This window comes from Ixodes scapularis, unplaced genomic scaffold (assembly GCF_016920785.2).
Source record: "Ixodes scapularis isolate PalLabHiFi unplaced genomic scaffold, ASM1692078v2 PGA_scaffold1__304_contigs__length_218370807, whole genome shotgun sequence".
NCBI classification, from domain to species: domain Eukaryota; kingdom Metazoa; phylum Arthropoda; class Arachnida; order Ixodida; family Ixodidae; genus Ixodes; species Ixodes scapularis.
The window spans coordinates 6,525,603-6,669,781 of record NW_024609846.1 but is presented as its reverse complement, the minus strand read 5'-3'; the positions used below and the strand labels follow the sequence as shown (position 1 = coordinate 6,669,781).

The window sequence follows — 144,179 nt, the reverse complement described above, 5'->3', positions numbered from 1 at the left end:
TTGAACACGCAACCTTCTGGTTGATGACCAACCCGTAGTCATCAAGGCGGGTGAAAAGAGCGCGCAGGTGCTCCTCATGCTCGGCCTCTGACGTGCTGGCGACCAAAAGATCGTCGAGGTAAGCAAAGACGAAGTCTAGACCTCGGGTGACCTCGTTGATGGTACGTTGAAATGTCTGGGCGGCATTCCTCAAACCGAACGGCATCCCCACATACTCAAAGAGGCCAAATGGTGTGGTGATGGCGGTCTTTGGTATGTCGGCAGGCTCAACCGGAATCTGGTGGTATGCCTTCACCAAGTCGATCTTAGAGAATATCTGGCAACCAGCCAGATTCGTTGTGAAGTCCTGTATGTGGGGTAGCGGGTAGCGGTCAGGCTGGGTGTTGGCATTGAGGGCGCGGTAATCGCCACATGGTCTCCAGTCGCCTGCGTCTCTCTTGGGGACCATGTGCAGTGGGGAGGCCCAGTTGCTCGATGATGGACGAACAATGCCAAGTTCGAGCATATGCTCAAACTCACGACGAGCAATGGCCAAGCGTTCTCCAGACAGCCGTCGAGGACGAGCGAAAACAGGGGGCCCAGATGTGACAATGTGGTGAGTAATGGTGTGCTTCACCGGTGACTCCCTTGTGTGTGGCCTCGTAAGGTTCGGCAAATTCGCGAGAATTTTCTCATAGGCCGTTGATGGTGAAAACGCTCTAAGTCCTGTTGCCGTGGTCGTAGAGAGCACGCCATTCACGGAGAGGTGTGTCGTCAGGTCGATGAGGCGTCGTGAATGAATGTCGACGGCCAGTTTGTAGAAGTTGAGAAAGTCCGCTCCCAGGATAGCCTGCTTGATGTCGGCGACGATGAACAGCCACCGGAATGTGCGGCGCAGTCCAAGGTTGATTGTGAGGGACCGCTGACCGTAGGTGGCGATAGGTGAGTTGTTGATCGCTTGGAGCGGGGAGGTCTTTTGATTGCGTTGTCGGTCCCAAACAGAGGCCGGTTGAACGCTGACCTCGGCTCCTGTGTCGACAAGGAAGCGATGGCCAGCCACCTTGTCAACTACATAAAAGAGGCGGCTTTCCTGTCGACTGGTATCACTTGCCGCCGTCAGTGCCCGGTCCTCGTAGTTTCCCACCGAAGAGCAGGATTGGCTGCACTTGCGGGCATCGTTGCCGAAGGTACGGTGGTACCAACACACGCCCGAGCCCGAGCCAACTTGACTGCTGTTTGAGAAGGCGGAGCGCTCTACTGAGTTTGAGTGGGAGCGCAGGCTTCGGCGGGAGTGTGACCGTTGTTGACGACGTCGTGACAAGGGTGCGGGGGTGGCAAGCTGACGACTCATGGTTTCGACATGGTCCTCAAGACGCGACAGACTAGAGTCTTCTGATGTTGTTGCGGACGTTCTATTGGCGACAGCGCTGATGCCAGCGGCCCGCGAGTAGTCGGCGACGCGGTCGGCAAGCTCAGCGAGCTTGTCGAGCGACATGTCTTCCGCGGCCGCCAGAACCGGGACCATGGTCGATGGGAGCCGCTGTAAAAACAACTCACGCAGGAGGTGGTTGTTAGGGTCTTGGTTCTGTTTTCCCAGCAGCTGACGCATGCGATGGAGAAGCTGGGGTGGGCGTCTGTCACCGAGCTCCTCGGTGTTGAGGAGTTGTTGAAGTCTGCTGCGCTCCGACTCGGTCTTGCGGTCAAGGATGGCGGCCTTCAGTTGGTCGAAGGGGTTGACCGGATCCGGAGCGGCGAGAATGTCGGCTAGCTCCTCGGCGACGTCGGCTGGCAAGGAGGACACGATGTGAAGGTACTGCGTCTCCTGGCTGGTGATGTGCCGGAGACGGAACTGGGCCTCAACTTGCATAAGCCATACAATCGGATTTTTCGGCCAAAATGGTGGTAGCCGAAAATTCTGGACCGCTGCCAAGGTAGACTGGAGGGCGTCGCCGTCAGGAGCGTTGGACGTGCCGGAATGAGCCATGAAGCAGCAGACCTTGAAGGAGCGAGTTCGATTCCGGGTAACCAAATCTGTTGGGAGCTGGGACGAAACGAACCAGCTCGGACAGCGTTTGGATTCGAACTCTGTTTTTTAATCGCTCGCGCTGCAGAGGCAGCTGAACCTCGTCGTCGTCGTTCATGGCGAAGGCTGGCTTTGAGTGTCGCTACACAAGCATCGTATTCTAGCCGCTGTCGGGTGCACACCTGGATGATAAAAACACTTCCAACATTATATCGGAATCTAACCTCAAGCTGCTACAACAAATTTTAAATTATGAAAAAATGCAATTACGCTTTCAGATAAGTGTTTATTTACAACACAGAAATAAAAACATTTTTTTATTATCTTGAAATATATTTAGAAGTGCATTTGGTTTCCATAGCTTTCCATGGGCTATTTTTCTCCCAAGTAATAGGGTAAACAAAGCATTGTGACCGAGTAAAATGTAATGTACATAAAATACGACGATTAAGTTCAGGATAAATATATCTGCATTTGTAATTAAATTTATTCGACTTATGTGCAAGCATATAGGCAATCGTTTGTGGGAACCACGTGTTTCCCGCCTCCCTATCTAGGCCTAGCACACGCAGGATGTGGGAGCGTTATGGCGACGTCATCCCGGATACGGGAGTAAGGCCGCATTCCTCGAAGAGGGCGTGTCTTCCCTCACCCTTTTGGGTGAAAGTGCCTCCGGCGTACCCATCGGAAATGAATGTGGACGCGGCCCATCTGCGGGATAAGCCACACTACCTACCCCGGGCGCGTCCACTTTCCGCTGGCTAGATAAGCGGCCCGCGAACGGTGTCTGGGCCACGGAGCCTCGTTCTTTTTGGAGCTTTCCCCTTTCCACGAATCTGCCTAATACGGCAGCGTGGGCCCCCTTCAGGTGAATCTATCTAATGCGAAAGCGCCGACCTTTTTCCGTTCTTTTCTTTTATTAGTTTTGCCGACGGGCACAGCGTGGTGGCACAGCAGCCAAATAAACCCGCTTCTTCAGTATCTCTGTGTTTCGGAGTGAATCCTCTCCTCGGAGTCCACGGCAGCTTCCGGACGGACCCGGCCGTAGCAGTCCTCAACATCGAGCTACGGAGTGGGATCGACCTCGCAGTAAGGCAAGTCGAATCCCACACGTTTCACAAAGGGTTTACAAAACGCGCTTTGAAATAATAAAACAAACATATTTATATGTATTAGAATCCAAAAATACGAAACTTTCAAAGAAAGCTATACAAATTTTCAAAATAATTTCATTTAACATACAGCGAATTCCGGAATATATATATATATACATATGAATTATACATTCACCATGTTCAAAAATTTAGACCAAATAAAAGAGAATATTTCTATGTTTCCCGAGCTTGTTACTATAAACTCATATCAATATCGCTTGTTTCTTACGTATCTTATATTTCTAATATCCCAATAAGCCGACTGTTTTTAATTGGTTGCTAACAGTTAAATACTTACTTTAATTATCACATAATTGCAAATTGGATCGACGTATACGTCTAATAACGCTAATATTGAATATTTTCCATAGACATGATCCATGTTTGCGTTATCGTCCATAACCAGGTAGTCCCATAAAGTTCGAGATGTCATGCCAATATAAACGAGAAAATTGCATTTAGTGATCTTGTAGTTCAGTGAAGGTGCTCACGACGAGGTTTACTCAAGGTGCTTATTAATCAGGTTACACAAAGCTAATGATGGGTAATGGGTAAGAGTCTTCACCAATGTGAAAAAAAAAACCATTCGCCAAGGCAGTTATTGAGACCGTACTGAGTACAATGTAACCAGGCACTCCTTATATTTAGGAAGTCCATAAAACATATGCTAATTAATTTTCTTACCCCAAGCACTGTTCGGCCTCGCCAAAGCGAATCCGGCATAACCGCCTGAAACTGTCTCGTAGAATGAGCGTGTCTAGTTTCTTTGACCCGTCCCTCGTGTTTTTCGCGCTGTTTTAATGTGTTAGCTTTAGAACGCTCGATTCGACGAAAAAGCCCGGCGGCGCCTTTCGTTTGTCAGCGGTGTTGTGAGACGAAGAAGGAGGGGGGGGGGGGGGGGGGGGGAGGGTGACACGTGTGACGCTCCTATTGGACCGAAGCGCTGACGTCGGCGCAGGTCAACCTCTCCTTCTCTTCTCGGCGCTGACAAACTGACAGACACCGCTGAGTTTTCGTCAGAACGAGCCCTTTCGTTCGTTAGCTGCTGCTTTTCCCGAAAAGTAAGGAAAACAAAAGATGCTTCTTTTTCACTGAAATAGAAAAATCTAGGTTATTCGTTTTTGGAATTGTTTGTGGTGATGTAAAGACAATACTTTGAGTGTTTATTTTCTTGAAAAGTGACAAAACAGGCTACTCTTGTAATTTCAGGAAAAGTAACTAAGATATGATATTCGGTACTTTTTTTTTAGATAGTGATGAACGATAGTTACTTTAGTATTGAAAAAAAAGCAAATAAATATGCGTAACTTGATCCGTGTCATTCGTTAGGTACAATGCTTAGACGAACCACGACGACGAACGAAGGCGGGACGAATCATGACGACGACGGATGATGACAAAAAACACTATGGACATAATTGAAGCCCAACCCCCGAAACTGAGAAAAATACGAAGGACAACAGAACACAGAGGAGTGTGCAACACACTCTGTGTGTTGTGTTGTCCTCCGTCTTAGCGCCAGTCTCAGGGGTTTGTCTTAAATTATGTTAAACCCTCACCAGCTCGTTTCCGCCTTAAATTTTTGTTCACTAGGAACGATGACTAACATGAGCGCAGAGAAGACTACGGCCAATGATGTCTAATGTCGAGGACTACTGCCTTAAAAAAACGCAATGCCTTTGACAAGCGACGATGTGCGTTGACGCTCAATGGCAACTACGACCACGGACCTCCAACGAAGACGACGACCCAAAGGATATTGCGGAATTCTGGAACAGAGAGGTTAGGACGTCGTGTTATTGCTTTCAGTTTGCCGCGATAATATATGCATGCTGCCAGTTCTTTTGTTAAGCGTCAGGCCGCTGCTTCTTAGACGGAGCGTAATGTTGCGCTCGTGGGTTGGCAGCGCATATGGCGGCCACGCACAGGCACCGTGCTTGAACAATAGAATCAAGAAGACAAGGCTTGCGCCTTTCCGCTCATCCGTCATTCCGGGTGGATAGAAGCAGCGCCGTCCAGTTTGCCTTGCAGGGACTCCCAACCACTTATCTCTATTGAAGTAGGCTGGATCGCGGATAGGCAACCCGTCGGTGGCACCGCCGGCGCCCATTGCTCGGCCTCAGGCAATGCATGCAAGTATATGGGAGAAACACGCAGAAGGAAGAATATTGAGGCTTGTACGTGGTACTCGTAGGCAAGTATTTTATGATGTGCTGCGTTCATTATATCGGTTATTTGGAGATCGAATCGATATTTGCCAGGCGTTCTAACGCCGATTAAAACAGGTTCAAATCTGCCGGAGAACCACCGACTCTTCAGGCGTCGCGTGCTTCAGTTACTAAATAAAGGACACGTTCAACAACTGAGCGACACGCCCCGAGTTTCACTCCATTACAGTAGACCTCATTGCAGTTCTAAGCAAAAGCTTGCACCAGATGTACTCTGTACACGCGTTTGAAATGATGTGAGTCCTCCTAATAAATGTATTCTAGATTATCGCCCGCTAAGCTCCGACGGCGCATCTTGTCTTTTAAAAGCAATCTATATAAGAGCAAAATGGCACCGTAACGCTTTTGGTATTTGCGTCCAGAATATTAACTGTCATATCCGAAAAACGCGATACATGTGTAATTGCCGAGAATACATTACTAAGGTAGGAAATAGCAGTCTTCACCAGTTCTCCCCATAGACTCCCACGAATTAGCTGGTGTCAAGCGATAGCTGCCGGTCGCGCCGCGAGGCCCCAGCAATACAATCCTCGATCGGCGATCCAGCCTACTACGATACAGAACAGTGATCACAACGAGCGCTTCGAGGAGACTCTCGGCGAGCTTCAGCGTGCTCGCAGCTATGGGCGGGTAGGAGATCCACTAGCAATGACGTCATCCTCGGGCCTTGTCTTTTAGGTGGTGCTAGGGTGCCTAGAGTACGTCTTCGACCGGTCTTATTCCGCCCATAGATCAACTGTGGTCCCGAGACGGTTACAAATGACGTCACAGAAGCCGAGTGTCATGCTGCCAGATGTCGCGATCCTGGTGGTTGGTCGGCGAAATGCTGGCGGAAAGCACGCGCGAACGCGAGATTCGCCGTCGTCGCAGCGTCCCAACTTGTGGCTGCCGTAGCTTCCCAGAACCGTCACGCCGGAAATCTACCTGCAGCAGAACAGGCGTCTGAAAATTAGACGAAAATCGAGGGACTACATTTTTTGACGCGGTAAACACACCAGTTGGAGACGCGTTCCAGGCTCCGCAGTGGTACCGCTTTGATCCCCGTCAACCTAGAGTCTGCATGGAAAAAGTGGCACCGATCCGTACTCGGAAACAAAACTAAGGGCGATCACAACGCCGCAATTTCTTCCGCAGTGACCACTCCGGGAACTGCGCGGCTGCACCCATGTCTTCCCAGATCCTGAAGCGCGCGCGCGAAGGAGGCCATGCTGCACGTATTGGTTGAGGTCGAGTCGCGAGAGCGCCTGTGACGCAATCTCACAGTGCGATTTCGCAGCAGCTATATAAATCAGCTTTCATGATTTTACTCGTCGCTAAAGGGCGGCGCTGTTATTGTATTTATTTGGACTCGGTGGAGTCGAGTGGCCTCGGTTTCAAGGGTGAGTTTCTCCACTGAATGTTTTAGTAACACTGGCTCCAGTTAAATCTTCTTACTTGACGCATCACCTTGCATAGCATTTCTCAACCATTTATGACCTTTAGGAAAGAAGCCGTGGATGGCAGCCTCTATGCGCAGCCGCTAAAGTCACTGGATACTTGTTTCTACAAGTATCGAGAACCGATACATATCAGAAAGCACATTCTGCTGGAACAAAATGGCGGCATTCATTTCAAACCTCTGCTCTGCGCCGCCATTTGCTTCCTAAAACCTGCACCGTCACGCAGTGGGAGCTTCAAAGAATGTCGCTATCAACCGCAGCCGACGTTCGATTGCCGATGGAGGGAACCAAGCAGCGCCGGAAAGTTTATCGTCACGGCACTCATCTCCCCTGAGCGTCTGCTATCACCGACTAAACCAATCTCGTAAAAAGAACATAGAGTAATATAGTAAACCTAAAGAGGGAGGACACATAAGCCGATTCGCGGCCCAGATAGTGCGTTCAATGCCCTCCGCTACGTGGCGCTTTCCTAGAATTTGGTTAAAATTAGTTAGAACTCTTTCTATGAGAAGTAATAATTTTTAAAATTGTCATGCTTTAGCATTGTTTAAAGCACTTAAAACGACCAAATAGTTTTAATCTATACGTCACAAAAACCACGTGAGGAGTGGCGCCTGCCGTGGCCTGCCGTAAGGCCTGTCCGCCCGCTTCCCTGCACGCCGTCGCCTTAGCATCATTCTGCATGGCCTCTGCTCGGACGTGCGTCGTTCGTCCGTGCCATGCGTGCCGTCTGTCTGTGCTTTCTGCTGCAGCGTGTTCGATCGGCTTTCCATCAAAAATGGTGACGGATGACTGCCCGCGCCCGTACTCGCATGCACCATGTGAGTCTGTGGAGCTGAGCGGCTTGAGCTTCTCGCGCTGTTGTTTCCGTTGGGCTGTCGGGCTGCAATCATATGTGCACCTTGATTTTCGATGGGATTTCTTTGAAAAAGGAATCTCTTTGTCATTGTCCATGCATTTACAGATGACAGTCTTCAAACGGGGTTGCAGATCGAGCATTGGTTGTTGTGCTCTCTGGAATTTCCCTGAAATGGGTTAAGCCCCTTGCATACACAGTTGTGCACACTTCAACACCGTCTTCTGTTATCCGTAATTTCCTCGTTTCCCTCATTGCGGGAGCTTAAGACTGTTGGCTTCACAGTAAAGGCATTGGTCTGCGATCAGAGGGCTTCAAACGTAAGCTTGGCCAACCAACTTGGTGTGTCTGTGGGAAGCCATTTTTTGAAGTTCACAGCGAATATGTTTACTTTGTCTTTGATGTTCCGCACCTCATCAAAGCAATCAGGAACAATCTCCAAGTACACAAATTTTGCAGTGAAATGAGGTCATTGGGTGGTCCCATATTGTTCGACTTTATCGTTCTACCCATGAGATCAGATTGCGATTGGCTCTGAAACCTCTGAAAGACACATTTTTCAAGACCATTTCAGTAACATGAAGTAAAGCGTGGCGCACAGGTAATGAGTGCCTCAGTCTATCCCTTGTTTATGAAAGGAGCTTCCTTGAGGCAGCCATGGCTACAGCCTATTTCTGGGATAGGATGGACAGACTTTCTAAATAGCTCACAATTCAAGAAGACGGGGCAGAAGTTGCGTCGTGCCATTCTGAAAGGAGAATCTGAAGCACTCGATTTCCTTCACCTGAACTCGGATAGATTTCAGCGTGGAAGTTCCAAAGTAGGAGGCAGCCACAAACCATCATAGGGTGGCAAAGTGTCCTCATGCTCTGGGAGGAGCTTTCCAACAGTCATGACTTTAAGTTCTTACGTACACAACGCCTGCGGCAAGACCCACTTAAGAACATGTTCACGGCTTTGTGACAAATGCTGGGCTACAATACAAACCCAAAGGTGTACCAGCTCACCTCAGGATTAAAACATATAGGGATAAAGAAACTGTTCAATCTGGTCGGACAATAAAAACGTAGACGATGACAAGACTGACCTTCTCAAGGAGTTGCGAATATTTTTGAATCATAAAAGTTCAATTGCAGACAATGTGGAATGTCTTCCAGTTGATAACTTCCCGCCACTAGAGCATATTTTTGAGCCGACATCAGACATCGCGTCTAACATATTTGGTGACTCGTCCACTTCTTACGTTGGGAGCTATTTGGTCAATCATTTCCTTGAACTGGCAACCCACAACTGTGGCTGTTCTCAGCTGCTGAGGAAAGAGTCGGACAGCTTGACCAGACCTCACCAATACTTTCTTATGCTTAAAGCATACCGTGTGCTGGGAAACTCTTATGGAGTCTTGTATACCATCCCAGGCTGTGTTTAATTTTATTCAGCAACTGGAAAATCGCTTTCTTGCAGTAATAGAGAGTGTAGCACATGTTCGAGGAGCGTGTGCTGTCTTGTTCCACATACTTTAAGGTCCGGGTAGTTTTAGGTTTGCGCAGAGTGCCACAAATGGTTTTTAAAGTTGTTTTCCAGAATACGTTTGTGTTTGCATGCTCGAATTCTCAGCTGGAACTTGGACAAAGCTTGATTGCACGCTTCAGTTGCTGCAAATCAACTAGACAATTTTAACTGTAATAGTGTATTAACGGAGGTGGTTGCCAAGTCATAAACAGGAACTGCTTATTAAATGAGCGTGTGCAGCCTGCACTCCAAACATTTTTTGTCTTATTTCCAGCAAATGCGTATCACGGCCCTTTTGCAAAAGTATTTATCCTTTTTCTACAGCATTTTTATAGAAGATATAGTATAGAGGCTATATATATTAGAAAGAAGATGTATCCACTTTTGTATCCCCTGTCTATAGTTTTTTAGCCGCTATTTTTTAAGCCATACTTCCTTTCTGATCAGAAGTATTTCGGGGAATGTTTAGGGACGTTGAATCTTGTCAGATTCGGAATAGAGTTCACATTCTATGGTAAGGGATTGCTCGCAGCGTGTTTCAGGTTTTGCATGTTAGTGTGTTTTATATAGCCGGAAATTGGGAATTTGTACTATCCGGTGTGTGCTTCGCACTTTTATTATACACTTATGACAGGCAATGATAGCGACGTCTTACCGATTTCTGCACTTACTTCCCGTGCCCGAGTCGGTGCGAAATCGAATGGATCATTCAGCATGTTCCCTGTGGAAAGTGTTTGTTAACTTGGTTCCGCTAAAAATGTATTACGAAGTGTATGATAAGCCGACCTCCTTCCTATTCATTTACTTTTGTGAGTATTAGTATCTGTTTTTTATAAAGCATACAGAGCATCTGAAGTAAATCATGTATATAGGAATGTGGCTCAATAAAATGTGCTGGAACCACTTACTGTTGTTGACCACAAAATGCTCCACCAGTCAGGAGTCAATGTGGAGATTGTGTAACTTCAATTTTTTACTGTAGAAAAAACAAACAAGCAAGATATACACTCCTGTATTGTGAAGTAGAAATTTTGTTTTATTCATTTTGCACAGATTCTATTGTTAAGATAAAAATAAAGCTGTGTCATCATTAAAAAGACAAAAGAAACAGCGGCTCCGGGAGCCGAGAAGCTCCCGAGAGCCGAAAGACCAGCGACGCGAGAAGGAAAGAGAGAAGAAAAGTACCGGAGAACCGAATCAGAAACACCGAAACCGAAACTTGACCGGAACCGGAACTAGATTACGCTTAATGCCACCCGCTAGGAACGCTAGCTGTCACTCGTCTATCTGGGCCGCTGGAGCCTATGACAGTGTCCGCTTTTTACCTTGTGTATAATACTCTATGAAGAGAATGCGTTGTGCTCCTGCGCTTCTATTTTGAGCGTTTGGCCCTTTTGGATTGACTCTATCAGTTCGTAGCGTCAGTTGCGGGCGCACGTAAAGACTGGTTCACACATGCGTCGACGGCGTTGCATCGTGCAGCACAGCGCCATCTCCATTGGCTCGTCGTAAGAGTCGCCATAGCAACAGCTCGACGCAAGTGGTTGCAGTGGCACTCCGGCGCAACAAAGTGAAAGAGACTTAAAAAAACACTGACACGTCAAAATTATTTTTTATTATCCGAAACGATTAATAATATTAATAATAATAATAATACATTTTGTTCGCATCATAAACATATTACATATGCAGGCCCGCAAAAGCCCTGGTGTGCTTGTATGCGGGACCTGGCGTCCAGCGGGCTGCTACACTGAAATCCTCTTATTGTGTGCATTACTGGCACAGAAGGAAAATAAAAATGAGACAAGAAGAAAAGAGACAAAACTCAATGGAATGCTCAAGCAATAAAGCCAATCTACACTTCGAAATTCAAACACGAATCTTTTAGTTCATATTTTACGTGTTTCAGTGACTCCATGCTACAGTAAGTTTTTGGAAGCCTGTTAAAATAAAATAGGACGTAATATGCCCGTGTTTTTTCCCCATAATTTGTATAAGTTTTCGGAATAACTAAACTTTCTATGCGCCTAAGTGTTCGTTCCTTTTCTGATGCGATTTGAAAGTTGCTCTTATAATAGTGCTTTACTAAAATAACACAGCATTGCAGTTTTTCTATGGATAACAACTTTAAGACCTTCATTTTCCAATTCATTTTCAACTCTGAGTAGGTAGTTCCATAAGTAATATTACTGGCAATTTTATGTAGTATTTTGTCATTTTTTTATAATTAGAACACGCTCCATATAAAGAGATACCATATCGGAGAATAGACTCACCCAGTGCACCATACACCCTCCTTCTTAATGACATTCTCGCTACACTACGCATCCTGTACAAATAAACCGAGACAACACGCATTCTTTTGATGGGATATTCTACATGCTCATTGCACAGGAGATTTTGATCTAGATGTAATCCTAAATATTTAGTCGTTGTAACATATATCTAATGCTACACAACTGCAACGTGTGCAGTTCTGTGATTGGAGAAATAACGGAGTGCTAAGATGTAAATGTTTGTACGGACTATGAAAACATATTAGTTTTGTCTTACAGGAATTAACAAAAATGTGATTAGCAGCAAACCAGCTCATTATTATTTCAATATCTTGCAGAAAAATGGACAATGTACTTTGTTCATCACTGTGCACATATATCAAGGCAGCATCGTCTGCATACTGATACAATCGGGATGTACAAGATAGAGTTCCAATTTGGTTGTTCTGTTCTGTTTGTTTCTGTTTCTGTTTGTTTCTGTTTCTGTTTGTTTCTGTTTCTGTTTGTTGAGTTTTAATATAATCACGCGAATCTTTTTTTCAAGGCCTCGTTGTCAGGGTAGATAATAATCATGGTTTTAAGAACAATTGAAAGCGGTGCCTCGGGATTACCCTCGAAATTCGAAACTTGGGAATTCAGTATTTGTTAAGTAAAAAAACAATTTCCAAATTCCGAATTTGAAATTCCCGCGTAATCTGCGGCAGTGCAGTGGCGTAGAATATTGAGCTGTCTTGCGAGTCGAGTTTCTTTCACGCCTCCGCTCCGAATGGCCGTTGCCGCCGCGACCCGAAGCGTCGTTTCGCCGGCGTACCGGGAACAACCGGTTTCCTCCGTGCGTACCGAGCCGCCTCTCGCTGCGAGCAGACGGCGCTTGACATTTTACCGGTTCTGCGTGAAAGGCTGCCCCGGCGGTGTCAGAACCGAAGCTATGGTGCATGGATCGCGTCTTCGACTGGTGTCTTTAGCGTCCTATCCCGCCCATACATCAAAAGTGGTCCCAATGTGGCAACAAATGACGTCACAGAATCCGGAGTGTCATGCTGTTGGCTGTCGCGATCCTGGCGGTCGGCCGTAGAAATGCTGGCGAAAAGCACGAGCGAACGCGAGTGTCGCTGTAGTCACGGCATCCCAGGCGTCCCAACTTCCGGCTGCCCTAGCTTCTGTGAACCGTCACAGTGGAGAGCGACCTGCAGTAGAACAGGCGTCTGCCATTTATACCACAACTGTTGAGACGCCGCCAGGGTCGCGACCGGCGACAGCATGACACTTCTATGACGTCATCAGGCGGAAATCGAGGGACCACTTTTTTGGCGGCTGTAAATACACCAGTCGGAGAAGCGTTCCAGGAACCATACCGAAACTACGATACCAAACCCAGTTGTTTGGACCGTTTTACGATTTCCTCTTTGAAGTCTGAGAGGTCGTCGGGCACGTAAACAAGACAACATCGTCCGATTCCCCGACTCACCGATCGTCCTCCGCTACAGGCGTCGATCGCCGCCATGCTTTCCGAGCGAGGATAAAAAGCCAGGAGGCGACATCACTTCGGACTCCGATTTTGGGTGTTTCAAAAATAAAGGCCGTAGTCCGTTCGCAATTGCGTTAAACAACCTGTTTTATGATTGCCGTTAATAAATGTTATAGGAATATTGCCTACAAAGCTTCTAAATTTCACGAAATTTGACGTCACAAATCAAAAGAAGCGAAAAAGTGAGGAGCGGGAGAGAAAAACGCCAAAAATAAAAACGGCGCGCCCGCGCGTAAAACAATATTTTTTTTTTCGCGTTGCGGTGTTTTTTTGGGTGTCTATGACTACGGCTTGCATCGTTTTAGACAATGAAAAAAATACGACCTTTCGGGTGTCAGAACTCCTTTAAGAGTGAAACGGAGTTGGTTACATTGGCGTCGTCGTCACAGGATGCCTAGCGCTCTTTTAAATGCAATCACATTTTTAAACAGGATAATAGATGCGATAGTATTCCTTTCGGTAGGCCCCGCAGGTGCCTTTTCGTGCAAGGCATCCGCAGACAAAAGATTGTCACCACAAAGCCTCACGATAGAACAGTGTTTGGGTCGGGGCAGAGAAACGAGGCGGGTTCGTTCTGCTACAACCAACGCCTAAGGGAGCGATGAGGTCCGTCTAAATTAAATGACCGGAAGATGACCTTCATAATGAAAAAAACAACAACGTCGAAATGCAATGTTAACCCAATTAATATACAGGTGTGCGCGCAATGGACAGAAATAATCTATAATGATCCCTGGAGAAGGGGAACAAGGGGGACAAAGGACAAACATAAATCTCGAAACACACTTAGGTGACGGGCGAGGGGCTAAAAAATCATCTGCCTGGTCGTGGTACTTCTCCATTTCCAGTAGAGTGCTCAATTAACTGCAATCACGTTTCGACGTGGACTGGAGCGAGGCACCACTGACACTAATTAATTTTCGGTGTAGTGGCATGCACAAATTCACCTGATTTAGAATTTTTCTTCAGGTTTAATTTCATAAACGTTTCATTTGTGACGAAATCGACGCTCAATTTTGTCCCCAAAGTTTATACTGTTTGTTTCTGTTTCAAAGTAAACATATATCTTATTATAGCTTTTGGCACCAAAAGAAAGGAATGGTTTTGACGACTACATTCTGGCTCACGACCTTTCATATTTTCCGGCTTGCTGTCAGTGTTGTGATTGCAGAACGTTCCCAATAACCTTTTAAAAGGTGACATTGTTTATTGTGGACTTCACGTTGAAAAATCTTTTCGCGAAGCTTTCAAACCTTACGACGTAGACCATGGAGGATTCCTTTGTTCTCTTAACTCAGTTTCTTAGCCGTCAGGCTTTGGATCCGGGAATGCATTGTCTATTCTTCTACTGCCCTGGACGGACCTCGGTATTTCGATGGCTTCGATTGTTGCTTTCACGGTTGAGGGAGAGGAGAAACAAACGCTGGGACATGTTACAAGATTCATCTACCACGCGTTGTACTCTCAAGTCTGAGACGCACATGGAAACATTTTCGACCCGGCAATACAAAAGCGAATAGAAAACTGGATTGCGAAATCCGATACAGATGTACGAAGTAAAAACGCAGTTCGGAGATGGCATCGCGGTACCTATTTATTGCGTTTTTGTCCAACGCCGCGTCGCCACGTATTCAGTATATTGTTTGTTGAGTTTTAATATAATCACGTGCATCGTTTTTCAAGGGTACGTGGTCAGGGTGGATAAGAATCCTGGTTTTAAGAACAAATTTAGTAAATCAGATTTATTTCCTTTAAATGCAAGTGAAATAAAATATGAAATAAAATTATTTAAAAAAATATAGCTGGAAAATAGTGACTCTTATGATGATATGTGCAACATTGGAGACTGATCTATTAGTCGAATTGATGGACCTTCATTTATAGTATAAAAATACAGCGGTCTCCGCTCCTGACACTAATGCCGTGTTCCAAATTTACTCGATCTTACTCCAGGGTAAGGGTTTTGTACCCTTGGCGTTCTAAAACCTACCCGCGTCCAGCGTTTCTCAATCTGTGCTGTCACGTGATACGATCCGCCGGAGTAACTCGGATCCATTTGGGTAAGATTTGGAACACAGCCCAAGTCTCCTAACGACAACCGTTGTGCCGCTAAACCCGGATTGATTCAGCGATTTCGAGCATCATTGCTCCTTCTCGCAGCGGAGTTGGGGTCACAGCACTACTTTGCAAGAGCATGATGTTTTTAACACGTGATGAACGGCACCGGGAGAAACCTCCGATATATCTCCCCCGTGTAAATACTACTCGACCTGCACCGGGATACTAAGCATCTCGTTCACGTTCTTAGGATCTCGGAGCAGCCGTACTCTACACCCAACGTCAATACTAGTAGTAAATGCGCAAGCCAGTATATTGTAAAGAATCGCTTTTCGTGGGCGTTGCTGTAAAGTACAGGGTGTCCCCCCCCAAAATTTGCATGGTTTTTCTCACCGCACAAACAAACTACGGATCGCCGAATGCCTGTTTTCCGCCGAAATGTGGCACTAGAGGCTCGAACCCGACAGACTTGGGAAGTAGCCCTTTACTTTTCCAAAAAAATTTGTAGTTGCCGCGTTATTTTTTGCGGCAGTAATTTGTAATGCTATTTAGTTACAAAATGGGTTACTTTAATTACACGTTACTTAAAAGAAAAAGCATCAGCATAATAAGAAACCGGAACAATATAAGTGTGCGACCATGCGCTCGACCAAAGCTCGAGTACGAGGGCTCGCGACCATGCATTTTTTAGTACTGCATGCCACTATACTCAGTTCAAGCATAAGCTGAGAGTGCGTCAAAGCTACAGGCACAATACCTCAGCTTTGGCTCGTTGCACCTGCGCTCGAAAGGCCCCTTTCAAAAAGGATCTTTTGTAGGTCGGTTGCTTACCCCCGAATCTCCTAGCGGAAGTAGACGCTGCTACTCAGCACGCCAACCGCTAGCTTTGTCTGCGGAATTGCAGAGATCATTTCCGATCGCCTTATACGCGATAGTGGGATGGCGGGTGTGGTTGGAGCTTTTGCTGTCTTGTCAGCTTACGGGTGAATGGAGTCCACCTGCATTCTTTTTCTTCAATACAATATTTAATTTTTACAAGGACTACCATAATGCTGATGTATGAGAGATGGAAAGGAGTGTTGCAAAACATTTATGAAAACATTAATATTATTTCTATGGTTTTCTCGAAAAGTGTACGTGAAAAGTAACGTGAAAAATATTTGTAACGTAATGACTGAAGTTATCCGTTACTATTCAGCGAAAATATTTTGCAACGGTTCTCCATTGAACTTGGGGCATAGTAATATGTAATTGTAATCCATTCCATTTTTAAATCAGTGGGCACAATGTTTTAACTAGATGCCGAATTTCAAAACCAACCGTTTTTTCATTCAAAGATCACAGTTGATTTTCTTAAAGTTTCAATGGGAAAATGGCGGCAGATTAGGCTTTCGAATACACCGAGCAGAATTGCGCCACCTGCCGAAAAAGGGCAAATTTTGGCAGGGTAAACGCTCTTAATCATGAATTCACCTGAATTTTGGAACATTTATGCCCCGTTTTTCAAATGAAATTTTCATAAATGCTTTTGATTGAAACTTTTGCATCCCCTTAAGACCGCTCACGCTACATTCAGGCAGAGAGTGAGCGTTCGGCAAAGCGCAGTTTGTATTCGTGGTGATAAAAAAAGTCACCAAAGGTCTCTGAGAACTCGCTGTACACGGGCGACGTTTGTTGACGAAAGAAGGTCGACGTGTTTCCTTGCCAGCAAGCTTCAATATGGAAACGCATTTTGTGACTCATATCTCAGATTGTATAGGGTGAATTCGCGAGGCGCCATATTGTCAGTCTTTGCTCTAAGCGTGTGCTCAGAACTCACCCGCGTCTGTCATCTGCCGAAAAAAAACAAAACGATTCTGATTGGGTGGAATGCGCGTTGAATCTGCGTAATCGTGCGTTTCTCCCAATAAAAGCGTTGTTTCCAGAAGATCTGTGAACTGGGTGGCTGGGGACGAGGGTAAACAGAAAAGGTCTGTAGTCGTTGACAGCTTTGGCCACAAAGTGCTTGGCGACTTCTGATCATCCTATTGTCGCTATGGTGCCAATCAAATTGCGGCATTACCGATAAGAACGCCGAACAAAGCTGGTAACTCTAGCATGCAGTTACTACATTTTTATGACCTTTGCTACAAGTTTACGATTCACTAGCTCAAATCACGATAGGTAGTAAAAGGTTAGTAAGTGCAACAGTGTCTATCTTTTTCAGACCTTTTTTACCCTTTTACTAGATATTTATTACCTCAAACCCGCGAGAGGCAGTAGCTGCAGCTGCTAAGCGGGAAGCGAGAACATGACTGCAGTAAACATATGGGAACGCTGTTCTATATAATGAAGCATATAATTACTGTGTGTAATAAACTTCTTAGTAAAGATAAATTCCTTGGAATGTTTAGCAACAAAAGAGGGAAACAATATTGGTGCGAAAGCAGCACCATATTTGTAACATCGTTCATAGACAATGTAATCACTGACCAACCGACTTCTTTCAATTAATCCGTATAAAAGACGCATGGGTAGCCATGTGGGGCAGCAATTGTGTTAGCGGGTCGTCGCTTGTTTGTTGTGCGTGTGCCATTTGTATTTTAATTCCTTATGTCTTAAATGTATAATGCGGGTTCAAATATGTATGTAAGCAACGTGGAGAAAGATATATCCCAGCGATAATACATTTATGACAATTTTGAATTTTACGTTGACTAGCACCACCTTGTTTCGGGTAGCGGCCAGTCAGAGTTTGTGCGAGCTACAAGTAAATGTAGCGAAATACACTAGGATGGTTAGTAACAGTTACTAGCTTCCTGCCTAGTAGCCGCTGCTAACGTGACCGTTACTACCTACAGGTATTAGGTGCCTATAACATATGTGACGAGAAGTTACTAGCTTTTATCTTGTAAATACTATAGGCTTTTTTTTTAAAGAGTGTGAAAAAACAGGATTGTCTACTTTTAAAAGGATATCAATTTAAAAATCATATCTATTTATAAAAACGAATTAGCCTAATATTCAACCAGAAACTTATGGAGAATCTTCGGACACATTGAAATTAAAGTTCCTGTAAAGAAAAGGCAAAAAACAAGTACAAGGTTTGTTTGTTTTTTTTTTTGTTTTTTTCAAACGCCATCTTAAAAGGAAGACCATCTGTAACGCAGATTCAGAGGCACATATTGCAATGTTTTTTTTAAGGCCTTACTTAGGGTACATATTTATGTAGAATACATTATAACTAATTTTCTTTTGGCTGTAGGGAGGTAAATGGGGTCTTTCGTTCGAGTTATTATGTCAACATTGACAAACGAATGTACATCAAATATTTGTTCAAAATAAATTATCACTACAAAAAATGGGTACTACTTTGGCAACATCAGCCAAAATCGTCTACGTAGAACACATTTTGGGGTTAGTAAATCTCTGTGCATTCTTTTATACGCCAACGAGAACGACACTGCTTGTTGTAAGAATAGAATTTCGTTTATGCCAGCCAACGCGAGCGAAGTGCCACCAATTAAAACAAGCCTATCAATTGTTTAAATGACTTTATTAAATACTTTAAGAATCATCCACATAACACGCCAACGATGAATGCTACTCCTGTATTACGTTTCGAGAATACTTGTTCAAAATTGTACATAGCCGTAAATAGGGTACATATTTATTCTTATATCGTGACTACAGTAATGTTCTCGTTGTTTCCTTAACTATATAGAGTGAACCTCTTCATCGGGCTTGCATATTTACTGCTTTCATTTCTTTTTAATAGGCGGTCTGCTGAGGGCGCCAAGGCTGTCTAAGGTAAGAACGTCGTCTGCTTTAGAGCCCTTAAGCAATGCCCACAGACGGACCAATAAAAAAAATGAAACCTAGGGCATTCATTATGTCTGCGTGTGTTCGTGTGCTTCTGTGTGTGCGATAGCGCGTGGGCTTGACCGCGTGTGGATGTCTCTGAGTGAGTGGAGTGAGTGAGTTAAGTGAGTGGAGTGAGTGAGTTAAGTAAGTGCAGTGAGTGAGTGTGTCGTGGTCTCCAAAAGATTGATTGAACTGCGTAGGTTTATTCTAGCATAGCAATACAGGTAGGTATGAGTCGTGCCGTGTCTGGTCGCGATCTGGTGGAGAGAGGGTCCACGCGCAGGAAGCGGCGGGCAGAGTCCAGAGTCACACGGTGGCGGTAGCGATGATGATGATGGCGGTGGCGATGATGATGATCTCCCGACACCTCCCTCACTTAGGAAGAACAACACTCAGCGCTCATTCACACGGGAAGCGAATCCGCGTTCGCAACCTCTTTGCGAACAGGGATCCGCTTCCAGTGTGAATGAGCGGTCACACTTCCCCAAAGCGGTCAGGTGGACGACTCATACGTCCACTGCTTGTGACGGTACACTCTAAGAAAAAAATGGAGGAAAAAAGTAGCAACGGCGCGGCCTTCTCCCTTCTACTGACGCGCCCCCAAGCGGATACGAGGAGAAGGGGAGGAACGAAACGTTTTTCTCCTCCTCCAGGCAGACGGGAGAAAGCTTTCGCCCTCCCGACTCATTCTCTTTCGGTTTCGTTTTTCGAGCAGGTCGCGCACGTTGTTTAATAAATAGCTGTTGAGCTGATTGAGCTTCAGCGGCAGCAAAGGCCGCCTGTAGTTCCGTCTTCTAGTCCAAACGTGCAAAACATTTCGGTTGCATTGACGCTTTTATCACTAATTTTATCAAACGAGCAAACGAAGCCGCTAGAAACAGCGAAGTTCCGGAGCAGTGCCAGCAGCGCCACGTACACTGGGTAAGATGGCCGTCTCCGGATTGCGGGACACACGCGGAACTACAGTAGCGAAACCACGCGGAACTGTGTCGACGTTTTCGACGTTATGGAAATCGCAGGAACCGCGTCGAAGACAGGCAGGTTTTGATGCCGGCTGCCTTGGTGCCTTCCGTGCTGAGTTCGGTTCTGTTTTCCAATGCCGAGTGCCAACCGGCGTTCAACGTGGTTCTGTATTTGTGTGTGTCAGAAACATAGCATCAACATCGTGATCGCTGTGTTGTGGGTTGTGAACGGAACACTAGAATTATTGCCGATGTGACCGTGTGTTCGTATATCGGTAATGTAACAACAAGATGAGATGACGTAAACTGTCGGGCATTGATGCCGCTGGTTGGGCCGTGATCGGGAGGGGCGGGGTGTCGCAGGTTGACATTCCGCTTTACATTAAAAAGGTTTAATAGCACTTGAGGGATTAGGTGCAATCGATCGACGTGCGGATAGTCTTATTGGAACGCTGCATGGTCTGAACAGTAGGCTCCTATCGTACAGTGGCCAATGTGACTGCCGGTTGTCTCGTCACCGAGAGCGATTGCGCTGTGGGTAAAGGACTGAACAGTACGAAATCGTGACGGAAAGTACGTATATTTACAGTGTGGAATTTTAGCATTAAAAAAGAACACTAGGTGAACTCGAAAAAAAAAAAACTACCCTTTACTTCGCTGTTTAAATATACAAAGGTTTCTGGAGAAACTGCCCTCCAAGTGGCACGCTGGGATGAGCGCTAGAAGTTGAGCTCGCCACGGCGTGGCTCCGTACACTTAACTCCTGCCGCAAGTCGCGGCTTTGACTGCATTCAAGTTGATCGAAAAGCGATTTCTCAGCCCGTGAAGCATCACTTCCAGCTGAGTGAATATCGGCTCTACATAGATTAAATCAAGACGGCAAAATAGAAAAACAAACACTACAATAGAAATACAGGCTACGACGTGTAGTGTGGCGAAACAAACTCATGGTTTCGAACCGCATTGGAGCGGCTTGATTTATTGGGTTTCAAATCATTACGGCATGATGGAGCGTTTGCTTTTTAGTAAGAGATTCCCCTTACGCAAGCATATCAGGACTTTGCCAATCAGCTAACCTTGACACTCTTTCTCACCGCCGCAGAGTGTCTCGTCTTTGTCTTCTTCATCGGATCTTTTATTATAACAGTCATCTCAGACAAAGTTTGTTATCACCTCCTTACCGCATTTGCCCTCGTCTCGACCATTCTTGTAAACTCCGTCCGATTTCATTGTCAACCGTCACTCACCAAATGTCTACTTTACCATTAGCCATTAACGACTGGAACTCACTGCCTGACGTAATTGTTTCCTTATCTGATACTAAGAAATTTTCTGCAGCCATTAGCTTATATTTTCTAACCCATAACTAGATTACAGCGTGTTTTTGTAGATAAATAGTTTTGTTACTTGTTTTTTTTTTAAGTGTTCACTCCCTTGTGTGATGCCCCCTGGGCCTTCAAGGAATAATAAATGGTGATGATGATGATGATGCCTTGAGCCATTCAAAATGCTCTCAGAGGTATGACATTGCTGAAAACAAATCAGCATGCTGGGAATATTTTTTCTTGCTTATTCAGTCACCGAGAAATTCCGTACGTTCAAAACGACCAGTATGAAAGACGGAAACGCAGGGATCGGGTTGAGAGTTCGGGCTAGTGTGCCGTTGTATTGATGTTTGTATATGCCATATATGTGTATGTGCTCAATGTATGATCACCTCACGCTTGTAGTATGCTTAATATGCGTATAATAGAGGTTCCCGAAGATCCCGAAACGCAATGGTAGCCTGAAAAAAAAATATATATATATATATTTTTAGAACATACATTGGGCAGTACCTAGCGCCACCTAGCCTAGCTACTTGCAATTACTCTGATTGACCCTGCCATCTAGTGGCAAGCGATTTAACCTTCTTTCACGCTACGCGATAAACAGCGGCTTCGAGTTTGTTCTTTCGAGAGCGGTTTTTGGTTTCGCGGATTCAGTTTGCCATTCCTCCATGATGTGCGGTTGACGAAGGAATTGTGACTCGAGGAACACCAAAGGTAAGACGTAAAGTGCGCGAAGTAACTGGGTATCGGTTGTCTCCGTTTAACATCGCAGTGCTGTCGACGAAAAGACTGAGTAACTGCTTTCGAAACGCAAGTTTGTATACCTGTGGGGGGAATCTGGCTTCGGAAATAAACACAGTTCGCGGAAAACTGGTGTTATGCTTTTATTTGCTGCTCCTCTCGTCCCGTACTAGAGACGTAGCGCCCTCGTTAAGCCTTATTGAGCTCGATTTGCTCGATTCAGGACCGCCATAATGCGATGCAGGCGACAGAGGAACTAGTTGCTCCCCTGCTTCAGGGACGAAAGTTTCTCCTTTTCTAAAGGAACATAGGTTACAAGACCGTTCCTCCCATAAGGGAGGACTATCCATACCCTTTTTTCTTAGAGTTTAGGTGCCACGGCCGGTTGCAGGTGTCCTCCTGATCGCGGTGTAGTGCCGGTCGTCGTCTGCACCACGTAGGAACGGGCTTGAGGCGCTGACCGCAGAATGTGGCCATAACGCGCCGCTCCCGTCAGAATTCTGACCGCAGTTCCAAGTGGAAGGGTGTCGAACTCACGTGTTTTCCTGCCCTCGTCACAGTATTGGCGCATTTTCTCCTTGTATAAGGCATTTCTGGAGCGAAAGTCAGGGGTGTCCCAGCGAGGTTGGAGAGATTCTGGTTTTACTGGCACGTTTGTGCGCAGTCTTCGTCACATGAATAGCTCCGCTGGCGCGTAACCTTCAATTCCCAATGTCGCACGCTGGACCAGCAGTGCCTTGTGGATGTCTCTCGATTTCCCAAGGAGTTGCTTAGCCGTTTGGACTGTCCTCTCGGCCTCCCCGTTGCTCTGTGGCTAGTACGGGCTTGACGTTGATTGGGTCACTCCCCATTTCTTCAGAAACACTGCGAATTCGCGTGAGGCGAACTGCGGTCTGTTGTCTGTTCGGAGAATTTTCGGCACTCCATATTGTGCAAACATTCGGTCGAGGACGGTGATGATATCCCTGGTCGTCGTCCACCTCAGAGGTTCCAGCTCGAAGAACCTTGAATAGTAATCGACATCAATCAAGTAGTTACTGCCTTCGTAGACGAAAAGGTCGATGCCGACGACTTCCCATGGGTAGTGTGGCAGTGGAGTCTCCAAAAACGGAGGTTGACATTTTCTTCCGGTGTTCTTGACAAACAGGGCACTTTCGGACGAAGCTGTCGATGTGGAGCCCAAAGCCTGGCCACCAGACTGATTCTCGTGCTCTGTCGCGGCATTCGGACACACCCTGGTGACCTCTGTGAAGCCTCTAGGATTTCGAAGCGTAGGGCTTCTCGTATGACGAGCCGATCGCCCTTGAACAACAGACCGCCTAGTACGGCTAGTTCGCCGGCGACTTCGTAGAATTGGCAGACTCCTTGAGGAAGCGTCATTTTATCCGGCCACGTCCGGAGGGTGTACTCGATTACCCTCTTTGTTACCGGGTTTGTCTGTAGCTCGTTCTTGATGCGATCGAGTATTTCTCTGGAGGCTGGAAGCTGTTCCAGCCTGAGGAGCTCGTACTCCCTGGCGTTGAGTTCCCTTGTACGAGAGGCTGTGTCGGGTAACGGCTTGCGTGAGAGCACGTCGGCTGTGCGCATCGCTTTTCCCGGAACGTGTCCTATGGTGCAGTCGTACTGGGACAGACGCATTCGGAATCGCTGCAGTCGTGGGCTCAGCTCGTCGAGTCGGTTTGTGTTCATGAGGGGAACCAGCGGTTTGTGGTCTGTCTCAATGTGAAACTGCAGTCCTAAGATGTACATGCGGATGTGATCAGATGCCCATGTGATCGCGAGCGATTCTTTCTCGATTTCAGCGTAGCGTTGCTCCGTCTCAGTGACAGACAGCGATGCATAGGCAATGGGCAGCCGCTTCCCGTCGGTCTCTTGTAGCAAGACCGCACCGATTCCGTAAGATGATGCCTCCGCTGAGATGATGAGAGGCTTCTTCGGATTGTAGTGCGTCAGAACTAGGAATGTCGCGAACCACCATAGGTTTGAATTCGAAAGGTTCCGATATTTTCGAACCGAACTGAGCTTCTTTTGCGAAAGATTTCGATATTTTCGTACCGACCGAGGCTCGAATTCGAAAAATCGGAACTTTCGATCACCGTGGAGCTTCGGAATCGAAAAGTTCGAAGCTTTCACGGTTTCTAAAAGTTCGGTTTCGAATATTTCGAATATTTTTTTTTATCTTGAGGTGCGGGAAATTCGAATATTTCGAGCTTTCCTAACTTAAAATTCGAGAGATTCGAAAGTTTTCGATTTCTAGGGATGTGAAGTTCGAAAAATTCAAAGATTTCGTATTTTCCTAAATCTGAAGTTTGAAAAATTCGAATATTTCAAATTTCCTTGGATCTGAAATCGAAAATTTGAACGTTTCGAGTTTTTATAGACAAAGTTCAAAAAGTTCAAATATTTCGAATTTATCTCTACGTAAAGTTTGAAACGTTCGAGGGTTTCGATTCTCTTTTAGGACTAAATTCGAAAACAAAAACTTCAAAGATTTCGAATTTCTTTTAAGTCCAAGTTTTCAAAGTCCGAAGTCCGGGTTTTCATGTTCCTCCACAGTTTCAGTTTCAAACGACGTTTTCACGCCTCAGTTGCTTTCACTAAATCAGGTTTAGGAAAAGTTCGGATGAGATATTTAGACTGCGCGACGCTGGTCAGGCAATTAAATGAGACGACGACTGTCCCGGATGTGCTGGAATATTTGACAGTGCACAGTGACCAGCGACCATATATCAGTAATTGTGACCGCCAGCCCGGGGGGTTGGCGGTAGTGATCACACGAACGCACTGTTTCATGATACTCATCCAGTTCGAAACGGCCAGGGGCGGGCAGGAGGTTGAGGCCGAGAACGACCTTGAAGCGATCTGGCAAACTACCTCCCTACCCCCTTGCACGCAGGTACGCGGGTAGTAATTGGATCGAACGCCGCTCGAGTGGCGCTGGCATATAGTAAGTTTAGTTTGTAATTGTTCTACAGGTTTATTTTCCGGGACGAAGGAAACGCCGAGCAAAAAGCACAGAAGCCGACACAACTCGAGGTCGAGGAGCGTTCGACCAGACCAGTGGCGTCGGAAGAAAAAAAACGGGGGGGGGGGGGGGGGGGGGGGGGGGGGGGTTACCCCAGCCCCTTCTCGGCCCCCCCCCCCCCCAAAAAAAAAAATTTTCGGACTGTTAAAGAAAACAATACGGGGAAAGAGGGCGTGGTCGAGCTTATTTTATTCTGAAATTAATTATGCATATGTATAGCCACTGTCGCTCTTCACTGCATAAAAGATCGCGTAGATGGTCATTGTCGGAAACTTGTTGTCAGAAGGCAGTACTTGTGACATGCTTACGGGTTCCGAAGTTCAAAGCTATGTCTTTTCGACCTAAACAACTGCGCTTCTGAAAAAAAAAAAAGAAATACAAATATTTAGAACCCGTTGGAAGCGTTGTATTCTTCCATATTCGAGGCTCAAAACTCTGAAAGAGGTTTCTCCTACCAAAATGTGTATAGGCTAAAAAAAAAAAACACGGCCTAAAAACGTGAAGCAAAAAACAAAAAGATTTTTTTTTCGTAATGAAGTGCTGAACAATATTAGAAATCTTCCCCCATGAGTTAATTTATTCCTCAACGTAAAAAAAACAATAAATTAATTATTTTATCTTCTGCAGATGGCAATGATATGTACTGTCTGTGGTGTTAATTAAAATGCGATACCTCAAACAATTTAGACAAAAAAATTACCAAGTTCAGGGCATAATTGCCCGTACTAGATACATGTTTGGACATTTCTTCGAAACTCATTTTGAATAACAATAGTCATCTTAAGACGACACCCACCTATAGGCTATACATAGATCATTCTCTAAAACGTTTTACATCTCTGCCATAAATAGCTTCGGCTATAGCGCGCTTCAAATATGGCACAAACGACACTCGTCGAAAACCCATCGTCTTTCCTCGCCCATTCGGGAATTTATTTCTTTAAAACTAAGGAAGCCAGAACTTTGAAATAAACGCCATTTTCTTTCGCAAGGAACCCAACACCGCATGTGAAAATTTGAGAAAAAAAATTACGAATGTACCTCACTGCTTGAATTCAAATGAAACCGTCCGCGGGGTCTTTCAAAGTTCGACGAACTTCGAACTTTTACTCTAGAACTTCGAAGTTCGTCGACCTTTTGACTTTTCAGGATTCGAAAGATCGAAACTTTTCGAATTCTCTAGATAAGTAAGTTTGAAGGTACGAAGATTATAAAATTCCTTAGCGTAGGAACTTCGAAAGTTCGAAAAACTTCGACCTTTTTAGTGCAAGAAATTTGAAAGTTTGAAAGTCATCACATTTTTTTTTTTTGGTCTATTAAATCGAAAGTTTCACAAGCATCACGTTTAGCAGCGTAATAAGTCCGAAAGATCGAAAAGGATCGAATTTTGCAGCGTAATAAGTTCGAAGCTTCGAAAAAAAATTGCATTTATGAACGCGGAAGTTCGAAAATTAAACTTCCGTCAAATCTTTTTATATAGGAAGTACGGAAATTCTAAATGTTTCGAACCTTAAGAACCGCTTGATTCGATTATCGACACTTCGGATCGAAATACGTTTACGGCATTCATAGTCAAAACTAGCGCTTTGGCTAGAGCTTCTTTCACTGCGTCAAAGCTTCGCTGCTGGACGGGTCCCCAGAGCCACGCAGCGTCGGCGCAGAGCAGATCCCGCATAGGTTTCGTTGTGCGTGCCAGGTGTGGCAAAAACTTGGCAAGGTGGTTTGCCATCCCAAAGCACGATCTCAGTTCTTTCACATCTGATGGTAGTGTAATCTGTGTGATCAAATCGACTTTTTAGGATTAGTCTTCACACCTTCGTCGGAAACGATGTGGCATAGGGACTTGACCGTCTGCTGTAGGAAGGCGCATTTTGCGATGTTGAGTGTTATGTCGGCTTTGTTGACTTGTTCGAAGATTTTAACTAAAGTTAGCGTCGTGCTCAGCCCGTGTTTTCCACCAGACGATTATATCCTCTTGCAGGCAAGCTTGGCCTTACACTCCCTCAAGGACTCTCAGCATTCCACGCTGAAAGAACTCTGGTGCGATCGAGATTTCGAAGGGAAGGCGAAGAAACTTGAAGCGTCCGAAAGGCATCAGAAATGTCGTGTATTTCTTCGATTCCTCTGCCAGAGGTGCTTGCCAGTATCCAGCTCCAGCGTCGAGCTTGCTGAATACAGTGCCACCGGAGAGCTTTGATAGACATTCATCTACGGTGATCATAATTACCCGCTCTCGGACGAGGTAGTTGTTGAGCTCGGTGTAGTCTACACAAATGCGCAGTTCGCCATTTGCTTTTTTTGCAACGACTATCGGAGCGCATCACTCTATGGAATCGGTGACGCGCTCTATGCCTTGGAGCTCTAGCATCTTGGAAAGCTCATTCTTCACAGGTTGTAGCATCGCCAATGGCACCATCCTTGGGAACGTAAGAGCAAAGGGCTTCGCGTCTGGTTGAAGAACCACCTTGTACTCGGCGTTCATTTGTCCAAGCCCTGAAGTCAGCTGAGGGTACTTGGCAAGTACTTCGGAAACGTCCTGTGTGCGGCTTGTCTCACCACTGACGTTGAGGAGCTGTGGGAGAACTCCGAGCGATCGGATGGCAGGCCTTCCGAAGAGAGCTTCCTGTAGACCTTCAACTTCGAAAACATCCTCTTGAACTTTTCGAACACCCCATTCGATAGAAGCTTGGAAGTGTCCAGCGGTCGAAAGCTTCTGATGACCAGGATGGAGAAGTGCTCTTTCTGACTTTCGCAGAGGGCCCACCACTTCGCGATTGTAGTCGCGCGGCGCGATGGCAGTGACGTCGGCGCCCGTATCGACCTTGAATATGACCGGGATGCCGTTCACTGACAGGGTGACTCTCCAAGCGTCATGAGCATAAGTGTCTAAGTTCGCCGAGGTACATCTCCACTTCCGCTGTGCGGCGAGCTGGGCGAGCTGCTGTAGAAGTACGTGGTCTGTCTTGATGTTTCGAAGACAGGCAAATGGAAGCGTAGTGGCCTTGTTTTCATTATGACCTGCACAATTGGCCGGATGCCGGACAGGTCGCCTTGGTGTGAACCGAAGCACTGCGAGACCATCCGCATGGCTGGCGGACCCCTTCGTTGCCTTTTTTTGGACGGGCAGTCGGCGTTGTTTTCTTGGTCCAGGTTTTCTTTCTGTGTGCGGAGCCCATTTCTTCGACGACGGCGCCTTGTTGACCTTGCGTACCTCGCACTTCTTTGTGTTGTTGCTTGACTGCTTCGGAGTTTCGCGCGGCAGCCACCGCGGTCTCGAGGGTAAGCGCGGAGTCGAGTTGCAGCTTCTCGCTGAGAGCCGTATCGAGGAGGCCTACCACGAGCCTGTCCCAGATGAGCTGGTCTCTCAAGGCGCCAAATTGGCATCTCACTGCCAGCTTGAAGAGGTTGGTAACGAAACTTTAGACTGTCGCGTGACTTTCTTGCTTTCGGTGGTTGAACGTAGAGCGTTCGTATATGATGTTTCGCAGTGGAATAAAACGCTTTTCGAAGGCATTCTTCGCGCAGTCATAGTCGAGATTTTTTTCGTCACTGAGCTTTGGAGAGGCTTGAATGTCCTCCGCCTAGCGTCCCTTGGCGTACACGAGAGTATTTACCTGAGCAGCGCTGTCTTGCTTGATGAGACCTGAGATGACTCGGTAGCGATCCCATCGCGTGATCCAGGGATGCCAGCCGTCTGGACGGCGGAAGTCGAGCTTCTCTGGGAGTGCGACGACAAATGGGTTGAAGGCTGGCGTTAGAGCCGTTGCTTCTGGTTGCTGTTCAGAATGGGCCATGGCATCAATTTGCATGAGTGGGGAACGGTAGCCGCTGCATTGCTACGCTAGCACCGCTGCCACCATGTCGTGGTCGAGATGAGATTGATTGAACGGCGCAGGTTTATTCTAGCATAGCAATACAGGTAGGTATGAGTCGTGCCGTGTCTGGTCGCGATCTGGTGGAGAGAGGGTCCGCGCGCAGAAGCGGCGGGCAGAGTCCAGGGTCACCCGGCGGCGGTAGCGATGATGATGATGGCGGTGGCGATGATGATGATCTCCCGACATAGTGGAGTGACTGAGTGGAGTGAGAGAGAGAGAGTGCGTGGAGTGGAGAGGAGGGCAGTGGAGTGAGTGAGTAAGGAGTGGAGTAGTGAGTGAGTGAGTGTGTGGAGTGAAGTATAGTGAGTGAGTGAGTGAAGTGGAGTGAGTGAGTCAGTGAGTGAGTGAGTGAGCGAGTGAGTGAGTGAGTGAGTGGAGGAGTGAAGTGGAGTGAGTGAGTGAGTGAGTTCATAATCGTTCGTTCGGTTATAGCAGATTTTCAATACGCTATTGGTCACGCAACTTCTCCGTAACGCTATGGAAGAGCTTTGTATGGGACCACAAAGCAATCATTACTACCTTTTCAAAAGGATGCATATATACTGTAAATAAATATTTAGTCGAGAAGTGTTTTTGTGTATATCTTGGTGATTCATTTGCGGTGGTGATCCACGTTTTCGCTGGCCAATCACCGAGTGGAATGGCTCACATTTGTTTCGCTAAAGTATGCGCCTCCTGCTCTGTACACTCAGTCAACTGATAAAAATAAAATTTCCGCCACATTCTCCCAAAAAATGTCATTATTCATTCCTCTTCTTGGCTTAAAATGGAAACTTTTGCACCGCAAGTAGCGCCATCAAGTAGTGGCACGGCGAATCTGTACACTCTATTGTATGGATATTTGTTGCTTGCAGAACAATCGTTGTGTTTAAAAATAAAAAAAACAAGCTTATTTTTAAGTTATGTTGTTAGAAATCACTAATTAATGACCGCTGCTTGCAGACAAGGAACACTACAGGCGTAGATAAATGTAAGTCTAAGAGAATTTGTTGTTTGAGAACTACATGTCATCGCGAATGTGCGGAGGCTCAATGAGAGTGGGGTGGCAAAACGGAAATGCTCCCTTCGGGCCATGGGCGCTCCTAGGGGCAGTTTTTGACCTGTCCGTCGTGTGCGTTTAGAAAGTAGCAGAGCGCATCCCCGTGGCCAGCGTCCACTATCGTCATGCGTGTCACCGGGGCCCTCCCACCCGCCGTTCATCAATACCGTTCCCCACTGGCACACCATCGAAGGCGCAATCCTTGTTCTCGGCTTCGTCCGAGGGCCCAGTCGAGCAGATCAACAGTGCAATTTACGCCCACGTTGGCGAGGGCGTCTTGAAGCATCTGCAGCACCCCGGAGCCAACGAGTTCCTTGGAGCAGTTCGTTCCACGGAGAGGGCTGAGAAGTTAGTAGCCCAGAGCAGCCTGATGCTAGGTAACCTTGTAGTCCCACTGGAACAGGTAAGGCCGCGCACCGTTTTCGCGCCTGTTTTTCGACTCCCGCCATACGTTCCGGACGACTCCCTTCAAGTGGTCCTCAGGGCGTCCGGCAAGATTCTGAGTGTCTCGCACCTAACCTACAAAAATCGTCCAATGCTCTACACTTGAACAAGAGTCGTCCGCGTGGAGATGCCGAAGGCCGTGAACAAGTTTATTAACATAGCTGGGCACCACGTCATGTGCGAGTATCGGGACATGCGTCTAAACTGTGACCGCTGCGGTCCAGACGGCCACTCTGGGGCGACGTGCAACACATGGCGACGCAATCGCTGTGGCATCTTCGCCCTCACCACAGCAGGTTGGGTATCTCCATTGAAGCGGTGGAGACACAACCACGCCACGACGGACAGCGAGCAACGCAGAAGTTACTCAGGGGTGTCTCGAGTTGAACCGTGACCCATGCGACATCGGCGGGCGAACGTGTCCCCCTTACGGAGTAGTGAGTGACGGCCCAAATGACAGACCGCGTGCCGAGGCAACCAGCCCAGAGGCGTTGGAGGCCCCCCCAGCTATGGACCCGACACAAACCCGAAAGATGCACCAAACGAAGTTGGGCTGAACTTTAATCATTTCATTTGAACATTTTGATAAGGCACAGAATGAAAACTAGATCCATTCTTTCCCGAAACTAACCCACAGGACCGTGGGCAAAAACCTCGAACACCAAAACACCCAAACGAACACAAAACAAAAGAAAGGACACAAAAAGATGGACGGCTAGGGTCAGAACAACAGGACCGTGGTCAAAAACCTCGAACATCAAAAACTAAAACAAACACAAAATAAGACAAGACCAGAGATGGCAAAATTACTTTCAAAAAGTAATTAAATTACATTACTAATTACTTTTCTGAAAACTGCAAAAATGTAATTAAATAACATTATAAATTACCGCAGACTAAGAATAATGACATTACATTACAATTACTTCCCAAGAGTAGTGAAATTACTTTGACATTACTTTTGAATACCTTGAGGCCGTAAATCGTGCTCATTTTATTTTCCGTATACACCAACACAGTGTTTACAAAACAAGACCTAAATGCCCACACAGCGAGTGTCCAGGAACCAGATCCGGCAGAAGCGAGGCGTTGCGCATGCGCAGTACCGACAGCAGCGCCACCGCAGTGATGTCACGTCAAAGAGCTGAGTTGGTCTATATATACCGAAACTCACATCTTCCTGTTTACACCGCAATAACCTTATGTGCCTGAAAGTGAACCATACTGAGCAGTGGTTTTGCTGGCGCACACGACATAAGTGTTTAACATGATGGATACCTTCTTTAGATGTGACTCAGAAAGACAGTCGACTCTCCGGTTTCGCTGTTTATTCAACGGTGAAGGGTTTTAATAAAATGGTGATATTTTTCCGTCTTTCTGATTTAGAATTTGTAGCCCATGTCAGTTTGTTAAGTCGGGCAATGGCAGCTCGTTCTTACACGGAGTCGTCACGTGAAACGTCTCGCTTCTGCCTCGGACGTAGTCGAATTCTATTCTCCCGTGAGCACTATAGACCTTTCCAGAAAAGGGCTGCTGGCCGGTTTCATTTTCAGTGTTCGTGCGTATCGCGCGTGATCTGCTCGCTTTCCGAAGCGACGCACACGCGCGTGCTGAGCTGTGGAGATCGCACGCAGAGCTGTGGATTTGTAAACATTGGAAAGGTATATAGGGGGTATTCACTGGTGGCCATATCCGTGTGCGCTGCTGCTGAGCGCGTGCTGACGGCGAGCTTCCACAGTTTTTTTGGAGCGCGCATTTAGCACCATCAAGATTGCCGGTCCTGGCAGCCTATTAATGCGAGCTCGTTCTGAGCATGCGCTCTAAGCAGTGACCTCAAATATGGCGGCCAGTGAGTACCCCCTATACTTGGCGATAACTTTTCTTGGCAATGCAGTGAAGAGTTGGAGAGCACGCGCACCGCTCTATTCAGTGCTCCAAATGGGAGAGGGAACGCATGCCTGTACCCTCCACTGCATTGCCAAGAATAGTTGTCGCCGACTATAGTTGACCTGTTCTCGGTCATTTCTTTCAAGGAGTATTTTTCCAAGACACCCGAAGAGTCAAAGTTTTTTGCGCATTGTCACACAAAGGGCCCGGATAATTGCTAAGCAGAAGCGTCGCCAGTTGAGGAATGGCGCGAGCTTCTTAAATTGTGTACTTTCCCAACAAACGGGGGGCGATATCTGCTTGTAGTCTTATTCCCGAATAAACTTCCCAAGGGAAGGCAGCGAGGCATACCGCGGGAGGCACCTGCTTTGGTCGAGGACGCACGAAACGGTCTGGGGCTTTGACAAGGCATTTGGAATTAGCTATTTATTCCGGTCGTTTGTTGTTCACAATGGTCGAAGCTTACGGTTTGACTTTGCTTGACGAAAGTACAAGAATGGGGATCTGTTTGTCTTGTCCTCTCAGGTTTTATATTATGTTTAACCCACTGGGGATGTGCTCGTCACCTTGTAGCCCAGAAGCCCTTCATCCCTAAGCTGACGCACCGTCAGCATAGGGATGAACGGTGGAAACTACGTGTTTGTAGGAGCAGTCACACGTCTATCGTTCGCCACGAAACCACGGCCTCGTTCACAGCCACGCGCAGAAAAAGGGACGGGACACGTGATTAAAAGAATGTGTTTGATTGGTTCCGGTTAGCTTGCAGCTCCCACAGCACTGTCAGATTAGAGAGGAACGAAGTATAGTGTCGGTCGTGATGACGCGACGCCGTGTTCTCTATCGCCTTTCCAGCCCTCCTTTGTGTGTATGTTCAGCTCTTCTTACAAGGCTTTGGGCTCAGGTGGCTGTGAATTATTTCCTCTGATGCTCTTTCACAACGTTTTGCCATGCAAAATAAATAATGTTTCTCGTCTTTCTTAAAGCTTGCAAACGAATTTTCTAATTTAGGACAAAAGTAATTTCAAAAGTAATGAGTAATTTCTAGAAATTACTGCCTGAAATAATTTATTACATTACTAAATTACTAGCCCGGAGAAGTAATTCATTACATTACTCATTACTCCGAAAAATAATTTAATTACAGTAATTTCAATACAGTCATGTCATTACAACCATTTCTGGGCAGTACACTAAAAGATAAACGGCTAGGGCTAACAAAGGAACATTCCGACACTTAGATTGGTGGTTAACCTTGCGCTTGAAGAAAACAAAACGATCAGATTGGTTTTGTGAGAATATTTCTACAAATCTGGTCGTTTCATTTTGTTTTGGAACAAGGTCACACAAACCAAAGTGGCGGCATGATCCTTTGTTAGTCCAAGCCGTCTATTTCTTCTGCCATTTCTTTTATGTTAATGTAGTGTAGTGATGTTTCATGTGTTCGTTTGTGTGTCTTGATGTTTGAGGTCTTTACCCACAGTCCTGTTGTTTTTTCCCTAGCAGTCTACTTTTTTGTGTTTCATTTTGTTTTCTGTTGGTTTGGGTGTTTTTGGTGTTCGAGGTTTTTGGCCACTCTACTGTTGGTTTGTTCCGGGGAAAGGTGCATCGAGTTTTATTTTTTTATCTTATCGAGATGTTCGGGTGAAGTGATAATGTTCAACCCTGCTTTCTTCGGTAGTTGTTCCCGCTTTCTGGAAGCTGCATTGAGTTCTCATACGTTTTTTTGTAAAATTGGAACTTCCCTAAGCGTTCACTGCAGACTGTGCTTGTGTGTGCTTCTGCGTCCAGAGTGTGTGTACTGTACACTGTGTTCGGTGATGACGCCTGGACGACTAGGATACCGAATGCACCGCCGGAATTTCCCCCTGCATTGAACGCTGGACTCTGCAAAAAGGACTGCTTCCTCTTCATTGGTTCCGCCGCATTTCTTCAGCCGTGGTTTCGTGGCTCCTCTTGCCCCGCTGTGTCGGCTTTGGCGAAATACTACCCTCCCCTAACTAATGATGACCGTTCGGCCTCTTGCTGAAACTGCCATGTGAGTATCTGCTCTTTTGCAAGTCTTCCCTCTTTCTCTTTCTCGTAAAGCGCGTTCACACTTTCATCCACTTTTCTTTTTGTTTTAGTTTCTAGGGGCGAAACCGTATATAAACACGAAGTTCTGTTAAATAAAATTTAGCTGTGTTTGAGATTTCGTGTGTTCGTTTGTCCTTCGTCCTCTCTCCAGTCTCGGGGGTTTCTTTTAAATTATATCAAGTGTTTACTCGATGTGTGTCGCAGTTTGTTCCCCGATTTTTTTAGAGCAAGAAGATGATTGGAGGAAACGTACACTATTTGACACGTTTGCATGCACAACTGTTTAAGTAAAATAGGAAAAGTTGCTGGAATAGTATTAAATTTAGAAATCTGTGGAAACATCTAATTTCTCCAAGTAATGAAGCCTAAGGTGTTTTTTTAACACTCGACGTAGATGAGGTAGGCAATATTAAAAGGGTAATAGTCCGGTAGTAGTTTTTTCACCGTGCGAGCGCCTGCAGCAAAACGCTATAAGATTCGGAAATCATTTTTACCAGGTGTCCTCAAAACAAAGTGAAGGTATAAAATGGGCAGCGTAAATCAGCGACTTCGTGTTTAAAGCGGAAACTTCCTCAATTACGTCTTTAACTGTTTCCATTACCGCATTAAATTTTCAGCATGTGGCCTAGGCAGTTAATTAACTTTTTAATTGTTGTCGAGATCTGAAATTGTATTACACGAATGTGACCAGTAAAACACGTATTCGAGAAATAGTCATACTTAATATCTTAGATAGCTGTTGTTTGCGGGCCATTTTAGTGCGGATCATACGCTTTATTTTCGGACATCCGGTAGATGAAAATGCACAGTTTCATTCAAACACTGATAAATATTTATTCCCCAACCAACTCAATCGGGGGCACTCGACAAAACATAGCCGGAGTATTTGTTTTTCGAAATAACCACACTCGACAAACTCCATATTTTATTGATCAACACGCACTCATATAAAGAACAAACATCGTTAGACATTATACAAGCTATTCTCATAAATTCTGATGCATCACTGATAACCAATGTATTGCCAACACTTGGAACTCATTTGACCCTATTACACAAATGTTCACTGGTGTAGACTCAAGTAAAACAGCACCGGCCTACTTAAAAATGATATTCAGGGCTCTCTTGTCTATCGTATAAGCTTTCTGGGAACGCGTTATTTTTTTTTACGAAAAGCATGGAACTGAACATCAATCAACGTGTCCACGAACAATGTAGAACCATAGAGTTATTATAATAAACGCTAGAGGCTCAGCTGGCGCTAGCGTCTACGGGACTTCCGGTTGCAAATTGAAGCAGACAGCATGCAGTCTACTTTTCCAGCCTTCCTGTGTATTCCTATGGGAAAACGCGCGTGAATTTTGTCTCGTCGCCGGAAAATAACATTAATAACTTTTGTTATTTCGGTTGTGCCGGATAGTATGTACCTTTATTAATATTGTGAAAGTGTAATTGCTTTAGTTACAGCATTTTTCCTTTATCATTGAACGATGTTAAACTTCGCTATATTTCAGGCCCAAACCTCTGTTTCATGGCAGGTATGTAGAAACGAGCGACGATTCCAAGCAAAATAACAATCGAAAGAAATGTAGAGTGTGTTCAAAGTTCGCCAGCGTTCCGTTGGTGCTTATATATTGCTAATATGCCTGTCCTCTCACTATATGAAAATGCCCCCGTCGTGCATCTTTACCAGTGGTTAAAAAAATGTTCGAAACGTAAAGAATAAAGGATGCGGACTACGAAAGGTGTGTTTTCTTATTATTTCCTATGTTGGGCAGTTTTTATCGCGCACCTGTTCTCTGGTTTCCCCCTATTTACGAAGATTTGGAGCGTGCGGGTGATGATTTGAACACGGAACAAGCATCTTCGCACGTATTCATGAGCAGAAAGAATAAAGCAGTACTTATTTATTGCAAATCGAACTATACTACGTGACTTTCAATTTATTTTGATCGTCTGCAAGCACAAGGAGTTACTTATCCAGTGTTACTGGGTAGTTTTTGCCGTCTCTCTCGGTTTTCCACATGTCCTTCGTTCGTTTGGCACGTATACCCCCATGCTGGAAAGCGCCGGCGCCGTGTTCGCGCTAAGAGTGTCCGACAGTGCACATAAATACATGTACGAAGCGGTTTTAGCACCGTTTTTCATGCCACGATTTTAAAATAAAAACGCCGTAACTGGCCAATTATTTCATCTGTGTGTCTGGGAAATGTTCCAATGTGCATAGTAGGTACGAGTTATTCGTGATATTTGCTCTTATAATCGAGCGCAGGGAGGAAATGCACTCGCTTTTTTCCGTAGAAATGCATTACCGGAAGTCAATTTCGGACTGCTTGCTGTCTGCTTCAATTTGCAACAGCACACTAGCGCCAGTTGAACCTCTAGCGCACATTATAATAACTCTATGTGTAGAACATGCCTCGCACACGTCAATGTTAGGCAGGAGAACGATCTTCCGCTTCAGCTTCGGTTTGACATTGCATGACGACTCAAGCATCAACACTACCACCGGATGATTCAACTGGTTTCCCAACTGCCTCTCCAAACGTCTTCATATTCTGCAAAGGGAAACACACACGATCGTTTTGATACTTCTTTAAAGCAAGCAAAACAGCAACACTTCCCGTCCTGGTGTCCGAAGTAACCTTTGCAATAGACTCTTTGCGATGTAGTTCGGAGCCTGCACATCCCGTAACCAAGGTCACGGGATTACTTTGTAGCACAACGGGCTTTAAGTTAGCATTGGCCGATTGGCCATTCAAAAGGCTGACAGGAGTGGTCGATACCACATCTCTACGTTTGCGCGATGGGTAAAGGTTCTCTCCAGCAGAAATAGCTATTAAAAAAAACATAAAAACTACACACCTTGAACTAATTAGAGCGATTCTATTATCGATATTGTCGCAACATAGCCTATGAAGAACGACGAAGCACAAGAGCAATACTGGAAAAAGTAGTGGCGCTTTAGATCTCTTCGATCTCTGACAGTCTCCAGTCTCCAGATGTAAATATGTAAATAAAATGGAGTGTACAGGCGTTTACTGCAGGTGGTGACCGGGACGTGATGCGGTACGTGAACCTTTGAATAAAACATATGGCGGCGTTCATCTCGTCCTTCAACGCTACCACAAAGCTTCCCAAGTAGATTTTGGGCAAGAAAATATTTCATATCAATGAATCGTCTCAGGGCAGCCAGCATTGCACAAATTAACATCTTCTCAACAAGACAGCTCAATCCTTCCGTAAGAGCCGCGATACAGTCAAGCTCATAATATTCTCTTGCCGTCATGTGCACTGGCAAACGATGCCTTCACCTTCGATTAGGGTGAGCATTGTAGAAACATACACAATGGGGAAGTACAAAATACAAAGTCATTCTAAGAAATCGAGCTCGCGATTTTGATCTCTTCGATCTATGAAGACTCCGTAGCTCTGTATATGTAAATAAAATTGTGAATAAAAGTAAATAAAAAGTCGCCATCGTGAAAATGATTGAAACACACACGTTTTTTACGCAAAGAATCCGGCTCAGTTTTGTCCGGCCCAGGCTTTTTGGAGACGACTTAAAATCTGCAGACCTGCAGCGAACTGCCCATCCCGAGCGGTTGCAACGATATACCCTTTTATTTACTTGGGGGGCATGAATCTAGAACAGGAACGGGATACAGTCGCGCGAGCAAAGCCGTTCAGGCGGCACGCATGGATGCTCCAATTTCCGGCTTGGCGATACCGCGACCGGTGAGACGTCTACACCACCAGGGGACAAATTCGCGGAGTAGGCGCGCCGTATAAAGCGAATGGGCGGTGTGGGATGTATTCCCCCTAGTAGAGTATTCGCTAATGCTGCGTGCGGAACAACCTCGCCGTTTTCTGCCATTGGAGGAAGCGAGCGATTGTCGCATCTCTCCTTCTAGCCCACCATACCCACACTGTTGTGCACGCCCTGCTGCAACCCTGACCTGTCCGAGGAATGGCCCCCAATGGAAGAGGCTGTCGCCGACGAAGTGCGTCGCTTTGCCATTGGGGACACTCGGTAAAGGCTTTTTTTCGACTCAAACTTGGTTCGGAACCTGTGTTACGCTGGGTCAGCACGTCGCGCGGCTGGTGATTTCTTTCTCGGGACCACCTACCGTAGCGTAGTGCCAGCAGGTTTCAGTAATAGTGAAATGTAGCAGGATACATCGTTCTTATGTTTGCTTGTATCGAAAGAGCACCTTTCTCAGGCACAGAAGCGCACGGGCGTTTTTTTATGCCCCGACTGCTCATGCTCCATCGCCGAAATAAGGCGCGCTCTCGGACCACTTATGAACAGAGGTCGGCATCTTAAATCGCCCTCACTCGCCCTCTTCCTCACAGCCACACTCACCTAAACCCCTCACTCACCCTCACCCTCACAGCTACACTCACCTTCAGCCCCTCACTCACCCTCACCCTCACAGTCACACTCACCTTCAGCCCTTCACTCACCCTCACTGAACCTCACGGCCCTCACGCACTCACCACCCTCACGGCCCTCACGTCCCTCACGGCCCTCACGCTCCTCACGGCCCTCACGCCCTCACTCACTCATGGCCCTCACGCCACTCACTGCCCTCACGCCACTCACCACTCTCACGGCCCTCACCGCCCTCTCCCTCACCGCCCTCACGGCCCTCACCACCCTCACGGCCCTCACGCACTCATAGCCCTCACGCCACTCACCGCCCTCACCGCCCTCACGGCCCTCACCGCCCTCACGGCCCTCACGCCACTCACCGCCCTCACGCCAGTCACCGCCCTCACGCCACTCACCGCCCTCACGTCACTCACCGCCCTCACGCCACTCACCGCCCTCACGCCCCTCACCGCCCTTGCGGCCCTCACACCCGTCACGCCCCTCACGCACTGATGGCCCTCAGGCCAGCTTCAGATGGGGCAATTTCGCCCAGAAACTTTACGTCGCAACACCAGCAACACGGGCCGCCCGCGATCGCACGCAGCAACCAATTGCTGCAATTTGCCATCGTCATCATAAAATTTTATTTTTCTTGCACTATTTAGACACAATTACGCGTTATAAACGTGTTTTTGTGCATTTAAATCTTGTTATGAATACTAATGCACCTTTCTGAAACAGTTTATTTCCAAAAAACGATCGATTTCAAACCAGAATCAAGTCTTTTGGTGTCATCATCACCGGCACGAGGTATCACGTGAAAATTTTGCGTCCCTGATTGGATGCAGCCGCTTCAAACGTATTCGAATTGCTCCGAGTTGCTTGCTTATTTCGAGCCGGACCCGATCTCAGCAATTCGTGCCGATCTAGGTAAAGCTAGAGAACAACCCTCCATTAACACCAAAATTGCTGAGAAAGGTGCTCGATCTGAAGGGGCCCTCACGGACTCACCACCCTCACGCACTCATGGACCTCACTCCACCTCATGCACTCACCGCCCTCACGGCCCTCACGGCCCTCACGCCTCTCATGCCACTCACTGCCCTCACGCACTCATGGCCCTCACGCACTCATGGCCCTCACACCCCTCAGGCACTCACCGCCCTCACACCACTCACGCACTCATGGCCCTCACGCCACTCGCCGCCCTCACGCCCCTCACGCAGTCATGGCCTTCATACCCCTTACCGCCCTCACCGCCCTTATGGCCCTCATGGCCCTCATGACCCTCATGGCCCTCACGGCCCTCACGGCCCTCACCCACCTCACGGCCCTCACGGCCCTCACCGCCCTCACGGCCCTCACCGCCCTCACAGCCCTCACGGCCCTCACCGCCCTCACAGCCCTCACGGCCCTCACTCACCCTCACACTCATGAATTTTCCTGGTTCAGAAACTCACTCACCTTCACCTCAGCTGTGAAGATGAGGGTGAGTGAGGGTGAGTGAGGGCCCTCATAAGTGAGATTTGCCGAGGTATGCTCATGAATAGTCACTGTGCTGACAGCCGGCTCCTCCTGCGATGAATTTCTGACGCGACCACCGATTGACCCGCGAGGCTCGCGAGGAGAGGAGGTCAGGGACAGATAAGGCCGCCGCGTCTGTGCGTCTTCGATTGATATGCGGATACTCTAGGAAAAAGGAAAAGCTTTGCGTTGGGCCGCGAACTAGTAGCGTAAAGTAACGCTGCAGCCGCGGCCATGTGCTAAACTATCCGCGCTGGCACATTCTTCTGCGGACAGGTCAGGATTAAAGTAGGTCGTGTCGTTGCCTACCGAGATAGCTGTGCTGCCAGAACCAGCCAGTATATCAAGTTTTAAGCCGCTAGACGGCGTAGTCGTCGCTGCGAATCTCATGATGGCGGTGCCATTAAACATATATCTATACATATATAAAAGAGCACTAATGGAGATGGGAAGTAAATAATGGATAAAAGAGGGCGAAGCGCTGAAAAATGACGTGTGATTAATTTCTCTCACAGGTGGATGTGCACCGGACGCATATAGAGTATGGTGACTATAACTTCTCAGTTACTCAGCTCGAAACCACGCAAAACATGTAGAACACAGTTCAATGCAGACGAAGGTGATCCCGATTCATCAACTCAACAAATAATATCTCGCACTCTTTCAGGGCTATCAGGGTTGGCTTACATAACAATAGAAATTGCAGTTGTGTTGTGCGTATGCTTATACAGCCGGAAGTTAATCAGCTCAAAATGGGTGTCTGGTGTTTCAGCTGAAGATGACAAAGTGAGGTAAATCGGGTTCATAGCATCTGCGGCACGTGAAACAAAGGCGTGCGATGGGTGACATTGAGATTCACGGGTTTCACCTCTGGTTAACGGCGGTGCACAGCCGAGATAATGTTTGCGGCACCTAAAATGCCTCTGGCACACTGTACCTGTTAGCCACACGCTTGACTTGGTGGAAAAGGGCGTGAACATAAGGCACCACCAACCGTATGGATGTCGGTTTCGATCTAACCATAGAGGAATGTCGAAACCTACACATTTTTCCCTCCGTTCTTGTTTCTTTTTTTCTTTGGGAAATGAGCCTTCACTGCAGTTGATAATCAGCACTGTGTCTGTGCACTTGTTGTTTCGTGTCCTCTGTCAGACTGCCCTTTTCCCACCCTGAAATATCTCCTTAAGTACGCACTAAAAGTTACTCACTGAGGTATCAGGTATGATTAAGAGTTTGAAAGTTTAGAAATGGCCAAGCGGGTTAGATGTGTCTATATGCCCAAATTTATCCCAATGTTAAAGCTACACATTTGTTTTTCCTGGGCTAATTGTGGTCACGTCGGAGTTAAAATGATATATATAGTCTGCTTCAAACATCAGATGTCATCCTTGCAATCGAGTTTTTTTTTATTGGAGGGGAGGAGGGGGGGGGGGGGGCAAGTGAATGTCACTTACACGTGTACATGTGAAGATGGGACGATATTTTAATATATTTATTGCTCGAAAAGAGGAGAGGCGTGTGGGTCGTAGCCATAACCATGATTAAACAAACTAAAGCACACTGAATTTTCTTTCTAGTAGATAGATGGTTTCTTTCCAAACCTGCAAATGTTGGACATCTCGGGAACAATATAGAGAGCCTCAGCAACGCATAGGTCCTTCTTGTCAATTTATATGTCATGCTTTATGAATCTTAACCAGAGGAAAAGCGAAAACTAAAGAGAAAAGTTTTGTCGGAAACAAAATATTGTCTGGAAATATCATATCCATGCAGTACTCTTTTGTTTCTCGACGGGTGCAGACAACTGCTCTCTGGGAATTTTCGTGGACTATAAAAGTGAGGAAAAGGGACATGATTTCATAAAGTGCCACTAGGATGTTCACAAGCCACCATGATGATTCAAGCATTCCCGACTATTGCTGTTGTAGCAGGTACTTTTTAACAGTGACGAAGTGCGGAAAAGCTGTCTAAAATAACAGCATTGTGCTTAACAACTGATTTCTTTCCCGATTAACATTGGTTTTCGCAGAACTAAGATCTAGTCTTAAAGAACGTAGGAGGCCGCCTTGGTAGCTCCCAGGCAAAGCGTCTGCCTGCAGATCCGCAGTTGGCCAGCGTAAAGTTGGCCGCGGTGTTTCCTATGTCAAGGAGGCTTATTTTGAGATGGCGCCGTGTAGCCCAGATTTCGGTTGCACGTCAAAAGAATCGACCCTCAGTCCTTCGCTGGAGCGTGCCAGATGTCCTTGGGTTCCACACGTCTGGCTCAATGGACGTAGGCTGACACAATTTGCCGACAACCGAGCTGTGTTGGAAGTAACGCATTGCAAGTAACGACGTTACTTGTGACGCAGCAGGTTTTGAGAGAACGCAGTAACGCACTCGTTAGTTTTCTAATTGACAACCGAGTAAGCCGTTTTTATTACTGTTTTATTGTTTCGTTTATCAAATTGTGTTACACGTTACTTTAAAAATATATTGTTTCTAGGGATGTCGCGAACCACCCTAGGTTCGATTTCGAAAGGTTTCGATATTTGCGAAGCAAACTGAGGTTCGATTTCGAAAAATTTCGATATTTTCGTACCGACCGAGGTTCGATTTCGAAAAATTCGCAACTTTTGACCACAGCGGAGTTTCGAATTCGAAAATTTCGAAGCTTTCACGGTTTCTAAAATTTCGAATTCGAATATTTCGAATATTTTTTTACTTCAGGTTCGATAAATTCGAAGATTTCGAAATTCTTTGGAAAAAAAATTCGAAAACTTCGAACGCTTCGAATTTTTATAGACATGAAGTTCGAACAATTCGAAGATTTCGAATTTCTTTCTGCATAAAGTTCGAAAAGTTCGAAGGTTTCGATTCTCTTTTAACGCTAAATTAAAAAAAAAACAAAAAAAAAACTTCGATGATTTTGAATTTTTTTCTAATCCAAGTTTTCAAAGTTCGAAGTCCGATTTTCAAGTTTTTCCACAGTTTCAGTTTCAAATAACGTTTTCACGACTCACTGGTTTTCACAAAATCAAGTTTAGAAAAGTTAGGGTGTGATATCTAGATTCTGCGAAGTTGGTCGGGCAATTAAATGAGACGACGAGTGTCCCGGACGTGCTAGAATATTTGCCAGTGCAGAATTGTGACCGCCAGCCCCGGGGGGGGTCTTTAACCTGCATCACGCAGTAGTGATTGCACGAACACACTGTTTTACGAGACTCATCCAGTTCGAAACGGCCAGGGGCGAGCAGGAGGTTGAGGTTCAGAAAAACCTTGAAGCCACCTGGCAAACTAGCTCGCCACCCCTTGCACGCTGGTAGTAATCCGATCCGGTGAAGTTTATAATTGTCCTGGAGGTTTATTTTCTGGGACGGAGGAATCGCCTCGCAAAAAGCACAAAAGCCGGCACAACTTGAGGTCGAGGAGCGTTCTACCATACAAGTGGCGTCGGAAGAGGAAAAACGGGGGGAAAGAGGGTAGCGGGGGGGGGGGGGGGGGGGGGGGAGGGGGGGGGGGGAGGGGGGGGGGGGCTTCAGCCTCCTTCTCTTCCTTGCAGGTATTTCGGACTGTTAAAAAAAACAATACGGGGAAAGAGGGCGTGGTCGAGGTTATTTTAATCTGAAATTATTTATGCATATGTATTGCTACTGTCGCTCTTCACTGCATAAAAGGTTGCGTAGATGGTCGTTGTTAGAAACTCGCTGTCAGAAGGCACTGCTCGTCACATGCTTAGTGGTTCGGAAGTTCAAAGCTGTCTTTTCGACCTAAACACCTGTGCCGATAGTAAAAAAAGAATAAATGCGAGAATAAAAAGCAGGAGAAAAAAAAAACTATCAAGAATTCATCGGAAGTGTTCTATTCTTGCATATTCAGAGGTTCAGAACTTCGCAACAAGTTTCTTTTACCAAAATGTGTACAGGCTAAAAGAAACACGTCCCAGGAACGTGAAGCGAAAAAAAATTGTTTTCCTTTAATGACGTGCTCAACTTGAACACTATTAGAAATCTTTTCCCATGAGTGAATTTATTCCTTAACGTGAAAAAACAATAAATATATTATTTTGTATTCTGCAGATGGCAATGATATGTACTGTCTGTGGTGTTAATTTAAATGCGATACCTCAAACAACTTAGACGAAAATAAATATCAAGTTTAGGTCATAATTGCATGCAGATACATGTCTGGACATTTCTTCGAAACTCACGTTGAATAACAATAATCACATCTTAAGACGGCACTTACCTAGGCTATACATAGATCATTCTTAAAAAGTATAACATATCTACCATAAATAGCTCCGGCTGCAGCGTGCTTCAAATCTGGCACAAACGATAATCGTCAAAAACCCGTCGTCCTTCCTCGCCCCTTCGGGGATTTATTTCTTTAAACTTAAGCATGCCAGAACATTGAAATAAACGACATTGTCTTTCGCAAGGAACGCAGCACCGCGTGTAAAAATTCGAGAAAAAAAAATTACGAATGTACCCCACTACTTGAAATCAAATGAAACCGTCCGCCGGTCTTTCGAAGTTCGACGAACGTCGAACTTTTACCCTAAAAGTTCGAAGTTCGTCGAACTTCTGACTTTTCAGAATTCGAAAGTTCGAAACTTTTCGAATTCTCTTGATAAGTAAGTTCGAAAAATCGATATTCATCGAATTTTTTGGTCAGTCAAGTTCGAAAGTTCGACAAGCATCGAACCTTGCAGCGCAATAAGTTCGAAAGTTCGAAAAAGATCGAATTTTTTAGCGTAATAAGTTTGACGGTTCGAAAAGCGTCGAACTTCTTAGCTTAACAAGTTCGAAAATTCGACCTCCGTCGAATTTTACGATATAGACAATTCGAAAAATCGAAATCTTTCGAACCTTTCGAACCACTTGATTCGATCATCGAAACTTCGATTCGAAAAAAGTTCGCGGCATCCCTAATTGTTTCTGTTTTTGTTTAAAAATGGAAGGAATTGGCATTCAGCAAACCTCGACAAAAAAGGAGAATATTATATTATTTTTCTTTGCGTTGTGAGGTTCCCAATTTAGTTAAGAAAAGTATATAATCTACAAATGTGATTCAGAAATATATTAAAGTTCGTATCCGTGGCTTATCGCTGAAAAAACAACACGAAATCAGTAGTAACGCAAAAGTAACGGTTGTTAGTTTCCGTAGCTAGCGAAAACAATATATTGCAACATTTGCAGGACGGTTGCGAATCTCAGTTACACGTTATTTTTGACGAATTAACGAATGAAGCTCTTTCGTTACTCATTTTCGGTAACTGACACAACACTCCAACCGAGCGACAGTGGCCACCGCATCTCGAGATCGGAAGCTGAATTCGCTCGAGTAAAGGCACGCGGACGACAGTGTGGTGACACTGAGAGTGAAAATGATTCTTTTCCTGATGCTGTAAGGATTTCAATGCACCTCGCTCGCGCAATTTTTTCTATACTTCGTTTCGCCTGAAGTTCAGACGCAAGCGACGCTACGAACTGATGGAACTAATCAGACAGCATCAAGAGGGCACCATCATGATGTTCGTTATGATCCTATAGGCGTTCTATCATCGGTGAACTAATCATAAACTAAGAATGCCCACTGACTTACGCTTTTCACACTGCTCTACTTGTCCTATTGGCTGGATGATATTAGCGTCAGGATATGGCTTGATTATAACTGGCTGGAATGATCACCTAAACAGTTCGTTACATGAACATGCTGAGTCATTCGAGTAAAAGTTCTTTTCTGGCGGCGGGGCCTGATTGTTTGTTTCGGACGTCGTTTGGTCGTTTATGTTTACGTTGATCTCTACTGTATATTGGCTGGCGGAAACAGACCTTGTGGCTGTTTTCGTGAGACCTTTTATAATGAAGTTACATTGCCAGCTCAAGTAATTAATTTGATTCGTTATATAACAGTGTCACTATATATTAAAATCTAACGACGAATCGCATAAGTTTAGATTGGTCATCACGCTACAAATTATTTTGTTTGTTGTTGGAGAAGTCTTAGTAACAGTCTTAGTCTATTGTATTTCAGTCTTTCACGAGATAGAAATTATGTCCTGATGTTCGGAAACTTTAATTGTGTCAGCTTTGACGATGACCGCTTGAGGAGAAAGCAAACAATTTCTACAGATTCAAGGCCTGCACGCTTTTTTGGTGACGTCATCAATGTTCCACCGGTTAGGGAAAAGAAATGCAGGCGGTAGCGGCTTTAAGCGAAGCCTATCTTGCTCCTCCGGATTGGCATGCATTTCTTTATTGCTTCGTATTGATATACAGCAAGTCCGGAATGTAGAGGAAATGTATGCATAACGAAATTGACTTGTTTTCTACCATAGGTATTAGCGGCGAGATGTTTTGGTCGGGCCCTCGTATTGTTCCCTCTCGTGACGTCATTACCCGGTGAACAACAAATTCGATCGTGTTGAAAATGAGCATTGTGGAAGCTAGAAATCATTCCGATCTGAAACCAACACTGCCAACACTGTCAAAATTAAAATTCTTGCATTACTCCTATTTAAGTCGGTAGAAAACCTTCGCTGACGTCATAGCCAGTATTTGGCCAATCGTGGAAGGCCGATCACAGCGACGCTTTCGATCACGCACGTCGCCAGTAGCGCCACTTGCGCCATCTAGCCGAGCGGCGTGCCTATGAAAAGTATCCTGCTTTGAGCATCAAACGCGAAACTCCATTTAAAAGTAGCGTAGTCCTCTACGAATCGAACTGACAATTAGTTGGTCGCCACGGTAGCAAACGGGTGTGAACAGTTAACACACCTTTTAATCGTACGTCCAACCGGTTGAAATATCTGACGATCATTTCTAAGATATTTATTTTGGGAGACATCTTCGAGGTGGAAAAGCTTTGCACAAAGATAATTCGACTTACGATTCGATTCGATTCGAATCGAATCGAATTAATTCGATAAGACGACAGAAATTCGATTCGGCGACAGAAAATGCACAACTTTGTGCTGTTCCTCTTGCGAACACATATGCAACACACCCGTAGAGATACACTGGAAGCAACTGAGTAAGAGTGATATGCTGACATATAGCGTGTTCAGGTTTCTTGCCCAATGATGTAGCCATATAGAGGTAAATAATGAGTGCTAAATGTGACAGGGTTTACCGTGCGGTCCAGCGATTCATAGAATAAACTGTTCTTGTATTTTCCCCGGACTTCCGACAATTCAACGAAGGCCGACGTTTCTAGCTGCAGGATATTCCTCCGAGAAGGGAGAGACGATATTGTCCCCTATGGCCGTTTCGAAACGGAGCAGCGCACAGGCACCCGGCAGGAAAACCTGCTTATTTCAATGCCAAGTTGGTCATACGGTCATTTTAGCTAAACCTAGCCTGCTGGCATTGCTCTGCAGCTTCGCTGTTCCTAACCGCTTCGTTTCCTCGTTTGGCAGAATTAGCGTTCTAAGCGGTAATGCTACCGAGGTACTCTGAGTGTTTGAGCTGCGAGATTGACGTCTTCTACATGGAGATTCACGTCTGCCTGGGGAAGGAGATAAGCATCTCGTTCGTCCCTTCTTCTCGCGTGCGCTTGGGGCGCGTGACTTTAAGGAAAAGAAAAAGCGCAGTTGCTGACTTTTCTTTTTCTTCCAAGAGTGTGGGAAGAAAATATTCCCGAGGTTGTCAACTATAGAGCTCACGCGCGCATCTGCAATGACGTCGGCAAACAAATGGGGATGAACCATTCCTCTCAAAACAACTGACTATAAATCTTGAATATATATAGAAAAATAAAAATGTTCAATTATTCCCACGCAGTGTCTTACACCCGCACAGCTCCGATCGAAACATTTCCTCCCAGCCACTTTCACATGGAAAGCAGCCGCGAGGTACCACAATCCACGTTATCCGCACCATTCCCGATCTGCAAACGGTAACACAGATAATTAAATATAATTAGTTTCCCTGATGACCAGTTAGTCACTGTAATAAGCGAAAATTGCTCTGTATTAGTTATCATGCTCCCGAAAACACCAACTGTTTCTCAGTGCGCAGGTGTTAGGCGCCTGTTTCCGTGTTTCACGGCGTCAGCGTCGCCGTCGGCGTCGCCGTAACCGCGCTTAATTTAGCAGGAAACTCGACGTCACCTGACCTCAACACCAATTCGATTCCCCGCTGAATATAACGGGGAAATTCAGTTTCTCGGCTAGATTTATAGGACAAATTCAGCTGCTCCGCTAGATTTAGCGGAATATTGGTGGAGAAACTGAATACGTACGCTAAATCTAGCGCTGACACAATTTCCTCGCTAAATTTAGCAGGAAAATTGACGTCACCGAATTTTCCCGCTAAAACTAGCGGAAAAGCTGAGTTTTTCATAGGTACGTGACACGAAGTCATGTGACGTCATTTTACCCGCTAAATTTAGCGGGGACACTGAATTGGGTGAGAAGGGGAGAGGAAGAGGAGGATGAGAAGGAGATGAGGAGAGGGTGCGGAGCAGAAGAAGGTGCACACCCTCCTCTCCGTACCCTTTCTTCCTCCTTCTCAAGAGTTGCGCTCCAATTTCGCATTATAGAAATTTGTAAACGTCTTTCATTTTTCGAATCATGGTCTACGGGCGCTTTGCTCAAGCAGGCGAAGCTAAATTGGCAAAGGTGGTGGTCAACCCGTGTGGGAACACCGAGATCGGTGGACCGTGGTGCCGACTTATGCTGAACATTTTGGTAGTAAAGTGGCTAGTTGGGCGAGTTGGTAATGATTGAACATGGTTAAAATTGCGCACAAATAGAAAGGAACAGAGAAGAGGGAAGAGAGAAGAGACAAGCGCAAACTCACAACTCGATGTATTGAAGGAAGAAAAAAGAACAGCCCTCGTATCAGCTCCAGCCGAGGCCACACTCGCACGGGGGCACCCGAGCACGCGGAGAACACACACCATCAACCACACATTTTTGAAGCTTTTAGTATACTCCGCTTAGGCGAACGTTGTGTCAGCCATCCTTCTGTGGCTTTAACCGACTGGGAAATAGCCTTTCTACAGTCGTTTGAGTGTGGTTGATGGTGTGTGTTCTCCACGTGCTCGGGTGCCCCCGTGCGAGTGTGGCCTCGGCTCGAGCTGATACCGAGGGCTGTTCTTTTTTCTTCCTTCAATACATCGAGTTGTGAGTTTGCGCTTGTCTCTTCTCTCTTCATCTCTTCTCTGTTCCTTTCTATTTGTGCGCAATTTTAACCATGTTCGAACATTTTGGGTTTCGGCTATACCACCAAAGTAGTAATTTTAAAGCAGAACAAAAGCTATTAATCCGCGAGTGTTTTTGCCATAATCCGACGGCGTCAGCGGTGTTGGGAGCCTAGGGGAACTGACGTCACCCTGTAGGCGCGCAGGCCTTGTTTTCAAAGAGATGAGGAATAACTACAATGTACGATGAGTGACCAGTCGAAAAAAAAAAAGTTTAGCCTAGAACTTATGTCTCCGATATGTCACCAAGCATGACGTGAGTACATGCCTGATGTGATGCTTGGTGTGTAAGCTCATTAGCCATTTTTCAGGGAGAGCGTTCCTCCGTCCTTTTCATTCAAGTTATCCTTTAGATTGCTGCATTGTACCTTCGTTTGGTCTGTGCAAAAATGCACGCAAGGGATTCATTTCAGAAGCTCTTTGTCGCTTTTTTTTTAAAAATAAGTTATGTTCCATGCCGGTAAGTTGGACGTAAAATATATCTCATCCTCTTTCTAAGCTGAAAACGCCTAATGTTTAGAACATTATCACGCATTTCCTCACGGGGGTTTATCGTTACCCATTTTGTTTAGGTAATTAAGGCCATTATCTAAATTCAACACGCCCCCGCTGATGCACCTTTCTTGCAAGTGCTATTATATATCAGCGATGCTGTTATATTTTTATTTCTCTTCTTAGCTCTGCTGTCAATGGTGTGCGGCGCTCCAGCCGGCAATGAGCCAAATGAACGTGCAGATGAAAGAGTAGCAGAAGACCGCTCATGTACAAAAAGGGATGCGGATGCTCAAAATGCTGTGAGTCGATAGAGATATTGAGAAAGGGTTTTCTGGGAAGATACATATCTTTATACGGGCACCAGATTCATCATAAAATAACATAATGATGAAGTTGATGATAAGGTTTTTAAAATGGAAGAACGACAGGGCGACGCAGAAAACAAAATTTAGTTTATACTTCACTAAATTAAGACTAAGAACCACCGATTTCAGATGCACATTATATTAAACATTTTTGTGAAAAACCCGAGACTTTGGCATTGACAGACGACGACAAGGAAGAGAATGAGAACGTCTCAAACATTACTAAACCTTCATTGAGGACAGGATTCTTTATATAGGGTCTTGTCCTCAATAAAGGTTTACATGTGCTTGAGACGTTCTTCTTCTCTTTCTTGTCGTCGTCTCTCAACACCTCAGTCACGAGTTTTTCACTAAGATGTTTGATATACACCCGCTCACTTGCGATCTTACATTCTTCAAATTATAATGGACATTATTGGCCAAAACACGAGAAAAACGTGAGGGACTGATTTCACAGAAAAGGACTCTGGACGATGTTAGAACACAGGTGGGTGCTTTATAAACGACAGAAAGCTACAGGGTGTTTGTTTTTACACTTTTGCAGATTCGTTGAAAGAAGCCGTAAAAGCTACTTTAATATAGAGTGTGCAGATGAGTTATACGAGCAGGGAATATAGTACACGTGACTATTCATAACAATCAGTAGGCTAATAAACTAAAATATGTTAATTAACGATTAAATTATTAAAAATAAATATATGACCCTAATTATAAACTCGCCGAGCGTCATCGAAAATCACAAGATTAGTAAAGTAGAAAGACTTGAAGGACGTGGAAGGCACAGTGGAGGGCTAAAGTTGCCGCTCATGCAGCAGGAGCAAGGCTAGCAGTGCAGTAACTCCCCCGAGCGGTTTTTCGTCTCTTATCCGCGTTTTCGCACCATAGCATTGTGCCTGTTGCGCGAGTGGTAACTTTAGGGCACTACTGCGCTTCCCACGTGAACAAAGACTGTCGAAAGATTGCTAATTTAGTGGTTTTGATGACGCTCATCAAGTTTCTAATTGGAATCACACGTATATTTTCACTAATTAAAAATTAATTGACTCAGTTGTTGTTAATATTTGAGGTATGGTGACGATTAACCCTCTGTCGTATAACTCACGTTCACAAACCTCATTAGTTAAGGTGTCGCGGCTTTTTTAAACCTTCAGCTTATTTATGAATGCTTTCGTAAATATGTTAACGAAGTTCCTCGTAGTGTTTGTGCCGTCAAGTAAAATTATATAGATCACAATACTATAAACGCCTGGCTTTTTGAACTCAGGTAGCTGAGAGCTGAATATATTTCGTGAACTTCTTTTTTTAGTTTCAAACACCCCTCATTTTATTTCTCATGCAGTCTACCAAAGAACCTTAAATAAAAATATCACAAACCCTTCTTCCATGTAATTCATGGTCACTTCGATGCTGGCCTAAGAAGCTCGGTAAATTTTCAAACACCTGCTCGTTTTATAGACAGAACTTTCTATTTTATCCTTTCCTGAAAACAAATGTTACGATTAATTCGCATGCAATTCTCATTTATCGATTTAGAGTTGCCCTGCTTGGATATTTTATATAAAACAACTTTGTAAAACGCTCAGAATTAGTCTCGGTGACGATGTGATTAGGAAGCGCATTGCACCAGACTACTGTTCTGCGGAAAGGAAATGCAAGCATGAAGAAAAGTGGCAGTTGTAGCGGATAATTTTGCAACAGTCAATTAGATGAGGTGTAACCAGTGAGGACTGGATTAGGAGACCTAGGCGAAGATAAAGTGACTAATAAAGGCGATGAAGGAAACATTGTGAATGAAGTTCGCCTCTTAAGGTCAATTCTCGAAGGCTGTTTTTTTTGTCTTAAGATGGGCATGCTTGAATAAAGAGAATAACCAGAAAAAAAAACGCGCCAACCGGTTTTAGAAAGCTTCTAAACCTTTAATGTGATATGCGTGATAAAAATACGAGACAGCTAATGCGTACTCAAGTTTTGGTCGAATTCATGAAAGATATGCAGTCTTTTTATTAATTTAGGAGGCGCGAGACGAAGGCTATGTCTAAGTAGCGAAGAGAGCGATTGGGGAGATGAGAACTGTGACAGAAAAATGACATTTTGTTGAAAAAATACATATCAATATTTAGACCAAGGTATATGTGGGAAGTACCCGATTCAATCAAGTTAGATTTAATAATGTAGGAATGTGTGCAAAGAGGTTGAGTTTTTAAGAATCAAATGTCTTTCCATTTAGCGGTGTTAAGTGACTTTATTCATGACGTACACCAATCAGTTAACTTATTGAGGTCATATTGCCGCGTGATGGTGTCAGTGTTAGTATGACCTTCACTACATGTTACTGTCACCAGCAAATATACGAATCTGGGAGAAAGCACACGATGGTAAATCGTTTATTTATATTAAAAACGCAGTGGCCAAGGAGAGTGCCTTGGGGAACACCCGAAGACACGGATATGGTCGATGAATTTTAAGAGTTTACAATGTGTATTGGAGTCCTGCCGAAAAGCCAATCTTTTATTCATAAAAAAACATCGTTGTCTAATTTGAGGTGATCTAGTTTGTGCACATGATGCTTATGGGGGACTCGGTCAAACGCTTTTAGAAAGTCGAAAAAAAATAGCGTCGACCTGAGAGGAAGTGTTCATCCAAACTGGAAGGGCATCAATGAAGCCTGCGAGTTGTGTGTCACATAAATGACCCTTACGGAACCCGCAATGGTTATCATTATTAAAGTGGGCTCTTCCGAAAACCGAATGGCGTTGGAATGATCAGGGTCAAGTAATTTAGAATCCACGCTTGTAAACGATATTGTTTGAAGGGGAGTTGCGATCACCGGATTCAAAAAGCGGAATGATTTGACCGACCTTTCAGTTTTTAGGGACAAAATCATTGAGCATTATTTGTGAGACGATTGCAGCCAATATGGCACTAGAAACAATCTTAATAGAATGAATAATTTAGAATTAATTTTGGCATTGCCAATTGAAGAACAGGGTGTTAGGTTTACAATCCTTTTCTCTATTTCAGTCAGAGTTAACTCAATATTTTCCATGTGATGATGGTCATTAACTTATTGAGTGCGCTGCTGTACCCTCATGAAAAGCTACAAAAAACAAAAGCTAAATTTAAAACACTGGCACTCTCAACATCGGAAAGCATATCACCAGAAGTATTAGTTAGGGTTAATACATCAGCAGGTTTAGGATTCATTTCGGACCAAAATGTTTTGGGGTTCGCGCAACATATCGCGTAGTGTGGTTTGGTAGTACGCTTTTCAAGCGGATTCAATTCCTTGCTTGCATTTATTTTCACTTATAAAGCGCCTGCCTATCTAATGGACTGTCTTGGTTCCTAACACGCCTAATGAGACGGTTTTTTCGTTTTTGTTTTTATCGCGATGACTTTTTAGGCCGACTGTAAACCAGGAACAAGTTTTAGACGTTTGGATAAAACTTGAATAAATGCACTTTTCGACCAAAGCATTAATTTTATTGTTGTAGAGCTGCCAGCTTTATTCGGCAGTGTAATAGTGAACTCCAGGAAAAAATATTTTTTACAGATGCATTCTAATTCACAGTTAATCGCGTTTAGGTATTATTGGCCTGGAATAGCGTAAGTTATTCCAGGCCTATAATTAGGCCTGGAATAGCTTTATTTGGTTTGCTAGCAATTTTTTTTTTGTAAATATACTTGGGTGAACATTATTTTATTATAAAATATCTGAAGAAAGGTTGTAATTGGCTGAAATATATCTGCTTGCGTTGTAATGATGAGATCTAGGATATTTAGAGAGAAAGTAGTGGACCGATTTTGCATTGTTACTAGCTGCGAGAAGCTAAGGTCAAGGCAGACATCGATAGCATTTACACATTCGGCAGTTTTATGTGAAGAGCAAAGAAAAGCTTGAGTCCAATCGATTAAAAATAATTGAAATCACCTGGGATAATCAAACTGCCCCCGGTGTGTAGCGAAGATAGAGCAAAAAGGCATCATGGAATGATGCAACACAGCTTCGATGCTGTTGGGTGGTCTATAAAATACACCAAAGACCACATTTAAATATTTGCCTCTAAAGACGGCAAATCACGTTCAAAATCAGCATCCAAAGAAATACCTGAACAACTACAACTTGCCCAAAACGGGTGATGCAAGAATTTTTGTATTTAGCGCAAATACCGCTGAGAACGAAAGCTGACGTTAATGAAATATGAAAAACGCGTTCGTTTTTCACGACACGCATTGAGAGTCGCAGAAAAAATATAAAAAAGCAAGTAGCGTTTACCCCCTGAACTCGCAACCAGAACAAGACGCCACCTGATCTAGAGCCGATTATATGCCGTCAATTTTGAAGGGGTAGGCAAATCACAGAACAATCGCCAAGTTCCAGACATTTTTATGGTTCGGCTATTGCCGTCATTGCCTCGACTGGACACGGGCCACTACCCGAATGCTTCTCCAGCTTTTGATTATCACGAGCCAGAATTGAGGGATCACGCAGTGCTCGGGTCCAGTCTATGAGCCACATTCAAGTGTCGTCACTGGGAGATACTGTGACCGCCCAGCCACGCGCCATCAAGTTTCGCGTAGGAGAAATTCAACGAAAACGCTCGCATTTGTCCTCGACATTTTACCGCAACAAAGGTCTTTCTTGGTCAGTGGCGTTGCTTGCGAGTATACTTACGTCCCATTAGTGTCAGTAAACTCGTGTACAGTGAAAAGCATTCCAAGGTTGAGCAATGTAGCCTTACCGGTCTCAACCTTTTGACAAATTGTCAGACCTGCTTTAGGCTGTTCCTCCTGCGCCTTTATCACAGCAAGTTTCCTTTCTTTGTAATTTGATCCGATTTATTTATTTTGATTGGTTTTAGCCTGTTATGGCATATAGCGATGTAAGTTAAAAAACGCAAAAATTAAAAACAAAAAGCTTCTATGCTCGTATACTTAGAAAGTCTTAATTGTAAATTAGGCCCTTATCACGAGACCGAGTTTTAACAACATATCACCTACCAAAATCAGCACAAAACTTTGACATAACACTTCAAGGAAAAGATACAACTCTTTTTCGAGGGTAACGTGCTACTGCGGAGCTGGTATGCACTTTCCGACGAAGGTGCCCGATACTTTGAACGAAAATGTGTCATTGGATCGACACCGCTTGGAATTACTTAAAAAACTAACCTGAAGCATAAAACGGCGTGGAGATGGCGTGCCGGTCGTGTCGTGCCTTAACAGGGAGGTGAAGAATGGGACTTTCTGTAGATTGTACTCCAACAATAAAAAACGGAAACCTCACTTGACTGTTAACGCACTGGTAGCAGTCAAGAACGATTACCACAGGGACTGGGTGATCGGATCATCAAGACGTGTTGTTTGGCAGCAAGAGCAGATCTATTTCAGTCGCTTGGCATGGTGAGGTGCAGTTGCCAATGATATTTGTAGAAGTTAGCGCCAGGACTGACAGCAAAAAGCCAACAGGTGGCGCTCTATCAGATTGCCACTCATTGTGCTTGAACGTAGAGTGTTGGGGGTAGGTGCCAAATAAACCGGTCCACACGAAATAGGCACTGGTGATTGAAGCATTGGAGACTTCTTGCGAGCGTCTTCTACCATAATGTCAAGCGTTTATAACGTCACAATGGCCAGCCTAACCAGAAGAAAGGAAAACCGTAGGTGACTAGACGACATGACGCTGAGTGAGTTGTGTCCAATAATGGTGCAGTCTTGCATCAAAAAAGGATTTCGTTACCGACTTCGATGTCAAGGTGTGCCAATACGTGCTTCCTTAAAACTCCGAGTCACAAACAGATGTATTCTCGTAGTGTGATGATTGAAAATGTTCATAATGAAATAGTTGATAGGATATCTGAAGATGGTACAGGCTAGGCGACACAGAGCGTTTCAAGGAACATTACATGTAAAAAGCCTTACCCGATGTGATTACGTGACATGGAGAAAAGCTTACTGCAGGGTCTAGGGCTGTTGTAGGGGGGACATGCAACTTTAAAATTGCAATGGGAACAGTAAATCCTGCGATATATTTTAGTCACTTCTTCCTCCTGAACCGGAAACTAGGTAATGAGTCATGGTCCTGGTAATATAAAACAAAAATAAGAATGTATATGTTCAATGAACTAACACAACCACACCGGTCTTTAGATTGGTGCACTTCAACAAAAATACTATAAGTAAGAAACACGAATATGTACATAACGTCACTCAAGACACGTTTATACTAAACAGAACAAGGCACAAAAATGGAAATTAGTAAAACTCAAATAATTCAACATGCGGCAGAACTCATAGACCTACAACTTGTGCGACGTGGAGATTTAAATCGTTTGACCCAAGTTGACTATCTGACAATCGCCAGTGGTAATCTGCACCGCGAGGGGGCCAAGGGCAACTGGCCACGCGAGCGGCGCTCTGCCACAAAGAACCGTCGAAGCGTATGCGGGGGGATTTTGGGATGCCGGCGCGGGCAATGACGGCCATTAAATGTTTGTGTTGTTGAACCGGGGCGCTGTGTCATTCCCTGAAAGGGGTAGCAGCAAGGGAATTCCTACAACACCAATGTCGAGATTCTGAGTGACGACACTTTTATAAAGAAGATGGATCCGAGAAAGGGGTAAAATGTTGCATGGTGAGCGAAGATATATGAAAGGAAAAAAATGCATGTTTGATACAGCACACATTGACATGAAAAATAACTTTACGAACAAGCAGAGGCTAGTCAATATCACTATTTGCAACATTATGTTGAAAACAACACATCATTTTCATAGTACAAAAAATATTGTTCAAACTAATCTGTGATTGAGCAATAACACAAAATTAGTCAAACTTATCGTGTGATTCATTTTCTCTTCCTCCCAAAAGAGTTTAAACTTCGAACCTCGAAAAGCTTCTAATCGTGATATTGTCAACACTCTGGTGCGGCTCATGCCCAAAGTTCATTGATTGCCAAAATATAACCAGCCCACAATAAACGGGCGTTGCAGATCGTTTTGCAAACGAAGAATATTCCATGCAAACTAATAATGTTGTGCAATGTCCCCCCCCCCCCCCCTTTCCCCTTTAAAAGAAAAAGACATCTGCTAAAATAGCGGAATCGCAATGGCGGTAAAAGTGTTGGGCAGCGTACAATCGCACATTAAAGCCTTTCCTGCAAATTTTATATATTTTATATTTTGTTAGCTCAAGAACGGAGAAACGGTGAAAAGCTGCAATTACTTTTGCAAACCCTACAAGGACGGTGACAACTACGATGAAAAGATGTATCCAGTTGGAACAAAGTGCAAGGTAGGTATTAGTAAATCTGCAATACACGAGAATTGATTGGGTGAGCGATGAAAATAAGAGAAAGACATTGCATTTTAAGTTTTAATCCTTTTGAGTTGGAAAAATTCAGTTAAACATATTTTGTCAAATATACAGGACCTTACTTTCTTTTTTTACGAAACGTGGTTACATTTGCAGGAACGCGTGTTTGCGGGTTTCTTCGAATATTAGGTGGGGTGAGGGGCATCATGGTAAGCTAACTAAACACCCCAGTCGTATTTATGAATTGTTAACTTTATGGTTTAGTGGTTTATGTTTCCCTTCCAGTTTTAAATGCAGCAATTATTAGCTTTTAAATCAGTGTAAAAGAATCGAGTAAAGACGATTGCATTACAGATATTCAACTATAAACGTTCGCGCTCTTCTCAATGGCTTCAAGGTTAAACGTAGATAAATCGCCGGAACTTCGGTTCGTAATGTTTATTTATAAACATTTCTCGTCCGCAGGTTTGAGAAGGACAAGCTCCTGAAATAATCACGATGTGCGCGAAACGACCACGTCAATATGTCTTGCAATTGAGTTGTTCCAGAAAAAGTTACAATCTCACTTTTGTGCATCATTAACAAAGCGTCAGCTTTGTTAATGCACTGGAAAGAAACAAATATAATTCTTAAGTAATTGTTTAACTATGAACGCAAGTTCCAGCGCTCTTTCTGAGTCCCGTCTTGGAATCAGGCCTTAGAAACGCGAACAGTGATCGAATATCTGGTAGCCCGTTGGTATCTCGCAAACAGTTATTTGGCCTCTCGAAATGGGTCACTTTAAAACTCCAACTGCAGCTTCACCCCAAGTTTTATAACCTAAAAAGTTAATCTACAGATAACAGTCAATTAGAAATCTTATGGTGATGTTTGTGCCTCATTTATTGTCCGACATGTCTTATACATGCAGGGTTAACACGACACCCGTCTAACTCCCATATTTCCCGTGTAGCCTTTAATGAAACAAACAAACTAAAGTTTATCGCCTTTCATAGCCTAGCCTGATGACGGTCTAGAAATAGCTGACTGGATTTGTTTAGAACCTAAAAATTATAAACATTATGTATTCCACAAGGTAACACTTTTTTATATTTAAGTTACCTATAAAGTATATTTTCAGTTTCGAAAAATGCCTTGCATACTTGACAGTCAGTTAGATCGGTTGCCCCGATCACCGAGAAGTCGTGCGATATCATTAAATTAGCTGTATCAGTATGTTTCCAATGGCCTTGGCTTTCAAATTGTCTTCCGGAACAACTTCAGGAGCGCTACGATATGAAGTGTGGCACGAAAATACGTGTTTGACTTTACATCTTGTAAATTCTGAGATAAGGAACAAAACAAACAAAAAAAAAAGAAGAAAAACGGACAAAGACAACAAATTTTGTGTTCTTGGACCGTTTTTCTTCTTTTTTTTTTTGTTCCCCATCTCAGGGTTTACAAGATGTCGATTCATTACCAGCTCGCCTGCACCCTATCACTGCTTAAATTCACTTTTTTTTTTGCAGTACGGCGATAAAGTAAGCAAGTGCACAGAAGAGGGATGTCCCTATCCAACGGATTCTGCAGACGATAACACAGAAGAGGAGAAGCCAGGGGAAGAGTCGAATGATGATGGTGAAAACGAGGGGGAGTATGAAGAAGGGGAAGAAGAAGTGGAAACGGAAGGAGATGAGGGAGGAGAGGAGGAGGAAGAGGAAGAGGAAGAGGAAGAGGAAGAGGAAGAGTAGGATCAGGAAAGCGCTTGAGACTCGTCAGACAAGCTATGAATCAGACACAAACGAAACGGAACCGCAGATAGAGGAATGAAACGCCCGCTTATCTGTGGTAGGTTGTTTCAATAAACAACGTACGGCGTGTCTGCAAATTGTGTTTTCTGCGTATTTGTATTACCCCTTACACGCTCTGCACAAAAATTTGTGCAACGAAAACCCTTATTTTTGGTGTTTTTTTTTTCGTGAAGACATAGTAATATATGAGTAGTTTTAACAATTTTAGTGGAATTCTATACTCAATGTGTGGCAACCAAAGTTTCCGAAGAAACTTTTAGTGAAGCATTTCCACGATAAATGGCGAGCGGCGTTTGAAAGGCTTAAGAATATGTGCTGCACATCTGCCTAATTTCATTTAAGACACGACCTCTTACATAGGGAGTATTCACTGGCGGCCATAGCTGTGGGCGCGACTGGTGAGCACGACCTGATAACGAGCTTCCACAGTTCATTTTCAACGTGGATGCGAAACCATCAAGTGCCGCTCTTAGCGGCCTATCAATGTGAGCTCACCTCTTGACCTGTAAGTCACTTCTTGAACTCATGACACCTCTTGACCTGTAAGATATAAGAGCCCCGATCAGAACGGACGATGAAAGCCCGTTGTCTCCTCATCTCGTTTACCTAGTGAAGACCAAGCCTGGCATTCTAATTTTTGTTGACAACTGGGAATGCGAAGATGTCTGGGCAGAAAAGGCTGAAGGAACCGAGGCTGTGGACTGCATACTTTATTATGCAACTGTTTTTTTTGTTTTTTGTGTGTGTGTCTATTAAAATGAAAAAAAAGCTACACGCTTCCCTGCATGCCGATCCGCTTTCAGCATCGGCAAGAACAATTATGCTGAGGCAGCAAAGACAAACGTGAAGAACAGATGAGGCCTTATGCACCCCAACAGGAACCTTTTTTAGCTACTGAAAAAAAAAAAGCGAACAGTTCTTCGCGGAAAATAAAAGCCACCAGACCATATACTGGGACAAATTCAAGAGTCTTCTTGACAAATGCACAATAACGTTTCCATGCGCTGAACACAAAGAAGAAATGATTGACCAGCTGCTCCTCTGCTACTTCAGCATGCGACTGCGACAACGTTGTAAGCATATTACCATGAGTATAAAAAACAAGCTCAGGAAAAGAAGAAGTCAACAAAGCAGTTCTCGCCTTAGTTTAAAGGGGTACTCCGGCGATTTCTTCATGGTCTCCGATTTGCTTGAAATTTTGCTAAACTAACTAACAAACATTGCTAAAATAGTATCCCAAATATTAGGTCAAAATATTGTTTTCGCACGAAGTTATTGAATTTTCAGTTTTGGCCCTCACCGTGTTTTTCAAACTGAAAGTCTCTACTGGCAACAACGAAAAAGTAACGTCAGTGGAAGGCCGGGGTTCACTTTTCGGACTATAGAATTTGTTCCCCACTGATTCGAAGCAGTTTCATGGTGTCAAATGAACGCTTTGGAAGCTCGCTCCGCTCCCCGCGCTCCAGCACGGAACGAATAATTGTCAGATTCTATTTCTTAGACTGCTTGCTCGACTGGCAAGCCTGCCCGCCACTGACGTCACGGCGCTGAATTGTGCGGGTATATTTGAATGTTGGTTTTTGCATCATTTTCATTTGCCGGTTTCACAATAACTATTATGAATTTCGCGATACTAAATAGCATAGCGAAAAGGCTAAAGGCCGGGGAGTTAGAAAGTAAAGTTAGTTGAGGTAGCTCAAAAAATCGCCGGAGTACCCCTTTAACAGCGTTGGCGTGAAACACAGGATGTACAAAATGGCGTTCTTTGTTAGTATGCAGTTATTTCAGCTTTTGTGTACATTTTATTAAAAAAATACTTGTCAGGTATTTTTTTTTTTTACCCGGAAGGCGGGTTGACACCAGATTGTGAAGGTATAGATGAAAAGTGCTTGATGTCCTATAACCTCTACTCCTGTTTTACTTTCAGTCACTGTGTCATGTTTCTGTGCCATAGTTTTAGTCATTATGTTATCATACTGTGTCTTCATTTCAGTCGCTATGTCATGATAAATAAAAATGTTTTCTACTCACATAGTTTGTATGTGCCACAGTACCAATTGACATCGAATGTACAGACCGTTTGTAATGCTAATACCTTTCTGCGCATGTAAAGAACAGTTTAGGCATCACTATGTAACAACATCAGAATTTATTTTGCCAACAAGGCATGAGCCTTGTTGGCCTCGACCTCGTATAAAGCCACGCAATGTGTGTAAACAATTTACGGAACTGTTAGTAAACATGCTGTCGCACATAACATGCGAGTATGATCCAGCTGTTTAATGGACTTATTTTAAATTACTGTAAATTATTGAAAGCACAGTAGAATTGCGTCGGGAAGTTTTATATTTCTACGAGTATTTTTGTCACGATCACTCATCATCGGAATGTTCTCGTTTAAAAAACAGAAACCGCACTGGAGAAGGGGAAATAAGTGACAATGTGCCAACGTAAAGCGATAATTGGACCACACACTACAGAGGAAACGAGTAAAGAACGCATAATATACTTCACAAGCCATTCGAAAGTCAGTCACTTCAATATAAGTACACATAAATGAAGTAAACACTGCTTTACGGACTCCGGCGACTTGGTGGCGGCGTCGCGGCGGTGAGGAACAACAAGAAGCGGTGAGCGCTGGAATGCGGGACCACCGCTGGGAGAAACAACCGGTGCGGTCGGTTTGGGAGGGACCCCATACTTGGGCGCCATCTATCCCCGTGCTAGTGAAGCGCGTTCGGTGCGCCGAACATAATGTGGCCGCCGCGTCGGACGGAGGGTCATCACCCAAAAGTTTTTCTTCCACCGTGCCCCCCAGTTTCGCGAGGAGAACAGGTCAGGGCATAGAGAAAAAAGACGGTACGCTAGGGTGCATTCCCATCAGGCATTGCGGCCAGGAGCTGAATTCGAGGAGATGGCGGGAATAGCCGACGCGCAGTCGATCGACATGAGGACATTGCGAAAACGAATGCGCCTTTCAGCGGCTCTCGACGAATCCCCCGGCTCTTCTGAAAGCGACGACGACGAGCTTCTTACCATCGCCGCTATTACGGGTGACTGCTGCGGTGGCAAGGAGCGCCCGTAAGGTACGAGCTTAGTGGAAAGCATAGTCAGGTGTTTAGATGACACCGAGGTACGGCTATTATGTGGTAGTACTCTTTCTTGAACCAAGAATGACGCGCATATACCTGCGGAATAGTCACCCGCTTCGTGGCCCCATCGACAACCACGTCCCCAGTGTTCATTTCTGTGGGACCGGGAAATCTGAAATTAAAATGCCAGGAGTATTTGACAGCACCGCGCGCGGGCGTACGCAAAAAAATTACGAGCAAATCGAGGGGTGACCTCTTTTGGCAGTCCCAGTGGTGCACCGGCGTGACACAGTTCGTCCTCAATGTTGCGCCGGCTTCGTGCGGCACGACAGAAGAACGCTGTGCAATGTTCTTTTTCCGGTGCGAGTTGATCGAAGATGCGATCAAATATTGTTGAAATAAACAACAGAAAAATGCCGCGTGAGCTTTTAGTGTGCTATTAAAATGATAAAAATGCTTCTCTCGTTGCTTTCTGTTTTTGTTGTTTTTGTTTTAAATTTATATTCAGGAATAAAGTTATGTTAGTTTGGCGCCCGCGAGCAATGTGAGAGAGCCTCATAACGCACAACAAAAACGTCAACGAAAATATTAATTTTCGCTAATAAGACGCATTTCTCAAACTCGAGAGCTGCAGGCCTATCCCTGTACAGCCGATCGTAAGCATTAAAAGGGGCCTAAAAGCCGACCTTTTTTCAGTCGCTCGCAGTAAAACGCAAGCGTGCAAACGTGCCTTTATTTTCGTCGAAAGAGAAAAGTAAACACAAGTAAGAGAAAAAGGAAAATGATAAAACGTACTTCATCACCCCCTATGGATACCGTCGGTGCACTATCATATTCGTCATCTCCTCTCGATGGAACGTTAAATGGTTGATCGATCCTCATGATGATCTGATATTTTTAACGCAGGATGATAGTCAAATCATGGAACGTAGAAAGGAGAAGAGTGCTCCTTTGCCTTCATGTACAGCCATATCATCGTATGTCCAATGCACACTCTACCACGATAGAAGGGTGTGCACTTGGGCTAGTTGGTGATTCATAGTTTCGGTTGTAAAAGCGCTAAAACACAACGAACAAATCAAAGAAGCGCTGGGTGTTTTTTTTTTTCAATTGCCCCTTGTGTTTTAGCTCTTTTAAACTCTACCACAAGTGACGTGAATCTGGTTCACAACACCTGTGGCATAAGAGACAAAGGGCTTGCGGTGGTTGATAGGACATTGAAGCTCACGGGCTCCACCTCCGTTTAACGGCGAGGCACAGCCGAGATAATTTTTGCGGCACCTAAAATACAAGTGCTGCGTCAGCTTTAATTTACAGAAATAGACGCAGAAAGGACAAGAAAATAGATACCAGCAGACTAACAACTTTGGTTTAGTACAATTCTCTTTCGCATGTGCAATTGTCCTTTTTACAAGCTGTTCATATATACCTAAATTAACTATCAGTTTTAAATAACATTTACGTAAAAAAATGATTAAACGTAGCTTTAACCGCACTTCCTATGAGTTATCTCGGTGAAGCACATCGCAAATTTGGATCTTCTTTGCAGTGGATTGTGGGGGACAGTCATCCGGGTGAAGCGCACCGCAAATACTGATTTTCTTTGCTATGGATAGTTATGGACGAGGTGCTAACACAATCTCTTCCTTGTTCTTCGATGGCCAGTGCCCCGAGCATTTCACGTGCAAACTGATTCTTCCTTTTTGCCCGAATGGTGATGTTGTTGAATGCTGCACTTCATTTGCAAGTCTTACAGTAAGCTGGTAAATGAACTGCTGCTGTGCCCTTCACAGATAATGCATGTTCTCTGATTCCGTCGCTTATGCAACGGCCTGTTTGTCAAACGTAACATTTACCGCACGAAACGGGAATGTGAATGACAACTCCTGTTTGGCACTGGGCATATCTTGTTCTGTGGGAAGTGTCGCATGTTTTCGTTGGTTTGTTGGTGGGATAACTTTTCGGCACGTACAGTATGCTTTTTTAGGTGCTGAGCAAACCACTTGAATGTTGTCTTTCTGCGATCTTTTTTATCCTGCAGAAAATCCCGTGAATTTTAGCATAAAGGTGTTATTTTCTTGGGCGTTTTCTTTTTCTTCATAGTCTGCTGCTGTGCGTTGTGCGTTTCAATTTGTTGCGTATGTTCTCACAGGAGAGCTATCGGGTTTCCTGCATCGCGCAGTCCGAAAATCTGTTTTTCAAAGCTTGGACTACATTGGTGTTCGCAAGATTTGTTGAGGGCAGAGACAATTAAGCGCTGTGGTGGCAACATTTCTCTTGATTGTTGTTCAGTGTCCACACAAACGTGGCAGAAACCCCTTTGGTGACCGGGGTTCGTATTTCCAGCAAACGTGGCCTTGTTCGAATTCCATCGCAAGATCTAGGAACTTTTGTGGAATTGTTACCGGGTGATTCATTTCTGCATACCAGATACGGGCAGCTTTCTTGTAAGCATCTCATGATATTTTCTCTCTATACTTCTTTCTGATCACCCTTTTCTGGGGCTTTTAGTATCAAGAAAGCATCCACCTACATGACGATAACTGATCCTTGTGTCGTTTGGGTTATTTTAGATTATTCTGTCGCATGCTGCCCGATACAAAAGACATAATGGTGGGGCCACCCTAGATCCACTAAATACGCCATTCTTTTGCACTTCTTTTTTATCTTGATATTGTCACGAATGAGGAGGTGACGAACAAGTTATAACTGAGGTAAACGGAATGCTTAATGTGCCGAACTTGTGCCCAAAACAAATAGCAAACAGACCACAACAACAGAGCGTCGCGGGTGTCGAAGACTGCGTTACAGCAGGATCGAATGCAGGGGAGAGACAGACTGCGGCTTGCCACGCGGAGCCGTTTTGCACACAAGTGGGCTTCTAAAACAATCGGCGTAGAAGGTTCGGCGCGTAGAGCATTCTAACCTCGAATCAGGAATATGATTCTTGAATTTACTAGAACATCACAATAGAGTCAATAAAAAAGTGAACCGGTGGCCAGCCATGGAGCCCTGGCTTTCTGCGCGGAACGCAAGCCCGATAACCTTTAGGCCACGAGTACACTAGCTAGTTTGTCAGCTGCACGCAGGGTAATATGCCACCACTGCCTTCGTCAAATATACACTTAACAACTCGAAAAACAAGTTCAGATTTACCCCAGTGGTCTTTCGAAAAGAAATGTCGCCTTGTTGCTCAACGGTGTCCCGGAGAATTTTTATTATTGTAGTTTGTTTGCGTAAGTTCATTTGCTACAAGCCTATCACCTAAAATACATCGTTCGTACTGTTCTTTTTTGCCACACGCCTGACTTGGTGGAAAAGTGCATAAACATAAGGCACCAGCATGTCTGGATGTTGGTTTCTGCCTAACCTTAAAGGTGAGTCGAAACCTATACACTTTTTCCCCTTCGTTATTTTTACTCCTTCGGTTCTTTGCAAAATTAACCTCCAGATGACAGTCAGCACTGTGTCTCTGCACTTCTTCCTTTGTGTCCATGTCAACTGCGCTTTTCTCACCTCGCACGATCTCCTTGAGTACGCACCAAAATTTACTCGCTGAGATATGAGGTACAATGAAGGTTTCGGAAGTTTGGAAAGGCCAAGCGGGTTAATAAGTGTTTGTATGCGCAAATTTATCCTTACATTCACAGCTACACATTTGTAAGTACCTGCGGCGATGATGATGTTTGCAATATCTTTGCCAGTCATTTTTGGTTCGTCTATTCGTTGCCTAAAAACCAACACCTAAGTGACTCCCCTCCACGATTATGTAATAATTTCGCACCACCTATCATTACGCTTGACGACGTTTTAGTCGCCATTATGAAGGTTCCTCCCAAGAAAGCTTCTGGTCACGACGGTATCCCCTCGTTCATTGTAAAAGGCTGTGCAGGTATGTTTTCTCCTTTGCTCGTTCAAATATTTACATTGTCTTTTAAACATTCTATGTCTCCGAGCTCTTGGAAGAAAGGTGTCTTGACTCCATTACTGAAATCAGAAAACCCTACCTCAGTGGGTAACTACAGACCATCTCTCTGTTAGCGGGATTCTCTAAATTGTTTGGAAAAGTTGTTCGCATGCATCTGTCTAGCATCTTCAAACAAGTCACATTTGAGAATCAGCATGGTTTATGAGCGGCCGTTCCGTTGAAACCTTGTCACTTTCCTGAGTGACGTGTCACCAAGCATTTCCTGTCGAGAACAAACTGATACAATCGATTTCGATTGCAGTAAGGCCTTTGATTGTGTTAGTCATAGAATCTTACTTCGTAAATTATCTCTTCATGGTTCAGGTGTCTGTTCCTGTTCGTGATTTTCTAGATATCTACGAGATAGACTAAACTGCGTTTCCGACGGCAAGCCAAGTCGCATTTGTTTTCGGTTACCTCCGGAGTGCCGCAAGGTTCAAACTTAGGTCCTTTGGTTTTTAATAAGATATGTTTGTTAATGACATTCATGAAGTGATAAAGCACTCCACCCTGTCCCAGTTCGCTGAAGATATAAAGCTATATCGCAAAATTCAATGTCTTCATGACAGCGCCTTGCTGCAAATCGACATCGATGCTATGTGTACGTGGTGTGTAGATAATCAGCTTGACCTAAATCTTCGCAAAACGCAGGTCATTTCGTTCACGCGCAAAATCCTCTCTGTTTTTCTTTGTTACTGTTTAGACAACCCTGTTATTAAACGTGTGTTGGTTGTGCGGGATCTTGGCGTTACGCTAGATGAAAAGCTGAACTTCAACGGTCATGTTGAAATAATCCTGTGAGCCTCTCTTAAAGTGTTGGGCATTGTTACTCGCCTTAGTTCTGTGGTTCGCGCTCCTTCATCTTTTTTTGTTTTTTTTTTGTATTGTACAGAAGCCTTATTCTGCCCAAATTACACTTTGCTTCAGTTGTCTGGAACAACCTTAGTGCCACTGCTGCACCAACGTTAGAGCGTGTCTAAAAGCGATTTGCACGTACGTTTCACGCAAGACAAGACCTCTCTGAGCCCTACTCATATATGAATGTGCTCAATCGCTTAAGATTGGTGCAGTTAAAAACAAGACGCGGCAGACGTGATCTCAAATTTTTGTTCAAGTGTCTGCGTGGGTATTATGACTTTCTTTTTGTTGTGTCTTGAATCAGTCTAAATTTGCCTGTTAGATATTTTCGCAACAGCCGCGCGTTTGCCGTTAATCCCACGCATTGTTTCTCTCCTGAAGTTCGCATACAGAACTATTTTAATAATGTACATACGCGCCTTGACTTCTTTTAATGATGACATCACGTCATTCAAGAAAAGCGTTGAAAATCTGGTGTAGTGCGTTGCCGCCGGGTCGTTTTCTGGATTTATTTGTTTTGTCGTTTTCACCTTTATAATATGACTTGGTGCTCTACTATCCTAGACTTCTGGCCGTTGGTAGGTACTGAAAATAAATAAATAAATAAATAAATATTTAAGTAATGGTATTGAGGTCGGACTTAAAATGATAAATAAAGTCTGTCGCAAACGTTGAATGTTCTTTTTGCAATCAAATGTTTTTTTGGGAGGGGAAGGCGGTGGGAGGGAAGTGAATGTTGCTTACACGTGTACATGTGAAGATAGGACGATATTCGACTATGTTTATGGCTCGAAAACTGGAGAAACGTGTGCGTCGTAGCCATAATAATGTATAAAGAAACTAAAGCACACTGAATTCTCTTTCTAGTAGGTAGAAGTTTTCTTTTTCCAAACCTGCACATGCTGGACATCTGAGGAAAAATATAGAGAGCTTCACCATTGTAAAGGTTTTTCTTGTGAATTTATATGTCATGCTTTATGTTTGATAAACAGAGGAAAAAGAAAACTATAGAGAAAAGTGTTGTCGGAAACAAAATATATTTCGGAAATGTCAAATCCTGGCAATACTCTATTCTTTTTATTTCACGTTGTGTATTGACAACTGCGCTCTTCCAATATTTGGGAACTATAAAAGCCAATGACGGGGCCATGCTTTCTGAAAGCGCCACTAGGACGTCCACAACTCACCATGAAGATTCAAGCCTTCCCGATTATTGCTGTTGTAGCAGGTAATGTGAAACTGTAACGAAGTGCGTTAACGCTGTCTGCTATAACAGAATTGTTCTTAACAACTTATTTCTTTCCCGATTAACATTAGTTTTCGCATAACTAAAATCTAGTCTCAGAGAACGTAGGAGGCCGCCTTGGTAGCTCCGATTCAAATTTATAGCCTGCGGACCCCCGTTGGCCAGCGCGAATTTTGGCCGTAGTATTCCCTGTGTGAAGGAGGCTTATTCAAAGTTGGTGCCGTGTCACCAAAATTTCGGTTGCACCACAAAAAAAAAAAAAGAAAAAAAATCAATCCTTAGTCCTTCTGCGGAGCGTGCCAGATGTCCTTTGATTTGGCACAAACTCCATAAAGTTTCACTTCAAGAATGTAGGCTGACACGACCTAGCGACTAACAAGCAGTTAGAAGTAATGACTTTAGTAGTAATTACTTTTTGATGGATCGCAGTAACCCTCCTGTTAGTAGTTTAAAAGACAACCGTGTAAAATATTTTGTAACTATTTTATGGTATCGCCTATCAAGTTATGTTACTGGTTACTTTTAAATAATATTGCTTTTGTTTTAGTTTAAAAATGAAATAAATTGGCGTTCTGTTAACCTCGACAAAAAGAACGAATATTATGTTTTTTCCTGGTGTCATCAGGTTCCCAATTTGATTGAGAAAAATGTATAATTTAAAATTATGATTGAGAAATATAATAAACACTATGGAGTCGCTCCGTGGCGGTTTAATCGTGATTGAAGTTCGTACTCATGGCTTATCGCTTCAAAAAAACATGAAATCAAAAGTAACAGTAAAGTGGTGGTAAAAAATTGCCCCTCCCTGAGGGCCAGGTTGTTTTGTCCCGGTCCTTCCTAGAAGTCGTAGGCCAGGGCCGGGCGATCGTGGACTGCCGCGCTGGATGGTCGCTTCTTGCTCGTTGGTGGTGGTGGAGCTTCGAGGAAAGACGCTCAAAGTCGAGAGCAACGATTGATAAAAACAAATATATTAAAACGACAACAGCAAACTTGGTTACAGAACTCTACTGTCCGCTCACGGCAGTATAAAAGGCGAAAAAAACGAGCCTCGGCGCAAAGTGCCCACCGCGCACGGTGAGGCTCAAAAGAAACTGCTCGTCGCTCGCGACAAACCTACGCGGACCGGCGGACCGCGGGAGATAACTTGCTCCGCGCACGGGCTTGTTCAAACTCAACGTTTCCTCGCCAGCGCGATCGAGAAAACTCCGCGCTGACACAGGGCCTGTCCAATCAGGACTATACAATTCTATTGGCCCCAGTGCCAGTGGGTCCTCCACCAATCACAGAAAGGCCAGAGAACTCGGTGTTTCCCTTTTCTAAGAAGAGAAAGAATGCTAAACCCCTTGGGGAACTCTCCAATCGGGGCGATACTTTACTACTTTACGGGGAAAACACCCCCCACTTCGCCGCGTCAAAACAAATTGGAGCCGTGTCCTTCGAAGTTAACGAGTAAAGCGTAATGGAGTCCAAGTGGACCCAGACCGGCGCCCCTCATCGCTAAAACCTTATTGTAGCAGTCTCCCGAGTGGACAAGCCGTCACTGGGAACGCGCCGTGACGACAAAGTCGGGGAGGGTGCCACTCCCTCGCGGCGACAGGCAAGAATGTCTGTCTCCTTCCCGGGCCAAAGATTAAAAAGGGCTCAAGCCGCTCATCCCCCTATCCTCGGTGCGAGCCTTCGGGGTTCCCCATCCGAGCGGTTGAAGGTCGATTACCTTAGTTTCCAGGAAACGATCAAATACTCAAGCGACTCCTACAGTGTTTTTTGGAGCTATCGGACACAATATATCGTTACATTTGCAGGACGTTTAGGAACCTCAGTGACACGTTATGTTTGACGAATTAACGAGCAACCACCGCGTACCGAGTGCCACCGCGTCTCGAAACCGGAGGCTGAATTAGCTCAAGTAAAAGCACGCGGACGACAGTGTGGCGCCACTGTGACTCAGAATGTTAGTTTTCCTGATCCAGTTAGGATTTGAATTCACCTCGCTCGCGCGCTTTTGTGGTATTTCGTTTCGCCTAAAAAGACCATAGAAAACAAACAAAAAAACTTTATTTATTAAGTGACCTAGTTGGGACACTTGTGTCAAAAAATAAATTTTAGGCGAAAAAACATTTTTTTTTAGCAATTATGGCGGCGAAATATTTATTCAAAAATTCTGCGCTTAAAGTCCATGACGTCACTGAATGGTCATTCGCTCAACGAGATGGTAATTCGCGCTTTCCACCTCAACGTGAAGGCGAAGCCGATCCACCGCTCCTCCACGCGCCCGAAATGCCGAGAGAGGTAACAAGTGGGAAGGAGGGGAGAACCGACTAAATCACGTCTCGCGCCGACAATATTCCTCTGGACCAGGCTTGTAGAAGATATTTACTAAAAGTATTTAAGTTAAGTTACTGAGTACCACGAAATATAGTAACTGAGCAGAGTACTAAATACTGAAGTTTGTAAAGTAATTGAACAAAGTAACAAATACTCTAAGAAAGTAAGTACTTACTTTCAAGATACTCTTGAGTTACAATTTTCTCTGCAATTTATTGTCAAGCACAACCGAAATTCTTCCTTCCAGCTTCTATGGAATCTTCTGGAATTCTCTCAGCTAGACCTTGGCTGTCATTCAGGCTTCTAGGAGGCCCCAAGTAACTACGAATAAAACAAAAACAAAAATGTTTTTCTTTTATACCCTTGTTATGGCCAGGGCATAGACGAGAGCAGCGCGAGGCCCGTTCGCCTGCGGCGCCGCGAGCGATGGGCCACCGGATTGGAGCCGTGTAGTCGCGTCTTACGAATCTTGTGTGCGAAGAGAGCCCAGTGAAACGAACGAGCGGTGTGTGCGACTGCGTGCGCATGCTAAGGCATTTCTGAAGCTGGAAGGCTTTCTTTTATATGCTTTCACTCCATAACATAGAAAAATAAGCTCCGGTTTACTGTCGACTCTTAACAAACACTTGTAGAATCCACACTCTCTCGTACACAAGTGCCCTCCCTCTGGCTTGTAGCCTTGTACACGTCTTATGCTTTCACTCGCATTCGCTTCTGCCTCGGAATCTCTGTTGCTCTTGGGCTTGGGCACAAACAAATTGTAAGAAAATGTGCTTTGACGTTTTGCCCAGTTAAAAGACTCGACACACGTGCGCTCGGCTTGAAGCTGCGACACCTGCTTCTCCGTGTCACCTCTTTCAGCAAAAGCACGGAAGTGCACTGTGTTACCTGGCACGAAACGTTTCTGCAATGGCAGGGCGCCTAGCGAAAATAACTGGAGTTAAATAATTTCGAAGGTTCCCGCCTCTAAAGAAAATAAAAAATAGAAAATAACTTAAAAATTACTTTAAAATGAGTACCAGTTGGTTGAAAAAAGTATGTAATTTAGTGTACTAAATACTGACGTTCGAAAGTATTTGCAAGATAGCAAGTTACTCACAAAAGTATTTAAGATACAGTAACTTGAGCAGAGTATTTAAGGTACGTACAAGTCTGCTCTAGACGATTTTGGTGTCAGATAAACAGTTCGTAACATGAGCATCCTGAGTCAGTGTAGTTAAAGTTTTTGTCTCGATGCGGTGCCTCGTGGTTTCTTCAAGACGTCATTTGGTCGTTTCTGTTTACGCTGATCAATACCGTATATTGGTGGGCGAGCGGCAGACCTTCGCGTACCCCGAAGGCAGAGCCGTAAATGTAGAAAGTTTGGCCATTCGTTGGGAAGTATAGGAGACAAATGACGAGGCGGCATTGGCCGAAAGTGGGCTAGGCGTGTTCCAGGGCGTCTTCAGAAATTTGAACGTGACCAACCAGAAGCCGGAAATAATACCCTGGCGGTGGTCGCAAGAAACAAACCTGATAACTGCAATAGAGTAACTCTCAATGGCTGAAAATATGGTACACGTGATGTTTCAATCACGTTAATCCAAAATGATGGTGGAAGAGTGCGACTAGCGGAACGATCGACATATTCCGTACGCCAAGCGCCGAGGGCCGGGAATCTGCCATCCGAGCGGTCACACTCTGTCCGCGCAAAACAGATTTGCGTGGCGCATTCGGTTCTTACATCTTTCTGCATGATCATGATCAAAACAACACGTGAACCCTATTTTCAACCACAAAGAGTTACTACACTTCACTCTTACGCGTTTATTAAAACCATATACGAACATAGACTTTTGATCACAGCTGTTTGCCGCTACCACCGCTAGGGGATTCTTTTCGGCTTCTGGTTGGTCAAGAGAGCATGCCAAGCCCTCTTTCCGACTCTGCCGCACGCCCCGACTCTGCCCGCGCCTCCCATTGACCAAACTCTCCACATATACGGCTCTGCCCAAAGGGTTTGCCGGCCGCCATCTGAGAACCACTGATCAAAGCAATAAATATAGTTTTCATGGAGTTTGCCTATCTTCTTCTCAGTAATGTCACTGCTCGGAAGGTATTTTGAAGGGCAGAAAAGATGATTGTCCTAGTAAAAAGTAAACGTTCCCACTGTAATTATTTCCGTCATTCAATAAGAGAACACGCTCCACTCCGATTCCTAGCTGCGTAGTGTTCGCTTCCCCGTAAAGCACGTCGTAGAATGGCGCGAAGGACGCCAGTTTTTCTATCATGGCATTCGTTTTTGTTTTGCGCTGGTCGTGTCTAGCGGCAATGGTCGGTGTAAATTAGCCCATCAAAAGGGGGAATTCACAAGGCAGCTGGAAGTGATGGTTCACGAGCAGAGAAATCACTTTTAGACCAACAAGAATGCGGTAAAAGCAACGATTTCCTTCAGGTGTTGCGTGCGTTTAGCTCTGCCATGGTGAGTACGAAAACAAGCAAAGGGTTGAGATAACTTGGGAAAATAAGTAACTCTGTCGTACCGGGTAATATATCATCGGGGGAAGAAAAAAAACATAGAGTGGCCGGTTATGCCCAATGGCTATACACCTCTGCATCTGCAAAATCTGAGGTCGATACGTTAAGAAATCTGTTGGTGCGATCTCTTCAAACAACCTAGATCACTTTGACTAACACTGTACTTTCAAGAAGACGATATCATGCCTAATGAAGAAAGGTAAAAAAGCAGGCGAGCTGGTGAATGGTAACCCTCAGACGTAGGAGCAATAAAGCACGGACCGAAAAAGGAAGATACTTTGCTGTTCTGTCCGCTTTTTTTTATTGTTCCTACGTCTCAGGGTTATGATGGATATCATGCCTAGCGTCGACGAAAGTGATGTTTGGGTCAAATATATAATAGCATTTACTGTAAATTTGGCCTAATAGCTCGCTGCAATTGGAAAAGGCCACAAACTTTATTCACTTTTTTCCCAGTGGTGGAAATTGCACTTTTTAAAGCTTGAAATGTTTTTTTTTAGCGGTGCCTCACCAAAATCAAACTTTTGTCGGTCCGTTTGTCCGTGCAATTTACGCTAAATTTAGCGAGAAAAGTGGCGTCACGTGACGTCACGTGACCTATGCGCAAATCCAGTTACCCGCGAAATTTAGAGGGAGAGTTTACGTCTCGTGACCCAGAAAACAATTCAATTTCCCCGCTAAAGTTAGAAGCGGAAACTGACGTCACGTAACCTCTAACCATTCGGTTTTCCCCCTAAATTTAGCGTGAAAATATACGTCAAGTGAAACACCTATTCCCTCGCCCATTCCCTCACTGATTTTCTATAATGCATTTTATGCATTAGAGGACTTTCATGGAAAAATGTCGCTACCAAAAGTTTTTTTATTTAGATTGTTGTCATTTCCTACCGGTTGACCATATTTTTCTAAAGGTGGAAGGAACAAAATGGTCCGAGTTAATTTTGCCTTGAGTTGATGCTAACTGTTCTATCCTGTTGTAAAATGTTTACCATATTTACAATTTCGAACTGGACGAGGCCTTCAATATAGCTTCCGAAGCAAGAGAAAGAACATTTCTTGATGATTCTTTTTGGCCCCGCGTCCTTTCACAACTCGCGCACCATGTCGGCCAGCACTGAGCCAACCTACGCCGGCCAGTACCGGAAACTGGACAGTGAAGCCTGGCCGCAGCTGGCCAGGCTCTGTCGCCAACTACCCGGTACTGGCCGATGTTGGCCGAGTGCTGGCCGACAGGCTCTGCTAGCTGTTTCGGACGCTGTTATTTCTTAGGTTGTTATACCAGGCTGTGTGGAAATTTTACAACGTTGATTCTTGCTCTCACGCTGATGAAGGTTTTCATTGATACGTTTTTTGTCGCCTCATCTTACTTTCTTCCGTGTTGGGTTTTCCTCCCCGAGTGTATCGTACTTTATTCTGAGATACTTTTTTTTTACATCAGAAAAGGGGGAAGGGGGACATGTGCTAAAAAGTGCAACAAGATACACCGGCCACAAACTTTATGGAGATGTTCGAGAGATGTCTGGAATACAAAAAGACAGATTAAATTAGAAAGCTTTGTTGCAATACAGAAGTACAGATACAAACTGTATTTCGGAAATACAGTCGAGATACATTTTATCGTGAAGCATAGACCGCATGTAAGCGATTTGGCGAGCAACGAGTTGGCAACGAGGACCCGCTGTTGCTCAGTCAGTTGCGCAACGAGGCAAACTGCATGAAAGCAACGGGAGCAGGCGACAAAGTCCATACGCGAAGTTTTCTTGAAATCAAAAAAAAAAAAAAAAAAAAAAAAACTGAGCGACGCGAATAGCGACAAAAAGCCATTTGCGTCCTTTTTCAGTGACTCTCCTGGTTTGTTGCCGTCGCTTGCCTCGTCCCTCGCTAAATCGCTTAGATGCTGCTCAGCCTTGATACTGTTTATCCGAGCCTTAAAGTCACTCGAACATAATTTCTGCACTCCATTCAAAGAACAAAAAAATACAAGTGAGAGTCACGCATTGTGCACTTTAAATATGATAGATTAGTACAGAATTATTGAGCACAATCTGGACACATTAAATATACTATTTTTTCAAGTAAACCAAAAGAATGACCTACATTAGCAAGCGCTTTTTACGGTTCATTCCTCCGTGATAAGCAGAAATAAAGACTACCCTGCAAAAAATAAAAAGCATCATGCGTCTTCTTTCCCACAGATCATATCAAAATTTAATCAATTTGAACTAGACAGATGGGATAGCAAGCGATAAAGCTGAGAATTTCTGTAGACTTTAATATAAGTTAGAAATACAACGCTGAGAAATGTGAAACAACATGAATCTTTCGCGCATTTTATTAGTTTGATCTAAAGGTAAGATACCGCTCGTCAAATTGCGGTGATTGCTTCTTTGAAGCTACTTATATGCAAAGAAGGAAAGTATAAAATGGTGGGAATCGGGCAAATATTATGATTGCCAAAACAATTTCATTGGCGACACCAATGTCTGTTGCATTTTACGGCATATAAAAGTCGGGGTCTAGGTTCAGGTTCCCATCCAATGCCTCAACTAGTTCAAGCTGCGACTTGCTGAAAGCAAGCCAAGGATTTTTTTTGCGTAATACTAATCGGCTAACTTTGCTTTCACATAACCTTCATCGGAACGCTGCGGGTGATGGACAGGTGCTAAGAATTTCAATAGAACTTTCATGTTTGAAACCCAACTACATACGTGTGGGTGAATCAGTGAATCCGTACTTTGCTATAAAGCCTGCTTTGTGGGATTTTGTAGGTGTTGTTGGAATATATACTTGAAAAGATTGTTGAGTAAAGCGTAAAGTTCTAGATTTCCCAAAGTTTCAGGAGCTCGTCATACGAAGCGTGATCAAATGAAATTCGTTACTGTGTCCTCAACAAAACAAACGGAAAGGTACACAAACGAGCTAAGAAATTAGTGCAAAAAATTATAAAAACGTAACAATGCACCGGGGATCTCTGAAAGAAACCGCCGTATGCATTCAGACACGCGTCCCACTGTTTGGGGAGAGAGTAGACAGTGCCTGCGAAAATCGACAGGTTTATCCTTGAAAGATTTGCTCATCGCATTTATGACGTCTCCACCCGCACCTATTTCTCTAGTGTGTTTTACACTCTCGCCGCCAGTCTGCGGAAAATTCCGCTGCCCATTTCGACGGGCCCAAGCGTCGGTTTCTACAACGCACGATATTGAAGATCGGAGTCCTTAACTCCGGTGATTGGGAAACGTTATACTGCTTAAAAAAAACGTAAGGACATCCGCATCATAAGTAAAGGCAAAACTGCACAGAACACTCCGTGGTAGCCAATTTTTTTTCTATTTTGAACCGGAAAATCCGGTAGATCCCAGGAGAAATATCTGAACCTTAAAGAATGTAAAAGTGAATAGTCAAATCTTCTGGCATTTTATATGATTGGCAGTCAGATACACATGAAAGATAAGGTTATCTAAAGCTTGAAGCTTTTGACAGCTTCGCTTACTTTCGCATTAAGTCAGAGCACAACCAGAGGCTGGGAGACACACAAGGGCAAACTAGAAGACAAAGCACGGAAGGCGACGGCATGCACTCTGCGCTAGATTGGTCTAGGCGGTGGTGATATGCGCTCTGAAAGGCGACGAGGGTGGTGACGTTGCGTTCCTGGCACTGCTTGATTAGCTTCATCGGCTAATACCATCGGGTATGCTCTAACTTACAATGACGCTAAGTCTTGACTTGAAACAAATATAATTCATGCTTATTCATTGTGCACTTACGATTGCGCTCCCGCCGTTCTTCTGGTCTATAAAAGTGAAGAGAAGGAACATAATTTCTCGAAGTTTCGCCAAGACGTCCACAAGCCAAAATCAATATTCCAGCAGGTAATTGTGACAGGTAATTTGTTTTCGCCAATGCTGAAGTGTAATAAAGCGAGCAGGCTATTTCTACGTCATAAATATTTAGGAATTTTCAATTGATTTATTTAGAAATTAACATTACGATTCTGCCGCTCAAAGGTGTGGCAATGTAGGTTTAAACTACTGAGTGTCAAGCGAGGGGGCGCAGTGGGCTCACCCCGAAACCAGACGTTGAACTAACCAGGCTAAAGCTTTTGTTTCTTTCTTGCACAATCAAGGCGATTTAGATGTCACCTGGACCGCACAGTGATCCTTGGGTACTTTCTCACGGCAGTTCAACATCTTTTCTCGAGGTGGAGCTTAATGTTTTATTTTTTGTGTTTTTTTAAGCGTAGTCATTTCATCCTTTGACCTTAGTTGTAGAAAGCTGTAGATTATAAAAAAAAAACTCTGAGTAAACAAAAAATACGTATCTCCGTAGATGGGACCTTGTTTTATTGATTTAATGATACAGTGCGCCAATTCTTATACATGTATGGTAATACTATCGCACTTACCAGGCAAAATGGCAGCGAGTTCAAAATAATTACGAAACTTTATAATGATGACTATGCGAAGGGGGACTTAATTGTTTTCTCTGTGAGCATTTGCCATTGTTGAATTTGACAATAAAATTACCACAGGCTCGGCGGTGTTTCTTAAAATATAGCGAAACACCCGTGAGCTAGTTTTATCAATGACCAATTTTGAACGAATGACTGAGATGTACAAAGAGTGACAAAACCCTAAACTCATTTTGACTGAGACTTTACGCCTGGGATTTGGCACTGAAAGTGACTGAGGACGCTAATGCCAATAATAGAAGCCTAATTAAATTATGCGCCATTTGAGGAAAGGCTTTCTTGAGCCTCGCGCTTTGCCGAGTTCTTATTGTAGAGTCTAGTACGTGTTTTGTGTCCCTGGACATTTGTGGAGTAGTAAATTCATAAGATTTGACTCGTCTCTTTTAATCTTGAATAATATTTCAGGTCGGAATATTCGACATAGAAATCACTTACATTTCTTGAAGTTTAAAAGTCTTGATTTCTAAGAAATGATCACATGCATTCATTAACAGAAGTTCAAAGTTCTAGATTTTTTAAAGTTGATCAAGACAAGCTCCCATGTTTCAATTGGAACAAATCTGTTCAAGTGTGTTTTTTTTTTTCATTATTTGTAGCCCTGCTGCCGATAGTAAAGTGCGCTCCAGGAGAAAGCGCTACGGAGGAAGAAGACCGATCATGTGAGAAAAAGGAGAAGGAGGCCGCAGAAGTGGGAGTATGTTTAAATATTATACAAATTGGCATGTACCTTCATTTCCCAAGTCCTAAAATACACGGAACACAGTATCCAGACTTCATTGTTGCGGAATAAGCACCCCCGTTTTATTTCAACTCAATTCCAGAAAATCAGAGTTTCTGATATTTAGACTCCTTTGAACTAAAATGAATTCAGATACTGGGTCAATTCCTACTTATGAAATGGTTGAACAGTTCTATTTTATGTAGCGTGAGCTACACTGGCCGGAATTAAGCAGTTTCGCGTGGCTCGCTTGCACAGCACGGAGTCACGTCACACGGCGCACAGCTGGCGTGCCGAAGCCGCTGTCGCCGCGAGCTCCGCCGCCACCGCGCGCGCCTCGCCGGTCTTCGTATTCCAGATGAATGACGTCATAGCCGCGGCAGACGCTCTGGCGCCGCCGCGTGCCCAGCTGTGTGCCTCCGTTGCGTAGTAGCCAAGCCTGACGCTGCACCGGAGCTGCTTGATAACGCCTCTCAATTTGTGCGCATAAGCTCACGCTAGGTATATCCTAGCATAGCCAAGCCAAGCCACTGCCATTTTTTTCCTATAATTTGTAAACGTAAAAATGTGTATTGACAACCACAGTTAGCGGCCGGGAAAATCAGCATTAAGATGCTATGAAACTATAGAAAACTGGAAAAAAAATGCAAAAGGCGTTCCCGAAACGCTGAGACTACAAATCCGAGCGGAGGTTACACAGACCCCTTGTTGCAGCTGCAGACAGATTGCGTGTTCAACCTTACAAAAATCGGAACTGACAACAAAAAAATTAAAAGATCCAAAACACCCAGTTTATTTACGAACGAACCGTACGCACCACACTTCTAGGAGATATCTACAGGGTAAGCACATTTATTTTATGAGGCCTTTAAAATATTTTGTTCGTGCGAGGCGCAAGAAGCTGCCTTGATGTTTGCTTCGAACATCTGCACACCAGCACCGACTTGTTAAATGCCAGAGGCGATGCCTTGTGTATCTGCCCCAAATATCAATGCAATGCGTCAGAACACAAAAGCGCTGAAAAGGTGTAATCGCTACGGAGCCGGCGGGAGCGACTATAGCACTACGTCGTGAAACCTGCCTTGAGCTGAATCATTTTACATTTAATGTACGAACGTCGTGATTTGCTACCGTGTTCAGTTAAGTCTTTGTTTTATTACCCAGCCAAGCCTAGGTCTTCTGGTCAAAAACATACATGTGATCATGGTTTATTTATTTTGCAGGCGTTATCTGGACATTATACATGTATTAGCTGGAAATTATTGATGTTCGATGCTCATTATCCCGATATAAGCTAGTATACTTTTGTGCGTGAGTGTTGAAGGTATGTACTTAGTAGGGAATTCAAGATGACACATAGCGCCCGCTGCTGCTCCTAGTAAAATAAAACGGAATGTAGGCGCTTGGGTATAAGTAGCTTCACGAGGAATGAGCTATCGGCTCCGTGTGATAAGGAAACATGAGCTAACCATTGAACATTCGGCACCGTGAGCTCCTCTGAATTGAGAAGGCGAGCATGCGCAAAGACGGTTCGAGTGGCTTTGTCACGGCTGGTGGCCTATGCCCTGTGCTATAATCACGCGTGGTCGCAACTAGAGTAAATCGCAACAGCTTCTTTGTCGCGCCTTGCGTCGCCAGATATAACAGTCAGTCAAGCCGTCAGTTAGCTATAGCGAAATTATGCTGATTCGAAAGTTGTTTTACCTTGCGCTAACGTCACGCCAGCAGGCCGTAGGTTCTAGTTTAAGACCGACGCAGCTCGCATAAGAACCGAGTCCATACCGTTCTCCATTCATCCCAGGAAAATGGCATCTAATTTTTATTCCGGTTCAGACCTCCAATCGCCCACCGCCATTCTGTTCCCACTTCATTACAGGGTCGCTGAAGTGCAAAATAATTTCGCTACCAGATGTACAAGCGCGAAAGCGTAAATTAAGTAGTTCGAGAGGAGTGGAAGAGGGGCACCTCTTTTTTCCCGAACGGTTCTTTCCGTAACTCCACGTCGCTTTTCAGCACTTCATAAGACCGTCACTCAAAACCAGATTGGCCGGAATTTACTGTGTTTCTTTCTTTCTGTTTTCGGACGTCAACGGACGGCACTTAGGAGGAAGCCTGTGAACCGTGGGCGGTGCATGTTTACCAGATGCTGGACGATTCGGTGACAATTAAAGTGTTTAGTCCATATAGACCTGAAGGTTCTATGTATTTAGATAACAGGGTCGATACCAGTGAAACAATTTGCACAGCTCTAGAGAAAAGCAATCAGACCAAATAGGAACAGCCGAGTTCTTTGTCACAAAAGATATCTTTCAAGGTACTCACAATGCCGCTGGGTAAATTCCTAGACGTACAGTAGTACAACTAATAAAACCGCGCAGGTGCACCACACGGACACACACGTATACTCTCAGTAACACGTTTAGCGAAAACCATGAACGCGCGGAACGAAAATCTGCCGCCGTTGAGAAATCACGGACACAGATCTCGATGTCGTTCCTGATGCCGTCGCCGCGGGTGCACCAGGCGGACACATACATGTCAGTAGCACGCTCAGCGAAAACCACGAACGCGTGGAACGAACATCTGCCGCAACTGAGAAATCACGGGCACAGTCAGAATGTCGACTCTGATGTCGTCGCCGCGGGTACACCAGGCGGACACATACATGTCAGTAACACGCTTAGCGAAAACCACGAACGCGCGAAACGAATATCCGCCGACGTTGAGAAATCTTGGGCACAGTCTTTTTCACTCGGTGGATGCTTCTGTAACCGCACGGACAAAGAGGCGTAAGAAACAGGTCACTGAAAAATATTTTCTTTTCATCTCACACCCAGCTGCTTTGGAAGATACAGGTCGCACACATGGAACACGAAGTCGAGACTGAGCATTCGTTCCTGACCGGCCGTTGCTCGTTGACAAACAAAGAAACCGGTTTTCTTCTAAAAAAACAGTCAGCAAAACGACCCTCTCGTATTTTCCCCACGAACTCAATGCGAGGGAGAGAGTGTGCGTGAGAACTCGTCCACCCAGTCCTCGGCTCGTCTCGGCTTCCCCCTCCCCTCGCGTCGGCTTCGAGTGAAGGTCGGTAAACAGGGAAGCGAGTCCCCCGTTTCGGGTAAGATTTCCAGCAAAACCGGGTCGTCTGGTAAACGAAAGTGGCTGCCGGTGACATTCCAGCGCAATCTGGAAGCCCGATGCCGGTGAAATTTCAGCGAAATCTGTTTTCCGGCAAATAATCTAGCAAAGACTGGTAAACAGGTTTTGGAGGAAAACGGGTGAAAGTGCCCACCTTTTTGAATCGTCAAGTTCGCTGCACGCACTTCTTGAGGATTGCAACGTCGTCCCGATCTAAAACACGCACTCAGGAGAATGTTACTGCATTGGCGGCCACCCTTACAATCTCAGCCCCCCTGCTCGTCTTGGCTTCCTTGCCTTTAGCCGTTCCCCTTGCGTCGGCTTCCAATGAAGCTCGGTGTCCGGAAAACGGTAGTGGCTTCCGGTAGAATTCCAGCGACGGGTAATCGAAAGTGGTTCTGGCAAACCCACCATGCGAAAGTGGCTGCCGGTAATATTTCCACCAAAGACTGGTAAACTACGCTGGTTTCTGCTGAAAATGAGTGGAAATTATCCCGTCTCCACCGAATGTCACTGGAAGCTTTTGCCGGATTTTTCAGTAGGGTATTCACCAATTAAAAATTATATTAACAAATTTTACTTAAGCACTTGATCGTTTCGATTAGCTCCCTATGCTATGTTCCCCCGACCGTACACCTCACCTGCACAAACCGCATAAGTGCAGCTTTCGCGGCTTTTTTTTTTCAAACAAATCGTTAAGGGCTAAAGGAAAACACATTGTGTAATGTCCCCTCCGCTGAAAATTCACTTGGGAAATCTTCATTACTGTAGCTTTCACAACTTTTAGAAACAAATCTGCGAATCCTGAAAAGAAAGCTTATATAAATTATTTAGCTCACTGACACATATATCATTTAGCATCTAGCTGAGCATTTGATGTAAGTGTCTCTACCACCCGTCGCCCCTCGCCTTCCATTATTTCGCTCGTGGTCCGAAGGTCCGAATGGCTGTAGATCGAATGGCTGTCAATTCGTTCAATAAACATTAATTCCTTTCGGGATTGATAAACACCCAATTTTTTACCAAATATCTTGTTCTTTTTAGCGGGGGCACTTAATAATAATAATAATAATGCTTTATTTCCCTCCTTTATGATGGTGGGGCCCAAGAAAAAAAGCTGCAGTAAGCAGCTTGACGAGTCCCTGGGCCCCTACAACGGACAGCAGGAACCATGCGGGAAAACAAACAAAAAGCAACATAATAGCGTGCTAGAGGCAATGATGTTATAATTCAGTACACAAAGCTAAAAGCACCTTTTGCAAATGTTAAGAGAGAAAAGGATCATGTACAAGCATATAATAAGCGCAAGTCTCAAAAGGTTAGATTTTCTAGATCAATGTTATTACTTAATTGGCGTATAGGGCATATCCCTTCAAATTCTGCTGTAACTTTAGAGGGGAAATCCAATTGCTGTATAGATAACGTGACGTTAATTTGTTTCCCGCTAAGTTTAGCGGAGAAATTGAATTAATGTGAAAGTCGTCACGTTACATTTTTGTGCTAAATATAGCGGGACAACTTTACTCATATATAAATGGAATCCCGCGTTTTAGGAGCATTTTGTTTTAATTCGAAAGATATCTTTTGGAGGTTATTAATAGGTAAATATTGGGGGTTTAAAGCTTTTCTTTTAGATTCACAATTTTTCGAAATTTAAAGTTCGATTTTACATGGTTTCAACTTTTTTTAATAAAATAAATATTATAGGACATTAACGTACAATATATTCATAAAAAAATCTCAGGTACGTATTGAAACATATTTCTGCAGTCGCATTTGCGACTGACGCCCGTGCTATCGGCAGTACTGCCTGTCCCTCGACAAGTCTTAATATAAGTGCTACTTCAGTAAACGTCGGCACTTTGTTATAGCCAAACTCCTAGACGCATAGAACCTTCACCTGCCCTCCCCATCCTCTAACATCTACTGGTTCACTTCTTTCACTCTCATAAAAACACAACCCTTCTTCAATCTAAGAAGCACAAATAATATGGTTCAAGCTGGAAACCGGAACAGTGGCTTTTGTACTGGTCCTGAAATACATTTGACCATTGTATTGAATTAACATTGACAAGCTGAACGGAAAACTATATTTTGTCATTTATCTCAAAAAGAAGAAAAAACTGAATTGGGCGTTCCCTGCCATGTGCTCTGACCAACTTTATTTGTAAAATACCATCTTTCTACCTTTTTCATTTTTTTTGCCGTCGTTATTTTGAGATTTTTAGGTTTTCGGATAAATTCAAATCGACGAAAATATTACCGGCAAGTGTTTTTCTTTCGGAATCGGATTCATTCGATAACAAGGAATCATACATGAATAACCTACGTGATTTAAATTTCCACTCTAAATTTTTTCTCGGAAACTAAATTAGTATACAGGCCACGGGACGTCAGGCAAACATGATGTACATTTTTTCATTAAGTTTGAAATGCGCGGACGTACGGTCGGAGGGATGGACACAAGTTTGGGATTAGGGAATTCTGTTAAGGAGCATCACACGTTTTAAGACTGCCGAAATCATGGAAACGCTGACAATGCTGTGAACTGTATATTTGCATATAATAACGTTACCTACGTAGACCAAAGTTTTAGTTACTTTTCTTTCCTCCAGGAAAAAACCGTTCAAAACTGCAATTACTTTTGCGAACGTGTCAAGGGAAGCGGCGATTATGAAAAAAAGTACTATAAAGATGGTACGAAGTGCAAGGTAAGTTTCAATTCATACCAGTAACGCCGTTACTTGTAGAGCGTCACCGCTAACACTGCTTGCGCCACTTATCCCTGACCGTAGCACATCGCTTGACACCGCGGGGAGCGACGGGTTAACGGAAGGGGCGAGCTGAATGATCGCTGCTATTTGTATTTCAAAACTAACTTGCCATTATATGGACGCAGCAACTGAGACTAGGTTAATAGTACACTGAGCTTATCGTAGAGGACGTAAATAATTTAATCCTAAATGCCAAGTTTTTTTTTTTTGTACTGGTTATAGCTTAGAACATCCAAGAAGCTGGAAGAATGGGTACTTCACTCGAGTAACAAATGAAAGAACTACGTTCTACAGAATTTGTTTTAAGTCACGGCTTTTGAATATACTTGATTTAGATTGCACACATGCCTGTAAGACTATTACCTCATATCAACAGCGTGAACGAACCAGACATTTTGCCAGCTGTAGGGATATTCGATTAATCGAATTATTCAAAAAATCAAATACAAGGAATCCGAAAGTCGAATGAAATTTTGGTTAATCACGATTCGAGTAGAATTCGAAACTCGAAAATTTCAACATCACTATTTTTTTATATAACGTGCCAGGAAATCAATCGAAGAACAAATTATTTCATTTATTATTCTATTAGAGGGTGGCAATTACTACGTTTATTTTTTTTTTATTCTACCTCAGGTCGAATCAACATTTATTTTTTACGGAAGCGATATGTGACATAAGACAGAGGCGTAGTACAAGGATTATGGAAGTATTAGACTTAATATATGTTGTTTTCCTGAATTTCCACGCATGTAAAGTAATGGGAAACAACCTTCATAAAAAAAAAAGAAATAAGCAGATTATTATATGAGGAATGTAGCTCCGCTGGGAATTGAAGAGGCTGTCCTCGTCGAAACACATGCACTTCAACGTGGGAAGGGAATCGGCTGACCTAGTTGCTTATTCATTTCGGTTGGGACCAGCTGAACACAGGAAGAAGAAAGGAGACCTGAAAAGACAAATCGACCGCTGGTTATCTTTTCTTTTATATTCCAACAGTCGGTTGTCGTCTCTTACATCCTTCCTTCCTTCCTATGTTCAGCTGATTCCGCCAAAAATCAACGTGTGCTACATCAGACGACGCCGCGGTGTTCATTCTCATTGATGTTACATATTTCAGCCTGGCGGCGGTGACATGGTTTGACCTCGAGGTGAATGGTAAAAGTTAAAACAATCCGGCGAGAGACCTCAAACTCATAAGCATAATGCGCCGGTTATGCGTATGTTTCATTTATTATTTGCCTCAAAATAGCGGGAAGTGCTCTGTGAAGTATAATAAATATACGTTAAGTGTGCCGCACACGGATGTGGGATCTGTTACGCGAAATACCGGGTGATGCTTTTATTAAAAAAAAAAAATTCTGAAAAAGAAGGAAGAGTACTGTACGAACGTTTTGCTAAATGCCTTCTTCCCTAAGTGTTTGTCGACGTTGGCGGACATTATCAGAGGGAATGACCGTCTCATTTTGTCGAGTACTTGACTAAATTTTGTTCAATACATTTTCATTTAGTGACAATAAATATTTGGTTTCTACGATAAACCTGCTGGCCATCGTCGAAAACCACTAAATATATCAGTTTTAGCACTAATTGAAGCCCTTGGGAGACGCGGTGGTACACCAAAGTTACCACTCGTGGAACAGGCACACGGCTCGGGCTATGATAAAGAACGAAAAAATCACGTGGGTGCTTTATCGCACCGGTATCCTTGCTCCTGCTGCACCAGTGGTAACTTTGGTGCACTTTGGTAAAACCCCGCGTTTCCCAAGGCTCTAGGGCTCTTCTCGCGCGCTCAAAGTCTTTCTAATAGTTACTGAGCTAGTAGTTTGCTATGACGCTCAGGGAGTTCCTAAGAAAAAACAAATGTTTATTTTCATAAACTAAAATATAATTAAGTAATTTTAGTTAATTACTCGGATGTTGGCTGTTATTCGCCGTTCTTATTTGCGCAGAACTGGACCAACACCCAGCAAAGGCGATATTCAGCTGGCAGATTGCACTCTTGTCTTAAATTTTGTTCGGAATAAAAAATATCCCCCGCGATACTTATTCCAAATAGTATAAAAAACTTGTTTAGGCGGAATAAAGCGATAATACTGAAGGAAAGGCAGTGTGACTTTGATGACACCACAACATTTCAAAAATACTACGTGAGCTAAACGGGCGCCTTAAACGCAGCTCAGTGAAGCCCTTTTTAACACTGCATCATCTGGTGGGTCATCGTTTTGTTGTTCTACCTCTAGTTTCCTAGAATCTAGGAAAAAAATAATAATAAATTAGAAGTCACGCCGTAGTTGCAGGAACACAAGAGCGCTAATGTGCATAAAAGACACATTGGGAAAAGATGCTATTGCTTTTTCCCGTAGATAACTGTGGTAATATATATCTATCTATCTCTCTCTCTTTCTCTCTCTCTCTCTCTCTGTATATATATATATATATGTTCTTCAGTTACGAAGTGTAGACGCGGCAGTGGCAGAAACTAGTGTTTTTGTCTGCCGTCGGAGGTCGCGTGTTTGACACCCTCTTCTAACGCTAGTCTTTTTCCTACACCTTTTTTAACTTTCCCCCCTCATTTAATAAGTACTATAAAGATACCTTGCCGTATTCAAATATTTCTAAAAATTTGATTTGTTTCTAAAAAAAAAATGTCAAACTCGTCACTCAGGTCGAATTTCGGTCAACTTTGACAGATCATTACTTTGCCTGTACTTAAGGTACATTTTATTTCTTTTGCACTATAGAGAGCCCTAAGCATGCCTAGTATAGATATAGTAATATCATTATTATCTGCCGAGTAGCCGCTCCGCTACCTTCACGTAAACGTTGTGAAAAAGAACAAATGTTCACATATTTCACGCGATTGCGGCTCAAACAGAGGGCATACAACCAAAATATTACATTTCTAGACTATTTTTTCTTGTAGTCGAGTAATATGTCGAAAATAATTAAAAATTTACAATAATGGGGATTTTTGAGAAAATCAGCCTCAAATTTTCAACATTTGTTATTTATTACAACGTTTACATGAAGGTAGCGAAGCGCCGAGTCGACAGATCATAATTATATTATTATATCTATAATGGGCTTGCTTTGGACTTGCTGTAGAGCCAAAGAAAGAAAATTTGCTTTAAGTACAGATAAAGTAATGACCTGTCAAATTTGACCGAAAAGCGACCGGAGTGACGAATGTGACATGTTTTTTTAGAAAACAATCAAAATCCTAAAAATATTTGAATACATCAAGGTATCTTTATAATGCCTATCAAATGCGGGGGAAAAGTTAAAAGGGTGTAGGGAAAATAATAGCGCCAGCAGCGGGTGTCAAATACGCGACCTACGACGGCAGGCAAAAACACTAGTTTCTGCCACTGCAGCTTCTACGGCTCGTAAGTCGAGAAAAAAAATCTGGAGAACATGCGGTTTGCGCCCTCCTTCATTTGAGAAATACCCCCAAAACATATATTTCTTTCGTGAAAATTAAAAATTAGACCCTTTTAGCATGCCCAATTTGAGATGAAAACACCCATATATATATATATATATATATATATATATATATATATATATATATATATATATATATATATATATATATATATATATATATGTAGCATTCTAATCCGGTGTATAGCCGTATCCATGATGAGCAAAACATAGCCAATTGCATTTGTCATCTACGAGCAAGACCCACATTCATGCAGTTAAAAAGGGGATTGAATGTTGTCGATGTTCACTCAACCCTCTGAGTGAAATAGGGGAGCGCACGATCGGCAGTATAAACAAATTTATACTTCTATACAAAAAAACGTCTGTCTAGATATTTAGACATGTACATTAAGATATGTTTTTGAAGTGTCACTTCCCTCGTCAGGTTGATGACATAAAGCGCTGGGCCTGATGATCAGCGTCGCAAGTGTCGTGCTTGAGAATCGATGATGGTTTCTTGACGCAGGCAGTCGCTCAGTACTTGAGATCGGTGCCGAGATATGTTCGAGCTCCGTTGAAGGTGGTCCAGCTTCCGACCAGAATATTGATAACTTTGTACTTTTGTATTTTAGTTCCCTAGTGCTCTGTTTTTTTTCTCTTTCTGCAATATGGCTTTATTTCTTCCAACATCGTGCACTTTTTTTCTTCTCCAATTGTTGATCCCCGAAACGTGACATGTGTGGTCAGCAAGATAGATCGCGAATCCCATCGCGATCTATCTTGCTAAGATGTACGTCTCGGTCGGTAAGGACATCTGGAATGTACCGTTTTTTTCATACGAAACTTGCTGAAAAATACTATTTCGACAATCAAAATAAAAGGAATATTTCTATAGGATATTTAGACCGGCTACAACGACTGCGTGTAAACAATTCATAAAAATTGATTTTGAAGTAGAACTACTTTTTCGGCCGCTCTGCCTACAAACTTATTTTTGAAACAAATTCAAGCGCCTTAGCAAATGAATGTTTAAACAAACAAACAAATGTTCTTTTTGTGTTTTTTCAGTACACCGATGAACAGACAAGCGAGTGCATGGATAATTTATGCCAGAATCCAGAATATATAAAAAAGATGAAAGAGGATAAGGAAAAAAACCAAGAAAACAAAAAAGAGGGAAATCAAAATGAAGAGGAGAAAAACAAAGAGGGAAAGAAGGAAGAAGGGAAAAATGAAGATGAGAAAAAGAAAGAGGAAAAGAAGGAAGAAGGGAAAAATGAAGATGAGAAAAACAAAGAGGAAAAGAAGGAAGAAGGAAAAAAGGAAGACGAACAAAAGGATGAGAAGGCGGACGAAGGAGAAAAAGAGAAGAATAAGGGGGAAAACGAAGGTCAAAAAGAAGAAGTGCCAGAAGAGAAAACAACTGCAGGCACTCAGGAGCCTTAAGAATTCAGAAAGCAGTCGAAAGCGCCTGCGAATGGTGGCGTGCACTGGCATTTTTTTCTGGGGTCGCTTGTTTAAATCAAACCCCATGGCGTGGATGTCACTTCGGTCTTTATAAACATCTTATAAATAATCGATATCACACGTACATTGATTAAAAATAGTGATATTTATGTCGATTTCTTCTGAATGAATTGAGCACAGTCTGACTGCTATAATTTTGTTTTGGTGCATTCAAGCTTCCTACAGTAGTAGGAAAAGTCTACACAATTGTCCCAATAATCAATGAATAGGCATTGCACATTTCCTAAACCGGTAGCTTTAATCGCGAATAGGTTTTCCGCAATTTCGAGACCGGTGACTTTAATCACCAATAGTAATTGCGTAATGTCAAGACAGGTGGCTGTAATCGCGATTAGGTATTGCACATTTTCAAGACCGGTAGCTCTAAAAGACCGATCTCACCGGTATGTTTCGTTACGCCGATGCTGCCGGTGTGCGTCACCGGAACTGTAATCTTTCAGCACGAGCGAGAACCTCATTCAAGCTCTGCGCGAGTCGAGCACGTGACGGGACAAACTGTCCCGTGCACTGGCGCCCGTCTCCTGCGAACTATAATAATGACTGCGTCACGAATGCATGGAGCGTTCAGTGGGATAGGTCTATTAGTAATCGCCAAAGGATATTGCGCAATTTCAACACCTGTAGCTGTAATTGGCAATAAGTATTGCGCAATATCAAGACCGGCAACTTTAATGAACGCAGTTTTCACACCTAGTAACCGGGCATTTTTTCACCTGATGAAAGCTGTGCTACAGTAATGATGTCATGGTGACGTAACGCCTTCCGAGCACCAGGCGGAAGACGGAGCGCGCGGCGAAACCGCCAGCTGGCGTAATCCAGTTGCCGTCGGTAAATGCTCGAGACACGTGCCGCACGCCACTTCTGGGAAGAACATGGCGTCTGGAATCCAGATCAGTGCTGCGCTGTGCCGCCATGATAGATTGTACTAGAAGGAACGAGTGGGGCCACCGGAGTGCTATTTTGGTGCCTCCGCATGTGAAAAATCGGCTAATCCAAGCAACTTCGCTCGTAGCGCCCTCTGAGCGAAGTGGTTCGGATTAGTTGCTTTTTAGGAAAAACGCGTTTCGTTCCAGCGCCATGTTCGACCCGCACACTGGTCAAGGCCATAAAAACGATAGAACGCCCGACTATAATCTTTATACAACCTAGACGTCAGGCGTCACGTACATAAGGTCACCGCGACCTGACTGGTCGTCACAACGGCATGCGACATCAGGACGACGCCCTGACGTCAACGTTGTCACCGACGTTGACAGCGTGCGTTACACGACATCAAGACTACGTTCTGACGTCATATTGCGTTGACAACGACGACGATGTCAACGTTGACGTTGATGACGATGACGACAACGTCGCGGGACGTCAAGATGACGGCGTCCTTGTCAATGCAACGTCATAAGGACGTTTGATGTCAGTTCGTTGACGTCGTTGTCGACATGACGCAACTCGACGTCACGAAGACGTACCGGCAACTTCACGACGTCGGCGTCATCGTCGACGACGTTGCACGACTTCAAGACTTCGTCGTGACCGCGCGTCAACGCTGATTCTGGCGAAGGCGACGACGTTACACGCTATTAAGGCTTCGTCGGGACTGACGTTCACGATGACGTTAGGACAACGTTAATGGGACGTCATAGCTATGTTTGACGTAACATGGCGCATCGACGTCAACGTCGGCATCGATGACCACGTCCACGTCGTCCTCGACGTGGCGCGCGACGTCATGACCACGTTACAACGGCGACTTGATGTCGCCAAACGGCGTCGTCCTTGACGCGACGCGATGTCACGACGGCCTTGTCGTGGTGCTTTGACATTACCTCTGGCGTTAAAATCATAAAAAATTCAATATAGCCCCTGAGGGGCTATATTGCCCATATGACCTTCACCTGTGTCGTTGCTTGATCGCGGCGAAGGTGGCACTGCGAACAAAGTGGCTTGATTCCACCTCATCGCTTTCCCATTTCGAGGTGCAACTGTAAGCATGAGTGGAGTCTATAGCTCGTCCCACTCCTAACTTCTAGCACACTCTAGCCATGATCTACCCAAGGGCTGCACGTTGCACGTGCCTCGTGCATCGGCGTACCTTACGCTACTGTTAAAACATGAAGGGGCTTTAGCCGTCGGAACGGGAAGGGGGGGGGGGGGGGGGGGGTTGGGTGGTAGGACGCCAGGTGATATCACGTGACGTGTCCTGGTTGTGACGTGACACCACTTGATCACGTGGTCACCTCACGCTTGTGTCGGCGCTCTCCTACAACGGCCACCAGACGGAGCACTCGGTGCCAGGTGGCCCAACCAGTTGCCGTCGGTTGTTCGGCCATCGGTAGGACATGCTATCACGTCAGGTACCTTTCTTGTGACGTGGAGCCACGTGGTACGGGACGTGACGCCGCACCATGTATCGGCTGTTGCGCGGCACTGACACCAGGGTAGCTAAACTCGTGGAGCAGAACATTCTTCGCTTTCTGACGTAGCGGGGGGAGTGACCAAAAGAACGCCGCAAAGTTTGCTCCTCCCTGCGCGCGCTCAACTTCGCAACTTCTGACGAAAAATCCCCCGCGATCCCTAGGCAGTGCACGAGAGCGCGAGACAGCGCGGGGAGGCGAGCGTTCACGCCGCTCGCTGTACGTTGTCTCTGAGCTCTCTAGCGCCGACAATCCCGTCATGCCCCGCCCAGGCGTAGAGCGAGAGCAGACGACGAGAGTTCGTCTGCTACGATGCGGCATTTGCACAGCGGAACTGAGAGAAAAAGTTGGTTTTCTGCTCGAAACCGCGTCCCGCTGGCCACAAACTCAAACGCGAGCTTAAATTGTAAGCGTCTGATATTTCACGAAGGGAGGAACCGACGGCCCGTGTTTTATTTGCAAAATGTGAGTCGCTTTGTAGCCGTACAGGCGCTGAAACCTACGAATGTGTAATGAAAGGCCCAGGACAACCACAGAGGCCGCGAGATCTAGCATCATTCGTGTATGGGTGAAAAATGGAACATTTTTCGACAAAGCTCCCGCAGCAGAAACCTGTGAAGCATTCACTCAGCGTCCGGGAAGGCTAAAAATGGAGACGTTGCCCGAGACTCAAGCAAAGTCATATTTGAACGGCAGCTATCTTGCCCCGTCATATTTTGTTTTGAGAAAGCTCTTGTTCTCAATGCCCTCACCATGCAGGGAAATAAAAAAACTTACGAAACGTATTGCTAGATGTTCCAAAGAACTAGATTAAGCCGTATCCTTTCAGTGGTTCACTCATAATACTATGCTTAAAACGAAGCAAGCTCCTGCGCGTACAGTGCCGTAAATTTTCTCAAGTGTATGCGGTTTTGTAGTCAGCTGGTTTTGGAAACTTCCACCGGCTGTAGATATCTCTGACAGCCAAGTTGCTTAATTGGAAGTCATCGCAATTGTAAGTTCCACGTTGCAGCAACCAACGTTTATAGATAAACGATGGCAGCGACTGGGCACTCTCGCATGCCCACCCATCACGTCGAACAAAAAGGCGCTAGTTTCGGTTTGAGGTCGGTACTTTTCTACAACATCTAGGGCGACAGCATCAATCTGCACTCGGTGCATTCGGCAAGTTCGTTCGGGGCCTGTTCTCCGTGCAGCACTCCGCGGGTGTAATGCATTAGAACTCTCACAGTGCAAGTCCGGATGACGAATCGGGAGCCTGTCACTGGCCTCACCTGCGGCCATTGCTTGACGACAAGCAATACGCCGCCTCCTGTCTAGTTCTCCCTTCGTTTTCGTCCTTGTTGCTTTGGCCTATTACACCATGAGGCAATACACGCAAGTCTAAGGGAGAAACACGCCAAAAATTGGAAGCTTGTACGCGGTGCTCAAGGGCAAGCATTTTATGACGTGCTGCGATGATTATGTCGGGTTCTTGAAGATCAAATAGGCATTCGTCAAGCGTTTGAACATCGATTAAAAAAAAAAAATCGGCCGTAGCACCATTGATTTTACCGACGTCGCTTGCTTCGGTTGCTAAATAAATGGGACGTTCAGCGACTGAACGGCACGCTCCGAGTTTCAGTTTGTCACGGAAGCCCTCACAGCAGTTTAAAGAAAAAGCTTTCACCATGAAGTACTATGTACAAGCGGTTAAAACGATGCAAATGTCCCCAGTAAAGGCTTTCTAACTTATCGTTTGCGGAGCTTTGATGACTCCGAAGTCACGGATGACTCCACAATAACTCTCGGTAGCCCTTGCCTCATTAAACACATCACAGTTAACGCCCAACAAAGTCGCCCTCGACCCTCAACCACACAACATTTAGTTAAACAAGATTGGTATTCTAACGCGTTTAATATTCTTGCCCACAATATTAACTGTTTTTTCCGGATACACGATAGAAGTTTCATGGTAGAGAACAACCTACTAACGCAATAAAATTTAGTTTTCCCGTTTCTCCTATACCATGCATTAGATCGTGTCAAGCGATGACTGCCGGTGGTGCCGCTCGACCCCAGCAATACAGGCCTCTATCCGCGATCCAGCCTACTAAGATATCAGTGGTGCCAGTGCTATTAGACATAAATCGTTTATTTGCATCGGTACACCCATACCTGCCGGATGTCGGGACGAGGCGCAAAACCGTACATCCGGCCAATATTGAAGCCGGTTTTCAGCCAATATGGCCTCGACACTCGCCAAGAAGCAACGTGCTGTTTCGGCGACTCGTTTGTGTAATTTATTTGTTCAGTTATATTATTGGTTCCCCGGCCACCCACTGTGTACACCCCGAAAAAGAAATGTACTGCAGTAATTACAACTTGACGAGAAGCAGGCACGTAGCCAGAATTTTGTTCAGGGGGCGGGGGGGGGGGGGGCGTCGATGACAAAGTCCTCTATGAGGTGGAGGGAGGAGAGGAGGCCTCAGCAAAATGGAAGATATTGGGGGGGGGGGGGGGGGCGTGCCTTATGCCTCCCCCCCCCCGTTGGCTACGTGCCTGACGAGAAGGGGTATTGTAGTTTTACATTTTTATAAAAAGGTGTAGTGCATTATCACACATTTAAAGAAACGTGTTTAAAAAATCACACATTTTTAAAGGTGTGAGGTTTACATTTCTTTTATAAGGTCGATCGCTACACTTATTAGGGTGTTAGTTATGGGACACTTACATGCATAAAGATGTGAAAATGTTTAATCTGTATATACCTCTAACGGAAGACAATCTCTTTCATGTGATTACATCGTGTGCCGATGAAACGATCTGTCGATGACACATCGTTCGATGAACTGATTTGAGCGCCAATGAGTGACGACTGCCAGTAGAATTCCGGGGAAATAATTCTGCCGGCTGCCGGGAGACTCCACCCTAACCAAGAATTACCCCGGTTCTGAATTGTATACCACCTTATTAGTACCTCTTCGGATATTACAGAAAAAAACGATAGCAGCCGCAAAAACTCTGACAGCCTGGCTCACAGTCATGTGGGTGACTGACAGGTGCTCGTCAGTCGCCACCATGCCTTGAAAGCTACCGGTTCCGAAGAACCGGAGCGCGCAGAGAACTTTTTGTCCCACGGTCCGAGGCGGCGAACGAAGCTCGTCGCAGAGTCAACGCACAACGGCTTTCGATAGCCGGTACTGTCGCCGAAAGTCGCCGTCGGGGAGTTGAAAGGCGTCCCCGGTGGTCTCGGTAGCGACGCCGACGGTGGCGGAAGATAAGCTCGCCCGCAGCGTACGGCACCGCCATGTTGACAAAGTTTAACTTCGCCTCGATCTGAAGCGAAGATCTCGAGCTGAAACCACGGCTCTCGCAAAGTTCGGAAACGTCACTTTGACGTCAGCGACAACTTCGACAAACGAGGTTTCTTTTTTACACAAACTTCGGAGGGATTTTGAGCGTCAGAAGGTCGCCTAGGGACAATCTGCAAAGCATTAATTTTAATTAAAGTCTTGAGCGTGTTGGTGATCTACATGGACTTAAAACGAACGAAACACATAAGAGGACGAAACAGACGACACAGCTTTCGACTTGCAGCTACAGATTTACTGGGGCGGCTCGCCGCTCAGAGCCGACTGGGGGGGGGGGGGGGGGGGGGGGCGATGGGGAAAGGGGGGAGGGGGATGAGGGGAGGTGTAAGAAACACAGGGAGACCGTTGCGGGGACGACCACAGCGGGCGGTCGGGAGTCTGGTCCACGACGTGGTCTGGTCCGTGTCGCCTCTCTCGTGGATGACACCTCGCGTCGCTTCGTGCCGTCGGGGGCTCGGCGGAGAGCGGGGGAAGGGGAGGGGAGTCATCGGAATTCCTTGGGGAAGGCGCAAGACGGACCAGAGCACCAGAGGGTCAAGCGTCGCTTGAGTGCGCTTGCACGCAAATTCGACACCAGGGTCCTTTTCACCTGCAAATTCAAATTGGGTGGAATGTGCAAGCGCGTCAACAATCCCGAACCTCCGCCCTCCTGCACTAAAAAACACGCCCAGTGCTTCCGCTCCTGCGCGCGAGAGAAAGTGTACACGATCCCTCTTTCGTGCGGAGCGGAGTACATCGGTCAAACGGGCCGATGTATCAACGACCGTCTCCGTGAACACGCGAGGCAGGTCACGAGCCCGCCCGAGGATTCCGTGCATCCGGTTGTTGTCCACGCAAAAAAATGTTCCTCTTGCACACCCCATTTCACCCAAACAAAATCGTAGGGGGACACCGATCTCGATTCGGAAGAGAAATAATAGAATCCGTAAGCATCAAGTCGGCGACAACAAACCTTTCGAGCCCTTCCCTTTCCCCCTCGGAGAGAGAGATTAGCTTCCTGCGAGGGTGGGGAGCCCCCCAGCCCACGCGGCACTAGAACATAAAGGTTTGGAAAAACAGTGGCAAACAAAAATAACCCTGGAAAGCCGCCCTCTGTACTTACTTCTTCTCGCCTTCTGTTCTCGCTTGACCCTCTGGTGCTCTGGTCCGTCTTGCGCCTTCCCCAAGGAATTCCGATGACCCCCCTCCCCTTCACCCGCTCTCCACCGCGCCCCCGACGGCACGAAGCGACGCGAGGTGTCATCCACGAGAGAGGCGACACGGTTTAGACCACGCCGTGGACCAGACTCCCGACCGCCCGCTCTGTTCATCCCCGCAACGGTCTCCCTGTGCTTCTTACACCTCCCCTCATCCCCCTCCCCCCTTTCCCCATCGCCTCCCCAAGTCGAACTCTGAGCGGCGAGCCGCCCCAGTAATTCTGTAGTTGCAAGTCGAAAGCTGTGTCGTCTGTTTCGTCCTCTTGTGTGTTTCTTTCGTTTTAAGTCAACATTAATTTTAGCTTGGCGTATAAATGTAGGGACAAATGGGCGCTACGTCATCGGCGAAGCCGTTCAATCAGCGGTCTCCTCGCTCCCCTCACGCGCCGCACGCGCGCCTCGATGAACTTTGCTACATTCTGCCTCTCTCAAAGAAATGAGCGTTTGAATGATTGACACCTCGCTCGGCGCGACGTCAGCGTCGCGACAGTCCAACTAGCGCGTTCCGCAAACTTTGGGCACAAAGTTGTGCTTGACGAGTTTAGCGACCCAGGTGTTGCATCCGGCGCAAACGCGCGGGTGGCACAACCCCGTTGCCATCGGACAACGTTAATAAAAAAAACTAAGTTGGGAAACTCACCCGTGAAACCTGCAGCGCTGGCGTTTACCGAGACCAAGCTAAATACGATAACAGCGCCACCCTTTAACGACGAGTTCGAACATGAGTTACTTTATGTGGTTCCTGCTAGAGTCACTGAATGTTCCCAGAGTACCGGAATTCTCAGGCCAGAGGTGCCAAGATGGCGGCTGAATCTTCTTCCTTTACTGTGGTCACCATGAGCTCATAAAAAGCATGGGTTTGCTTAAAAACAAAGAGAAAACGCTCTTTTCCTACGAACTTATATTGGAGATTATAGTACAAAATGACAGGCACGTGATGCTTTCTAAAATCTTTAGTTCGCAAGGTTTTCTGGCAGAATAGAACGATCTCACCAGGTAGTTTAAATACGCCACCGCTGCCGCCATGCATCCTGGGAGCTGTAGTCTTTCTGCACAGGCGACAACCCCGCCGGAGGTCTGCACGAGCAGAGCAGGAGGCGGCATGAGCGGTCTCGTGAACTGGCGTCTGCCTCCTATGAACTACAGTTAGGGCCGCGTCACGCATGCGTGGAACGCTTGGTGAAATCGGTCTATTAACATCGTTAATGTAAAAGGAAATCTCTAACCAAAAAATAATACGGAGCCCGGTGTTTCAAGGGCAGTTCGGCCCCTTGTTCACGGGTGGCTGTTTTTTTATTAGAGTTTTCATTTTACATTAATTGCAATTATTAACCAGGTGCATGTCTACCGAAAGGTTTACGTTCAACTAATATTCTTTTTATCCAACCATGTCTCACCAGTGATTTCACGTAGCGCGTCCCGACGCGGGCGCATCCTAATTTCGGTAGTAAATCGCGGCACGGTTCACTTGGGAGGCCGGGGTGGCATTGCTGCAGCCCCTTCCGCCGTATATGTTTCGGCGCCAAAACTGCCGATTAAAGCCAAAATAGAACAGTAACAGTGGTCGCTCTCGAATGCGATACTCCTGAACCAATACAAGCAGCCGTGCAGTTCCCCGAGTGGACGCTGCGGGAGAAATGGTGGCGTTGTCGCGTTTAGCTCGGTTCTCGAGTACGGATCGGTGCCAGTTCTTCAGAGAAGGCTCTATGGCAGTTTTCCAACAGGGTTGTTCCACGGCAGGGGAAGGACGTGACGCGCGCGTCCTCCTGGTGCCTTAAAGAAGAAGAAAAAACGAAGGAAAAAGACTTTATTTTACGCCAGGAATCGTATCAGCGAACGCTCGCTCTTTAGCACGACGCTCTAGCCACCGAGCTGCAAGGGGGCTCGTATCATGCGGCTTTTGCGATGCCGCCTGTCGTGTTGCGCCAATCGGATACAGAGTTACGCAAGATAGAAACACGTAAAAGCTGAACTTGTGCGGTTTGTGCAGGTGACTTGTATGGCCAGCGGGGCGTATTATAGGGAACCAATGGTAACTAGCTGTCGGCTAATTAAGTAAAATATGTTACCTAACTTTTTAATTTGTGAAACCAGACATATATGGCTAGAATTAGAACTTGATGAGCGTCATCGAATATTACTAAATGAAGTCTTTCTAGAAAGATATAACGCAGGGAAAGCATTCTACGTCGCTCCGTAAACGCGCTTCATTCGGACGCGTTTCTTGGTTTCAGTTTCTTATCGGACTCCTGAGCTCATCTCTGCGCCCGCGGTCCTGCTCCCCAGTGGCTGAGACGCGCAACACACGTGCGCCCTTCTTCCCTCCATCCTACGAGAGAGCCGAAAAGGTGGCTTCGCGCCTTGACCAACGGAGAGCAGGACCGCGGGCGCAAAAATGCCCTTCGTTAAAAAACCGAAACTCAGAAATGCGCCCAAGCTGAGTGTTTCTTTGAGAACGCCGCAAAATTCTGCCCCTGTTTTACATCTTCTAAAAAGAGATGATATTGTAGTGTTCGTAGATGACGTGACGTGGTACCAAGTTTCTATTTGGAACCATATGTGTATTTCCACTAATCAAAAAGTTATTTAACGAATTACATTTAATTAGCCCAGTGATCGTTACGACTATGTCCCCCTTACCGTATAACTCACCTGCGCAGACCTCATAAGTGTCCAATATAAATGGGGGTGATACGTGGCTGAAAAATGCTCAATTACGTTAAAAAGAGCCGGCAAAGCTTGGACAGAAATCATACCATGAAACTGAAACACTGCCTCAACGAGGCAGATATCTATGAGTTCAGGTAATTAAATCTCGACTGCGAAGAAAACTTGCTTTATGAGCGAGTCAATATATCTTCGGCGATGTCCTGTCAATGTCTATCAAATTAGGCGTCTGGACGGAGGAAGACCCTCACTTCACGGAATAAATTTGGATCGCGCCGCTCTATGTTTTTAATTGAGGACTTCTTGAATAAAGTGTTTGACTTGCATATATATCTGGATGGAGAATCTGCCGATTAAAAAAGACGCGAGGCCTGAGTGCACTTTAAAGTTTTCTTCATTTTTTTCAAAATCGTTCGCTTTAACCCAACTAGTGTCAGAAGAATCGCAACCTCTCCGTTTTGCAAAGAACTGCATATTGGGAGCGCCTCTTTCTCATGATAATCTCTGTAATCGAGGTCTTGTTTACGGGCAGGGCAATGCGCTGTAGCTCGGCACCGTAAAATGACCCGAGTACAGGCTCTTTTGTCACCATGTCAACGAGGTGGTAGGTTCTGGGGACGTCTAATTGAACTCAGTCGACGATATATGACTTGTCCGGTAAAATACTCTTTATACCTTGTTTTTTTTTAAAGAACGTGGCGTTTTGCTTGATATCCGCGCGTGGTCACCAACCTCAAACTTATGATTTGTGAAAGGTCCGGGAAAAGGGTGCATTCGAAGGCGAAATTCGGGCTGGCACTGTTCGTTGACGTCGATGGGTCGCGCACCCAGCGTTCTGGGTGCGCGACCCATCGCGCACCCAGAACAGGATAACCATCCTGTGAACAGGATAACCATAAATGATCTGTGTTAAAACAAACAGGACAACCTCTTTGTTTTAACACAGATCACAGAGATAGCTAGAAAAGAAGACAGGGACTTTATATGCTGCTTCCTGGATGTCGCTAAGGCATATGACAGCGTGCCACATGGGTCCCATGTTCCACTGCCTCAAAAGACTAGACACGCCTGACCAGTGGACGGAATTGATACAGCGACTATACGACGGAGGTACTGTTATAGCCGCGTTTGAAGGTGTACATTCAACGCGTGTCAATGTAAAGAAGGGATTGATGAACAAAAAGTAAGGGCGCAAACGAGCTGGTGTACATTGCACATGGTTGAAAAAACCCCGAGACTGCGGGTAAACGACACAACACTATAAAGTCTCTAATAGAGACTTTATAGTGTTGTGTCGTTTACCCGCAGTCTCGGGGTTTTTTCAACCAGGGGATTGAAGCGGGGATGCCCCCTCTCACCTCTACTGTACATGTACACGGCAGAGATGGAGCGCAAATTAATAACATCCGGTTTAGGGTTATCACTCCGCCGCATAGAAGATGGATGCGTGACACACTGGACATTACCGTGTCTTGCATACGCGGATGATCTCGTCCTCATGGCTGAAGACATGAACACGTTGCAGAGGCTAGCAGATATTTGCGTGGAAGCATCGCCCGTGTTGGGTCTGAATTTTAATGTTCAGAAATCGGCAGTGGTGCAGTTCTCTGAAAACGACATTGTAAATAGTAAGTTACAGCAGCAGAAGGAAGACGTTACGATGACTGGGAAGTACAGGTACCTGGGAGTCACACTAACGAATGCGTCCGACTATTGTGACGAATACCAAATACACCTCAGGCAGGCAGCCAAGAGAGGGCAAAATATCTTACGCCGGCGCATTATGTGGAGTTGTAACAGACATTTGATGACCAAGGAATTGTGGAAAGCTGTTCATGTGCCTGGGCTCACGTTTGCCAATGAGATCGTCTGTGCCTCGGCTGACACACGAGCTTGGATAGAACGCAGGCAGAGGAATATCGGTCGCCAAGCACCCAACTGCCACGGCAACGTGGCGATTGAGGCCATACAAGGAGACATCGGGTGGTCGACGTTTGAGGCACGAGAGGCATCAAGCAAGCTAACCTACCAGGGACGACTCCTACATATGAACAGGCATCGGTGGGCAAGGCGAGTGTTCGACTACATCAGTGTCAACTGCGTGCAGACGCAGTGGACGAAGCGGGTCAACCAGCTCCGCAAGAAGTATGGATTCTTCACACAGCCAGTCATGGAGGCGACGGCGAGTAAGTGGGCAAGTGAGGTGAGGCGCCGGGTCAAAGAGGCAGAGACGACCCACTGGGTTGAGAAGGCAAACAAGCAATCCTCACTCCAAATCTATAGCGCTCACAAGGACACAATTGGATCGGAGGCCTACTATGATAATAGTTTAGGCAGCCGTCTCCTGTTTGAGGCCCGAGCAGGACCGCTGCGCACAAGACTATATCGCCAGCGGTTCGATCCGGCAATAGAATCAGTGCAGTGCGGGGCCTGCCGTCAGGAAGACGAAACCAATACGCACCTAGTTCTGCAGTGCACCTGCCTGACACCAGAATGGGATGAAGCGCGGCGCGTGCACAACCAGGGGCTTAGCCCGAAGAACACAGGCCGGGCCAGACAGACTGCAACAGTCGCACAAGCGGCAATCGGTCCACCAGCGGCAGCGGCCCCAATGCTACCATTGCTACCACAGGCACTGAGCTTCCATCTATGGACAGATAGATGGTCTGTCGGCTAGAAAATTGGAGGAAAAGTAGAGAAAAGCGAAGAAAGCGAAAGCCACATATGGCTTGGACACGACACACGTGACCACCCGTTTCAAAGGGGATAGCCACAAGCATAATCATCATCATCATCATCTAGAGTTCCTCTATGTGCTCCGGAGCAAGAGTTGCGCGCCTGTTTTCCACGTGCCGCCTCGAGGCTATTCGCCGAGATCCGAACACGTGAGGAGCCGGATCAAGTGCCGTGCAGGAAAGCAGACGCTGCGCGCGACCCGCCGTACGTTTCCCTGCTTTTGAGCGCGCAGCGCGCCTCGAACGCGCGGCGCCGCTATTCGCCGAATTCAGTCAAATGACGAGCGGGATTGACGTGTCGTGCCGGAAATACGGCGCTACGGAGATGAACGCGCAACTCTGGCTCCCTGTCTATACAGGAACTCTACAGCTATCATTGAAAAGTGGATAGTTGGGCGAGTAGGTGGGTATTTATCGTAGGAACCAGCCATCAAAGCAGACGACGAAGAAACACACGTGAAGAGCGCAGAGCTCGTCACGTGTTTTTCTTCTTCGTCCTCGTCTGTTCTGAGCGCTGTTTCCTACGCTCTTATCAGTTTCGGTTTGGGGTCACGATGGAATGTTAGGCTAATTGTAGAGTATGCATGTCCAGTGCAGGACCCATATTACCTAAATTTAATATCAAAACTAGAACTCGTGGAATATATAGTTGCTCATTTTGCAACAAATAATTACGATTTTTGCTCAAGCGTAACAAATTAACAGAAACAACTGGAATGGAAATCATTTTATTCATGAAGAAAATATCTTTGAATAAATATTTTCAGAAATATTTACTTAGACCAAACAGATAGAATAAAGGGTAACTATTTTCATAATCCTCATTTCCTTTCCTGAAGAGTGGACCATCCGCAAAAAAATAAAAATAAAATATTAGATGCAGCACTGATATGCTATAAAACTCATTTTTCCCCAAATCGATAGAGTGATTGGAATTGTCTTCCACATCACGTGGTCACTGAGACTTCAGAGGAAATGTTTTCTTCTTTGTTATTGCGCATGTTTTAACATTGATATGCTGCATAATATTTCATTTTACTACGTTTTATGATGTTTGATACAGCCTTATTGCACTTCCTTCGTGCAATGCTAGTCTTTTATTTACGTGCATGTTATAAGTGACAACCTGTTTTCTGTGCTGTAATATTCCCTTTCTTCTTGCACCGTCTTCATGCCAATCAGTAGCGTGCAATGGGTGACGCGGTGCATTTTTGAAGAAACCACATAAGCCGCTTTCAGAACACATCGCTCCACAAGATGCCCGCAGATGGGCACATTGTCTATGAGACTTCCAAAGAATAAAACGGCCCGAGTAAATATTTTTTTTTTTTATATATTTGCTTCTGTTTCTTTCTTTTTGGCGTCCCTTCAGACACGACAAACACCTAACTCGTGTCAAAGCCGACAGATGGCGGCAGCGCTGCATCAAAGGCGCCTGCCGAGGCGAGTACACCCGGTGGCAACCTTTTATTTTTGTTTAATGTCCGTTCAATCTGCAGTATTTGTGCAAATCGCATACTCGTGCACTGATATAAAATACCTAAAAATCGCGGGGAACCTTCGTGTCGACAAGATTATCTGTTTAAGGTGAGTTGAGAGGAAATGGTTGCGGATGGAGGCCGGGATGGATGCGACAGGGCCGTCCGGACATCTGTCGCAGAGGCCTGCATCAGATCTGCGTTGTGTTGTGGACGACCTCCGTGGGTAGGGAAGACGCGTACGTATTCATGCATCGTATTCTAGCCGCGGTCGGGTGCACACCTGGATGATAAAAACACTTACAACCTTATATCGGAATGTAACCTCAAGGTGGTACAACAAATGTTAAATTATGAAAAAATGCAATTACGCTTTCAGATAAGCATTTATTTACAACACAAAAATAAAACATTTTTTTATTATCCTGAAATATATTTAGAAGTGCATTTGATTTCAATAGCTTGCCATGTGCTATTCTGCTCCCAAGTAAAAGGCTAAAAGAAGGGTTGTGACCCAGTATAATATGATGTACACAAACTACGACGATCAGGTTCAGGATAAATATATCAGCATTTGTAATTAAATTTTCAAAATAATTGTATCTAATATACAGCACATTTCGGAGTATATATATATATATATATATATATTATACATCAGCCCTGTTAAAAGATTTAGACCAAATAAAAGAAAAAATTTCAATGTTTCCCAAGCATCTTACTATCAACTCATATCAATCTCGCTTGTTGGTTACGTATCTTATATTTCTAATATGCAAATACGTCAACTGTTTTCATTTGGTTGCTAACAGTTAAGTCCTTACTTTAATTATCATATCATAGCAAATTGGAGCAAAGTATACGTCTAATAACGCTAATATATATTTTCCGCAGGCATAATCTATATTTTCGTTATCGTCCATAAACAGGCAGTTCCAGAAAGTTCGAGATGTCATGCCAATATAAATTAGAAAATCGTATTTAGTCATTTTGTAGCTCAGTGAAGGTGATCACCTCCAGGTTTATTCAAGATGCTTATTATCCTGGTTATACGATAATAATGGTATAATGGGTAAGAGCCTTCATCAGTGTGAAAAAAAACCCATTCGCCAAGGCAGTTATTGATGCCGTACCGAGTACAATGTAACCAGGCGCACCTTATATTTAGGGAGTCCATAGAACATATGCTAATTAATGTTCTCACTGCAAGCAATGTCGGCCTCGCCAAAGCGAATCCAGCACAACCGCCTGAAACTGTCTCGTAGAATGAGCGTGTCTAGTTTCTTTGACCCGTCCTTCGTGTTTTTCGCGCTGTTTTAATGTGTTAGCTTTAGAACGCTCGGTTCGACGAAAACCCGGCGCCGCCTTTCGTTTGTGTGCAGCGAGGAGACAAGAAGAAGGAAGGGGAGAGGGTGACACGTGCGACGCTCCTATTTGACCGAAGCGCTGACGTCGGCGCAGGTCAGCCTCTCCTTCTCTTCTCGGCGCTGACAAACTGACAGACACCGCTGAGTTTTCGTCAGAACGAGCCCTTTCGTTCGTTAGCTGCTGCTTTTCCCGAAAAGTAAAGAAAACAAAAGATGCTTCTTTTTCACTGAAATAGAAAAATCTAGGCTATTCGTTTTTGGAATAGTTTGTGGGGATGTAACGACAATACTTTGAGTGTTTATTTTCTTGAAAAGTGACAAAACAGGCTACTCTTGTAATTTCAGGAAAAGTAACTAAGATACGATATTCGGTACTTTTTTTTAGAAAGTGATGAACAATAGTTACTTTAGTATTGAAAAAAAAAGCAAATAAATATGCGTAACTTGATCCGTGTCATGCGTTAGGTACAATGCTTAGACGAACCTCGACGACGAACGAAGGCGACACGGGTCACGACGACGACAGATGATCATTAAAAAACACTACGGACATATATAATTGAAGACCAACCCCCGAAACTGAGAAAAATACTAGGACAACAGAACATAGAGGAGTGTGCAACACACTCTGTGTGTCGTGTTGTCCTCCGTCTTTGCGCCAGTCTCAGGGGTTTGTCTTAAATTATGTTAAACCTTCAGCAGCTCGCTTCCGCATTCAATTTTTGTTCACTACGAACGATGACTAACATGAGAGCAGAGATAACTACGGCCAGTGATGTCTAATGTCGAGGACTACTGCCTTAAAAACGCAATGCGTTTTACAAGCGCCGATGTGCGTTGACGGTCAATGGCAACGACGGCCACGGACCTCCAGCGAAGACTACGACCCAAAGGATATTGCGGAACTCTGGGACAGACAGGTTAGGACGTCGTGTTATTGCTTTCAGTTTGCCGCGATAATCTATGCATGTTGCCAGTCCTTCGTTAAGCGTCAGGCCGCTGCTTCTTAGACGGAGCGTAATGTTGCGCTCGTGGGTTCGCAGCGCATATGGCTTCTACGCACAGGCACCGTGCTTGAACAATAAAATCTAGAAGAGAAGGCTTGCGCCTTTCCGCTCATCCGTCATTCCGGCTGGATAGAAGCGGTGCCGTCCAGTTTGCATCTTGCAGGGACTCACAACCACTTACCTCTATTGAAGTAGGCTGGATCCCGGATAGGCAACCCGTCGGTGGCACCACCGGCGCCCATTGCTCGGCACCAGGCGATACACGCAGGTATATGGGAGAAACACACAAAAGGAAGAATATTGAGGCTTGTACGCGGAACACGAAGGCGAGTATTTTATGATGGGCTGCGTCCATTATATCGGTTATCTGGAGATTGAATCGATATTTGCCAAGCGTTCGAACGCCGATTAAAACAGGTTCAAATCTGCCGGAGAACCACCGACTCTTCAGGCGTCGCATGCTTCACTTACCAAATAAAGGCCACGTTCAGCAAATGGGCGACACGCCCCAAGTTTTACTCCATTTCGGAAGACTTTACTGGAGTTCTTAGCAAAAGCTTGCACCAGAAGTACTCTGTGCAAGCCCATGAAATGATGTGAATCCTCCTAATAAATGTCTTCTAGATTATCGTCCGCTAAGCTCCGACGGCGCATCTTGTCTTTTAAAAGCAATCTATCTAAGAGCAAAATGGTACCGTAACGTAACGCTTTTGGTATTTGCGTCCAGAATATTAACTGTCATATCCGAAAAACGCGATACATGTGTAATTGCCGAGAACACACTACTAAGGTAGGAAATTGCAGTCTTCACCATTTCTCCCCATAGACTCCCAGGAATTAGCTGGTGTCAAGCGATAGCTGCCGGTCGCGCCGCGAGACACCAGCAATACAATCGTCGATCGGCGATCCACCCTATTACGATACAGAACAGTGATCCCAATGAGCGCTTTGAGGAGACTCTCGGCGAGCTTCAGCGTGTTCGCAGCTATGGGCGGGTAGGGGATCCACTAACAAGGACATCATCCTCGGGCCTTGTCTTTTAGGTGGTACTAGGGTGCCTGGAGTACGTCTTCGACCGGTCTTATTCCGCCCATAGATCAACTGTGGTCCCGAGACGGTTACAAATGACGTCACAGAAGCCGGGTGTCATGCTGCCAGATGTCGCGATCCTGGCGGTTGGTCGGCGAAATGCTGGCGGAAAGCACGCGCGAACGCGAGATTCGCCGTTGTCGCAGCGTCAAAACTTGTGGCTGCCGTAGCTTCCCAGAACCGTCACGCCGGAAATCTACCTGCAGCAGAACAGGCGTCTGAAAAATTAGGCGAAAATCGAGGGACCACATTTTTTGACGCGGTAAACACACCAGTTGGAGACGCGTTCCAGGCTCCGCAGTGGTACCGCTTCGATCCCCGCCAACCTGCTTCTTCCTTATCTTTCATTGCTCTTCTGGAACGCTCCAACCAACTTAAAAAAAAAAAAAAAAATCTCGTTTGGGAAACTGCTATAGAACCTGCATGGAAAAAGTGGCACCGATCCGCACTCGGGAACAAAACTAAGGGCGATCACAACGCCGCAATTTCTTCCGCAGCGGCCACTCCGGGAACTGCGCGGCTGCACCCATGTCCTCCCAGATCCCGAAACGCGCGCGCGAAGGAGGCCATGCTGCACGTATTGGTTGAGGTCGAGTCGCGAGAGCGCCTGTGACGCCATCTCACAGTGCCATTTCGCAGCAGCTATAGAAATTATCTTTCATGATTTTACTCACCGCTAAAGGGTGGCGCTGTTATTGTATTTATTTGGACTCGGTGGAGTCGAGTGGCCTCGGTTTCAAGGGTGAGTTTCTCAACTGAATATTTTAGTAACACTGGCTCCATTTGAATTTTCGAACTTCAGCATCACCTTGCATAACATTTCTCAACCATTTATCACCTTTAGAAAAGAAGCCGTGGATGGCAGCCTCTATGCGCAGCCGCTAAAGTCACTGGATACTCCTTTCTACAAGTGTCGAGAACCGATACAAATACGCCTAGAACAAAATGGCGGCATTCATTTCAAACCTCTGCCCTGCGCCGCCATTCGCTTCCTAAGACCTGCACCGTCACGCAGTCGGAGCTTCAAAGAATGTCGCTATCAACCGCAGTCGATGTTTCACTTCCGATGGAGCGAACCAAGCAACGCCAGAAGGTTTATCGTCCCGGCATCAATCTCCTCTGAGCGTCTGCTATCACCGACTAAACCAATCTCGCAAAGAGAATGCGTTGTGAGCCTTCGTTTCTATTTTGCGCGTTTGGTCCAGTTGAATTGACTCTATCAGTTCGTAGCGTCTGTTGCGGTCGCACGTTAAGACTGGTTCACACAGATGCGTCGACGGCGTTGCCCCGCGTTGCATCGTGCACCACAGCGCCATCTCCATTGGCTCGTCGCAAGGGTCGCCATAGCAACAGCTCGACCCAAGTGGTTGCAGTCGCACTCCGGCGCAACTGAGTGAAAGAGACTTAAAAATGCACAGACACGTCAAAATCATTTTTTATTATTATCAGAAACGATAGAAAGCGGTGCCTGAGGATTACCCTCAAAATTCGAAACTTGGGAATTCAGTATTGGAGGACGACGACGACGACGCACCTAAACGGATGCTTGATTCCTCACCTCTGCAAGTAAATCAGTTTTTTACTATCATTTTGGTAATTTAAACTACAACCCCCCTGGGAGCGTTCGCAAAACCTCTTGGGCAGTCATCCTGACCGAAGGCTGTACTCCGAGCGACGCAACCATGAGCGAATCCACCCCCGGCTCTGAGAGCTTCGATGACAACGATATAGATGACGCAGAAAAAGAGGGTTCCGGCTGGACCCTCAACTGTAGGAAGCGACGCCACCTCTCCGGGGGCTCTGCTTCAAGTCAAGCCACCATCATAGATGCCCATCACGAGAACCGGACGGTCATCGTCAAACCCCAAGACCCGACAAAGCTCATCGCGAAGCTTAACCCTCTAACCCTATCTCAAGAGCTAGATTCCATCACACCCCATGGAGTGATTCAAATTCGACCGAACTACAGACTGAACCTCCATGCAATTGACATGCGGGACAACAGCTCCATGCAAACGATCCTTACTTTAACAATTCTATTAGGGATCAAAGTCCAGACCTACGAAGCTCACCCACGATCTTCGGCCGTAGGAATCATTCGTGACGTAGACAAGGACATCACAGAAAGCGACCTCAAAAAGGCTATAAGCGCAACCACGCCAGTCATCCTAGTCAAAAGGCTAGGCGCTTCAGAAACGGTGAAACTTGTCTTTGCAACCGAGACCATGCCAGAACACGTCGTTGTGGGGCATATACGCTTCAGAGTACTGCAGTACACCGACAAACCACGACAGTGCCACAAATGTCGGCGGTTCGGGCACATTCAGACCGCATGCCCCCATGTGCAACGTTGCAGCCGCTGTGGCGGCACTCACGACCGCATCGACTGCCAAGCCGATCAACCTAGGTGCGTCAACTGCAAAAGAAAGCATGAGGCGACCTCTCGAAGCTGTCCCTTTTATAAAACGGAAGCAGCTGTATCGAGCTATCGCCAAACCCACAAGGTCAGCTACCCACTAGCGAAATCAGCTGTCCTCTCCGACAACAAGAACAAAACTGCTGGAACTCTGAATCCATCTTCCAGGAACAGCCACAACGAGAAAGTGGAGGATGCTATGATGCCGCCACTAGACGACGATCACTTTCCTGCTCTTCCACGTCAATCCGCTGCGTCCACATCCGCATCAACTAGCGTTGGACCCGAAACACCACCGCGGCAACGCCAGGACAACTTCGCAAGAGTGATAAAAACTTCTGCTCAAAGGGCTAGCGACACAACGTACCGAGGCCGTACCCAAAGCTCCGACAATAATACTGAACCTCAAGGACTAGGATCCGCGGTGTACACCCTTGCGACGCTACTTCGTACCTTTCTGGCCACACTGGAGCACCCGCTCGCACGAGCAGGCATTACCCTAATTGACTTCACATTACCTCTCGTCCACTCTTGGATCAAGTAGACTCAGGCAACTGCCAGAGCCTTAACAGATATTAATACCAACACCATGCTTGATACCCGAACGATCCCCAAAAAACGATCACAAACCCCAAAACGCCTTAAAAAACTTCCATCTATCATCCAATGGAATACCAATTCGCTCCACCGTCGCCTGCCAGAGCTTCGTCGCAGACTCATCGAACTTAAAACAGACGTACTTGCTCTGCAGGAGACATACACCCAGAAGGGTTCCCAGCGAATCTCCCCTTACGTGGAGTACCACAGCGTCACTGCTCACCCCGATGGAAAATCAAGGGCTTCCCTTTTAGTCAAGCGACACTTCCTGCATGGAGAAATAGATCTGTCTGACCTGAACACCACTGTTGCCGAACATGTCGCCGTCAAATTACAGATTGCTGATCAAACAGTTGTAATTATATCATCCTACATCCGCCCAGCCCAATCGTGGGACCCAGACCTGCTGAGAGTAATAAGAGACCGATGCCCAGGGCCTATAGTCTGGTGCGGAGATTTTAATGCCAATCATTACGCCTGGGGAAGTGACACAACGACGGAACGAGGAACCGCACTGCTTGAAGTCACCAGAGACCTTGGACTACGTTGTCTCAACTCCGGAGCTCCAACATTCGTTCGCGCGAACCTACAAAAGGCGAGTGTACTTGACCTCACTTTTGTATCAAAAGAAATAAGCTTCCTATGGGACATCGAACCAGACACCTGGGGGAGCGACCACCTACCAATCCGACTCACCCCACGTTATGGCACCAAACCAAAAACCAGGGTTCACAACATTACCAACTGGGACAGGTACAGAGAAGTATTCTCAAATCTGATGAAAAGTACAAAGGCCCCTTGCTTAGAAGAAGCTATACTAACGTCCTTAAATATAGCTACAACAAAAATCACCCTCCCGATAAGCAAGGCCGTACCCGATCTTACGTATCTTCAAATACGCGCCAATGCCAGACAAGCACAGCGAATCGCCCGACGCACACACCAAGATGAAGATTGGATAAAATCTCGACGCATCGACGCAGCACTTCGTCGATATACCATAAGGCTGGGGAGACTACAATGGGACCAACGCAGTGAAAGTCTATCGACAGATACTGGGTCAAGGCGGCCTTGGACCACTGTGCAATGCCTCTTAGAACCAGTGACTCCCCAAAGCCCCTATGCAGCAATTGCAATGAGAAATCAAACATCGCTCCAAGAACTGGCTGAACATTTTGCAGACGAGTTCTCACGCCCCATAAGCCCTCCCCAAGGAAATCCGCCTTCCAAAAGGCCCCCCCTTCCAACCTATTCAACAATCAACATAGACGATGACTTTACCTTGTCCGAGCTCCGATATGCCCTCTCCCGATGCCCTCGACGTGGAGCTCCGGGTCCTGACCGCATCACAAACCAGGCTCTAAAAAACCTAGACGAGTCATTCCTACCCGGACTGCTACAACTTATAAACAATATTTGGCAATCTGGGGATGTCCCTGACACCTGGCGACACTCAGTAATAGTACCAATCAAAAAAACTAACAAGCCCGCAGCTGACATATCTTCGTACCGTCCGATTTCTTTGACTTCGTGCTTATGCAAACTGACTGAGCGCCTGACCCACCGACGTTTAAATTGGCAATTGGAACGAGCGCAAGCCTTTCCTTCTCAGCTGTCAGGATTCCGAAGAAGCCGGTCAACAACAGATGCCATCGGCGACATCGTATCGTCGTTAGAGCAAGCAAAGGCAGAAGGAAAGGTCATCCACACCGTTTTTCTCGACATCCATCGAGCATTTGATGCTCTGCCACACTCTGTAATCCTAGAACGACTACAGAACACAGGAATAGAAGGGCGCGCCCTTCGCTTCATTACTTCTTTTCTTTACAACAGAACATTCGCTGTCCGACTGGCTGGCCGCCTGAGCACGATACGAAGCAGCACCCAGGGGGTACCACAGGGCAGTGTCTTGAGTCCTCTGCTTTTTAACATCGTAATGGCTGGACTACCGACTGCTCTTCCTGTGGGTGGCCCTTATCCCATACACTGTGCCATATACGCGGATGACGTCGCGCTATGGTGCGCTGGTCCTACCCGACTGTCCACTACCGTCCGCGCAGTGCTACAACGAGCTCTAGATCGCACGGCCTCCTTCCTCCACCATGCCGGTCTGACACTCTCTACATCTAAGACACAAGCTCTCACCTATCGCCCTAAAGGCAGAATGAAAGGAAAATACTCTGCACTTAAAATTGGAGGCAATGCCATTCGACGTGAACCACAAGTTCGATACTTAGGCGTAATCATTGACGACCGCGTCACTTGGCGCCCCGCGGTAAAAGGTATCCTCAATGAGTCCCATAAGCTCCTCGGCGCTCTCCATCGAATATCTGGAAAAAACTGGGGTGCCAGACAGATGACAATGACGACTCTCTACCGAGGACTAATAATAAGTCGTATGCTCTACGCCTTGCCATTCTTAAATATAAATCATACGCAATGGAAATATTTAGAAACCTTTCACAGGAAGGCCCTCCGTTTCTGCCTTGGGCTACCTAAATCCGCACAGAACATTCCAACTTTGACCGAGGCGGGAGATTCTCCACTGCAGCTCCAAGCACAGGAGAAAGCATTAAGATATGTCAGCCGTCTATCAGATGCTCCATCCTCGGACCCACTTCTTCAACGCCTCATAACACGACACCACTCTCAGGTTGGAAAGGCTGTAAAAACATTCCGCGATACTATCGGCTACCCAACGGATGTATGCCCGATACCTCCCCCTTATCGGGACGACTGTCAACTCCACGTCTCAACAGAGATAGCCGACCTCCCCCGACGCAAGCACGTTTCTGAAGTGGTAGCGCGGAGCATCGCCGTTGAGACAATAGAAAATACCTACTCCGGCATGACGCACATTTATACCGATGGAAGCATAAAAGACAGCTCGTGCACTGCAGCCTATGTCTCGCCTGAAGATGGACACCACGGTAAAGTGCGAATTGATATCTGCGTTGATTCCACCACTGCAGAGCTTGCTGCCATTTGGTTAGCAATTACCCAAACTCTACGACACACCAACCTATCCAACATCGCCATCTTCTCGGACTCTCGAGGCGCCTTACAGCAACTAACACGCCTGGAAAAAGCGTGCCCACTAGACAGATCCATCGCAAATTTGACCAGACGCGCTGCAAAACAGGAAACAACCATCTGGTTTCAGTGGATCCCATCACATGTAGGTATACCCGGAAATGAAAGAGCAGATTCGCTGGCAGCAGAGGCCCACTCAGACCAAAGTCCCACTATCTTTGTCCACCCGTACAACGCAGCGAAATCTCTGATAACAACGGCAATAGAAAGCATGCACCCGTATATTGAAACCAATTCAACACCCATTCCAGCATTGATTCTGCGAAAAAAGTTCTCCAGGCCTCAACAATCACTCCTACACAGGTTGCGAGCCGACTGCGCTTCAACGAACAAGAGACTTCACCTCATCAAGCGCATTAAGTCTCCCAACTGCACCACATGCAACATCATCGAAGACAGAAACCACATTATTTGGGAGTGTCAGTCGCTAGAAACGGAGCGAACCACACTAACGCAAACACTGAAGGCTCTCCATGTTTCGCCGGGGGATTCCAACGCTCTCCTTTTCCCATCAGGATCCCGGACGAGAAGAACAAATATACTGAAAGCACTCATTGACTTTTTAGAAACGACAAACCTGTCATCAAGACTGTGAACTAGCATACAACATGCCTTCATCCTATGGCCGCCGATGGGTCGAAGCGGCGGGTGCTTCGTTCCGTCGCCCTAGTCGTGGCGGGGGCGCTCGTGCCCCGGCGCTTTGGCTTCTTGAAGTCAGCGCCCAGCAGGGGAGCGCGTGCTCCGGCTGCGTTTGGGGTGGCGGTGGGATGCGACCTGTCCTTCCATCGCATCGGCGGATATACCCTTCATTTCTGTAAATACGCCCATCCCCATTGTCACCTCCTACCCTATCCTCTTTTTCTCCCGATCCCCGCAAGACGACGAACCAGACCCCCCATGGGTGACTAACAATGCGTCTTGCATCCCTCTTTCCATTTTATTTATTCTTTAAATTTTATAATAAAAGCAATATTTACACACAATTCAGTATTTCTTAAGTAAAAAAAACAATTGCCAAATTCCGAATTTGAAGTTCCCGCGCGATCTGCGCCAGTGCAGTGGCGTCGAATATTGAGCTGCCTTGCGAGTCGTGTTTCCTTCACGCCTCGGCTCCGAATCGCCGTTGCCGCCGCGACCCGAAGCGTCGTTTCGCCGGCGTACCGGGAACAACCGGTTTCCTCCGTGCGTACCGTGCCGCCTATCGCTGCGAGCAGACGGCGCTTGACATTTTACCGGTTCTGCGTGAAGGGCTGCCCCGGCGGTGTCACAACCGAAGCTATGGTGCCTGGATCGCGTCTTCGAATGGTGTCTTTAGCGTCCTGTTTCGCCCATACATCAAAAGTGGTCCCAATGTGGCAACAAATGACGTCACAGAAGCCGGAGTGTCATGCTGTTGCCTGTCGCGCTCCTGGCGGTTGGCCGCAGAAATGCTGTCGAAAAGCACGAGCGAACGCGAGTGTGGCTGTCGTCGTGGCGTTCCAGGCGTCCCAACTTCCGGCTGCTCTAGCTTCCGTGAACTCTCACAGTGGAGAGCGGCCTGCAGTAGAACAGGCGTCTGCCATTTATAACAGAACTGTTGAGACGCCGCCAGGGTCGCGACCGGTGACTGATGACGTCATAGAAGACACTTTTTATGACGTCATCAGGCGGAAATCGAGTGACCACTTTTTTGGCCACTGTAAATACACCAGTCGGAGAAGGGTTCCAGGAACCATAACGAAACTACGATGCGCAGACATCGAACCCGGTTGTTTGGACCGTTTTACGATTTCCTTTTCGAAGTCTGAGAGGTCGTCGGGCACGTAAAAAAGACAACGTCGTCCGATTCCCCGACTCACCGATCGTCCTCCGCTACAGGCGTCGATCGCCGCCATGCTTTCCGAGCGAGGATAAAAAGCCAGGAGGCGATATCACTTCGGACTCCGATTTTCGGTATTTCGAAAGTAAAGGCTATAGTCCGTTCGCAATAGCGTTAAAAAAACATGTGTTACGATTGCCGTTATTAAATCTTATAGGAACGTTGCCTACAAAGCTTCTAAATTTCAAGATATTTGACGTCACAAATCGAAAGAAGCGAAAAAGTGAGGAGCGGGAGAGAAAAACGCCAAAAATAAAAAGGCGCGTGCCCGCGCGTAAAAAAATATTTGTTTCGCATTGCGGTATTTTTTTGCGTGTCTATGACTACAGCTTGCATCGTTTTAGACAATAAAAAATACGAGCTTTGGGGTGTCGAGCTCCTTTAAGAGTGAAACGGAGTATAGTTGGTTACATTGGCGTCGTCGTCACAGGATGCCTAGCGCGCTTTTAAATCATATTTAAACGCGATAATATATGCGAAAGCATTCGTGTCGGAAGGCCCCCCAGGTGCCTTTTCGTGCGAGGCATCCGCAGACAAAAGGTTGTCATCACAAAGCGTCTCGAGAGAACGTTGATTGGGTCGGGGCAGAGAAACGAGGCGGGCTCGTTCTGCTACAACCAAGACTAAGGGAGGGATGAGGTCCGTCTAAATTAAAGACCGGAACACGACCTTCATAATGAAAACAAGAACAACGTCGAAATGCCATGTTAACGCAAATAATATACAGGTGCAGGTGAAATGGACAGAAATGATCTATAATAATCCCCGGAGAAGGGGAACAAAGGGAACAGAGGAAAAACATAAATTGACAAACACACTTAGGTGACGGCTGCGTGCTAAAAAATCTTCCGACTGGTCGTGGCATCGATCCACGGTTTTCTCCATTTCCAGTAGAGCCCTCAATTAACTGCAATCACGTTTCGATGTGGACTGGAGCGAGGCACCGCTGACACTGCTTCATTTTCGGTGTAGTGGCACGCACAAATTTACCTGATATAAAATTTTTTTCAGGTTTACTTTTCTAAACGTTTAATTCGTGACGAAATCGACGGTCAATTTCGTCCCAAAAGTTTATATTGTTTTTTTCTGTTTCAAAGTAAACAGATATTTTGTTATAGCTTTTGGCACAAAAAGAAAGGAATGGTTCTGACGACTACCTTCTGGCTCACGACCTTTCATATTTCCCGGCTTGCTGTCAATGTTGTTATTGCAGAACGTTCCCAATAACCTTTTAAAAGGTGACAGTGTTTATTCTGGACTTCACTTTGAAAAACATTTTCGCGAAGCTTTCAAACCTTACGACGTAGATCATGAAGGATTCCTTTGTTCTCTTAACTCAGTTTCTTAGCTGTCAAGCTTTGGATCCACGAATGCATTGTCTACTCTTCTGCTGCCCTGGACGGACCTCGGTATTTCGATGGCTTCGAATGTTGCTTTCGCGGTTGAGGGAGAGGAGAAACAAACGCTGAGACATGTTATAAGATTCATCTACCACGCATTGTGCTCTCAAGGCTGAGATGAGCATGGAAACATTTTTGGAGCCGGCAATACAAATGCGAATAGAAAACTGTATTGAGAAATCCGATACACATGTACGACGTAAAACGCAGTTCCGAGATGGCATCGCGGTACCTAGTTATTGCGTTTTTGTCCATCGCCGCGTTGCCACGTATTCAGTATATTGTTTGTTGAGTTTTAATATAATCATGTGCATCGTTTTTCAAGGGCTCGTGGTCAGGGTGGATAAGAATCATGGTTTTAAGAACAAATTTAGTAAATCAGGTTTATTTCCTTTAAATGCAAGTGATTGAATTTTAATGAAATAATTGATTTAAAAAAATGCAGCTGGAAAATAGTGAGTCCTTATAAATGGATTCAGTTTGCAACATTGCAAATTGATCTATTAGTCGAATTGATGGACCTTCACTTGTAGTATAAGAATATAGCGCTCTCTGCTCCTGACCCCAAGGCCGTGTTCCAAATTTACTCGATTTTACTCCAGGGTAAGGGTTTTGTACCCTCGGCGTTCTAAAACCTACCCGCGTCCAGCGTTTTTCAATCTGTGCTGTCACGTGATCCGATCCGCCGGAATAACTCGGATCCATTTGGGTAAGATTTGGAACACAGCCCAAGTCTCTTAACGACAACCGTTGTGCCGCTAAACCCGGATTTTTTATGCACTTCCGTGCATCCTTGCACCCCCTCGCAGCTGAGCTGGTGTCACAGCACTACTTTGCAAAAGCATGATATGTTTGAGACGTGATGAGCACCGTCGGGAGAAATCTCCGGTATATCTCCCCCGTGTATATACTGCTCTACCTGCACCGGGATACTAAGCAGATCGTTCACGTCCTTAGGATCTCAGAGCAGCCGTACTCTACACCCAACGTCAATACTAGTAGTACATACGCAAGGCAGCATATTGTATGGAATCGCCTTTCGTGGGCTTCGCTGTAAAGTACAGGGTGTGCCCCCCAAGAAATTGCATGGTTTTTCTCACCGCACAAATAAAACTACGGATCGCCGAACGCCTGTTCTCCGCCGAAATATGGCACTAGAGGCTCGAACCAGAGAGACTTGGGAAGTAGCCTTTTACTTTTTCAAGAAAATTTGTAGTTGCCGCGTTACTTTTTTGCGGCAGTAATTTGTAATGCTATTTAGTTACAAAATGGATTACTTTAATTACTCGTTACTTAAATGAAAAAAGTATGAGCCTCGTAAGAAACCGGAGCAATATGAGTGTGCGACCACGCGCTCGACCAAAGCTCGAATACTAGGCCTCGCTACCATGCATTTTTGAGTACTGCATGCCACTATACTCAGTTCGTGCATAAGCTGAGAGTGCGTCAAAGCTTCAGGCACGATACCTCAGCTTTGAGTCGTTGCAGCTACGCTTGGAAGGCCAGTTTCAAAAAGCAGCTTTCGTAGATCGGTTCTTTAGCCCCGAATCTTTTAGCGGAGGTAGACGCTGCTACTCAGCACGCCAACCGCTAGCTATGTCTGCAGAATTCGAGAGATCATTTCCGATCGCCTTATACGCGATAGCGGGATGGCGGGTGTGGTTGCAGCTTTCGCTGCCTTGTCAGCTTACAGGGGAACGGAGTGCAGCTGCATTCTTTTTCCTGAATACAATATTTAATTGTTACTAGGACTACCATAATGCTGATGTATGAGAAATTGAAAGGACTGTTGCAAAACATTTATGAAAACATCAATATTATTTCTATTCTTTTCTCAAAAGTGTGACTAAAGTAATGACGAAGTTATCTGTTACTTTTCAGCGAAAGTAATTTGCAACGGTACTCCATTGAATTTGAGGCATAGTAATATGTAAATGTAATCCATTGCATTTTTAAATCAACGGGTACAAATGTTGAACTAGATGCCGAATTTCAGAACCAACCGGTTTTTCATCCAAAGATCACAGTTGATTTTCTGAAATTTTGAATGGGAAAATGGCGGCAGTTTGGGTTTTCGAATACACCGAGCAGAATAGCGGCACCTACCGAAAAAGGGCAAAAATGGGCAGGGTAAACATTTTTAATTATGGATTCACCTGGCTTTTGGAACATCTATGCCCAATTTTCCAAATGAAATTTTCATAAATGCACCAATAACTTTTGATTGACATGACAGTCCTGAACCTTTTGCATCCTCTTAAGACGGCTCGCGCTACGTTCAGGCAGAGAATGAGCGTTCGACAAAGCGGAATTTGTTTTCGTGGTGATAAAAAAGACGCTAAAGGTCTCTGAGGACTCGCTGTACACGGGCGATATTTGTTGACAAAAGAAGGTCGACGTGTTTCCTTGCCAGCAAGCTTCAATATGGAAACGCATTTTGTGACTCCTATCTCAGATTGTATAGGAAGACTTCTCGAGGCGATATATTGTCGGTCTTTGCTCTAAGCGTGTGCTCAGAACTTACCCGCATCTGTCATCTGCCGAAACAAAAAAAAAAAAAATGTTCCTGATTGGGTGGAATGCGCGTTGAACGTGCATAATCGTGCGTTTCTCCCAATAAAAATGTTGTTTCCAGAAGATCTGTGAACTGAGCGGACGGGGGACGAGGGTAAACAGAAAAGGTCTGTAGTCGTTGGTAGCTTACGCCAGAAAGTGCTTGGCGACTTCTGATCATCCTATTCTCGCTACGGAGCCAATCAAATTGCGGCATTACCGATAAGAACGCCGAACAAAGCTGGTAACTCTAGCAGTAACTACATTTTTATGACTTTTGTTACAAGTTTACCATTCACTACCTCATACGCGCGATAGGTAGTAAAGTGTTAGTAAGTAGAGTAGTTACTATCCTTTTCAGACCGTTTCTACACCGTTAGCGAAAATGTAATATTACACCCTGTTTACACCCCATTTTCACTCGTTAGTATATTCTTACACGCTCTGCTAGTGAAAAATTGACAAACAATTATTTGGGGTAGTAAACATTAGTGTTTCGGTTTCGGTTTACGCAACTAGCCGTGTAAGCAACACTGAAAACAGCCCAGCCCAACACCCGAAAACGTCGAGCGCCATATGTTGCTTCTGCCTCAAAGCGGTACGACGGACGTAGGAGTCGAAGGTGAGTGTTTGATTTTTTTATCAAGTTTGTATAGAATGCAGCACGGCTCAACTTTTTATTCCGTGCCGTTCAAGAACGTTAGATTTGCTTTGGGGAAGCCGGCTGAGGCGTTAGGCCCGATTCGCACAACCGACGTTTAGCCACCCCGTCGATTGGAAACAACTCGACTGCTCGCCGGTTCTCTTGCGCGAGCTTTCGCTCGGGCGCTGTGAACCCTATGATCTGTGGTACGCAAAGCTAGCACAATTAGGCACGGCTATCGTCCCGGTGGAAGCTGCAGAGAGCGGAAACCGAAGACACCGTCGCATAAGAGTGGCGAAGCCGCAATCTTGCGCTGGTCGTTGTCCCGCCGCTCTCACCGGCACTATCGACACTTCGCTGCTCGGTGTCTCGTATTTCGACGTTGTAGAGAAACTTGGCGAGCGCGAGGAGTCTCTATATCGTTTTCTCCGTCGCCTGCGTGGAGGAAACACGGTGGCGATAGAAATATATGCTCATGCAGTCAGTCAGTCAACTTGGACAATCCCCCTGTTGTCCCTCAATCCTATCGCATTCCTTCACTGCGTTTGTGACAACAACAACGTTTCCCCAGTGTGTAAGCTTTCAGTCACAACGGGCTACAAACTGTGTTGTGCATTGCATGGAGCCCTGAGGGAATTCTTCGCCGGAGACACCAGCACATTAGTTTCATTGGTAAGGTGACCGGCCACTAACGTGTTTGGCAAATGAAGCGATCACAAAGTGAGTAGAAATGTAAACAATGTTGACTGAATATTAAGGTGGTTGTAGCCAGAGTCTGCCAGTTGAAATTTCTCAACAGCAACCTTTAACAGCATAGTCTGCGGTAACTTCTTTTTGCACTTAGGATTCAAGACCAGGATTGAGGGACGTTTGCTTTAGTTCCCCGACGAACCCCCAGATGGCGCGACGAGCGGAGTACAAGCGAAGAAGCGGGGAGCGGGGCAACGCCACCTAGACTGACTAAGGCTTCTCCGCTTCCGTGATGACGTCACGCCATATGTCCGTCTGGCCCGGGCTCTTGCCGTTCGGATATGGCTGTGGTGGTGACGGCGTCTTGTGCTTCGTCCAATTTCTTTCCGTTTTAGACTGCTTCTGACCGTACCAGGAATGATCCGTGTGTGGTGGTGTGTGCTGTTATGTGTGTGAAATGCGAGCCTCTGGATATTTGCACAACGAGAAGTTGGTGATCAGGATTCAAGACGAGTTGGAAACTAGCCCATCGTTAGGCCTCATTGCGCTTGGTTTTACTGGTTCTAGGTTTGTCATTTGCCTTGCTTATAATTTAATCTGGCGTAATTTTGTGATTCACAACATGCTTACGTGCTGTGACGAGTCTTTTCGTGCGTAGGTAACCTTTGACGACTTTGGAACGGCTCGATCAGTAGGCCGGGGCCTTGTAAACACTTCGTACTTGAGAGGTTCAAACTTCAAACCATTATTACTCTACTAAATTAACGAAACTGTCGTTCTGATGGATTGGTTACCTACGGTTTTTCACGTCGATGACTAGCTAAATTTGATTGAAACTTTCGGCATTATCTTGTTGACGCTGATGATAGAATAATTGGGGTTGTGTGGATGTTTATACAGCGTGTAGTTGGTCAGCGACGAGTCATTCGCCGTAGAGGAGAAATGTAGCCAGTGCAGTACAGCCGTTAGCCTAGGGTCTTTAACGTGCATCGCGCAGTTGTGACACACGACAGGACACCGGTACGATGCTCATCCAGATCGAAACGAGCAGGGGTGGGGATTGAACCCAGGATCCCTGACGCTGATGAATGTTGCAGGTAGGTGTGCAACAGGCGGTTGCCTGCAACATGCAGTTGCCTTATTTTAATTAATTTTCATCGAGTTTTCAACCGTATTGCGTTCAAAGGAAGAAAAACAAACTCCAGTCATGCTAAAAAATGTAAGTGTGTTGAATTTATTACCCAAAATAAATAAAGCAAACGTCCCAGGTAACAATTTATGTTGTGGAGAGAGTCGGCGCAACAAAGTTTCGCAACATGGAAACAGTTTTACTGCAATCGCGCAACAATGTTGTAGCAACAGTCATAACACTGCAGAAGTGTCCGCTGCTAAAGCACTGCGGCAACTGTGTCAGTCAACCGTTGATTGTGTCATGTTCGCAACAGTTACAGAAGCATTGCTATTACCCAGAAAAATGTGTGCTGTCCTGATGTTGCTAAACTGTACCCGTGGCGGGTTCAAAAACATTTTGCGTTTCCACTGCTAGAATGCAGTCACCAAACATTGCTTTTCAAAAGTGTTCCAACCGTATGACACAACAGTTTCGCGCTAGGTTGGGATAGATTGTCGAGGAATTGTTGCGAAAACACTGGACACCATTGTTGGTTGACTGTTGCTCAAGCCTATTCGGCAGACGTTGCGTGCCACAACGGAACTGCAGCTGTTTTTGCCAGCTGTTGCCGCATCCGCCTTCTCAACATTTGCACTGCATGACCAGGCAGCGCTCCTCGCGACAGTGCTTCCCCATGATCGGGGGAAGAATGTCTTGCTTTTGTTGCCAGAGTCTGTCATGCCACAGCTGCGTGGCATAGTTTTGCGGGTGTTCCTCACTTGTCTCGCAACATTAGGAAACAGTCGGGCAGTCTTTTGGTAACTATTGCGGGCACCTTACAGCGGAACAGTAGTACAGCCAACGTTAATAGAACTCAGTATACTGCCATGGAACATTCCCAAAAGAAGTTACACCGATCTGTACGTTGGAACCCAACTACCGGCGATCCCAACGCTGCCACTTCTCCCGCCGCAACCACTTAGGAAACGGCACAGCTGTTTGAACTCGCTCGGAGTATCGCATTCGACAGCGTCAACTGTTACTCTTCCATTTTGGCTTTCATCGGCAATATCGTAGCCGACACAGACTAAGTAACAGGAATCTGAGGGTAAGAAAAACTTATTTGACACCACTGCGAGTTTGTACAATGTTACAAGGTGACGATACATGCACTACACAAAACAATGTTTACGCGACGCAATGATCACTCTGGCCGTCGCAGCCGGCGAGGCGGAACCGGAGTGCCCGGTTACAGCGTGTCCATGGACAGGCAAGCCAAATGTACCTGGCCGCTAATCACCGTCAGGTACCGGCATGACCAACGCCGCAGGAACTCACGCTCCCCAAGGAGGAACAGTTCACACTCCAAAAACGTGACCAGCTCCCGTCGCAGTCTCCATAAAAGTGGCCACATCGCCCGTTGGCAACGCTGCCGCACCTTCGAGGAGCAACGGTTGCGCCACAGGACCCATTCGGCTAGCGCTATCTCAAGGAAAGGAAAATTCCCTCGGGGCCAACGACCCTGATTGACATAAGGGCGCACACCAGCGTCAGGAAAGGCATGCGCCACAAGGCGCCAGAAAATCTGCGCCACCACGCACTGCGCCGTTACGTGGACGTTTGTCTCCACTGCGCTGCAGTTGGGACACTTAACATCATTGACCAAGCCCCAACGGAAAAGGCGGTCCTTGGTTGGTAAGACTCCCCAACCTTTCTTCCACTGGAAGTCACACACTTCTCCTGGCAGGCTACCGTGGGGGAGGGGTGGTCCTATGTACGACGGACCAAGCCCCGGCACTGGCGTCGGAAACTGCGACGAGTAGAGGATCTCAACAAGACGAGACGCCGGAGCCTCAACAATGTCTTCTTTTGATACATGGGCGCGGAGCTGCCGAAAAGTCTCAATAGCAGCTCTGTAGAAAGGCGGAACCGTTTCCACGCGGGCGCCAATGATGGGCGGTTGCGAGGATGCCAGGTCACTGTACAATGTCCTGAGAAAATACACCGCCAGTGGACGGGACGGGTTGTCCGTGTCATCGAGAATAGTCAAGAGGGTCTTGAGAGCTAAAGTGGACGCTGTCAGTTTTATACAAGGAAAGCTCCAGCCACCGCGCTCTCGAGGGAGGCTGAGCGCAGGGCGAGCCACCAGAGCCGTCTTGCCTGCCCAAAAGAAGGACACGAGAGAAGAGCGCGCCTGGCCTACAAACGGAGAGGGCGGTGAAGCTACGCGCGCGACATACCAGAGTCGCCCGCAAATCACTGACTGTGCCAAGTAACGCCGTACAGCCATTGGGAAGGCATATCCCCGTGCTTCTTCTACGCACGAGTTAATGTCACGCGCAAGCGCCGACCACGTCTCGCTTGCCACGCCGTCTCTATCAAAGGTCACCCCCAAGATTTTGACAGTTGCGTCAACAGGGAGCGGCAAGGGATCGGGCGGGGGATCGCCAATGCAGAGAATCTTCGACTTGGTGGAGTTTAGCTCTGCGCCAGACAAAGCCGCATAGGTCGCAAAAACTTGAAGCGCACCCAGAACACTGTCGCCATCCCGGGCGAAGAGCGTCACATCGTCAGCGTACGCAGTCGCCTTGACCTGACCCGTTCCTGGGAGCTGTAGGCCACGAACATTCGAGGCTCTCTGAAGTCCAAGAAGGAAAGGTTTCAAACTGAGCACAAACAGGAGCGGGAAGAGAGGGCACCCCTGACGAACGCCCCGCGTGACCGGGAAGCGTGCGGCCGGGATTCCATCGACAAACAAGTTGCTTTGCATACCGTTGTAGAGACACTCGAACAGAGCAATGCCCTTCGGAGGTAGTCCAAAGGCGGCCAGGACCCTGAACAGATATCTGTGTTCTACGCGATCGAAGGCCTTGGCCTGATCAAGGGATACTAGCAGACCGTCTGCCCGTCGGGATCGCGTGTACTCCACGAGGTCCCGCGTAAGGGCGACCAGGGAATGGATGGTGCGACCTGGAACCGAGCATGTCTGACACAGATTAATCAGTTCTGGGAGTATGGTCTGCATCCGCAACGACAGAACAGTGGTCAGAAGTTTGTAGTCCGCGTTTAACAACGTAATTGGGCGCCAAGCACCCGGGTCGCCAGGGCTTCCCCCCTCCTTGGGGAGAAGAACTATTCGACCAAGCCGGAAGGATGCCGGAAGGCACTGTTTCTCAAAGAAAACCCGTAGAACGCCGCAAAACAAAATCGCAAAGAACAGACCAAAAGGTCTTATAAAACTCTGTTGGGAGTCCGTTCGGCCCGGGCGCCGAGCCTGATTTCATTCGCGAAAGGGCGTGTTGAAGCTCCGCCGGGTTAGGGCATTGTTCTAAGGTCGAACCAAAATCGTCAGGAACTGTTGGAAGCCCACAAAGAAATGGGTTGTCGAGTAGTTCAGGGCGACCAGCCTCATCTTCTGCCTGCGCGAGAGCCCTAAAGTGGGAGGCAAAGGTTGGAAGGTGGACTGCGTCTGTGGGGATGCTTGTCGAGGGAACAGGGGCAGGGCTCCACAAGGGCGCGCTAGAGCCGGGCCGCTGAGCCCGCCGGGAGTATCGAAGGACTTCGGGATGGGTCGCTGGACAACGGTTTACCCAAGAAACCGTAGAAGCCGTTGTATCAGTGCGGAGTAGGCACTGGTAGCGTTGCTGAAGTTGTGCCAGGTACGTTTGCATAAGAGAAGTGGCAGCGCCACCCCTGCGGACAATGCGTATGCGGAGAATCGTATCCTGAAGGAGCGCACGACGGTCCGCTCGAAGATGCCGCCCCTGCATGGAGCATAAATCCCGCCCCCTGCCCTTGAGGTGGTCCCACGTGGCGGGGTTCGGGCGCATTCCAACAAGAGACTGTTTTATTAGGTTGGACAGCGTCGTCTTCGCGGATTCATTGCGCAAAACTCGAACGTCCAGACGCCAAGGACGTATGCCACTCGCCTTGGGTAGAGAGAGAGCGACGATAACGGGGCTATGATCCGACACGGGAACCGGAGTCGGGGGAAAAACAACTGCGGTGCATGACGTCAGTGCCGTGGTCAAGCGACGCGGCACGTAAACGCGATCCAAGCGGCAGCTGGTCCTGCCGTCGCTCCATGTGGGTTGAAAACTGGCGCCATGAAGGAAAGACCACGCATCCTGAAGTGCAAAATGACGCACCAGTCTCTGCAGTTCGCGTGCATTCCAAACTGATCGTCCCTTTCCCGGGCCCCGGATGTCTGTCATCGAGTCAAAAACGCAATTAAAATCTCCCACAATGAAGCAAGGACAAGCATCGAGTAGATGAACGTCGAAGCTGTTAAAAAAAGAATGCGAAAAAGCGTGGTTCGCGGGGGCATAAACGTTAATAAGCCTGTACTTTATGCCCTGAAAAACAAAATCAAAACGGATCACCCGACCTTCCGTGTCAAACAAATAGGAGCCATGACGCAGCAGTTCATGGTTCAAGACCACAATACCTACGCCGCACGAACGCTGCGATGCAAAAGAAAAAAAAGACGTCACAGAAAAAGCAGCCTCAAATTCTGCAACCTCACGCCGACTTGAAAAATTTGTTTCCTGAAGGCAGAGGATATCGGCAGCTGCTTGTTTGGCAAAGTGTAATATCTCCGTCTGCTTCGCCCGGTTGCAAAAGCCGCGAACGTTAAAGGAAATAATTCGCAGACTAGCCAGGAAAAAAAAAGCAGAAAAAATAAAAATAAAATAAGCAGTACCTTGTAACATCTACTCGCTAAACGTCTTCAGCCGAGCTGAACGAGGTGTCACGTGAGCTTGGTCGCGGCTTCTTGGGGCGACGACCAGCCTTGTCTCGTCCTCGAGGGGAACGAGAGCCGCTGCTCGAGATGGCTCGCTTGGCGTCTTGGGCCTGTCCCCGGCGTGCGTCTGTCGGGTCCGAGTTGCCTGCGAGTTCCGAGGGTTCCGAGCTGTTGGTCGAGTCCTTGTTGCCTGCCGTCACTGGCGCCGCGGAAGTACTTGGGGCTCCCAGAGAAGAAAGGGAGGGGTCCTCCGCCACAGGCGACTCGTCTTCCATGATGACGAGGCGCTCGCCGTCGCTAGAGACCTCGGGGTCCTCCGTGACCTCGCTCCACGGGGTGTGGGTGTCCACAGCAGACAGGCCAGGTGCCGGTGCGACGAGTTGCGTCTCGGGGGCCATCGCACCCGCCGCGTCCGGCAGCGGAGCCGGGGGCGGTCGTCCCGCTGACAGCGCGGACTGGGAGTTCTTCGGGTCGACGTTGGCTTGCGGCTTGGTTAGGGCTGTGGGCGCTCCTGTCTGGGCGGCTGGGCGAGGGGGAGTCACCTCATGTGCTGGGGACAGCGGAGGAAAATCAGACGAGGCTGTCCCAGCGACCATAGACGAGTAGCTCCGCCGAGCCACGCAGTCCACAGTCGCTTGGGAGCCGCCGCATCGCCGGCAATCAGACGTGCAGCCTTCCGTAGCGTGTCCGAAAACAGCGCACCGGTCGCAGTGCTCTGTCGTGCAGTTGGCGCGAATGTGTCCTTCCAGTCGGCACCGCCGGCATACCCGCTTGATGCCCGTGTAGTCGAAGGTCGCCCGGTGGCCTCCGATACGAAGGAAGTTTGGGACCGGGTCCGACTCCTTCATGTCGATTCTCACATATCTTGTCCCGGTCTTCACCGTTGGTGTGCTGCGGTACGTGTCATGCGTGATTTCCAGGACCTTCCCGTGAGCGGACAGGGCTTGAACCTGCAGGTCGTTGCGGACATAGGTGGGCAGGAACATGCAAGTGACGTTCCTCACCTGCGGTCCGGCTGGAACGATGGGGACTTGGGTAGAGGCGATGGTGATGACGCCGGCTTCGGTGAGCTTGGCGGCGGCGAGACGGCTGTTGAGAACGATTTCAAAACTTTGCGCACCAAGGTGCTGCGCTGAGTAGACTTCAGGAAGTCCGACAACGCCGGCGACAGCATGAATGAGGTCGTCCGGCGAGGTGCCCCAGGGCACGACAACGCCGAAGGCGCTAGCCTTCGGCGGGGGGGGGGGGGGGGGGGGGGGGAGTGCGGCGCTGACGCAGCAGCCATGACGATGCGTTTCGCCCGACGCAAAGAAGCGTACCTTGAACCAAGTTACATCTGGACCGCGATTAGCAAGGAATCTGAGGGTTTAAAGAAAAGTTTATTGACACTGTAAACTGCAAGACGTAAATCACACCGGTATACAATAGGAACATGTACGCTACAAAGATCCAGGGACGGAGGTAACGAAAAACCATAACTTAGCGAACCAAATATGGCCGCTGTTTACATCTCATCAGCACACACGAGGAGGGTTCTCGCCTTTACCTAAGAAATGTCAGTGTAAGCCAGGCGTAGCGTTCGGCTGGCTAACGTCATATCCCCCCCCCCCCCTTTTCACCCCACCCCACGCCTCTCACACCTGTGCGAGAGGCGCGAAAAGCAAGTGGATGTGACCACCGACCAGCCGGACGTAGCGGCAAGACCACCGCCTGAGGAACTCTTCCTCGCCCAACCAAAAGAGCTCGGAGTCTAGGTGACGGAGCAGGGTACCCCGCAGTCGAGAGAGGACTGGCCACATTGCACGAGATCGTCGTTGCTGGCCAACCGCCGCACAACGATTCTGCCAGAGGACCAGTTGGCCGACTGCCAACAGGAGCAGGGCGAAGCCCCCGCGGGGGCACCTACCGCCTGACACAAAGTTCCAGATGCCGATACCCCGGAAGCCATGGTGCACCAAACGCCAAAATGAGCGCGCAACGGGACAATCAAAGAAAACATGAGTGTTTGTTTCCACCTGCCCACAGTAGGGTTTAAAGAAAAGTTTATTGACACTGTAAACTGCAAGACGTAAATCACACCGGTATACAATGGGAACATGTACGCTACAAAGATCCAGGGACGGAGGTAACGAAAAAACATAACTTAGCGAATCAAATATGGCCGCTGTTTACATCTCATCAGCACACACGAGGAGGGTTCTCTCCTTTACCTAAGAAATGTCAGTGTAAGCCAGGCGTAGCGTTCGGCTGGCTAACGTCATATCCCCCCCCCCCCCCCTTTTCACCCCACCCCACGCCTCTCACACCTGTGCGAGAGGCGCGAAAAGCAAGTGGATGTGACCACCGACCAGCCGGACGTAGCGGCAAGACCACCGCCTGAGGAACTCTTCCTCGCCCAACCAAAAGAGCTCGGAGTCTAGGTGACGGAGCAGGGTACCCCGCAGTCGAGAGAGGACTGGCCACATTGCACGAGATCGTCGTTGCTGGCCAACCGCCGCACAACGATTCTGCCAGAGGACCAGTTGGCCGACTGCCAACAGGAGCAGGGCGAAGCCCCCGCGGGGGCACCTACCGCCTGACACAAAGTTCCAGATGCCGATACCCCGGAAGCCATGGTGCACCAAACGCCAAAATGAGCGCGCAACGGGACAATCAAAGAAAACATGAGTGTTTGTTTCCACCTGCCCACAGTAGGGTTGCCAACCCCCATCTCCCCTACAGACGTACCGTGTAGAAATGCAGAAGTCAGCACGCACCCTACTCTGGATGCGCTACCTCAATTCTCCGGTGAGTCGAGGTTGTATGAAAACAATAGTAATTATGCCGCGAAAGCTTGTAAACTAAGTTCTTAAAAGCCATCCCGCGCCTGCCAATTTGTACCAATCTCCAATAAAGGTTCCTACAAAAAGAGTTTATTTCCGTTTGTTTTTACGCAAAGAGCTAGCTTTCTTAAAAGATGCCCGCCAAAGATGTTACTCTTTCTGTGGATGCTAGTAGAGGGCGCCACCGCCCCGTTGTTTTGGAGTTCTCCGGCCCCACAGCACCGCAGGGGGAAGGACGTAACTACCCATGTTCGGTTGCTGCGAGCGTTGGCGGGGCCTAAGCCGTTTTTATTTGAGGCCGCGGGCGTGCAAATTTTGTAAACTCCGCGCGTGCTCGCGCGTATGTGTGTGAGTGTGTGTGCGCGCGCGCCCGCGCGCGCTTTGCTCTGCTTTGTTTTGGAATGACACAGGTTTGTTATCCGTTTTTACACGTCTATCTTTCTGTTTTGAGTTTGTATTTATTTTCCTCTCCCGTATCCCTTTCCCTACTTGGCGGCGGGCTAGCAGCTTATCAAGGGTCTCATCAACCTTTCTGCCTAGCCTTGCACCCTGCCAAGTGGGTATCGCAATCTGTGGAAATAAAAATTATTCTTATTCTTCTTCTTCTTATTATTATTATTATTATTATTATTATTATTGGCATTGCCGCAAGGTCTGTGGCGAAAACTACAATCCTACGGTGGCGAAAACTCAAACGCTCCTTGCAACTAGTGAACACGGCCGTTCATTAATTGTTGCCTTCTGGACGCAGCGGGAGACGCGACGCCTAGACGCAAAATATCTGGCTCCTCCAGATACGCCGGAATGCGCCTAAAAACGCTGCGTTTCGACCCGGCACCGGAAGCGACGTCAAAACGCAGGCGCAGACGCGACGCAGACGCGGAGAAAAACGCGCCACGTGGGCTAGCCTTTAGGCGAAGCTCTGTGCGACGACCGCCGTTTTGGTGACATTTATTTAAAAAAAGAATTGTTCCGAAACCATATGTTTTAGGAGTATCATGAAACTGCCTATTATTCACGTGTTTTACTGCTGCTTGTAGTTCTCTAATTCGGTAAGTGGTGCGATATCACCTTCCGCTCCGTTATGAGCACTATCACGCTACCATGCCGCTGAGACAAAAAATAACCGCCCAATGACTCAGCTGAAACTGACATCCTCAAAGATTAGCAGAGCATCCCACTCACGTAATACACCCCCCCCCCCCCCCCCCCTTTGCATTTTTATTCATATTGCAATACGCTTAAAGGAGTCCTGAAATTAGTTTTCATTCCTCCTTAGCATCTTCAACTCAAAAGCGGATTGAGAAGTCACGTGGTCGTGACATGCTTTTGCCTTGGTGCGATGACTCGAAGCTTTCACCGTGCTTTTTGAACACAACATATAACTTGTCATTCGCAAGTGATAATAAGTTCCGTCAGGGCACTCATAGAGCACGAATGCGAATCGAAATATTTGTTGACGAGCGCATACATCCGAGTGACGCAGTTCTCGTGTGCAACGCGTGAGCTCGGGTCGGCTGACGTGCATTGGGTACCGTTGACAAGCTTTGCACAACACTGACATGCTCTGAGTACAGCGGATGTATCACAGTGAAAAGGCGGAGAGCTTTGAGGGGAAATGAGGTACAAAATAGTCCCCTATATCTCCAAATGTTCGTAACCGAAAAGCTGGCTTTTGACTTTCTAACCTCTTTATTTTGGCCCACTAAACGGTATGCGAATAGTAAACCCCCAATGTAAAATCATTTGTCCCAGCCCAAAATTCACTTCATGTCGAATAAAAGGATAAAAGACGCGAACAGAACAGGACGAAAAAAGAACCACGTACGACGCTGGTAAGCGTCAACTTCAAACTGATTTAATAAAACACGAAACATTGTGAAACTGTCGATCCCCATCGCCTAAACACATGCAACAGATAAAGGTTTCTATCGCTCATCACACGCAGCCCTCAAGAAGCACAATTTCTTTGTTTAGCGGATAAAGGGACGGCTGCTTACGGATTTGTCAGCCGCTTTGTGTATACCGAAAGCTTCGATTTATCTCCTTTCCATCTTCTTCTTCCCTCTCCTAATAAACCTTGTGTGCTCTAACAAAGTTTCACACCCGCATCGTTCGCAGTGCTCCGCAAGATGGTCACCCGAATGATTGCGTCCGACTAGCGTGTGTTCCCGCGCTCTCCTATTAAGGCGTCGGCTGGTCTGACCAATGTAAACTTGTCTGCAACTAGAAGGAATCTCATAAACCAGCTTAGTCACGCCTTGTAATATTTTAATCGATTTGAACCAACTAGCCTTAAACCAAATTTTTATTTAATTTCGTGGCCCCTTTAAATCTGGAAATCAATAAGAGTAAAAGCACATCGAAAAAAACAAAAAAAAAAACCATCACGAAAAGCTGGAGTTTTTTCTTTTTTTTTCCAAAGAGGACAATGTAAATTACCTCGACGTGCAAGTTCGAGGTAACATGAGCTGTAGGTTCATGTGGCGTTTTTGGCTTGGAATGATTTGGAGCCTGTTTTGGCTTGGTACACTTGCTTGCGAGATGGCCAGGCTTTTTTCAATTGTAGCAGATGGCTTATTTGATGTCTTGTCCCGGTCGGTATGCTGGGGAACCATATTTTGTGGAAATTGTATTGTACCTGGCTTCCTGTTGGTCGGGAGGCATATCCGCGATGCGCGTACCGCCAGTTTGTGATGTACTAGGCGTACAATTGAAGTGCGTGGTTGAGCCGCTCGCTGAGAAGCGTCCATCCCGGGTTGGCTTTGGGAATGTGGGCGTGCGGGCCAGACGGGAATGGTCTATCGTTCGGTCCACTTCGGACACGATGTTGAGCAAGTCGTCCACTGTTCGGGGTCGGTGGACAGCAATGGATATGGAGATCTGATCATCACGAATGCCTTGAACAAGGTATTCAATACGTTCCTTGTCAGTGATGGGTACTGGACATCGCGACATGATCCTGAGCTTGGCGAAGGCATACTGCTGTAGGCTATCGCCAGGTTTCTGGGTGAGGGCTGTTACCTTCTGTTGCCACTGAATGCTCGAAAGTTGCTCGCCGAATTGTTCTTTCAGTCCGGCTTTCCAAATGGTCCGGGTGGTAAGTTGTCGCCCTGTTGACGCATGCCAGTCAGCTGCGACAGCACGTAGCTTCCCTTGAGCGATGGCTAAAAGAGTGGGGTCTTCCCATCTTGCAAGCCGCTGAGTGCGTTCAAGCTCTTCAATCTAGTGCTTGAACGTAGGAGTGCCGCCTCCGTTGAAAGTGGGCAGCGAAGCTGATAAATCTGGCAGAGTTGTCACCTGCACTTGGTTCGCTTGATTGGCTAGCGTCGTCATCATTACGGCCATGTTCTGGTGAAGGAATGCGGCCATGCGCTGCATGTTCTCAGCTTCGTCTGTGGTAAACGCTGGCATAGTCGGGAATAGCGTTGCAGGAGCTAGTGCATTTGGCGAGTTTTGGGTCGCATCAGTCAAAAGCCTGTCAATAAGCTCTTCCTTGTTTCCGATTGTGCTAAGGTTTCGGCGTTGAAGTTCTATTTTGAGGAACTGAACGCTCAGGGTCACGAGATATTCGGATGGAGCGTTACCCCAGTTGATAAGTGACATCGTTGTTCTGGGCGGGCGATGGGCAAAGGGGAGGCTGGTAGGCTTAAAAATGGCTTCGCGTTCGGCTACGCGGATGAAAGCGGGCAGGCAGGCTTACGTGGCGATTAGGTGGCGAAGTCAGGTTGAGGGCGTCGACTGCGCCATATGTGAGACTTTGGGAATAAGAAAAATGTTTAATGAATGAAAATAAAGTAAATAATGGAGGGATGGCTGAGTGAAGGCTGATGGCTCGTCTTGGCTGGCAGGCGTTTTTCTACTTGTTCTGTTTCTGAGGCCATATGAGGCACGTTCGGCGCTGTGGGCAGGCACGCTGCTCACAGTACAGTATTCACTCTATGTTGGCGACCCTCAGATATCCGTCTCCTCCTGTAACCTTGCTTTGTGCGAACGTAGAGTACAATTAGCAATAAACAATTTGCTCAAGTGGGCAGACCAGAACGGCTTCAGCTTTTCACCTGAAAAAACAAGTGTCTTTGTTTTTCTCGCCTACGGCGAACTTCAGTGAAGCCCTCGTTGACGATGCGATCCACTTCAATTCCAACAAAACCTGAACATAAATTCCTAGTGCTTATTTTTGACAGTAAATTGACCTTTCGTTTGCATATCTGATATCTCAAAGTAAAATGCCAAAAAGCACTAAGCATCCTTAACGTGCTTTCCCACACCTCCTGGGGCTCTGATCGCCTCTGCCTCCTCCGAATTTACGGATCGGTGATTCGCTCGCGCCTCGATTATGGTAGTAGTGTGTATGGATCGGCAAGCCCTTCAGCCCTACGAATGCTTGACTCTATTCATCACCAGGGACTGCGGCTGTCTACAGGTGCATTTCGCACGTCACCTATCCCCGGCCTTTACGCAGAGTCAAATGAATGGTCTCTGGAGAAGCGAAGGTTTGCTTTAGGGGTTATGCATTCGCTTAGAATTCGTTCGGTTCCCTTGCACCCTTCTCCAGAAGCTGTTGAAGAACTGAGATATAAACATTCTTTTGACAACAAGTCCACTGTAATACCATCTTTTAGTATGAGAAATGCATCCAAAGCAGGTTCAATTGGACTGAGTAGTACAATGCCCGTCACTCCTGTCCCAGAAGCGATAGCTCCGTGGGACCACTGCCTCATTTCCTGTGACCTCTCACTAACGAAAATTAAAAAGAAAGAAACCCCCCAGAATACATAAAACAGGAATTTTTTGTGCTTCAGAGGAGATATTCTGGACACAACTCATACTACACGGATGGTACTAAGACAGAAGCGTTTGTTGGATGTGCTATGTTCGGCCCCTCTGTTCGCTGTGTGAAACGGATTGCGTGCACAGCCACTATTTAACAGTTGAGTTATGCGGTCTCCGTCTTGCAGTTGATCACATTGTAAAAACAAAGAGCAAGCAGTCAGTCGTGTACACTGATTCACTGAGTTCTCTGCGTTCACTCTCATCATTAAAGACTTTGAAAAACCCAATAATCATGGAGTTACAGAATAAAATTATTGATGCTTCAAGAAGGAATATTAAAATAATTTTATGTTGGGTTCCTAGCCATGTTGGTATACCCGGAAATGAAGAAGCAGAACTTGCTGCAAGTTCTGCTGGTGAGCAAGAAGTGAACCTGCATAACATTCCATACAAAGGTTATAGCACATTTTTAAAGCATTGTATTAGAAGGAAGTGGCAGCAAGAATGGGATGAAGAAGTTAATAACAAGCTCCATCCTGCAAAACCATTGATCAGTGAGTGGGAGAGTGCCCGACACCGTGAACGTTTCTATGAGCTTGTCTTGTGTCGACTGAGGATAGGTCATACACACCTTACTCATGGCCACCTCCTGCGCAGGGAAGAGGCCCCAGAGTGTGAGAACTGTTTCAGTCCTCTCACAGTTTTGCACATTTTACTTGAATTCCCAGCGTATGACCGAGAACGTCGGAAACATTTTTCTCAGTTAGATAACGAGCATACGCCTTTACACCTTAGTATTCTACTTCGCAACGACCCACTTGTACCACACAGTTGTCTTTTTAACTTTCTGAGAGCTATCGGTCTTTTACACCGGCTATAATTTTATATTCAACTTCATCTACATCACTATTTACAAGTCATATACATAGTTTTAATCCGTCACAACTACTAAAGCTCTTTCCCCTCTGAAACCTGTTCTGCAATAGTCTGTATCTGGCGCATTATAGCCTAAGATGCTTTTGCGCCATAAAACCCTAATCAATCGATGAATCCTTCTTGCCCATCCTCATCCAAACGCACCGATTTCCATCGCGGCTGATGCTTCAGATGGTGCAGTCGGAGCAGTCTGCCAACAGCTTGTAGACAATCATTGGCAGCCAATCGCCTTCTTTTCCAAGCAGCTGACTCCTCGGGAGACGAAGTGCTCTACGTTCGGTCGGGAACTCTTTGCGATCTACCTTGGTGTAAAGAACTTCTAGCACTTCATGGAAGGACGGGAATGTTTCATTCTGTCCGATCACAAGCCTCTGACGTACGCACTAACATCGATCAACACTTCCCACTCGCCAAGAGAGCTCCGTCAAATGTCCTACATTTCAGAGTTTACCAACGACATCCGGTACATCGACGGCAAAGCCAACATCATGGCCGATGCACTCTGCCGGATAGGAGTGAACCAGTGCAACAGTACACATCCAGCAATCGACTTTCGCGAGCTTGCCAGCGCCCAGAGAAGTGACAGTGAGCTTGAACCCCTCCGCTCCTCACCCACGGCTTTGGTCCTGGAGGAAGTCACACTCTCGTGTGTGACACATCGACGGGGCACCCTCGTCCACACGTTCTAGCAAGCTTTCGACGAGCTGCCTTCAACAGTTCGCACTCGCTCTCCCACCTGGGAATTCGTGCATCGCAGAAACTCGTCGCCGCTCGTTTCGTGTGGCCAGGGGTGAACGCTGACGTGAAGCGTTATGCGCACACATGCGCTGAGTGCCAGAGAGAAAAGATTCATCGGCACACGAGAACATGGACTTGGCAAGTTTCGCACTCCGGATGCCACGTTCAGCAATGACTGTTGGCCCTGTGCTACCGGCAGGAGCATCACTACATCTTTACGTGTGTTGACCGTTTTTCTCGCTGACCAGAAGCCACGCCAATGAAGGAAATCACCGCCGAAACCGTGTCACGAACTTTCATTAACATGTGGGTGAGCCGTTTCGGTGTACTACCAACCAGCAACCGCGAATGCACGGAAATGCCGTAGTATCACAAACAAACTACCCGAGACTGCGGTGACGACAAGAAAACGACAGGAAGGAGGAAACAAGTTTAAAAGAACTACACACGAGCACCGTCAGCAGGACAAAAGGCTTAACGTGGTCGACCCATCTCTTGCTCGTTGCTCGATGCTCGAGCGTCGGGGATTAAAGACAAAGGAAGACGAAAGACCCTCAGTCAGCGCGCCGGCGAAACGCGTAAACAACACGTGATCAGGAGTGGAGAGGCGTTTGGGTACGAGTTGCTCTCCCCCTCGGCCGACTCGGCGGTGAAGGCAGTGAATGCGCAAATGAGTCAGGTCACGTGAGGTTAGGTCTCTATAGTTATCGGAATTCGTCGAACTAAAATGTTGGGTTCACTCTCCCTGTTATTATGCTTTCTCTCTCACTCGTGTCGCCCCCTCTCTCCTCTCCCGTTCCTAGTTCTCTTTTTGGGAGGAAGAAAAATGAACAATATTCGTGTCAATCGTGGTTGCCCGGTTTGCGTAAATTATATATCAGGATAGAGAGAGAGATTTTGGGGGTTTATGGCGCAATAGCTACGAGGCCATCTGCGCCAAACTAATTGTAAGGATCGTTGTACTAAAGGAAGGGTTTTACGAAAGTATGACCAAAAGGCTAGAGTCGGTGTAAAAGGCCAGTACTACTAAGGAATTATATAACTCGTTCAAAAGGGACTAGAGGATTCTCTGCCACAAGGAAAGCAGGATGAAACGGGATATGATATTTAAAAAATTCAGGGATATGAATGCGGCGCTTGGGTGGAAGGCCGGGACACAACCACAAGATATGTAAAACAGTGAGCCTGTCACCACACTGATCACACACGGGTGGATCTTCTCCCGAAAGCAGATACCTATGAGTTATAAATGAGTGCACAATTCTCAGGCGGCACAACAACGTTTCGTGAAGTCGGCTCTTGCATGAAGAGCTGTCCCAAACTCCCAACGCAGGTTTGGTAACATGGAGCTTGTTATCACACTCCATGTCCCATTCCAATTGCCAAGAATGAAGAATCGAGGACTTCAGCAACGGCTTAATATCTTGATAGGGTAAACAGGACAGCGATTGTGGAAGGTTCCCAGCAGATCCTGCAAGCTTGTCGGCTTCTTCATTGCCTTGAATGCCAATATGACTGGGTACCCAACAAAATTTTATATTTTGACCCCCATGCAAAGCAGAGTTAAGTTTATATCGAATTTGTTGTACAAGCATATTTTTAGTATCTTTAAGAGAGCAAACTGCACGATTCGCACTTTGAGAGTCAACAAACAGGACCGCCCCCAGTATTTTCCTACTGATAATATATTCGATCACCATTGATACCGCATAGAGCTCCGCATTAAAAATGCTGGCAATACAATCAACTCGTTGAACCTTGGAGAAGCTTTGAGAGTATACAGCACAACCGACGAAAGATGAAGTATTGGTGCCATCTGTATAAACATGAAGATAATCATCATACTTATTTTGCAGTTCACCAAACTCTTGCTTAATTACAGCATGGGAAATGCCGTGCTTGTTGAACTTCGCGAGAGACCTGTCAGATTCAACTCGCTGTGTTTTCAAAGGTGGAATACCGTTGACTTTCCGAACGAGGACGACCTGGTCCAGAGAAAGGTCCAGCGAGGAGTGAAGATGTTCAATGCGGAAGCTTAACGGTGTTACAATGCTTGATTTATTTTCAAAGAGGCGATAGAACCTTGACTTTGTGAGGGAAGAGTAAGTTGGATGCTGAGGGTCGGCCAGAATCTTGTAAGCATATGTTAGACTAAGATATGTACGTCGTTTGTTCAGGGACAGCTCATTGGATTCTGCATACAAACTGAGGACGGGGGACGTCCGGAAAGCTCCTGTTGCCAGTCGCAGGCCGAGGTGGTGAACTGAGTCCAACATCTTAAGGGCAGAGGGCCGAGCCAATCCATACACTACTGCACAATAGTCAAGACGGGATCGTACAAGGGAATTGTATAGCTGCATGATACATTTTCTATCACACCCCCAAGACTTGTGAGATAAAACTTTCAGAAGGTTTGTCGACTGAAGGCATTTTTGCTTCAGCGCTTTAAGGTGGGAAATAAAATTAAGCTTTCTATCAAATATCACACCAAGAAATTTGTGCTCCTTCCTAACAGGTATAGCAGTTCCATTCAATTCCAGGGATGGATCCAAAGAGAACCCGCGTCGCGAAGAAAAGGGAACAAAGACCGTTTTTGAAGCAGAGAACTTGAACCCATTTTCGTCGGCCCACTTGGACAGTTTCTTTATGGCTAACTGCAACTGGCGCTCACAACTAGAAAGGTTACAAGACTATGATGAAATCTGTATATCATCAGCATCAAGAGAATATGAAATAGAGGGTGGCAGCAGTTGTGCGAGTGAATTCATTGTTAGCAAAAACAAAGTAACACTTAAGACACCCCCTTGAGGGACTCCGTTTTCTTGAACAAAGGAATCAGATAGGGATGAGCCGAGACGAACTTGGAAAGTCCTGTCTGTCAGATATTTCTTTATGCTTCGCAGCATACGGCCCAGGATATTACAGGCCATACAGGTTTCGGAGAATCCCATAGCTCCACGCTGCGTCATATGCCCTTTTTAAGTCGAAAAAACCGCAACACAGTGCTGCCTGTTTACAAATGCCTCACGTATCACAGTCTCCAGGCGAACTAAGTGGTCTAGGGTAGATCGACCTTGGCGAAATCAACATTGATTGTTATCAAAGACCCTCTGGCTTTCTAACATCTAGACCAGTCGCCTGTTTATAAGCCTTTCATATGTTTTCCCAGGGCAGATGGTTGTGCAATGGGGCGGTAGCTTGATGGTTGTGAGGGGTCTTTGTTAGGCTTTAGGAGGGGGATGATATGCACGTGCTTCCAAGCCCGAGGGAAACATGCCTTTTCCCACAAAAGATTCAAAAACAGGGGAAGGTTTTCTAGGGATTCTCGAGAAAGGCGGCGCAGCATTTCATAATGAATTCCATCGGGACCAGGGGCAGAGAGCTTTGTCACATTAAGAGCCATCTCAAGCTCGCATCGCGTAAATCGTTGGTTATAGGATGCTGAATTTCCTCCTGACATGACAAGCTTTTGTCGTTCCGCACGAGCTTTTAACTATCCGAAGGTAACACTGTAGTTGGCCGAACTAGATGAATTACAATAACGTTCCCCAAGTATGTTGCCAATATCTTTTAGTGATGAAGAAGGGGCATTAAACGTTGGAATGGCAAAGCACCTGTAATCCCCATATACTTTCCTGTATCTGTTCCAGGCCTCTTTGGGTGGGACATAGCTGGGTAAAGAAGAGAGATACTTCATCCACGACTTCCGCTTTGCCTGCTTCCTAGTCCAACGAGCCTTGGCTTTTCGTCGCTTGAACTCAACAAGGCTGCTTGAAGTGGGGTATCCGCGAAATCTGCCCCACGCCCTATTTTCGTCCGCCCGGGTTGTGGCACTCTTATTATTCCAACATGGTTTACATTTTTTGGGTGTATTACCAGATGTCTGTGTAATGGACTGCTGAGCAGCGTTTAGTATCTGCTCAGTAACATAAAGTGTAGCCTTCTCAGGGAACATAGAAGAAAGAAGCGAAGGATCTAAAGTGGAGTGAAGATTAAAAAGCACCCAGTCTGCCTTGTCTAACTTCCACCCAGAGGTCGGCATTTTAGGTCGCCCTCACTCACCCTCACCCTCACAGCCACACTCACCTAAACCCCTCACTCACCCTCACCCTCACAGCTACACTCACCTTCAGCCCCTCACTCACCCTCACCCTCACAGTGACACTCACCTGCAGCCCTTCACTCACCCTCACTGAACCTCACGGCCTTCACGCACTCACCGCCCTCACGCCCCTTACGGCCCTCACGGCCCTCACGCCCCTCACTCACTCATGGCCCTCACGCCACTCATGGCCCTCACGCCACTCACCGCCCTCACGGCCCTCACCGCCCTCACGGCCCTCACCGCCCTCACGGCCCTCACGCACTCATAGCCCTCACGCCACTCACCACCCTCACCGCCCTCACGGCCCTCACGGCCCTCACGCCCCTCACGGCCCTCACGCCACTCACCGCCTTCACGCCACTCACCGCCCTCACGCCACTCACCGCCCTCACGCCATTCACCGCCCTCACGCGTCTCACCGCCCTTGCGGCCCTCACACCCCTCACGCCCCTCACGCACTGATGGCCCTCACGCCACTCAGGCCAGCTTCAGATGGGGCAATTTTGCCCAGAAACTTTACGTCGCAACACCAGCAACACGGGCCGCCCGCGATCACACGCAGCAACCAATTGCTGCAATTTGCCATCGTCATCATAAAATTTTATTTTTCTTGCACTATTTAGACACAATTACGCGTTATAAACGTGTTTTTATGCATTTAAATCTCGTTAAGAATACTAATGCACCCTTCTGAAACAGTTTATTTCCAAAAAAACGATCGATTTCAAACCAGAACCAAGTCTTTCGGTGTCATCATCGCCGGCACGAGGTATCACGTGAAAATTTTGCGTCACTGATTGGATGCAGCCGCTTCAAACGCATTCGAATTGCTCCGAGTTGCTTGCTTATTTCGAGCCGGACGCGATCACAGCAATTCGTGTCGATCTAGGGAAAGCTAGAGAACAACCCGCCATTACCACCAAAATTGCTGAGAAAGATGCTCGATCTGAAGGAGGCCTCACGCACACACCGCCCTCACGCACTCATGGCCCTCACACCACTTCATGTACTCACGGCCCCCACGGCCCTCACGGCCCTCACGCCTCTCATGCCACTCACTGCCCTCATGCACTCATGGCCCTCACACCCCTCACCGCCCTCACACCACTCATGTACTCATGGCCCTCACGCCACTCACCGCCCTCACGCCCCTCACGCACTCATACCCCTCATCGCCCTCACCGCCCTCATGGCCCTCACGGCCCTCACGGCCCTCACCGCCCTCACCGCCCTCACGGCCCTCACCGCCCTCACCGCCCTCACCGCCCTCACAGCCCTCACGGCCCTCACGGCCCTCACTCACCCTCACACTCATCAATTTTCCTGGTTCAGAAACTCACTCACCCTCACCTCGCGTGTGAAGATGAGGGTGAGTGAGGGCCCTCATGAGTGAGGTTTGCCGGGGTATGCTTCCACCTAGGGACCCGCTTTAAAAGATTAGGCAATGGAACGGTACTCTCTAAAACAACTGGATAATGATCACATCCAAAAGGGTTATGAAGAACCTTCCAAGAGAAGCAAGGAAGTAATGAAGGTGAAGCAATAGAAAGATCAATGGATGTGAATGAGTTGTGTGCCGCACTAAAAAAGGTTGGCTCTCTCCCGTTAAGAAGGCACAGTCCCCCAAGACAATAAAAGACGTTCAATCACACCACCACGGGAGTCTTGACGGGTAATACCCCACATAGGATGATGGACGTTAAAATCACCCAAAATTAAAAAAAAGGTTGCAGGAGCTGTCCTATTAGTCCCTGCAGCTCTTGAAGGTTTAAAGGAATGTTAGGTGGTAAGTATAAAGAAACAATTTTTACAAGGCGGTCCAGAAGGAGACGTACTGCAACAGCTTCCAGCGGCGTGCAGAGCGGAACTTGAGAGCAAGCAACTCCACTCTGCACGACCCCTGCAACACCACCAGAAGGGGTGGAAGAGGGGCGATCTTTTCTAAAAACCTGATGATGTCTTAAAATATTAAAGAAATTAGTGTGAAGATGGGTTTCGTGCAAGGCGAGAGCGATGGGCCGAAGCTGATTCATGAAATAGTTCACATCATTAATATTTCTTAAAATACCGCGGCAGTTCTATTGCATAAAATGTAACTTAGTCATCTATAAAAGGTATGTAAATATGCTACTGAAAAGATAAACCTAACAAAATGAGTAAGATTGTAGAGTCAACACAAACTAGGTGGAAGATATTGGGATCATCATTTGGGCGGGACTACAGGCTTCTTATTCCTTTTATTTTTACTGGAGGGCGTTTCCCACTCCATTGAGACTGGGGCGCGGCACTCTTTTCGGCCCGTACTCACGTTGCTTCATGTATCAGGTGCTCGCCGAGATCCTTGCTGTCGCGGCGAACTTCGACGGGGCGGCAACATTTCCCATCTCGGAGCCATGGACGCCACTATCCGGATTTGCGACAATGTCAACCGGCAGCCCATTCGAGCCAGCGGAGGCTACAGAAACTTTCCTGGGTTTCCTTGAAGAGCGGCAGATGGCTAGGCTCCGAGGGGCACTTCCGGATCCGCCCCACCACAGCCACAAAAAGGGAGCTACCTCGTCCGGCACCACTGGGGCACGGCACTCTTTTCGGCCCGTACTCACGTTGCTTCATGTATCAGGTTGGTTACTTGAAATGCTCTAAATGCTATTAAACAAGTAACCTACTGCTTGTGAGAGTGTCGTGCCCTGTCAACGAACGCATGCTGCACTGGTGTTATCTTTTTGGTGTCGGGGTGATTGATGGGTTAACATTCCTGTTCTTCGACTCCTGTCTTTTGTTCACGGAAGCACTGCTCCTCTTGGCAGGGGACGTGGAATCAAACCCCGGTCCCATGTCTAAGGCTGAAACTGAACAGTTGGGAAAAATTGAAAGTATACTCTTAGAATTGCAGTCTAGACAAGCAACTGTTTTGGCAAAGTTAACAGGCATAAAAAGAAAGGCAAGCTGATCTTGAAAATAAGATTGATGGCGTAATTTCAAAGACAAAGGTACTAGAAAGACGCGTGGCACATGTTGAAGAAAGTGAGTTTAAACTTGAAGCCAAATTAGACGACCTTGAAAATAGAAGTCGACGAATAAACTTAGTATTTTTCGGTGTTCCCGACAACTGCAGAAAAGAGACATGGGAAGAATCTGAGAAACTAATAAGGGACATCTGTAAAAAAACGTTATCTGTCGACAATGTTGAGATCGGAAGAGCCCACCGCGTGGGAGCATTTCAAGATGAAAAAAATCGGCCGATCGTTGCGCATTTTGCTGGCTGGAAAGCCAGAGAAAATGTGAGGCGAAATGCTTTAGGTTTAAAAATACCCCGATCAGCGTCTCGGAAGACTTCAGTCCCCTAGTTCAAGAAAAACGGCGGCAACTATGGAACTACGCAAAAGAGAAAAGGCAAAATAAAGAAAACCGGGTTTATTTGAACTATGATAAGTTAGTAATAAATGGGCAGACGTTTATCTGGGACAGCGACACGTGTCAACATGTCCTGCATCGTCCGACTAATTCCGAGATCGTAGGAGATTGACGACACCTACCTCCTATCAACAGACCAAGCAAAGATGACATTGTTGATATGCCAGAGAAACCTACGGTTCTGGTTGTGAACTGCCGTAGCATCATGAATAAAGTTGATGAGCTTGCATCTTTAATAATGACTTTGAATCCACAGGTTGTTATGGGGACCGAATCTTGGTTGGACGATACGGTCTCTGACACTGAGGTTTTTCCTCAGTGTGGGAGACTCCTCCTCCGTATCGACACGGAGGAGGAGTCTTTTTACTGGTTTCATCTTGGTGGAGTAGCTGTGGAGTTAAATTTGAGAATGACTCTGAGTCGGTGTGGTGTCGCGTTCGTTTTCCCAAAGGGAACACTGTGGTGTTTGGAACTATCTACCGTCCGCCAGCCGGAAATAAAACAAGCATTTCTTTACTCTCAGATATGCTATCAGTGATACCAGACACCGCCTTTCTGGAAGGCGATTTTAATTTTAAAGACTTTTCGTGGTTAACTGGGACGACGGCAAGAACCAAATCGCGTGTTTATTCTATGTTCACAGAATTGATAGATACATTTGGTCTGATTCAGTATGTCATGGAGCCGACTCGACTGACGGCAGTTTTAGATCTCGTCTTATGCAATGACCCAAATATAGTTTCTAGCGCCCAGGTATATCCTGGAATAAGTGATCACGATGTTGTTGTTACCGAGTTGAATGTATCAGGCGTACCTGAACAGAAATAAGAGCCACGCAGAGTACTCATCCACGAAAAGGGTAATTTTGACGCCATCAATAATGCATTACAGACATATTTTCTAACTTTTTCATGTTTATCTGAGTCTTGTACAACAGAGGAGATTTGGATTTTGTTTCGCAATAAAATATTGGAATTAGTTGAGGCTTTTGTACCTTCAAGAACGTTGCGGCAAAGGCGTAAAAACCTTGGTTTAATGCTGAAGTTACGGAAACTACTGGGGAAAGCAAGGCGGGCTTACAAAAAACGTTGTAAAGATAACTCTGTCCTGTCCTTAATTTGCAAGGGTTAAAATATATTAATAATCAATTAACAGTAACAATAAAGTTAGCTAAGCAGTCATTTTTTACCAGGCTAAACTGCGACCTTAAACGAAACCCAAAGGTATTCTGGAAATATGTGAAGACATGCAGGAAAGACGATGTTTCTATCCCAGTACTTAATATTGACGGCCAAATGTTAAAGGAAAATGTGGAGAAGGCAGAATGCTTCAATTCCTACTTTAAATCGGTATTTTCTCCGGGACTCTGTCGGTATGTGGTGGAGTCACCAAATAGTTGCTTCACAGGCATAATGGCGGATATTGACATTGATGTTCATGGTATTTCCTCTCTTTTGCGCGGCCTAGATCAGTCAAAGGCTACTGGCCCTGATGGTATATCACCTTTTATTCTCATTAAGTGTTCCGAGATTGTGTCACAGTACTTGTCTATTATATTTAAAACGATACTTGAGACAGGGTTGGTCCCAATGGATT

General features: G+C 46.1%; 2 protein-coding genes and 2 pseudogenes across 2 annotated transcripts; all 4 read left to right on the top strand.

Moving 5' to 3' along the window:
- Window positions 1-42,034: 42,034 nt before the first annotated feature.
- On the top strand, window positions 42,035-59,262 carry LOC121835927 (histone H3.v1-like). The gene is made up of 4 exons (XM_042290479.1): window positions 42,035-42,100; window positions 50,037-50,152; window positions 57,407-57,511; window positions 59,041-59,262. Exons 1-4 carry the CDS (start codon window positions 42,061-42,063, stop codon window positions 59,260-59,262), a joined length of 483 nt encoding a protein of 160 aa, XP_042146413.1. The 5' UTR covers window positions 42,035-42,060.
- Window positions 59,263-68,409: 9,147 nt separating this feature from the next.
- On the top strand, window positions 68,410-89,303 carry LOC115321112 (cilia- and flagella-associated protein 251-like). The gene is made up of 4 exons (XM_042290613.1): window positions 68,410-68,467; window positions 78,395-78,492; window positions 84,270-84,365; window positions 88,926-89,303. The coding sequence occupies exons 1-4, from the start codon at window positions 68,428-68,430 to the stop codon at window positions 89,301-89,303; spliced, it is 612 nt and encodes a 203-aa protein (XP_042146547.1). The 5' UTR covers window positions 68,410-68,427.
- Window positions 89,304-141,747: 52,444 nt separating this feature from the next.
- LOC121835926 lies at window positions 141,748-142,695 on the top strand (annotated as a pseudogene).
- A 48-nt stretch (window positions 142,696-142,743) lies between these two features.
- On the top strand, window positions 142,744-143,411 carry LOC121836008 (annotated as a pseudogene).
- The last annotated feature ends 768 nt before the right edge of the window (window positions 143,412-144,179 follow it).

Coding starts and splice junctions, on each gene's coding strand:
- LOC121835927 (XM_042290479.1), top strand. CDS start 42,061: ATGATGATTCAAGCATTCCCGACTATTGCTGTTGTAGCAG. Junction 42,101..50,036: donor GACTATTGCTGTTGTAGCAG/GTACTTTTTAAC, acceptor TTCTCTTCTTAG/CTCTGCTGTCAATGGTGTGC. Junction 50,153..57,406: donor ATGCGGATGCTCAAAATGCT/GTGAGTCGATAG, acceptor ATATTTTGTTAG/CTCAAGAACGGAGAAACGGT.
- LOC115321112 (XM_042290613.1), top strand. CDS start 68,428: ATGAAGATTCAAGCCTTCCCGATTATTGCTGTTGTAGCAG. Junction 68,468..78,394: donor GATTATTGCTGTTGTAGCAG/GTAATGTGAAAC, acceptor CATTATTTGTAG/CCCTGCTGCCGATAGTAAAG. Junction 78,493..84,269: donor AGGAGGCCGCAGAAGTGGGA/GTATGTTTAAAT, acceptor TCTTTCCTCCAG/GAAAAAACCGTTCAAAACTG.